The following is a 135611-nucleotide window of genomic DNA, read 5'->3' as shown; positions in this document are numbered from 1 at the left end:
TAGTTCACAACGCCAAGTTTTGAGGAAAGAGTCTGCACGTTCATTTCCAAAACCCGCTGCTAAATTTTTCTTGAAAGAAATCACGCCAGAGGTAACAATAGAAAGTAACAAAATATAGGGGAATGCAAAATATATTGAAAAACGAGAAAAGTAGAAGAAATATGGCCATGATTCTTCAACCGCATACATAGACGTGAAAACGATACAAATCAGCCGAATTCCTGTATAACACCTAATTAAAACCAAAGTTACCGTTTAAGCCCAACAAGGTATGGGGATGATTTCCCTAGTGGTTAACACCTCAGGTTTACTAGTTCTGGGGCTCCCCGGAGCACTTCATAAAATCTCCAATCCCGTGATGTTTTTGTCATGCCTCCCGCCAAAAAAGTAATGATACTAATCTCTCAAAAATATAACCTCAGGAGCATCTGCCAACACCGACCACAAAAGGCGCAACCACCGAAACTTTACGACGTCATCGGTCCATGGCGCTCTCCTGCCATGGCAACACGGAACACAGGGGCCTTGGTGTCATTTCTCGGGCCTCAACGAAACCCTGTGAACGTTTCTTTAACTTTACTACTGTGCGTGGGCTGTGTGTGTGTGTGTGTTTCTGCGCTTGTCGATTTCTGAGTGTTGATTTGCGTTTGTTAGTGCTTATGTGAGTTTTTGTGTCTTCGCTTCCTTCTCTCATTTTCACCCCTCGCATGTTCACATGGAGTAACAAGCCAAGCTCGCTGCCAGGCTTTCCCTTCATCATTAAAGGCATCCCTTTTCCTCCCTCCTCCTCCAATTTCCGTTTATTTGAGGAACTGTGGCAGTGGAAGTGAAATATTATTCTTCGAGTGAAAGATATGTAATTTTCTAAAAGGTGCCCGTGTCCAACTCGGCACAGCCATCTGGTCAACGAGGGCCAAACCTTTCTCTCTTGAATAAAAGGCTTAAAATTTTCACTTATTCTTACGTCTGAAAAACCGGTATTGAACGAAGCGTGATCAACAGTAACCTGTTCGTACAACTTTCTTGAGGACGAGCGAGAGAGTACGTGAGCGTCCGGGGTAAAACTAACCAAAGAAACAAATGAGGAACTAAAATAAACCAGGTTTTTGTACAAGTTGCCAAACCCATACTGACACTCGCCCTGCAAGGCTGCGATGGTTTCGGCTTGAACAAATTGCTCCTTTCTCCTGATTGTGCTTTGTTAGCAACTGTGGGATTACTGGTACGCACACTTACAAATCTGCACTTCCTATCGAGCAATCTTTTGAACAGCTCCAAACAAAGTACTAGCAAACGAGTCACCGAGTGCAATCTCAAGACAATCTGTGGGTTGTGCCTCGTGAATCTTGGAAATGGTGTTCTCTGTAGCAGAATCACAGGCCTTGCACATCTTCCTGCTAATATTCCATTGATTGCCCACCGAAAAAAATATAGTTCAACAAACGTTTATTTAACCTCCTTTCGGCCTTCACAATATTCTCCTGCCCACAGCAGTGTTGCTCCCTTCGAGACGAACGTGTCTCTATACGCAGTCTGCAGAGGGCGCTTAAATTTGACCTGTCCAACATCTTACGCTTACATCGATTGAATCCGCCCTTGCTGATCTTTTAAATTCGCATCTGCTATCGCTCCAACCATGTTGTGACTCGCGTGCTAACCTAAACAAGGCATGGGAAGTGAATTACTCATAGCCCCCCTCCACCGGGGTGTGCACTTATCGCAGTAAGTACACCTTGATTCACCGCCGAGTAATCTGCAATACAAGACGTGGCAGATGGGCCAACGCTTTAACGTTACTCATAATATTCGTCATAATGTTTCAAGTTAAGTTATGCCTTTTGCTTGGAAATGTACAACTAGAAATGCTCAGTGGTGTAGTGTTACTGCGATGCCGAATAAACTGAAGAAACAAGGTGTCGTTAACCAAACCAGTGTTGTGAGGAAGGCATACAATGCTTCAGGCAGCAAATTTTTCTTGGGTCGAGCTACTGTCAGTATTTTACTGAAATATTTGGCATCAAACGGCTCGCGAATACAAAACCATTTCATTTCACAAACGAAAACACAACAAAGACATTTAGCGGACAAACCATAACTTATGTATTATATTGTTCTCCTTAGTTTACGGGTTAGCGTCAACATTCAGCAACTTCCCACCTATCATTAAAATAATGTGGAAGCTTTTATTCAAAACAGATATTTTTCTTTTAGATGTAGAATTAAAATAAATGAGTAAGCTTTGTAAAATAGATGTAAGCTTTATGCCACGCTTGAAATGGGGGACCTAAATTAGGATAGAGATTTCTAAACTGCCTCTATAGGTCACATAAAGCATGACCGACTAGATGCAGCCGTGCCCTTGTAGCTATTTGGAATAATTGAATCCTGATTTCACTGTGCGCGCGTGCGTTCACAAAGGCAGCGCTGTGAACAAAATCCTCTAGCTTTTATTTGCAGTATAAACAATGAGAAAAATACTACATAGATCAATAATGTCTCATCTAAAAGGTGAATATGAAGAAATCGAAAGTGACGTAAGACGCCCACTTCGCCATGATATGCTGGAAGAGGATCGCCAGTCAAACAATCTTGGACAACTTGTAAGTGCTGATTTCACAACGGGACAAAACAACGGGCCTTGGACAAGTTGGCAATGCTGATTTTACCGTGGGGCCTATATCCGGTACAAATAGTACGAAATGGTATGTCTTCACGAGGTATTCTCATATAACGAGGGATAGGCTGATCCTATCGCTTAGCAGAAATCTTAGAAACCAATGTGTGCTGCCTGACAGACTGTCGGACTATCCCAGGTGTGGAGTTCTGCCTGGTCATAAAGTAGCCATCATTCCGAATACGTGGGAGGATAAGCTAGGTAGGCGCAACCATGCTCTTTGGGACACAAACAGCACTCTTTATCGAGAGAAAGATCAGGCGACCCTGGTATAGTAGTTGTCCCCAACCTTTCATAATTTACCAACCCACTCTCGGTCCTCACTCCCGAGCAGCTGTAGAACACCTATGCACGGCTATGGTCAGTCTAACAATGTAGTAGAGGGTGCTAAAGTTCTTTGGGTACGGACAGGCCGCCCCTGGAACTTAAACTTCGCAACGTCGAACTCGCGAACTTTACGTAGCGGTTGAAGCCTAGCTGTAATATTAGAAGAGCTCTCGGACATGAGGAGGGATATCATGGGGCTACGTAATGTGAGACGAACAGAAGGCTTCATGGAGTTAACTAGCAGGGATATTTTGTGCTTCCAGGGACATCAAACGAGAACGGGGTGGGGTTCTTGCTCCGCAAGGAGATAGCAGGGAATGTAGAGAAATTCCTGAGTACTAAAGAAACTGTCAGACATTCGGGATCAAGCTAACAAAGCGACACAGGTTAGAGACAGCACAAGCCTACGCTACCAACGCACCAACGGCTACCTACAATGATGAGTTCCTATATTGTTCCTGCGCAGACTGCGAGTAAGGACTGAATAAAAGAATAACACAATTTACGATTCTGATACAAGACTTAACGCAAAAGTAGATGGAAAAAAGAAGCAAAAATGTCAGGACAACAACCATGGACGAGACAACATCATGGACGAGATAATCAAAGAAGCAGAACGATTGTACACCAGCCTATATGGCAGCGATATTTACTAATTTATTTATTGGTTTTCATTTTTATTTATTTATTTATTTATTTATTTATTTATTTATTTATTTATTTATTTATTTATTTATTTATTTATTTATTTATTTATTTATTTATTTATTTATTTATTTATTTATTTATTTATTTATTGACCCTCAACGCACGAGAACGAGGAAGTAGTTCATAGGAGGTAGACAGTCCACCAGTAACGACAGAAGAAATAAACAAGGCTTTCAGAAACGCATGGGGGCAAAGCACATGGTGAAGATCAAATAACAGCAGGCCTGTTGAAGGATGTCAAGCAAAATTGTACTAGAAAAACTGGCAAACCTGTATAGACGATGCCTAATGAACGCGAGTGTACCACAATCTTGGAAGGACGCCAACATCATCGTAATCCATAGGAAAGGAGACATGAAAGACTTGAAAAACCGATTGGCATACTGAAAGTCGTCCACAAGGTACCAAAGTTTTCGCTAACAGAATTCGGTCATTTTTCATTTCAGTCAACCAAATGAACAACCAGGGTTTTGTAAAGGCTGTTCAACAGTGGACCATATTCACGCGATCAATCAGGTGATAGAAAAATGTGCAGCGTGTAATCAACCTTTATAGATAGCCTTCATAGATTATCAGGAAATGTTTGACTTCGTTGAAACCTTAGCAGTCATGGAGACATTGCGGAATCAGCGTGTGGACGAGCTTTACGCAAGAATACTAGAGGATATTTACAATGGGTCCACACCTACCATCGTCCTCCAAAAGGACAACAGGAAAATACCTCTAAGGAAGGGCGACAGGCAAGTAAACATAATCTCTCCAAAGTTATTCGCAGCATGTTTACAAGATGTAACAAAATATTAGATTGAGAACAGGTGGGTATAAGGGTTAATGGAAACTACCTCAGTTAGCTGAGATTTGCTGATGAAGTTGCCTTGCTAAGTAAACCTGTTGTGCGCGGTGGTTCTGCGGGTATTTTTAAAACTAATAATGCGTATAATTAACGCGGACTTCTCTGAAAGTAGGTATTCTATTGCTGACGATCAAAGCGCAAAAAATTACACAAGGGACGAAGAAGGACAACCGAGACAAGCGCTACTTCCGAAGTGCATGGATGATGGCGCCCAGCTTTCAAGATTGGGGAAAACGTGCTGGCCACAATGTCATGGTGCGCGGCCACGGAACTGCTGAATTTATCGCTTAGAGCTTCGTTAAAGTGAATCTAAAGGCCTCTTTTTTTTTCTTGACGTGGCGCAAGAATCTTTCTGGCGTTTTGACGAAACACATTGCAAATTTGTCCTTTTTAAAAGTGCCTGTTTCCGAAACACTTTTTTAAATCGGGAATGGCGCTGAATCTGTTTCATTATTTCCAGTTTATAAAAGCACTGAGCCGCAGAGGCACCAGTTAGGGAATCCGAATATGTTAGTTACATCGGGGAGTTCGTAAGATCGGGTTTGATCAGATAGAGTTTTAACTGTATATTGTATGAACGGGCAAATATTTAACAACGCCCAACCTTGGAACATGCTTAACGTTTTTGTGTGGCTTATAATTCCATAACAAGGACAAGGTATTGTCAGGTATTCGGTAATTACGTAACTGAAAGATATTTTTTACCACGTATATATTCGAAACAAAGCCTGGTTCATTGTCCGCGCTGCAAGACGAAAGCACTACAACTGTTTAACAGAAAGCACTACAACTGTTTAACCGTCAGCGCGTCGGGAATAACTACGAAGTGCCTCCGAGTGCAAAATTCATTCACTCTTTTCGGAGTAGCCAATTCATGCTGTCGCTCTTCTCGAGTAGGGGATTGTTCCTGTATTGCTTCGGAACATTTCTCGTCATGCAGTAAACTAGTTAAATTTGCTTTCGGCTTCTTGTCGTCGTCGCCAAGGCAGCAACCTATGCTTGCCGCCCAACCACGACGCTACCACGCATGACGGAGCCGACGGAGGCCGGTTCGGGGACGCGTTCCCGAATGTAACAACTGGTTGCAACCGGTGGGATGGCAACTTCGTAACAGCCCTTTTTAACCATGTCTCTCAACCCGTACGCGCCGCGGTCGTGTAGCTTGAGGCGTATAGGCAGCCATGGAGTTTCTTAGTAAATATACTAGAGAGGAAACTGCTCCTGGGAATCCATGTCGTCGTGGGGGGTTATGGGAAGACACCCGCTTCTGGCTTGGGCTTGGCATGACAGTTGGCTAGTTAAACGGTTTTGGGGATTTGCTTTCTTCACTATGCAATAAGACGTCTACGAGCTACGACGAAGCGAAAATGGACCCTGTTCTGTGGTAGCCGTGAGCAGTAACAACTTCGTGTTCGGTAAAAGAGCAGTCAGTAGTTATCGTAACTACGTTGGTCAGGCCGGATTGAAGGAACGGATGACTTTCGTGGCGGGTAATATCCCGCCGCGAAACTTACAGCTGACGAAAAAAAGAAACCAAACCTACTTCGACGAAGAGAAGACACGAAAGATACGGACGCCTGCATCCGTCCTATCTTGCCTTCGACCACGTCTGTTTAACGCCACTTTTTCTTTTTTCTTCAAGTATGAACGAACTGGCCCAGCAACAAGTTCTATTAAACTAGCTGACGGTCGGTGCACCACTGCACCACGAAGGCGACGTTTTTTATAGGAACGCTCAAAACATTTTCAAGCTGTTCAAACAACTTATTACTTGAAATGTTGATACAATAAAGAAATAATAGTCTGTAATGAGTTTCCCCCGAAATACTAACATTGTTGTCAGCTACAAGCTTGGCCCTCAGAATAGTAGGCAGAACCGTTCCGGCAGAAATACGTTTACTTCCTTTTACCTTAACTTTATAACTAGCCTGTTTTATTTTCCACTTACATAGTGCCAAAGCATTCTTTGCGTTTTTTGAACATTGTGTTCGAATATACGGGCAATAAAACATTTCAACCCAAGCCAATGATGAAAGTAAGACGAGCGCATGATACAATGGCGCCGCATTACGACACAGACGGCCTTGATGCGAGCCGCTTATATGCTAGCGCCATATTCCCCTCTAGTGTTTGTAGTCAGAAACTCCGTGTAGGCAGCCACTACATAAAACGGATGGTCCATCTGTTGTCGCTCATAAGCATGACGCGACTCGCTCATGCCCATTTTCTTCGCCCTATTTGGGCGAATATCTTCCCCACCAGTTTGTTCTGTAATAGTGCTAAACTGCGCTTGAGGTTACGAGAGAAAACTTCTTAAGGAATCCAAACAAGCGGTATGAGCTCGAACGCAATCGTGCTGTGCGCTCGTGCTCTCCACGTCCTTCGTTTGCATTCTTAAAAATGTGTGTCCCTCGTAACCTCAAGCGCAGTTTACGAATACGCGAAACCAATTAGCCCAATTTCTTACCTTACTGTTGTTCTCTAATCTACGCAGCTGTTCTTTATCACTAATCGTGACCTGTACTATGCTTCTTTCCATAGCTAAGTGGGTCACTCTAAATTTTGTTTCAAGTATTTTAGTGAGACGGCAACTTTCTGTCGCCTTCGCTCCATACGTAATCGTCTAACGTTCACTTATACGTTCGCGGAGTGTTGCGCTAGTTCAGAACTAACCAGAAGAAAACATGAGGTAGAATGCGAATGATGGGGGCGAACTATGGATTGTGGTGGACAACTAAAACAGCCTACGGCAGCTTATTCGCGGTTAGAGCGAAGCAAACGCCACCAGTCAGATGTTTAGAACACAAAGACACATTAGCACAGTCTGCGAGTGGAATGGAGCAGACTCCATGTTGAGTACTTTCAAGGATGGAGCAATGCGTGGGGGTCAGGCTGACTCATTGGTTCAAAATGATGAAGAACGTAATTCTTACGCATTACCAACGATTCCCCAAAAAACGTTCAATTAGGCTTTTTTTAAGACGCATCAGGAGGAAGGGGGGAGGGGGTTGGCTCGAATGATGTTTTTTTTTCTATTGCCGATAACCGGTAACACATAATTCGTATTTTGATTTTATGAACAGTACGTGGCTCAGGCACCGAATGGGCGATAAGATATCGTACGTGTTCATTTGATGCGTTAGAGTGCCAAAATATTAGTAGCTGGGAATATATCGCATGTCCTTTGTTGCGCCAAGGTTCCAAAAAGCACCTCAAACAATTTTTACGTTCCCCACGAACACAAGAGGTGCTCGACGTCGCATCTGCAGCTTGCTTCCACTCGAGCGTGCAGCACGTTGACCTAGCCGCACGTGTCGCAGCTGCAGCTAGGTCACCTCAAACTCATGACAGGATAGCAATTCAAATTTTCCATCCTGTTATAGTAACTCAGCGTGATATTTCGTTCCTCGCTTTTGCTCAAGGATGATTTAGGGATCTAAAAAGTTTACCACACGATTGCCAACTGTACATGTACAGGCGGCGGCACAATTTCGTGAGCCAGGTGAACGTGCGGCAAAAGCCACCGCTTCCCACTCTGGAAGCACGGCTCGTGCTCTTTATAGGGGGTATTCATTGAAAACTTTAGCCGTCAATTTCTTCGCTGGGCAACACTAGAAACGGCAACAAACATGGGCGATGCGCCACGGACATGGCGCGGCTGGTGCCACTGCGCCCGCACGCGGAAGAAAAAAACACCGGCGTGCGTCGTCTGCTCCGATTCAACCCGGTGCTCAACGGTGGTGCCAACAGAGATGTTATTCATCGCACTCGCATTGGACTCGAGGCATTACTTTGCGCTCGGTGGGATGGAGTTTGGAACGTCCAACCCGAATCATGTGCTGAGCACGGACAAGTACCGCCCTCCCACGGAGCCCGACGTCACCATTAACGGTGCACTCACGTGGTTGCCTGCATGCGTGCCTCGGCAGTGCGTACGAGCTATTCGGCCTCGGCGCGCATGCGAGTCTGAGTACTCGCTGGCACGCATATTTTCGCACTTTCGGCAGCCGCGCTCCGATTGTCAGTAATCTACCGGGAGCGCTACATTTGTAGCATACTCCGCGCAACGATTACGTATCTGAGAACTTGCGTAAAACGCCGATTCCAGTCATTGCAGTTGCGTAACCCATTGATTGCACCGGATTCTGCGCATGAATTTTCTGCGCGCTAATCTATTGTTCTTTCGAATATTTTCGTTGGTGCTCGCTGTTCTTTACTTTATAATTCAAACATCATAAATTAGCTTTGACGGTATCAAAACAAAGCAACAAACCTTCTCCAGGGACCATCAGTCAGAACATGAAGAACACATGTTCGAAATCCGGTCACCTAGGCCGCCTTTGCATAGACTGGGCGTCGCGCCGAATGAGATAATACAAAGGCGTCGCACGGCGATGCCTCCCTCACGACTGGAGCGCAGTTACCGAAAGCCAGACAACATGCATGTCAGCGGGTAGGCAAGGACGCGCATGCATGGCAAGTCGGTATCGACGGCAGGCGCCGTGTCTCCAGAGTGCGCAGCGGTGGTTTTCGGCACACAGTCACCTGGTCTGGAATATGCCTTCACCTGTACGCTTTAGTAGAAGATTTTTTGCTTGTTTAGCGAAGCTGAAAAAGATCAGATTGAAATGGTGCTAATGTGGTCATGTGGGGCCTAGAGATTGAGAAGCTCAGCTTTTCGTACCCTGGAATTTCGAACGTAACCATCCTCCAACACGACGTCTCAAAATATGAGGTCTTTGACAGTGAACGTAATAGACCATTAGTCGAAGTATCCTACAGTTATTTAGTCAGTGAACCTGTCAGCCACTCATTCACCCCATGATTCACTGACTCTCTCAATCTCTCAATCACTAAATCAACTAATCATCAAACGAACCTATTATTTATCAAATCAGTTTGCAGTGACCATTGCCTCTTTCAAGCAAACAATCACGAAAATCTTCTGTTGTAGCAAACGCACTCAGCTGTACCTTCGTTTATTTTAGCAGAGTCATGTAGGAATCAACACAGCATTGAAGTTTCAATTAGCGAGAAGTATTTTTCAATCAGTCGTCCATCTGCTTAGATATTTCCGCATGTAGTCCTCACTGACATTTCCGTAAAAGAATAGGTGTCTGACGGCCTAGCGAAAAAGTTCGAGAACCGCAAACGTTTGTTACTGATTGAGAATTCGTCATAATTTCTTTTTTTTTATTCCTCAGACGCTTTGTTTCCATTCGCGTTGTCAACGGACTTCCTAATCTTGCCCCTCGAGGCACTTTGTTTCACCATCTACCTCAGCGCTTTCAAAATGATTCTGTGTCTTACGCGTTGCCCGTTGCTGGTTCCTGGCGCTGCTTAATAATAGAGTTTATGATGACGCTGAATATCGCTCCTTGTCTCTTCGCGTGTGGGGTTTTTTAAATTTGACTCCAATAATCTGCAGTGAACTGACGAGGGCAGCTACTACCTATTGCTGCTGCAGACTTTAGGCGCACGATGTTGAACGCCACTGGCTATAGAGCACTTGCAAAGAAACAGTTTCGTGCCTACTCACACCCACGGCAGCTTTTTTGGGCGATGAGCTATTAGTTGCTTTGGCAATAATATGCCCGTACTGCGGGCGACGCCGTGGTCATCGGCGCCAACACGAGCACACGCGGCAGCTGCGCTGGTTTGGGGCTTCCGAAGTGCACCTCGGTGAACGCTAAGGCTTACTCGTGGATGCTGCTTATAGAGTAAAGGAGCTGCGAGTGAGGGAATTGTAGTGTCTCTTCTTTTTCCACAAATGGGTGCTTTGAGTATCCACCGCGAAGATTGTGCCCTGGGCTATTTAAAAGCCAGTCGTTGTGAATGAACACTATCTGAATGCCTCTATGTAACTTGAGCTTTTCCCTTCTTGCTGGCCCTTTTGGAGCCATCCTAGCCCCGTACTACAACAGAATGCCAGCGCACTGGTGGCAATTTCATTTATTTATTTATTGAGTACTGCAAGCTTCTCTTCCATGCCTGAATGGAAAAATACAAATGAACAGTAAAAATGACGCTCTAGCGACATACAAACGCATAAAGACAAAGAGAACCACTTAAATACATTAACAATACTTTTCCTAAAACTTATACCAAAGCAGGAAAAAGGAAGGGAAAAGAAATTGGCGCAGATTGCACTCGTGGTGCAAGGATGGAGAAACAGCACAGCTGGAGGTCCACCTAGATTCTCCCTACGCTGACAGCGGATTCCGGGAGATGGGGTGCCGCCGGACCCCAGCAGTGCAGAGCCGTTCAGAATGGCACTCTAACTTAAAGACTTTTAAAGCATGTAAGCTTTCTTCAGTACCAATCATCGTCATCTCTTTCGTCGTCGTGTCCCGACGGCCCAGCGACGTCGGTAAAATCCTCCTGTAGCGCGTCCTCGCCTCGGTAGACCCCCACCTCTCCGTCAGCTGTCCAGTGGCCGTCTCCCCGATTGGATTGCGAAGGAATGTCTTGAAAGACTTGTCGGCATGATCATCGGCGCGGTGAACCAGTCGCATGTCGGTCATTACCTGACGACGATGACAAAGGCGGGAGCACCTCTTGTGGCGTACGTCCATGCGCAAGCCTGGACGACACCGGGTGGTCGCCGCGTGGTACGCGAGAACGTGCGCTCGGGGTTCTGTGTCACCACCGAAAAGATTTGTGTCGTCTAAACAGCTGTGCTGTGAAAGAAACGACAACGATTGCACAGCGAATACCTATACAGAAATAAATGCACCTGACACATTCAAACGCACCACTGAGGAAAACTGGATCAGTAACTATTTGCAGATCCAGGAGAACAGTGAGATTATCTACATTTCCACACCAGAACAAGAAAAAAGAACTGTACGCAGGAGCCCGAGTTTACACAGCAGACCAACAAAGAAGAAAGCAAGCTGATACAATCGAAGAGGGCACTTAGCGCGTACAAGAACGTGTTTCAAAGCATGCTATTAAGAACACGAGATTTGTTCAATACAACGACCATGCAAATAAAGTGTACCATTGGCACTGAGCAGAATTAAAATATCGTTAAAAAGCAAGAACAATCATCAGGGCAAGTCGACAGCCGTTTCATAAACGCTTCCCCGGTAGGGCATTCGACTTTTCTCCAAGGCAGGGTATTCGAACTAATGGTTGTTTGCGGAAAGAAGGAACATTTAAATACGTTTGTGTGACAAGTGAATTTGGAAATCCTTCTCGTGGTATGAATGAGTCGGGCGGTGATCAGTCATCGTGATCTAGCGAGTTATCCCTGTGCCTAGTTTTTCATCGTAATTGTGTAAAATAGCTTTATCCTGTTTTCGTGACGTCACGTTTTCAATATTTCAAAGTTTTCAGCCTGCAGGATACTGCTTGGGGATATGCGCGTACTATAATACCTTAACATATATCTAACCGCTATTCCCAGAACTATTTCCAGTTTTTCTACGTTTGTTTGCCTATGCGGGTCTCACGCAGGCACTGCATTTCAGTAGAAGTGTAAGGTAAGTTTTGTATACGAGTAGCTTCATTTGCTTCGTAGAATTCTTTTATATTCATTTTCGATAAACAAGTGTTTTCACTGCTTCGTTCGAAGTATACGTCATGTTCTCCTTTCACCGCGATTGAGAATTGAAAACTACACGTAAATATTTGTAAATAGATATTAGTAACAAAAACATTTATCGAGATGATATCAAAAGGTCAGTGGGTGTTCCTTATGAATTACAGTCATCACAACACTTTTTTTGTAGGTTAATATGTATGTGCCCCTTCAAACACCATTCCTTTTATTGTCTTCAGTGACGTGTGTAAAATTGCTTGATCGTTAGCAGACTTGATTGCATGGTAGAGCCCACGATCACCAGCAAATACCTTTCACTGGTATGTTTCGGACCGTGTCGTTAATGCAAACCAGGAACAAAAGGGGCCTACGACGGATCCTCGAGAACTCCAGATTTAACTACTGCGTTATACAAACTAGAAATACACTGGTGCATAATACGGATATTTGAAGGAATGCATATTGAATTACAGCTAGCTGATTTCGAAGTTACGTCATCAATACAAACACCGTTTTTTTCGCGTTATGAGAGATGTGGTTCTATATGAGAAAGTAATCAATCGGTTTTTACAATTAAATTTTAGAAAACAAATTTAGGGTGTTTCACACGACCAAAGACCTTTTAAAATCGAGGCAAATGACATCAATTTTTCGTCGGCGGTTTATGGCAGGTGTAAGGTCATGAACGGTTTCCAGCAGCTGTGCAACCTTGGAAACGTTATTTCCGAAACCATGCTCTCGATTGTCGAGCCTGCGTTTGCGTTCGAGGTAAACAGTAATGCGCTTGAAAATAATATGCTGCAATAGTTGGCGCGTGTACTCAGCACAGCTAGGAACTGGCTAGTAATTCATTCTGTTTTTTGGAAATAGGGGTTATTTCTCCAAACTTCCAGTCCTTCGGTAGTTCCGCCCATGCAATCAATTTATTAAAAATTAAGCAGATAATGAGAGAACCAGGCGGCATACTGGCCAGAGACGCATTAGGTTTTGTGTCAATTCCAGGTGTCTTTTGTTTGTCCAAGTTACCGAGAAGTAAAAGGACGCCTTCCTCGTGAACATACACATCATGGATAGGTGGGGCAACAACCGAGCGACGAAATCAAATTATAACGTTATCATCAATAGTGAACTCCATATCGTTCAACAGGGGCATCGTTCAACGTTTCACCAGTTAGGTGCCTTTCGCTGATTACAACATCGTTCACGCACACATTTGGCCCGGCCCAACGGTTTGTTCAAAAGTGCCGCGAAAACGTTTCAGGTGAGAAGGTTAGAAATTCGGGTAACGAGACCGTTTTGTAGTCTTTTTTTTTGCTTTTCTTTACTACTATCCCTTAAACGCGAGCGGCAGCTACAGATTCTATTGAGATTGGAAGGTTTTGACAATCTTTTAAGTTGGTTTCTTGCTTTCTAATTTTTTGCAAGGTGCACGTGAATTGTTTATTCAACCATGGATTTGATTACGATGTACTTTCGTCTTGAATGGAATAAACGCATTGATACACTTAAATTAACATTTTTAATGTAGCCCCAGGCATGGTCAACTGTGCATTCGTCGGATTGGCTGAGGGTTACAAAAGTCGAAAAAGAACTCTCAAGAGCATCGAGCACATTACCATAACTAAAATGCGCGAAAACAGGAATGACGGTTTCTTTCTTTTCAGGCGGTACTGCAAAATTGGTTTCTAGGGTTAAAGGTATTATTATATGGTTTGGTACGCCTTCACAAACTTGCATCTTCTGGTTTTGTTTGGAATGCCAGTGGCAGTCTAACGAATGGCAGTCTATACCTGACATTTTTCTCGTTAGCAGTGTTGTTAACGAGAAAAAATGTCAAGTATAGACTCCGCGCCGTTTTGAACACGTGTTGGTCTCTTGACAAGTTGAGATAAAAAACCACAAGATCAACAGAAGATTCTGTTGCAGATGAGAGCCTCTGGGAGACCGTCTTCCCAGCTAACAGATGGAATATGGAAATCCCCCGCCGGCACAAGATTAAAGCAATAAATTCTGCACGTGAATAAAGATTTCTCAACCACCTCGACGAATGCGTTTCACTGTTAGGAGGGCGGTAGAAAGTGCAGCTTACCTAGTTGTGTTCTTCGAGAAAAAGTTGAGCAATTACAGTTTCGATTCCTGTTATGTCTAGTAATCTAGACAACCGCAAGCCATTCGTAAAAATGATGGATACACCACCCCTATGACGGTTTCTATCTCTTCTGATAATATCAGAAAAGTTGTTAGAACTCGGAATGTGCTGTGGGCTTGTTTGTTGGTCATTATAAATCTGGCAATGCGTTACTGCTATGTGGTGCATGTATAGTCGGCCAAACGTTTACCTATCGTGTGCGAGCGGTGAGTTCTCATGCGTCAGGGTTGTATGAAGGATGGCAAGTTGCACACAGATCGAGATTAAGGGCCTGCTCGGAAGCCACCCTCAGCGGGGCCAATCTTCTGCTCAGCGGGGCCAATTTTTTTTAAATCGTCATAAGACCGAAAAATGGCCCTTCGCGCACGGTAGGTAATAATTAGGCCGACTCCACTGTTTTTTTTTTTTTTTGAACATTGCGTAACTCTAAATCTTTCTTGTAGATCTTTATCGTACACTAAATGCGCTGTAAAGTTTCACACAGGGTGTTCCTTATTTCAGCTGTGGCGTTCTACAGCTGCTTTATAACTTGTTTCGTGGCTTGACCGAAATCTTCCGATACTGACTGCCTTTAAGTTTCGAGCAGGTTCAGAGCACCGACATTTTATCTCCATAATTCATCAGTTTTAGTGTTACTGGTCGCTGTTTTTTCGGTTGCTTTGTCCTAAACGATTAATGCGCTCGATTGAGGACACCTCCATTTGCTGCGCTGTAGAAAAAATATTTTCGACCACTTCTTTAGTCCGTGGTTCCACCTATTCATCCCTTTTCTCGTGTATGCTATATACAATCAGATTATTTCATGTGCACCTATCTTCGAAGTGGACATATTGGTTTCCTGATTCTCCACAGCTCTTTCAAGGGTGCGAATTGAGGGCCAAATTTTTACACTACTAAAACGCAGGCAGGCTTCCACTTGAGTATATTCATTTTGATAGCGTCTAGTGTTTCGCCATACTCTACTGGCGATACAGAAGCTGTTCCAACCGTTTTTTAATGGTAAGGCGAGAGTGTCGTTCACCATCTCCCCAGAATAACACTAATGAGAGAAAAAGACGGCGGATACACAAGTGCAGACCAGACAGGTTGTGTGGGCACAGCAGCTGTAGGAAACACCGATTACTACATTTAGCTGATAAAAGTGCTAGATTAACCCGCCTGAAACATAAGTGTGGGTCCTCACCTTTGCAGCCAGATTAAACCGGCGTGCTCACTGAAGAATCTCCAATAGTGAAAGCCTTTTATATCCTTGGTCGTCGATGTTCTAGTAACTAGAGCGCTGTGGTCTTCGATACGCAGTAGAAATTGTGCGCAGTTTTCCCGATGAAGCGGTTCTGGAAATGTCACCCTTGGTTTTTGCAGATAGGGGACTGCACCCAGAATGGCCATCTGCATGAAACTAAGAGCAGGATCGTCATGTTTACTGCCAGACGCTAACCTTCGGGCCCAATGCTGCCTGCCCAAGAAATCCGAAACAATCACATGTGAAAACCACCGCTACTACCCAGAGCTCAGGGTGGCACATGCTAAAACCGCGCGTCCTTTGTTCAAAATCAGTAGCCTTTTGCTTTACCTTCTTTACTTTTACCGCTGCATATCCATGACTTACAGCCATGGCAAATCACCTTTGTTAGGCGCATATTCGAGCTTAAATGTACAGGCCTGGGTCCCTAAGTTGGCCCAAGGACGCGTCAGGAACGTCAAAATCAGAGTAAGTCAATCGGCGGGAAGTGGTTAACGAAGTTCGAGCTCATTGCGGCATATTAGTTCTTCCGCATTGCAGCATGTTGCTTTTTACAATGGCTGTGTCTAGAGTGCTGTCCGATGGAACGATAAAGCTCTCCACTATAGCGATGTCCTCGAACGTTTTATAAATATAATGCCGCGGCTGGCACTACTTCGCTCTTCATAGTGTAACGTAACGTAAACTAAGCAAAACCAATTATCAGAAAGCAAGCATTTAAAACACTAAAAAGTAACCTAGGCCATAAACATTTATGTGAAAGTAAGGATGAAACAAATTAAAGAAGCATGATACTAACTCGAACCACGGTCCTCGGTATCAACAAGCCAAGAGGAAACCTCTACGGCAGACGCTCTCTGCTGTTCCAGCCTAGATATTATTAGAATGTCGTCAGCTCACCATTACAATTCATTTCACCGTCACAGCGATGAGCTGGAGTGCCGTCGGATAGCCCTCTAAACACTGCGTTTATTAAATTTGCTGAACATATTGGTGATGGCTTAAAGTCTAGAACAGTGCAACGAATTCCAAAACTAACTCCAGTGGAACCCCGTTCATACGTTTTTCACCGGATCGGGATAACAAAACGTAACAGCCAGGAAAAGGCAACAGTGAGCAAACATTCGACTCTATGTGAGCTGCGCTGGGACTAAAAAAAAACAACGTAACAGCCGAGAAAACGCAACACTGAGGAATGTAAGAGTGGGGTTCTACTGTATTCTGTGTACGGTGATTTCGTGAAGGGTGGATGCATGCTAAAAATCTTGTTTCAGTATTTTTCTTTTTGAATATTTAAAATTTGATTCAGGTGTAAAGCTACACAGACAAACTGCACAGTATTACAAGACTTATTTTTAGTGAGTGAACACGCAGTCACTGGTCGGCGACTTTGGCTAGTTTCGGTTTCCGAAATTGTGGCGATCCTAGCGGCACGGTGCTGCGGCGTGGCCCTTCCCTTTCCCTCAGTGTTTATTTCTTTCCACACCTTCAATGCTTCCGCGCCTCCTCACGCATGCGCAACAGCTCACCGGTGCCAATATTTTTTTTCTTTCTCTTGGAGCGCACGGCGGGCCAGTTCGGTACGTGCGTGAGCGAGCCGGCGTGCGAAGGGTTGCGCGGGTTGCCTGAACGCTTCCACGGGCGGAAAGTTTCGCTGCATTATAAAATACATTCGAATGTATTCTAAATATGGGGCAGCGGAGGAAGGAGTGTTACCACTCCTGCGCAGCTCTGTGGTGCAGCAACACAGGGCGGTACAGTTCGACCAAGTTTCTCGCCTTCTCCAAAGACGACAGGTAAGCAAATTAGCTTTGTACAAGTTACAGTGAATTCCTTAAAAGCTGACTGATTGCACTCTTCTGTTTTCAAAATAATTCGTGCATGTAACGTGAAGTTAATGAGACATGTCACTCGTCTTGGAGTGGAAACTAATGTGCAAATATATCCCAGCTGTGCAGGTACGCAAAGTTTTAGTAGAAGTAAACGCGTCTTTGGCACGCACACACTTGCTCGCAAGATCAATTTGTGGTGGCATTGCCGTTTTTTGATGATTGCCTTAGTAACTGCTGGAACGTCGATTCAGTATACTTATCAAGGTATTTTTTGTTGTTTCGTGCAGCAGGTATGAGTCTAGGTTTGGGCCCCAAGTCGAGGATGGTTTGCGTCTTCATTGGACGTTTCCTCCGGTGACTCTCCTCAATCCATCCAATGTCATCACGACGCACCTGCTCACAAAGAAGGCAAGCTCAACTGTACGCGCTTCTTGCCTTTCATGGCGTACATACTACCACATCGATTGATGGCGTGGAGGTTCTGCGCCCTAAGCATTTTTTCCTCCCCCGTCTTGCTCCAAAACGTATATTTGCGGCGAAACTACTGCCAAGCGTTGCTTCAGAGCTCCGAAAAATCTGACGTAACTCCGCGGTGTTGAATGCAAGTCGATTTTCACATGAACCAGTGGAAGGCCAAACCGAAATACATGCGTTGTCTGCAGCCGCGATTGCAAGCGTTTCGCTCATTAAAAAATAAATAAAACCAAGTAGCATTGCCGGCTTTGCTGTTCAATCTTAACTGCGCGCCCGCGCCTTGTCATCTTATCGCGAATGGGTTTGGTGTTCCACAGTTCTGAAGTTAGAATGGTCATGCCGTATCGGACAGGATGAGATAAGAGGCGCTGCCCAGACACGAGTTAGAGGGTAGCTTGTAACAACCTGGTCGATATCTGCGGCTTAAAATACAGGAAAGCTTCTTTTTTTCTGGGTGTCTTCTCCCCCCCCCCCGCCTTCCCTCCCACCCCCAGTAAGCAGACTGTTAATTCACGCGCCATTAAAAGAAAAGACTGGTGCGTTCGATTTGTGTTCTGTTTTCTACGACGTGCACATGGTTGGGCATTGTTTTTGTACGTAGATATAATCCAGCAAAGAGTGTCTACAGTTCGGTCATTGTGTTGCAACAGTTTTTTATGGCTGCATTTTGTTGGTGTGAACATGATTTCTCGGAAGTGCATGCAGAGTAATGGGCGGGTCAACGCTTTCTTTCAGAGTTTGCGTTAACTCGCCCGAAAGGCAGGGCTTGAAGCATAGGTGTGCGTGCTTTCTTTTAACATATAGATTCTCAATTATTGTCTCTGAACTGAAACGAATTTTTTTAATGTCTAAAGAACATTCCTGTCTCGAGGTGAGCCCAAGAAATAAGTATACATTGAGTGGAACTTTCAAGTTCTTTTCTTCTCCCGCCGAGGTGTGCGCGAAAAAAAAATCTGTGTAGGGACTAGAACTTTCGAAGTTCTTCTTTCGTAATCAAGTATTGTGTACCTGAATGTGTATTCATGGCTGTAACTTCTGCGCAACTTTAGACGGAGACCGATACAAAAAGGGACTCGAAGACCTGCACCTGTCACCGTGTAAAGTTGCGCAAAAGTTACAGCCATGAATTCAGAATACAAACTAGCCCGCCTAACCGTGTTATTTTAAATGTGTATGTAGCACGTTTTTTCCCTATTCTACAATATTGTATGCCTAAATTTGCATATGTCATATTTTTTCTTAGTCCAATACTGTGTACATAAAATGTATGTGCAATATATTGGTGTAGTACATGTGTTTTCATGACTTCGAATCAAAGACGCCCTCATATGAATTTTGAATAAATGCATAGCAAAAATAATGTTTGTGTAACACTCCAATTATTATCGCCACAAAGACAACAATTCGACACCAAAAAACGTACTATTACCTACATGTTTTCTTCCTTCAATTATTAAACACGTTACTGCACACATAACAAACGACGGGCGGCGGCCATTTCGAGTCATCGGCGCGCTCGTCCAACTTTCGTGCCTGGTGCCATTGCCGAGCGCTCGGCAATGGCACCAGGCGCGAAAGTTTGACGAGCGTCGGTTTCAGGGGCCGGCGCGCGGCGGCACGGCCTGGCTGCCGCGGGATAAATGACGCCAGCAGCGTCCGCGACGTCAGCAAACGCCCTTTCCCCCCTCGCCACTCGTTGCCATGGCGATTAATGCAACGTTTCTCAGAGGCCACGTACTACTAGGGGAGGATTTGGCGCTGCTGGCGCGAATTACGTGGGACCACGGTGGATGCGAGAGAGGCCGCCCCGTGACGCAGTTATTCAAAACTACCTAAGTTCTCCTAAAACCCGAACAAGCAGAGTTTGATAAGTTTTTCTGAATAGGGACATGGTACGTGATGTGAACACGGTAGTATATTTTACAGTCTCACTACAACTGTTACTGATATACTACCTGAATGAGTACTTTCTCCATCGAGCAGTATTTTGAAGCATTTTTGATATCATTTTTGATATCTTAATCCACAGCTTAGCTTTCAGGTTCTCGTTATCAGGTGGCCAGCAACGCGTATGAATTGGGCAGGAAAACCGTCTCGGTGAAACAGCTCTGAAAATTGAATTTTCGCCTTTGGCTTTCAAACCCTCGTTCTGACAACGAGCGGTCACGAGGCGAGAGATGAGTTTTTATTCGGGGTTGCCTTTTAACTTGGAAATGTGTCAGACGGAAACAATACGGCTGATGGAGCATACCGCGGCAGCTGTCGAAATGGAACACCCTTTAACTCCCGACTAAATTCCTAAGTAAAAACCAATCCGAAGCGCTGTAGGTCGTTTTTTTGTTTTCTAGCTTAAAAAGCGCAGCCGGATATATCAAACTGCGCTAACAGTGCCGACACTGCTTTAAAACGGCTAGGTCTGCTCATACGTGGACTCGACACTGCAAGAGCATGTCCCAGGTAAGCGAGTCGTGTTGCCGAGTATAGGGACATATGTACAGGTACCTGGCATTGTAGATTTTTCTGCTCTACTAAAGAGGGTAAAAATTGTTCCGCTATGTTACCCCCCAACACAACTATATGTTTGGAAGTAGCTTTGTTAGAAGCACGTAAGAATTTTGAATTTTCACGCAGCTAGACAATCAGGGAAATCCTAGTTTATTTATAATTTATTTTTTCGTTCTTGATTTGAAGTAACCAAATATTAAAATTGGTAACTACTGCATGAAAAGTTATCATGCTATTATGTTATTATTATACTTTAGGTTATCAAGTCTGTTAATTTTCCAAAACCACGTAGTGTACATGCGCCAATAGTAGTGACGTAAACAGACTTGATTTAGGCTGCATAAACACGCTTAATTATTTCTACTTCCTTATTGATGCAGGCATTGCGTTACCTATTAAGGTTAATACCTGCAAATTGCTTGCATCATTTAACGTTTACAAATGATACCAAATGGAATCGCCCAATCCAAGAATTGGCAATACGTAGTCTTGGTGGCCAACCATGCTCTTCCAGGTAAGGTTGTACGTACTGCGCAGTGCAGTTGTAAGCCCAGTGGCTGTCTGTATGCGTCTTCCTCCCTGCACCGAATTTTTACCTAGTTAAACAAATTTATTGACAAACTGGCCCAGCTATCTACCTTAGTCCAGGTTATTACGCGGGTCAAATCTTCTGGTAATGGCTAGACCCCATAGAGATTCCGCCGCCTTTTTCGAAGCACTAAACGTCCTTTCTTATCAAATTTATTTTAGCTCAAAGCGGGCAGTACAACTATGTATTTATGGTACCAAGTGGCTGCGCAGCGAGCGTAAGGGCAGAGAGAAAAGTTTACATTTACGTCATTACTCGATAAAAGCTACGGCCAGACACAAGCAAGGGTACTGATTCTTGGATTTGGACTTGCGAAATTTGTTTCCGTACATTAAGTGTCGGCATGCAAGCAGACGCCGACTCTTCGACATTATTTGCTATTCTAACAGCACGAAGAACACCATTTAGTAGGTTTACGGTGACGCGGTATATAAAGATTCTTCGTAAGATAAAGAGTGCAAACGAATATGCGTTTTGTGAGCGTCTTTTCTTTTATTCGCCTTGTTATTGTGAAGTGCAACACTAGGGGCGAGTTCTGGAATTCTCTGCTGTGCATTAGAATTCAATTTGGAATTCAGTTTGCCCCCTTACTAGCGTTCACAAGCAACGTTTCTTTTAAATATGGTGATGGATTCCAAATTTTACCCTGCATGAATATTTTGTCCTGCGTACACCCCTTCAAACACCTGTTTCGCACAAAACGTATTGCACGACCAGCCGGTGTACACGTTAACAAACAGCCAATATAAAACACACAAAGAAACCGAAGTGTCCTTACATAGAGGGACTGTAAAAACGAAGGAAAAAACACAAATTATAAAAAAATTACAGTTTATTTTTTTCTTTTAACGCGAAATATTTAGTTCGGAACACTTTAGGAGCCCGTGATTTCGTCCTTTCGATGTAGGTGGCGTCATGAAAGTCACATAACGCACACCCACTCATGTGGGTATGCGTGGGTAAATTTGTTTTGGTCGTAAAAACCAAATAGATAAAAAAATAAAAGTGCAGAATAAATTAATTAGTCAGTATATTCGGGGCACAGAAAACAGCAAAAGGAGTGGGCAAACAAACAAAATTCAACCTGATCACAAAAGTTCCAGCACGGCAGAAGAGATGCCATTACAACGAATGAGTGCTTGGCGTGACAGAGGTCCCTATGGCAGCGTCCGATCTTATTTTTGCTTCCGAAAGACAAAACGACTGGAAAAGGCAATGGGAGTCATAGGCATCACAGGAAAGTCTCTAGCAGCCTTTTCAAATTATTGTTGTTGTCCCTTGCGTTGTGGCGCATGCCCATCTGGGAGACTGGCCAGAAATCGGGAATGTTGAGGGGCTATTGCACCCGAAATTATTAAAACACATAAACAAAAGCAATACACAGAAACAGAAAAAAACACAGGAAAACAAATTCACAGAAGATAAACACAACAACTCATTACAATAGCAAAACGGAAACTCTTACGAAGCACTGCTCACTGCTCCCTGCTTCCAACAACTTTCACGGTGGAACTGCTTTGATGAAAAAATATTGGTTAAGAACAATTTACATTTCATTATTGCCTTTAACGCGAATCATTTTTTGTGTTACGCATGTGATAAGTGTTGTGTATGTGCAGTAGGATTTCTTTCGCGTCGTATCATGCGTGCACCGTCAGTTGTTAAATGTAATACAGCCATCTGTTTTAGGCTTACCTTTCAACTCAAATGTGTAAACAGGAATCAAGTTCCTTTTCCATTTCCGAGCTTGTTTTATTTGAAAGGTGGTCTCAGTTTCCTCATACGCGTGTGCAACCTGAGGACTGGGAAATAGGCAGTTAATTAGTCAAGCTTTGATAAGTATGCGTGAAGCAGTTCTGCAGTCTGCCGTAATGTAGATCCACCTCGACGTTCAGCGAAGGTTGGAAGGGGCGACCCTGTTATCGGTTACCTGAAATCAACAAAACATTGGGAAAGGCATTGTATTTATACGTGCTTAAAAAGAGGCGAGAAGATGGGCGCGACGCGAGAAACAAAAATTTCAACGAATTATTACAGACATGTGTACCCATTCCGGCAAGACGATGGTGTTCGACTGACGGGTGAAATATTGAGTGATATTGAAAACAAACGAGGGCAGCTAAGGCATTCAACAATTTCAGGATATTTCATTATTCAGAGCAGCAGAATAATCAAACATTTGTATACCCATTAGAATAGCCGTTTCAAATAAGACCCTTCAAATTATTGCGCTTTCAAGGCCACAAAAAACACGAGTGAAAAAATCCGTCCCTGCGCATTGCAACCACGGTGGTATCAAGTGTACTTAAGAGGATTGAAATTCCTCATCAAGGGCGACCCCACTGTTGCTACTTTTTACGCGTTGACTTAAACCTTTCGGCCCTGGTGGTGTCAATTGACGCCATCACATATACGTTCCTCAAGCGCATAGAGAACAAAACCAACTTTGCTACTCTTTTGGAGAATTTTTCTTTATTGATGCCTTTTGCGATAAACATCACTGTTGTTTCATTTTAGTGAAGCTCCACGCTAAAAAGATGAAGAAGCTCCTGTGAAAACGAAATTACGATATTAAGGCTGAACAAAAACGGTGGTCCGAGTTTTATTCCCAAGCTTGTAAATATTTAAATACTTGCATTACGAAGCTGATTTTCTGTTCGTTGGTTCGTGTAGTCGTATCGTTCAGAACAATATGCAGAAGTGATGTCTCGGTTCGACATAAAATTTTTAATTCCAGATGTCCTAATTAATAGCCTCATTATTAATTCTGTAACTACTTGCACTTCCAACTCTACGTTTTATTTGGAGCTCACGGGATGTTAACGTTTAAGAAAACACACAGAAAAAATTATTTTGCGTAAAAAAAAATTAGGGCTGAAAAGTTTCGGACACCTGATGTTGGCACGGAAGCGTGCCCAGCAGACATCGAGCAGGCCCTGCTGCGTGTTTCCAAACGGTTCGCTGCACAGAGCACCCACGTGACATGTGTGATGTCACTGCGCGCGCTATTCAATTGAGCGCCTTGCGAAACGGAGCCGACCATTCGAGTTCTGTGGCCTCGATGCAGAGTATTTAGTACTGTTGCTGACGGCTTGGGTTCGAGCCCCAGCAGGTCCAGAAGCTTTTTTTTTCATTGCGTACTTTTTCTTTCTAGATTTACCTGTAACACAAATCAACCTGCTGTTTTTGTTAATAATAGTGATTTGGTATGTTTCAGGTCGCTTTAGGTTTGGGGCGCCACCAATGGTGACATTTAATAACCGTTCTGCATAGCGCGAACAGAGATGACACGTGGGGGCTCTGTGCAGCGAACCGTTCGGAAATACGCGGCCCTGCTATGGTTATTTAAATCAAAGCATGCAGACCAGCAATGGCTAGGTGATGTTTCTCTGTTGTTTGAAGTTACTAGTTTTATTTCGTGAAACGCTAATTTTGAAATAAACACCACAAAACGTCCTCTGTTCCTCTGTTAAGGACACATATTACCCAAGGGATCAGTGCGACCTGTTAAATCAAAAAGGCGCCCAATTCCTTCACCTATCTTGTGATAATTTTAAATAAAACAGCAGGTACTCCTGAAAAGTAAGGTATACATTTTGCTGCCTTATGTGTGGGTATGGTATTATTATGCTTCACTTCAAGTTGTAGGGCTAAGACAATGAGACGATATCAAAAGTACTTCCAAGAAATCCTTCAATATATGAAAACTATTGTCATACTATACGATAGAACTTTTTTACATTGCACAGGCAGCTTACACGTGGACTCCCACGCAGAGGAAATGGAAAAATGCTTGCTGTCAAGAGCATGTGTGAGTCCTAGCCACAGGTGTGTAGAACGTGCCGTGCAGCAGACACCCGGTGAAAATAAAACGGAGTTGGTAAATCGCCAGCTGCAACAACTTTTCCCTCGACTCTGCTGCTTGATAATATTGCCGCGAACCGTACATTGGGTTTGTTTATTTGTGTTTTGCTTTTACCGCCCGGCTGCGCCGGTCTGTGTTATCTCTGCGCCAAGGGAAGCGCGTGTTCCATTCTTTCTTTCTGTGCCGCATGTGTTATCTGTCGTGATAGGGAGAGCATTCCGATCTAACGTGAACAGCCCAGAATAATCTTCTTGGATCTACTATGATCTCGATGCGAATCGACGTTTCGAGAACCATGCGCGCCGAAAGATAAAAAGCCTGCAGTGCGGACGCCGGGGCATTCGATTCGACGACACTCTCCTGTGCAAGTCACTTTGTTGACCGCTGCTTCGCCGCCTCTGTATTCTTTTGAGTTGTTAGGGGAGCACAAGTTCGCTCCGATAAACGTGTTTCTCCTTCAAGACAACTGCATCGTCCTTGTCTTCGTGACAATATCACCGATGGAAGATGGACCGTGTAATGTGCGGGCAGTTATTAATAAATGTGTTAGCTACGATGGAACAGCGCAGTGTAATATTTCAGTGACAGCGCAAAAAAAGTATTTCACATGCAGGTATAATGTAACATGCAGGCGTAAGTTAGCCCTGGGGGTAAATTGCGATAATTGTAGGAGGCATCTATGTGCAAGCTATGACGATGAAGGGTCGCGCCCCAAGTGAGTGCGCGCCACTAGGAATGCTAAATGCTTCGACCATGCATAAACGTGAACTTTTTGGCAAAATCTACTTTGAGTCCTTGGACACATTTCCAAAGGAGAAAATAAGATAGTTCGAAATTGAAACCGTTTCTCTGTTGCGACACATTTCCTGTCGTAGGATTAGTTATAAACGCCGTTGAAATCAATATTTTGCCATTCTGAAGTCATAATACGTCCCATATAATTGCAAAGTACAAAAAAATTGGAACGTACCTGCGTCCCTGATTACACGCACAGAAGAACAGGGCAAATAAAAGAGAGCTGAGTGTCACTTACACTCATTGAATCTTGCAGCATTTGCCCTGCTTGAGTCAATAGGAATCCTCCGACATCCTCAAAGTTTTCGATAATGCATTTAGGACAATCAATTTGGCTTTAAATGACTATGTTGGTGCCACAACTATGTGATCTGAAGCAGCGGTTATGTCATGTATTAAAATTTGAATAACGTTATTGGCAGGTGAGTACTGCTCAATGAACGACTTTAGTCTGCGTGCTACAGCCACCATGGCACCGGTACCATGTACAGTTTGTAACATCACCATCGTCCAAGCGATGTTTAATTTGGGTAGAACGCATCATCATGTAAAACCCGGCCAGGAAAACCACTGTGTATCATCTCAAGCCAAACGCATCATCATGTAAAACACATCACGAAAAACACCGCTGTGTATCATCTCAAGCCAAACGCATCACCTTGTAAAGCCCGGCAGGGAAAACACCGCTGCGTATCATCCAACTTGACGTTGCACCAGCTTGGATCAATACGAAACTCCAGTGATAATCAAACCCATTGACTAAACATTTCGGAATATCTGTCTTGCTCTGAATGGCTATCTTTCAGCGGTGACGTCATGTTCTAAAACTTGAAGCGGCTCACTGGAAGCTCAAAAGCGACTCAATGGGCGAATTAGCTCTTTATATGCACCGGGACCGTGGTACAGCAAGAAGATACAGTTAGTGAAACTGCCATTTCTTTGGTTAGAAATGCAACAGACATTTTGGATTCGTCACAGTAAACCGTATTTCATTCTTAAATTTTCGACCACAAATCTACTTTTGCGCGTAATATTGACCGTATTGTACCTCTTTGCCTTATGCATACTGTGCGATAACAGCACTAGCGGTCAGACTGCTCCCTCACATCATCCTTAGAGTTCATCCCGTGCGCCAATGCTTCCTAACCCCAACGATTTAACAAGCTGAGGAACTTTATTCAAAACTTCCCCCACAGCAAGGCACAACTGTGATGCCGTGCTGTGCTCTATTAAAAGAAACTCAGGCCCAGAGCACGTCAGGCTTTATCAATAGCAATCTGCACATGCTGCCGATTCCACGTGCCGAACTTTTTCTTGCTTGTTTTCCTTTCCTCGTTCTCTGCAATGGCACTGAACCGGCTTGCCCTGCTTTTAATCCCCACGCATCAAACGTCGCCTGTTATTCATCCGGCCTGCCGCTGATGTCATTTCCCCTTTTTCTCAGTGCGGTGAACTTATTCGTTTCCGATTTGGCTTTGGGAAGTACGCCTCTCCTGTGGGCTCGACCATAGAGTTTCATACTAATATATACTAGAGGGAAATCTGCCGCGTCAGTCGCGGTACTCGCGGGCCGCCGGGAGAGGCGCCATTGCCGCTAGCGACGTTCCTCGCCTACTGTGCTTAGCTAGCCATATGGCTTCTTTTCCGGCTCGAAGCCAAAATCAACAAAAAAGGGGAACATTGTTTTTCTTGCTCATCGTGCGTGAAGCTTCTAAATAATCACTGACAAACTAATCTTTTGCAGGTTCAATTTTATTATAACAAAAAAAATTTCATGAACCTTCTGCCGTAATATTGTTGCGTTTTTGTAGCCAGAGCCCACTTTTCAGCCTGTTCATGAGCCATGTCAAGGACAAGTGGAACGTCCCTGCCCGGTACATGACGGAACGCTCCCTGAAGGGCGCCTCTCGCAGATAGTGGCGCCAGATTTCCCTCCAGTATAAGTTAGTATGAAACTCTATGGGCTCGACAGTGTACTTTAAGGAAAAGCTTTGTAAAGGCGAAAACGTTTTTTTTTTTCGTAGCTTGCGGAAGAAAGCACGCACCAAGCCCGCCTCAACGCAATGCGCACCCGGATATCGGCGGCAAATAGTGTCAACAAAAGCTAAAAATTTCCGACCGCGTTTCACAGCGTCCCATGTGTTTCAGAGCGGTGCCCATATCTGGAGAAGAGAAAACAGGCACAAATATTCCGCGAACTTCGTTACATGGCGTGTAGTCCAAAACAATAACCCAAAAAAAGCACTTCGTGTCCGCTGTTGCATATACAGCATCTGAAAAAGAGAATAAAACCGGACGGCACATCCGGCTCGTCGTACACTCCCATTTCCTTTCGACGCGGTCGATAGCACGTGCACCGCAAAAAAACATCACTCAAGAAATCGCGCGTGCACAGAAGTGGCGCCGAGTATATTGCTTGGTCTTAACCGTTGCCAGTGGCACCGTAAGTGGTTGTTATTTCAGTAGTTCCTTGTATATGGAATCGACCTTTACACTTCAACACGCGTGCAAATTTGCGAGCATGTCGAACAACCCCTTCGGTGACAAGTTAAGCCTTTTTGCTTCATGAAGGGATGCCCGCTGCTTGGTCACGAACGAAATAAGCTGTGCTTGCGTACAACCTGCCGCTACCGGAGCAATGCCCGCTAAGAAATTTTTGTCCGGCATCTTTGATAGCTATCAGACACGGCAGGCTTAGCGTTAGCGTAACGGTAGCTGCGTCGCTTTAGCCAGGGAAGAGCAAATTTCGAAAGTTTGAATATCATCACGATTCGTTATCAGCAACTGTGCAAACGAAGTGCCGCTAACAGCGATCTCTAGATGGTGGCTAAGTAAACCACACGCGCTTTTTTCAACACGCGGTGCCGCGTTCGCGTCGACTCGGATGACGTGAAGATCGACACCGGCGATATCAATGCTTGAGCACAATTGATAAGGGGTCCTTTCGCTGGTTGACCATCAGGTGGCCGGCAGGCTTCACGCTCCCTCATTATTTTAGGGACGAACCCCCTTGGAGTCTGGAAGTGTCAACGTCTCATGTCGTCGTCGTAAGCGTCGTCCCATATAGTCACGGCACTAAAACACCAGGAGACTCGTTTACGCCCGCGTTATAACGTAACGCGTACCAAAAAAAAAGCCGGGACACTCGTTTACCCCTCGCGCTGGGGCGCTTCGTAACGCCAACTAAAAAAATTACGCCATCTACCCGCGAGGGAACCCTGGTATGATGCGACGCATCGGAAGGTTCAACGAAGTAGTCAAAGCAAGGTCACGTCAGTGCGAGAGCGAGCGCTTGACTGAACCGCCGCGGCGCGATACCCGCTTTATATTCACAGCGATTGAAGGAGAGGAGACAATGGAGGAGAGTCGCGCATGCGCGCACTTGCGCGTACCGGAGCAGTTGATAACGCAGCGAAGCGCGCGCCAAACAAGCGCGCCAGCTGTCGTATGCTAATGAGCCGGAGTGAGAGTGTTACACACAGCTGTGGGAGAGAATAACGGAGGAGGGATTCGGACGGACGCCGCGACGACGACGCAGGAGGGACAAGCCTCGAGAGCAAGAGATGCGTCGCATCTAAAAGACCCGGACACTCGTTTACGCCTCGCGCTAGAGAGCTTCGTGCTTCAAAGACAAGAGACTTTTTACAGCAAAGCTGTATACCTCTGCCCTCCAACGGTGTCATCTCCGTTAGCAAAAATTCCAAAGTGCCAAGAATACACTTATACACTGCATGCTTCGCCCCTCTCCAGGTTTCACGTTAGGGAATTTGTTTGGGTCCTCACTGTCATTCTGACTCAGGAGAAATGCTTGGAATGTGAATGACTTTGGTCGCAGCGTCCGTAATCTGCGGGCGCCCTGCTCACCGATCTGGGATATTTTCGTCGCGATTAAACTGAAGCGGTGAACGCACCAGAACGCCATATCTCTCATGCTTTAAGGACTGTCCTGATTTTTTTGCTTCGTGTGCGCCACATTATTACCGTGACCGTGGTGGGAGTGTTTGATGTAACAGTAGGACGCTTTGAAAAACATTCGGTATGTCTGGAGGCAGTTACAATGTGTAGCATAAGAAAGTTGTAAGTGCGCGGAAATATAGCCGTTATAATATAACCGATAGATCGAATAAAAAAATACATGCATATATATATATATATATATATATATATATATATATATATATATATATATATATATATATATATATATATTGTGAATCAGAATAGAAAATGAGGGGCTCGTTGAAAATAACACACACAAATAGGTTGGCAGTCAAGAAAACCACGGAAAGCTAAGGGGAGGATGTGGTAGGTCATTGAAACAGATGAAGAATTTGAAAAGAAAGTAATTCTTTATCTGTTTCAATGACCTACCACATCGTCCCCTTTGCTTTCCGAGTTTTTCTTGACTGCCAACCATTATTTCTGTGTTATATATATATATATATATATATATATATATATATATATATATATATATATATATATATATATATATATATATATATATATAGCGAATCAGAATGGGAAATGAGGGGCTCGTTGAAAATACGACAGACATAAGAGTTGGCAGTCAAGAAAACCTCGGAAGGCAAAGGGGAGGATGTGGTAGGTCATTGAAACAGATAAAAAATTTGGAAAGAAAGAAAGTGGAGAAAAAATGCCCGCCAGGTGGGATCCGAACCCTGTGGCGCTGGCTACCACCCCCAAGCACAGGAAACAAAAATACCTAAACATAAATGTCCCAGAAAGTGGAGGGGAAAATCGCCCCGCCGGTAGCGTAGTGGTTATCGCACCAGACCGGTATTCTGGAGGTCGTGGGTTCGGATCCCACCTGGCGGGCATTTTTTCTCCACTTTCTTTCTTTCTTTCCAAATTCTTTATCTGTTTCAATGACCTACCACTTCCTCCCCTTTGCTTTCCGAGGTTTTCTTGACTGCCAACTCTTATTTCTGTCGTATTTTCAACGAGCCCCTCATTTCCCATTCTGATTCGCTATATATATATATATATATATATATATATATATATATATATATATATATATATATATATATATATATACAGGGTGTCCCAGCTATCATGCACCAAGGTTTAAAAAAAGGGAAATTGCGTAGCTCGAAGAAAACCTAGTGCATAATGTTTGCAGTACTGTGAAGAAGCGGAGAGTAATTTTTTCGTTAACGAGACATAATTAATTAATTATAATTAATTATCTAACTCGAGAAATACTGTCTAAATCACTAAAGTGTCAATGAGGCACTTGTAGGTAACCACGAGGGGCATCTAACTACGCTATTTTCAGCGACGAACTAATTGCGTACTCATTTATTTTGACTGACAAAGGAAACCCGCGAAATATGAAAAATACCACGTGACGACGCTTACGCGCGCATTGTAAAGCAGCGTCCCCAAACAAAGCTGATTGAAAGCAACTGCTTTGCGTGTTACCCGCCCGAAGAGACAGCGCATCACCTTGATAATAGCATGCATGGAAGGAGCAGCAGCAGCAAGATTCGCGGGACGCGTGTGGAGATAAGGAACAAACTCGGTCGCGATTTCTTCTTTCTTTCTTTTGTCTATTTCATTCTGGCTAACTCAGAGGCAGCCTGTTTGAGGGCGTTGCTTTAGGGTGCGCACGGAGGCGTCGTCACGTGGTATTTTTCATATTTCGCGGGTTTTCTTTATCAGTCAGAATAAATGTGTACGCAATTAGTTCATCGCCGAAAATACCGCAGATAGATTTCCGTCGCGGTTACCTACAAGTGCCTCATTGACACTTTAGTGATTAGGACAGTATTTCTCGAGTTAGATAATTAATTACAATGAGTTAATTAAATCTCATTAAAGAAAAAAATACTGTCCGCTTCTTCACAGTACTGCAAACATTATGCACCTGGTTTCTTTCGAGTTACGCCTTTACTCTTTTTTTAAATCTTGGTGCATGATAGCTGGGACACCCTGTATATATATATATATATATATATATATTTAAATATATATATATAACACAGAAATAATGGTTGGCAGTCAAGAAAAACTCGGAAAGCAAAGGGGACGATGTGGTAGGTTATTGAAACAGATAAAGAATTACTTTATTTTCAAATTCTTCATCTGTTTCAATGACCTACCACATCCTCCCCTTTGCTTTCCGTGGTTTTCTTGACTGCCAACCTATTTGTGTGTGTTATTTTCAACGAGCCCCTCATTTTCTATTCTGATTCACAATATATATATATATATATATATATATATAGTAACGGAACATCACATACAGGGTGTCCCGGCTATCATGCACCAAGATATAAAAAAACTCGAAGACCACCTGGTGCATAATGTTTGCAGTACTGTGGAGAAGCGGGCAGCATTTTTTCGGTAATAAAATTTGCTAAATAATTGTAATTAATTATCTAATTTAAGATGCACTGTCCTAATCACATAAGTGTCAATGAGGCACTTGCACGTACCCACGAGGGGCACGTAACTGCGGTATTTTCAGTGATGAACTAATAGCGTACACATTTATTCTGACTCATAAAGAAAACTCGTGAAATATGAAAAATACCACGTGATGGCGTCTCCGCGCGCATCGTCAAGCAATGTCCTTAAACAGGCTGCCTCTGAGTTATCCAGCATGAAATAAACAAAAGAAAGACAGAAAAAAACACCACTGAGTTTGTGCCTTATCTTCACACGCGCCCCGCGAATCTTGCTGCTGCTGCTCCTTCAACGCATGCCATTATCAAGGTTATGCGCTGTCACTTCGGGAGGGTGACAGGCGAAGCAGTTGCTTTCAATCAGCCTATTTGGGGACGCAGCTTTACTATGCGCACGGGAACGCCATCACGGGGTATTTTTTTTGTTTCGCGGGTTTTCTTTATCAGTCAAAATAAATGAGTACGCAATTCGTTCGTCGCTGAAAATATAGGAGTTAGATGCCCCTCGTGGGTACCTACAAGTGCCTCGTTTAAACTTCAGTGATTAGTACAGTAATTCTCGAGTTACATAATTAATTACAACTACTTAATTCAGGTTAATTAACGAAACAATTACTGTTCACTTCTCCACAGTACTGCAAACATTATGCACTAGGTTTTTTTCCACGTTTATTGAAATGTAGAAAAAACACCCGGGGGTCTCTTGCTAGTGCATCAGACCCCCTTAGGGGTGGCGATAAGTTGAGGTTCACGACGGGTATGGGTGGGAAATAGCAAGGGAAAAATAGTGGGTCGGATATGAAATGCAGGAGTGTGTCCCACACTGCCTTCACTAAATTAGGTGTGTAGAACGGACGCAGGAGGTCGTTTTCTTTGAGTACCGCCATTGCTCGTTTTATAAATCTTGGTTCAGGATACCTGGGACACCCTGTATATGGTGTACGTGTACGAAGCTGGTTCGCGTACCTTGGCAAAATAAAATGTGCTGATCCAAACCATAAAGTGACATTACCAGCCGAATTAGCATAGATTGATTGATTGATTGGTTGATTGGGGGGTTTAACGCGCCGACGCAACGCAGGCGATGAGGCGCGCCGTAGTGGAGGGCTCCGGATTAATTTTGACCACCTGGGGATTTTTAACGTGTGCCTAAATATCGTACACACGGGCGTTTTTGCTTTTCGCCTCCATCAGAAAAGCGGCCGCCGCGGCCGGGAATCGAACCCGCGAACTCGTGCTCAGCAGAATTAGCATAGAGTGGGCTGCTTACGGTAAAAATTCAGGTGTATTAACTAGTAAGCTTCCTCTGTCCCTCAAAGAGATTGTGTTTAATCACTGCATTCTTACAGTAATGACATACAGTGCAGAGCGTTGTAGTCTCACTAATCAACTTGAAAGGACACTTAGATAGGCCCAACAGGTTATGGAAACGAGAATGGTAGGGGTCACGCTGCGGGGCAGGAAATCAGCCGCGTTGATTAATAAACAGACTGGGGTGGTAGACATTCTAGTACAAATTAAACGAAGGAAATCGGCATGGCCGGGTCACGTCATGGACATGGGGGACAGCAGGTGGACCATCCGTTAAACACAGTGGCTGCCAGCAGACCACTAACGCACGATGGACACGACGAAGAGATGAGCTGCGAAAATTCGGGGGGAAAGCATGGCCTCAACTGACACCATCCGGAGGACGTGTTTGGTGGTGGGAGTATATATATACAGTCGAACACGGATATATCGAACTCCAAGGGGATCGCGAAAGAATTCGATATATCGATAATTCGATATATAAAATACGTTTATCTGAAGATTATCTGACAACTCCGCACATCACTGAGAGTTTTCTGAAGTCGGGGAAAACGGTAGTTTACCGTTTTGACCCTCAAAGCACGGAAAATCCGAACCGCAGCATGATGACCACCGCACTTTATTTATCATTGAAATGTCTTTGAGCTTCGCTTGTTTTGTTTTTTTTTTCTGCGTCGTAAAGTTCGCCAAATTGTCTTCAAGATTACAAACACGCACAAATGCTAAAATCAATGCTGTGTACTATGCCATAACAGAGGCGAATAACGCTGACGTAACCTCGGCTGCAGTAGGCGGTTGGGGGCGTTGTCAGGCACTGAGTGCCGTTATCTTCAGTATCCGAACCGAACACCTCCCCCATCTGGAGGCGTGCAACGAAGTCGCTTTGCACCCGACACGCTCCGGAATAGCCGGGGCGGGTTGTGCTGCATTCGCCTTTACGTCAATGTTGATGCGTGCATCGCCATCAAAACTACTGCGAGGAATTCCGAACGCCTTATCAACCAACATCTTTTCAGCAGCCTGCACCCGACGAATTCCCGCCTTCGTTGCTCCGAAATGGATGCCTTGACAAAGCAAACATACAAAGCCGCATCGGTCCCCCTACACGAGCCACCAAACAGCTCAAACACAGAAAAAGAGTGCCTCCGGTCAATTTCTTTTGCTCCTTTATGTCCTTTCGCCCCAACCACTATCGGCGTTCTAGCTATCACGGAGCTGCCCCTCGTGCTAGCGTGAATACAGCTGTTGAAGGCCATCGAAGCGACATAATGCCGCGGACGCCGCCTCTGTCTCACCAAGCCAGGCAGCTCCTGCGATGAGTCAACATTATCATCAACTCCACCCCATCAGAAAAAGCAAACTTTCAGGGGCACCTTCGGCGCGGAATTCGATATATCGAATTTGCCCATGATCAGGAGTTCGATATACGCGTACAACAGTCCTATACTTTTGCATGGGATTTTCAAGGGGATGTTTGCACTGTTCGATATAGACAATAATTCGATATATCCGTGTTCGATATATGCGTGTTCAACTGTATATATATATATATATATATATATATATATATATATATATATATATATATATATATACTTTGATTGCGAGAAGGGCTGTCTTTGGTTGCCGTAGCAAATAGTAAAAAATGGGTATAGCTTCTAACAAAACTGTTTATTGGTCGACGTTTCGACCGGATGCCGATCTTTCTCAAGATATATCAATATATATAAATATATATATATATATATATATATATATATATATATATATATATATATATATATATATATATATATATATATATTGGGAGACAGCGTTTCGCAAGAAGGCCTCTATTCGGTCGCCGAGCCCAGACGTGGGGATGATGATGATAATTGACAGATGATAATGGCGATGGGTGCACACACATGACTAAACGAGAAACACACACCTTGGTGTCCACAATGCAAGCGATGATGGTTATGTTGCGTTTGGGCATAATGTCCGGCAATAACGTCCCTATGCTCACAATATATATATATATATATATATATATATATATATATATATATATTGAAAAGCGGTTTATTGGCTGGTAGATGCAGACGGTCGCAGAGGTCCAGAACCACAGAGAGCGAGAGAGCCGACGAACGGTCACACCCAAAGCCGCGCAGACCGAGCTTCTTCTTCGTTCACACGAGCGGCTGGTTGTCTGCTAGCAACATGGCGATGTCCGATGGCACATGGCCATTACAAATGATTGTCCCCAGTTCCTAACTATTGCAGCCCGCGTTACCTCATTACAACTACCCCCCGGGGAATAAAGCGCCATCCTGGCGTGTCACGGGGCACACGACACTAGGGGATCATAATACGGTTTCAAACGCTGGACATGAACAGTCTCTTTCCCGCGGCGACGGAGGTCTGAGGAAGGTGTCATGGGCTCTATGACGTAGTTCACCGGTGACGTCCGTTCGAGGACACGGTAGGGTCCGTGAAACCGAGAAAGAAGCTTGGTACACAATCCTGGTGCGGTGGAGGGAATCCATAGCCACACCAGAGATCCTGGAGAATACGTCGGGTGAGTAGCTCTGTCGTCGTGCCGAGATTTTTGATGCAACTGATCTTCAGTCGTAAAGGATCTTGCAAGTTGGCGGCATTCTTCCGCGTACTTGGCAGCTTCAGAAGCTGGGGAGCACTCGGAGCGATCCGGTCGGTAGGGGAGAACCGTATCAAGGGTACATGACGGCTCGCGACCATACAGGAGGAAAAAGGGCGAGAAACCTGTTGTGGCCTGAATGGCTGTATTGTACGCATAAGTCATGTAGGGCAGCACAAGGTCCCAGTCGTCGTGATCCGCTGAGATGTACATCGACAGCATGTCGCCGAGGGTGCGGTTGAAGCGCTCAGTGAGGCCGTTTGTCTGCGGATGGTACGCTGTACTTGTTCGATGGACAACACGGCACTCAGCGAGGAGGGCGCGAATTACGTCTGACAGAAACACACGTCCCCTGTCGCTGAGGAGCTCACGAGGCGCCCCATGCCGCCGAATGAAGCGCCGTATGATGAAAGAGGCGACGTCTCGTGCTGTGGCGGCAGGCAGAGCCGCAGTTTCGGCATAGCGCGTCAGGTGATCGACGGCGACGATAACCCATCGGTTGCCGGAGTCTGTGTCGGGCAAAGGTCCATACAGGTCTATACCAACACGGTCAAATGGTTTCTCCGGGCAAGGAAGCGGCTGCAGTGGACCCACTGAGCTGGAAGGCGAAGACGTGCGACGCTGGCAGGTAGTGCATGACCTAACGTACTTGCGCACAAAGGTGTACATGCCGCGCCAGTAATAGTGGAGACGGACACGTTGGTATGTTTTTAACAAGCCAGCGTGGGCACACGTGGGGTCGGCATGAAGCGATGCGCAAATGTCGGTGCGAAGGTGCCGAGGAATTACGAGCAGCCACTTCCGCCCTTCGTTGAGGTAATTCCGCCGGTAGAGCAACCCGTCACGAAGCCTGAAATGCATAGCTTGTCTGCGCAGGGCCCGAGGCTGTTCAGTACGGGAGACGTCGGAGAGCAAGGAGATGAGCGAAGCAATCCATGGGTCCTTGCGTTGTTCAGAGGGCATGTCAGTGAAAGAGAGAGGGGACACAACAGCGTCGTCAGGCAGGATGCAGGCATTCTCTGGTGACACTGGAGAACGGGATAAGGCATCAGCGTCGGAATGTTTGCGGCCAGACCGATATATGACACGTATGTCGTACTCTTGTAGCCGTAAAGCCCAGCGAGCTAGCCGTCCAGACGGATCTTTTAGTGTGGACAACCAGCATAGCGCATGATGGTCTGTGACGACGTCGAAAGGGCGGCCGTACAAGTAAGGTCGGAACTTATCTAGTGCCCAAACTATGGCCAAACACTCTTTTTCCGTGACGGAGTAGTTTGCCTCAGCTTTTGTAAGGGTACGGCTAGCGTAGGCGACAACGTACTCGTCAAAGCCCGATTTTCGCTGAGAAAGCACAGCCCCAAGACCAACGCCGCTGGCATCAGTATGAACCTCCGTGGGGGCGTTCGGGTCGAAATGCCGCAGGATAGGTGGCGACGTAAGAAGCTTCCGCAATGTCGCGAACGCGTTTTCACAAGCAGGGGACCACGAAGTGAGGTCTTTAGAGGTACCGGACAGAAGCTGCGTCAATGGTGCAAAGATGGTCGCAAAGTTGCGGACGAAGCGCCTGAAGTAAAAACAGAGTCCGAGGAAGCTCCTGAGGGCCTTCATAGATGTCGGCTTCGGGAACTCCGCAACTGCCTTCAGCTTAGACGTGTCGGGTAGAACTCCATCCTTCGAAACGACGTGGCCCAAAATAGTGAGCTTGCGAGCGGCGAAGCGACATTTCTTGAGGTTGAGCTGCAGCTTTGCGTCGGCACAAGTTAAAACTTGTTCTAATCGGCGTAGATGTGTCTCGAAATCCGGAGAAAAAACGACGATGTCGTCAAGGTAGCACAGGCATACTTTCCATTTTAGTTTGCACAAAATGCTGTCCATCATGCGCTCGAAAGTGGCAGGCGCATTACAAAGGCCGAACGGCATCACATTAAACTCATACAGGCCGTCAGGTGTTATGAAAGCCGTCTTTGCGCGATCAGCCTCGGCCATAGGTACCTGCCAGTACCCGGAGCGCAAGTCGAGCGACGAGAAATATTCGGCACCCTGCAGACAGTCGAGGGCGTCATCTATACGTGGGAGAGGGTAGACATCCTTTCTAGTTATCTTGTTGAGGCGCCGATAGTTGACGCAAAAGCGTATCGAACCATCCTTCTTGGTCACAAGGACTACGGGAGACGCCCAGGGACTGTTGGAGGGCCTAATGACGCCTCGCTCAAGCATCTCGTCCACGTTTTCATCAATGGTACGTCGTTCTTTGTGGGAAACGCGATAAGGTCATTGTCGTAGCGGCGGGTGCGAGCCAGTGTCAATCGTGTGTTCGACTGTTGATGTTTGACTCAGCGGAGCTTTCAAGCAGTCAAAAGACAAGCGAAACCGATGGAGAAGGGCCAGCAGTTGATCTCGTTGTGAGGGCGTGAGATCTCCATCGATAGCCTGATTGAAAACGTCGGATGGTAAAACCTCTGCTTCGGATGAAGCACTCAATTCAGCGACATGAGTGATAATGGGAGTATCGTCCAGAACATCGATGACAGCACTTGGCTCGACAGGCTCAATCCACCCGATAGTCTCGCCCTGTAGCAGCGAAATTTCATCCGAGGACCAGTTATTAACAAGCATGCGGCTCGTACCAGCATGGGTCGTTAACAGAGCGGACGGCAGCGGAAGACGTCTCCGTCGGATGAAGAGATCGGACGGCGTAAAAAGCACGGTTGTGTCAGCAGTGCACGCACAGCACAGGGTCACGAAAACCGAGCAGTGCGGCGAAATTTTCGCATCTTCGCTGACGAGCAATTTAGCAGCAGTTGCCTCAGTATGGTGCGGGTCGCAATCTGGTGCAAGTTCAACTTCCGCACGCGCACAATCGATGACAGCGTGGTGACGAGCGAGAAAATCCCAACCCAATATGAGGTCATGCGAACAAGTAGGAAGCACGATGAACTCTACAATGTACAAAACATCCTGGATCGTCACTCGCGCCGTGCACGCTGCAGACGCATGGACGTGCTGTGCGTTTGCAGTACGTAGCGCAAAGCCATCCAACGGCGTCGTCACTTTTCTAAGGACACGGCAAAGGTCGGCATGAATAACTGAAACGGCAGCGCCCGTGTCGACTAACGCCAATGCACGTCGATCTTCCACAATTACGTCTATAACATTTGAGGGCGAAAAATGAGGCCTTGGACAGTTCGCTGGTAACGCAGTTCTTGCCTCCTGAACTGCGTCATCTAGTTTTCCTCTTCGGTAACGGTTGGTCGGCGGCGCATGGGAGAAAGAGACCGACGACGACGGGAGGACGAGCGACGGGTAGCGAAAGTGCGGGAGTCAGAAGGTGCAGCGGTGAAGTCGGACCTGTAGGAGACTTCGCGTGGCGATCGGCTGCTAGGGCCATAAGTAGGGGCGCCGATATCGTCGTTGGTGGGCGTCAGGCGTCGGCGGCAGTATCGGGCGACATGTCCGGCATAGCGGCAATTGAAACAGATGGGACGGTTGTCCCACGTTCGCCAGGCACTGCTGGATTGCGGCGGAGGCCGAGACAAGGGCGGTGGCCTCATCGGTACAGGGTGTTGGTAAGACATGGGGACCCGCTGAGGGGGGACACCCACGGCGTCAGCGTACGTGACGATCGGTACCGGAGTCCTTGCGACGCTTTCGGCATACGGCAGCGGGGTGGTAACGCTCAAGTTATGACGAGGAGGCGCAGTGGGAGTCGGCGAAATGGCGTCAGCAACTTGCTCTTGAATTACACTGCGGAGTGTTGGCGCCAAAGTACACGAAGGCTCCGGGGTGTATGGCAGCAGGGAGAGCTGACGGGCGACTTCTTCCCGCACTATCTGCTTGATCTGCAACAGCAGAGAAGAGTTGTCGGGGTCACGGACCAAGCTCGCTATGGCGTCGTCTTGGACAGAGGTGCGTCGCGTGCTCACTCGCTGTCGACGAAGCTCGTCGTAACTCTGGCAAAGGTTCACCAGTTCAGCAATGGAGCCCGGGCCTCTCGCCAAGAGCATCTGGAAGGCACCCTCGTCGATGCCTTTCATGACGTGCTTGATTTTCTCAGTGTCTGTCATAGATGGATTCAGACGCTTGCAGAGGTCCAAAACATCCTCGATGTAGCTCGTGAACGTCTCGCCGGTCTTCTGGACGCAGCCGTGCAAGCGTTGTTCGGCGAGCAGTTTCCGCACGGCGGGACGGCCAAAAGCAGCAATTAATTCCGTCTTGAAGGCCGGCCACGCGGTTATGCCGGATCCGTGGTTGTTGAACCACACTTCGGCGAGACCGGTGAAAGAAAACCTGACGTTATTGAGTTTCATGGCGTCATCCCATCGGTTATGCGTACTCACACGTTCAAAGGACGCCAACCAGTCCTCAACGTCTTGCTCCTCATTGCCGTTGAACTTGGTAGGTTCACGTTCACGGAGAGCGCCAGCACAGATGATAGCTGGGCTCGGAGGCACATGGGGCGTGTCGTTACCGCCAGGCATGGCCGTTGGTATGGTGCGGCTGTGTAGTTCCAGGGCTTGGTCAGGGACGCCGACCGACGCGGACCGACGTGATCCTTGAGCTTTAAGGGGATTACTTCAGAACCCAGCCGGGCGTAGCTGAAGAACCGCAACCTCCACCAAAATGAAAGGGGGTTTATTGGCTGGTAGATGCAGACGGTCGCAGAGGTCCAGAACCACAGAGAGCGAGAGAGCCGACGAACGGTCACACCCAAAGCCGCGCAGACGGAGCTTCTTCTTCGTTCACACGAGCGGCTGGTTGTCTGCTAGCAACATGGCGATGTCCGATGGCACATGGCCATTACAAGGGATTGTCCCCAGTTCCTAATTATTGCAGCCCGCGTTACCTCATTACAATATATATATATATATATATATATATATATATATATATATATATAGAAATCCCTCGTTATAACGAAGTCAGCGGGATGGCGAAAAATTTCGTTATAAGTGGTATTTTGAAATAAGCTACCACTCGAGATAACTAAAGTACTTGAGCTTTCATTGCGCCACTACTGCGAGCAATCAAAACACAATGTTTCAGGGAAGCAAAACCTTATTCCGGTGCCAACAAGGCAGTGAGCTCTGACAGTTTCATGTTCTTGCCGGGCGTGAGCAACCCCCGCTCCAATTTCACCAAGCAGTGAATGGCGTGCAAACGCCTCACAGGCTTCAGAGCGAATGAGGAGGGGTAGGCAGTGGCCCCTTCTGTGGGGAAGGAGGTGGGGGGAGCGGGGAGGGCGTCACGGAACGCTACGAGAGTTTCGTGCTGGAAAGAGTCGCAAATTCGCGACTACAATCTAAGGTTGCGTTTGTTGAGCTCAAAAACCAATTAACCTTAACTGCTCATTATGGGACACAGCGTAATCATGAACAATGACCGGTTTTGCACTAGGAGCTTTGCATGATAACTTGGAAATTTTTTCCCGAGCTGTGCAGCCATGAAGTTCGCAAAACAAGACCGGCCAGCTCTCAACGACACTTCTGATTCTACTCTTCGGTTCGACCCTCCGTTGTTGATATTGCACTCTCATTGCAATTCAGGCCATTTTTTCTTTCACGCACCATCAACTTCCTACCCGCTCGCGAATTTTCCCCTCCAGACAATTGAACACTATAGCGCTCTATGTAACAACAGGGAAATGAATGAGTCCAAATGCAGTAATGGTCTGTTGCTGCTGGAAGCGCGAGCGTAGCGCAAGCTGACCAAACGAAATGTCATTCTCGACAGCTTCCAGGGGATATAAAGAGACTTTGCCCTCCCCTAGCTGCAACTTTATTACAGCAATCAGGCTGCAGCAGGGCTCCACTGCGTAACAGCGAAAGCCCACACCTGATGTGTGCAAACGTTTTGCATTTCTTAGTTTGTTTAAAAGGTCCGACACCTGCAAATTGTTAATACTTGACAAGTGTGACCGCAGGAGCTGCTCAGTGGCTATGCCGTTTGCTGCTGACACCAAGTGGCCTCGATCTCCCTTCCCCATGACCGTTCTTCTGAACAAGATGGAAATCGAAAACGTCCGTGTATCAAGATCTTGATCCACGTTTAATATCACCAGCTGGTTGAAATAAGTCTGCCGGCCTGCAACATAAGCTGCCCCTCGGAGAAGAGATATAGCAGGGGGAATCAAATGCCCCAGTTTTTTTGTGTTTGTACACGGAAAAGAACAAAACAGGAAAGGCGAATCACGTTGTTTTAAAATATTACGCAAAAAGTAAGTAAAACCGAATAAGGAAAAAATGCGCTCCAATCCACCCTGTGAATGCGGTGGGGAAGCAAAGCAGTAAACGGCTCCCACAACGATTATCCATGCGGCGCCACTTAAATTCACTGACGTACCTCTACAAATAGTGAAACCAGAGACAGGTGAGGTGCGCTTAATCGCACCTTTTATTACTTCAAAGAGATATTCTTTGCTAAGGTAAATCAATGCATGATTCATGAACGGTGGTTGGTTGAATTGTTTGGTGAAGTACATCAGGTAAAACTTTTTATATAAAATTAAATTTAACTGAAACACAGTCTCTTACAATCTCACTTCTCCGTCTCTGCCGCCACCGACGAAAGTGGAAAGTGGAAAAGAGTGGACTGGGGATGTTTAGAACTTATTTGGGAGTTCACCAGCACACAATCCAGTACGGGGGAAGGGGAGAGGGTGATTGGAAGGGGTTAGGTGAGAACAAATTAGGACACTCCTTGACTTCATCCGCGAAGCGAACATTTTCATTTTCATCTAATCATCATCACCTCATAATCTCATATATATGCCCTGTGGCAAAATAAACGTTCATAAAAAATGGGGACAGGGAATGAGGGAGAGAAAGAAAGAAAGAAAGAAAGAAAGGGTGCTTAAGGCTGGCCGGCACGTACTGGGCTACATCCCTTTGATGAGGTTGGTCTCCTCGAGGAAAGCCCGGACAAGTCGGAAGGTTTTCCGCCGGATGGAGTTGCGGCCCGTCAGGAAAAGCAGGTGCATCAGGGTGTGGCTGGGCAGCCCGAGACGCTGGAGTGCGGCCCGAAGCTGTGCTCTCGGGCATCGTGCTGGCGGAAGGAGCAAAGCGGATGCTCCAGGGTCTCGGGGTCTGGGCAATCAGCACAATTGGTCGACAACCGGCGGCCTTGTCGATGAAGGCGGGCTGCCACATTGCAGCAATCGAGCCGAATGCGGAGGACTATGGAGCGGGCGTCCCTGCTCATGCGGCCAGGCAGGACCTGTGTAGTTAGGCCGCTGATGACTCTGGGGTCCGGTGCATCGTCTCCACCTCCCATGCCAGGATGGGCTGTGCGGTGTCGAACGGCCTCAGGTCGTGGGAGGCAGGAGGGGCCGAGCCGGGCTCTGTGTAGGTAGCCGCAGCCGGGGACGTGCCCTGGAGCCTAGGCAGAGGCGTATGGCCGACGCTGGTCTATCTCCAGCTCCACCCACCGCAGTGGCTGCAGGTGTACCAGTGGCAGAGCATACAGGGCGGCCGAGGACGCGATTACATAAAACACTGGCAGGGCCACGGGGTGCAAGCAGCCCTGGCCTCGTGCTAGCAGCCTCCGCACGCCCCAATGGACTCCCACCGTGCGCTGCTGGAGTGCCCTCAACGCTGAGATCCAGGTCGGTCGGCAGTTAATGAGGAGCCCCAAGTATTTGACCCTCAGGCATCACGGCAGCGGCTGGCCGCTGAGGGTGAAGGGGGGGGGGGGGGGTTGTCCTGCGTGCCTGGTAGCCACGGGGGTGATACGAGATCGGCGGAAGAGACGGAGGAGAAGTGAGATGCCATGGGTTGGTGTAAGCTTCCATTAATTTCTCGAACTCCTAGTGCATGCGCAAGGCGCGCACACGGCGGCTACACAAGACGTTGGAGGAGCGCATAGCGGTGCATCATGTCGCGTGATGCTAGCACGTGGAATGGAATTCAGCGAGAACGCAGGGGGTAATGCACTGCCTGCCTTCCCCGTCTCCGCGTGGGCTCGTAGCTCAATCGGTAATACAACGGTCTCTCGATCCGTTAATCTATTCGTTCCAGGTTCAATTGCTGGCGGTGCCAGTAACTTCTTTTGTTTGTTCGCAGGAGTTTTCTGTTGACACCAACGGTTGCGAAAGAACCCTTGGGAGGTAGAGGTAAAAAGCTTTGCTTTAAAATAAGCCTAACAACGCTATCTTGTTTGCGGCTCTCATCGCACGCCGTCACTGGCGTGTGCTGTCGTATATACTCCCCACTTCGGCATTTGTAGAGTTTATTGATTGTGGGTTTTAACGCGCCGACGCACCGCAGGCGATGAGGTCGTGGAGGGCTCCGGATTAGTTTTGACCTCCTGGGGATCTTTAACGTGCGCCGAAATCTCGTACACACCGGCGTTTTTGCTTTTCGCCTCCATCAGAAATACGGCCGCCGCGGCCGGGAATCGAACCCGCGACCTCGTGCTCAGCAGCACAACGCGTTAGCCACTGCGCCACCGCGGCGGGTGCATTTGTAGAGTTGGCAAGCCACCAAGAGGGAACTGCTACAAGAGTGGCACAATTTATGTGCAAGAGGCGCAGCCTTTGAGCCTTAGCTAAAAAACATTTTGTTTTACCGCAAATGCTGAAAAATAATAATTCTTCTTGAGCAGGCAGATAAAATACCAGTGGGGATTAGTTGTGTGCCTTAACTTTTGCATACCTGATAATTGGGCAAGGACAGGCGAATATAACATTTACTGCCACATGACGGAACGCGCCGACCCTACTTGACAATTTGCTGGCACGCTGGCTCTTATTGTCCTGAACTGCGAAGGGCAGGTCGCTATCTATAAAGCCAGACATCTTACAGGGGAATATTTGGGGCTTCTATCATTAAGAAGCAGGAGCAAGCCGTTTCCTGCGCTGCTATCTGGCACCTACCTTTTGTTGTTCTAAACATTAGATCAATGATAACGGGGTTGGAAAGCTGAGCATGAATTCGTGTGTTTGACTGAAAGTCTGCGCTCGTGGTGTGTGCCTCTTCTGTAGTCCTTGTTTCTGTTGCACGGTAGTAAAAAGGTTCATTTTGGGCCGCGCAGCCTTTTTTAAACGCAGCTGTCTTTCTTGGGCTGGGTAAGCGTTAAAAGTTCTGTCTGTCTGTCTGTCTGTCCGTCCGTCCGTCCGGCCGTCCATCTGTCTGTCTGACTATCTGTGCCTCACCCGAATAAAGCATTAACATTAAATTAACGCTTTGAAAAAAACATTTAATCACTCTCATTGGCGTGACCAACCCTGGTCCTATCACTCTAATTTGAAAGCACTCTTTTGTAGCGTGAGCTACACTGGCCGAGGTTGAGCTGCTTCGTGCGGCTCCTGGAGAGCCGTGCTACGCTTGCGCGAGGAGCAGTGGCATCACACGGCGCACAGAACGTTGCTCGCTGCCAGGCGTCTCTCACACACCCCACGCGCGCAGCTTCTTCGCCGACCCCCGTTCCGCACGTGGCGGCCAGGTCCACTTGATCATGCGAGGGGTGGCTGGGTATGTAACGGATGGCTCATGCGTCGCAGCAACAGTGGCGTGTGCCTTCGGAACCAGCTTAGCTGTGACGTGATTCGTGACGCTGCGCCGGAGCCGCTTGATAAAAATATATGTGTCACATAATGCGTATACCGTGTGTGTGTCATTGAAGAAGCAGTAAGTATGATAATCAAGCTAAACTTAGACAAGCCGGAAAGTTAAGAATAACCAGCCGAACCTTTGCTCACGCTACGTATATGCTAGCATAGACGAGCTACGCCATTGCTATTTTTTTGAGCCACGGGCGGCCGATGACGGCAATTGATTTGGAAGGATAATATGGGCGCTAGGATAAGCTGCAGGCAATACTCGGGGGGCGGCTGCACATTGGGTCAACCTAATCAGTCATGACGGGAGAGAACACCGGCTGTATCCACCAAGATCACAAAGTATTGAAAATGCAGCAAACACAATCATTGCAACGGGCTCACTGCATGGTTGTACTTCCCGCAGAAGAGCGTTGGCATTTAAACCAGAGAATGCGTGATGCTTTGTCGTTGTATGCCCTCCATTTCAAAGAGCGGCTTATGGCTTGGCCAAAAATATATAGCCAAAAATTGTGAGTAGTCTGGAAGGTAGGAGTATAATTATAGGTGTAAGCGACATAGGTGTTGAAGTATCCAGTGCGCCATTTAGCAACAATGGCTGATTCCTGAATAATTCCCAGTGGTAAATTTCGACTACGCCCTTGCAACACTTTACCGAATATAGAATTTTGTTTCATAAGTCACCCTGTTTACAATATTCGGTGGGTGCGCGGTTTTCTTATGTCAAATATGAATTGCGTGCAAGCATAAAGTTGAAACTTAATTGTAAAAAAGAAAAACTTTGCAATTAACGATTGAGGTCATTTCGGTAATTGTTTTTTCAACAAAGTTTGCAAGCGATATAGGAGCACAAGATGTACACCAGCAATTTTTATTACCGTATTTCGACAAAACAGTTTACTGCTCTTACAATCGGTGCATCGTAACTTTTATTTTCAAGTAAGAATTTGTGCAACGGGACACAGGAAGCCAGTTTACCATGAACAGTTCAATTAGGGACAGTGGATGAGGAACGTGGACATTGTGAGATGCGCAATGAAACTGCCAGATGGCTGCTGGTGTTGAACGATGAAAACACTTCACTCAGTACGGCAAAAGTGAAATCGATGGTTTTCTCTTGCTCTGGGATAACCAAAATTTAAAATATTGAAATTATTCAGAGCGGTTTACGTACCAAGAATTTATTGTATGTTCGGAATTGCATAAGTAAAAATCAATAAAAATCATTTAGGTCCAACAAATGAAGACCAATTCCCGTCTTAAGAGTGAAAGACGGCGATTCGAGTTACACGTGCTGGAATTACGGACTAGGAGTACAGAGAAACGCTCAAGGCGATGGCTGTAAAGTGAATCCTAAAAGAAGAAAGCAATCTGATTGGCCAATTTATTTCAAGGGGTCTAAGCGGCACAACGGCGCCATAAAATATCCGCGCATAAATCCCAGTTGTTCTCGTTCGAAAAAACTTGACCTACTATTCGTTCCTCGCGGCATAGCATTCCCTGTCCCTCTTGTTGATTGTGGTGTTTATCGCGCCAAAGCTACACAATGGCTATGAGGCGCGCCGTAGTGGACGGTTCCGGATTAATTTCGATAAACTGAAAATCATTAACGTGCGCCGAAATCTCGATACACGCGAGTTTTCGTTTCTCGCCTTCTTCAGAAAATCAGCCACAATACCTACATTGAACCCGCGTGCTTGGGCTCAGCAGCACAATGCCTTAGACACTAAGCCACCACGGCGGATCTCCGACGCTTTTGTAAAATACCTGCTTCACAATACTGCGAGGGAAAGTTTGACAACCACCTGAATGCAGCCATACGGCTACAAAGGAAAGCTACAAAGCTTCCTCGGAAACTTCGCAGTTGAAGAAATTTTTCTGGGTACAGGATTCGAACCCGGGACCACCACTTAACCGGAGCAGTCACTCTGCCAACTGAGCTAACCAGGAGGCTAGTCGTTTGTAGCACGAGAACGAATTGTCCAACAACTCAAAGTAATGGACAGGTGTTAATCGATCAGATTTAGGGGAAATCCCCAAGGGGGAGTAAGTTTCTGCGAAGCAAAGTTTGACATCCACCTGAATGCAGCCATACGGGTACAACCTTTGGGATTTCCCCTAAATCTGATCGATTAGCGGCTTCACGTGAGTAGCGCTTTCTCCTGATGGGCTGATTTCCACTCAGGCGCCTTGGCAGAAAGGAGTGGTATTACTGACACTGTCTCTGAAGCGCCGCCTCGGGCTATCATGGTGCAGCCCGTTCAGTTATGGTCAAGGTTGTCATGTCCGGCTTTCGAATCAATATTCTTTAGAGAGTAAACTCCCATGGTTATTCTTTGAACCTATAGTTATAAGACTACTAGGATATCTTTTACGTTTCATACAGGGTTACTTTCCCAACAATAGTTAACACACAGTGCGCTGTGAAAATAGGAGCTATTACTAAAGCGCATATTCCCTTGTGCAGGAAATGGAAAATACCCATGACATGGCCGAGGATGTTGTCATTGAGGACCTGGTGCTAAAGTCTAGCGTACAAGATCTTCCTATCCCGAATGTGGACTTCGCCACTTTCATTCGGAACCGGTTAAGGGAGCACCCTGGTGCCACTGCACTGGTAAGCAACTTCCAGTTGATGTTTTCAGAATTACTACGTATCCGCACAAATCTCTAAATGTTGGTCCACAGATGAAGCCAAAGAATAGGTTTTGGTTGTTTTTGAACAAATCATAACGCTGCATCTTGATGTTTCGGACAGTAGTACTTCGTGGCATGGAACTTGTAACTTCAAATAATGATACGGATGAGAAATGTAATGTTTTTGAGACAAAAAAACAAGGAAAACTCGCCGGATTACTTACTGTCTGCTTGAAAGCACGCAGACACCACGTACGGACTCGAGGAACAAACAAACAGAGCTACGAATCGCAACAAAATTTATATTCACAAGAAGTAAACATGCAAACATTCGGCAGGCTATTCTCTTGTCAAACATTTATGTCTGAAAACTATTTCATATCTAGACCCGATGTCTAATGACGAGGTTGCGCAACTGTGGCCAGTGTTCTACACAATGAGAATCACGTACTCATTAAACCTTATTTTTGCTCTCGGTGCATGTGCATACATGCGGGCTTCGTGTTTTTCCGAACAGAAGCAACCATTGAAGTAAGTCACGAAGTGCGATTACTCCAGTTTTTTGGAAAGTTCATGTTTCTTGTATTGTATGGGTGGTATTCTTTGAAAAGTTTAGCTGTCAATTTCTTCGCTTGGCAACACTGTAAACCGCCACAGACATAGCCGATGCGCCACGGACATGGTGCGTCTTGGGTCACTGCGCCCGCACGCCTAAGAAAAAAAAACACCGGCGTGCGGCGTCTGCTCGGTTTTAACCCGATTCTTAACGGTGGTGTCGTCAGAGATGTTCTTAATCGCACTCACATAGGACTCGAGGCAAAACTTTGCGTTCGGCGAGGTAGAGTTTGTTAACGTGCAAAACAGTCATGTGCTTAGCACGGACAAGTACTGCCATCCCGCGTAGCGCGACGTAACGAGTGTCGGCGCACTCACACGGTTGCCTGCATGCATGCCTCGGCAGTGAATACAAGCAATATCAAACAGCGATTTGTACGCCAGATGTTAATTGCGTCATGTGACAGCGAACATAGGACAGTACTCGTGTGGCATACTGAACATGTTGCGATTATTGCCTTTCCCAGTCCCTTTTTGCCATTTTGTCCTTTAACGTTACCTTCTCTTAAACGGCTGCGCGTATGCCGACGCTTTGTAATTCCTCTATTCAAGGGCCAATTCTTAATTTGTGGGAAACGTTCAATCAGGACGTTCGAGGCAGAGCACGGCAGTGTGGGTCGATTTATTTTTTCTACAAATATTACAGGACAAAAACGTTCTGTAAGAGCCCGTACAATCTCAATAACACCCATGTTAAAATTGATGCGTGAAATTGGGAATCACCACTTCTGCTTACCATTTAAAACGAGTGCCTTTCTTCCCCCACTTCTCCATACACAATCTCTGACATCCACCGCACGCCGACAATCTCACCTTCTGCAACCCACGGGGTTCATGGGGGAGCAGCATGAGGACATGCAAGACGGCATTGAATAAAACACTGGAATATGCTCACAGGGAGCTTTGATTGTGCTGCGTACACATCCCCCTGGCTATTTGAATTATCACAATCCCAAGGATCCGACACCCCCTATATCAACAAAACCACTTCAAGACGACCCCCCCCAACTAATTTCTCAGACATACGATCAGCAAAACAGTATACGGTCTGTCTTCAAACCATCCCACCACTGCGAAGGACACTGGCTAAACTTATGCCGCAGATTCAGTACGTTTCACACGGAAAACTGGCCTTGCAAAAAAACTTAAGGCCACGTATTGTTCAACCATTCTAATTAGCCGCTTTGTATATGAAACACAATATCAGCACCTCAAGTATGGCAAACGCCAAACTAAACATTCTCTTGTGACAAGCATACAAAGCCACGCTGGAAACAATCATCCTCAATACTTGCACCCAAATGCTCAAGTTAAGAATACATTGCCCGTGGCAAAAAAGAGAGGAGACGCTTCAGATTTCTCCGCTGGTACGTATTGAAGTAACACCCATAAGACAAGCCACCATACAAAGGTCGAAATTTGAAACACTATGGAACACCACTGCCACAATAACACCAAAGCTGCATGCACCTATCCAGCTGACTAGACATTCGAGTAGCCCTTTAAAAAATGCCCCATACACTACCTATAGATGGCTAACCAGCAAAGCCTTAACATGCGGCCAGTGTTCACCTGTTATTCCTTATGATTTAATAAAATGTTTTTTTATTATACGTTGCGTGTTTGTAGTATTTTTGTACGTTCCTGTTTCTGCTCAAACAGTCACTGGTCGTGAGCTGCCTTCTTTTCGGAAGTGCGCATGACGCGTGGCCTGCCGATTTTGCAGCAACATGCGGCTAGTGATTACCATTGCCACGTTGACACCACTCAGCCGTCACCACCGACCGCCGCCCCTTCCCGCCGTGTTCCCTTGATCTGTGCTTCACGCAATAGCTCGTTCATCGCTGGGCTCTGCTGCGAGAGAGATAACGCAGCCACACTATTTGCCTTCGTTCTAACTATTATTCGACCTGGTTTATACACGCATGCGTATCGGGTTACGCCGAAAGAGGTTTTGCGTTCACAAAACCGATGAACATTTCTTTTGCCTTGCAATACGAAGCGGTGCTTTAAAAAACGTGCACCCAGTTACAGAAACGCCCGACGCGTAGCTAGCGCCCGACCCATGCACTTAAAATACGGCGGCAAACTGAAACTCAGTACACTGACAGCTCAGTCAAGCAAATTTAAAACAGTGTGTACGCGTCCGTACAACGTTCTTTGTTACCCACACACTAAATTTGACGCACATCGCAAATACAACGGAAAGCCAGTTTCGTTCATGCATTTTTTTCTTGCAAAGAGCAGCCTGCGGAAGAAGTGACCACCGCGCCGACACTGAATTGGTTATTTGAAGAACAAATGAAATGAATCCACCTCGAGGTAAATACTAAAAACATGGTGGTGGAGGGTTCTCGTACCACTGTGCACGACCGGAGAGACATCATATTCAAGTTTTAGACAATGGTGTCGTTTTCGCAGTCTCCTCAGCATGTCATTCCTCTTTGTTCCCTAGTGCGTTCTCACTGTAGTCGTGCGAGCGCTGTAAAGCCTATAACAACAGTTGCATAAAGACTTGAAGCAGTTACTTTTCTAATATTACACTTTATTAATATGTAGAACCGTCACCAGGTTTCTGGCTCAAATACCGTGAGGTGTTAGTAGGTGTGTGTATCCAAAAGGCGTCCACAACGAAAACGCTAGTTAAAACTTTAAAATTTTGCCTTTTGCCTATTCCCGCAGATTGACGCAGCTACAGGCCAGCGCTACACAAATGGCGACGTTGAAACGATTGCAGAGTCTGTTGCGGCAGGTCTCCAGGAACTAGGCCTCCAGCCAGGAGATACGGTCTGCTTCGTTTCACAAAACACTGCAGACGTGATCATTGCCTTTATAGCAGCCAGCTTCGCCGGTGCGAAAACCACTTTTGTTAAGACAACCTCCACCGAAAGTGAGTGCAAGCTATGCCGCATTGCTGCTATAGTGAGAGTGAATGAAATGTGGGAACTTCATATGGTTCCGGAAATAAACATGATAACAACGCAGTTATGGTTTTTGCATAATGACGTGTGGGCGGGCTGAAAATATGCTCAGCAAGTAAAGCATGTTCTGTCTTCTTTTTTTGACAATGGTTCATCAGTGAGAGTATTTCATTATATCAAGATTCCATTTTGTCACAATCATCATCATCAGCATCATCATCACCAGCCTATCTACGCCGACTGCAGCGCAAAGTGTTCTCCCATAGATCTCCAAATATCCCGGTCCTGTGCTAATTGTGAACAATTTATCCCCGCAAACTTCTTTCTCTCATCTGCCCATCTCACTTTCTGCCGCCCCCTGCTACGGTTGTCTTCTCTAGGGATCCACTCCGTTACCCTTAATGAACAGCGGTTATCTTGCCTTCGCATTACTTGGCCTGTCCACACCCATTTCTTCTTCTTGATTTGTTCTAATCTGTCCTTAACACGCCTTTGTTCTCTCACCCACTCCGCTCACCCCCTGTCCCTTAATGCTACACCTATCATCCGTTCTATTGCTCGCTGAGTCGTCCTCAATTTACGTTGAACCCTTTTAGTAAGCTTCTAAGTTTCTGCCCCATAGGTAAGTACCGGTAAGATGCAGCTGTCACGCACTTTCTTCTTCAGGGACATTGGTAGGCTGCCATACGTTATCTTAGAATTCCTGCCGAATGCACTGCACCCAATTTTTATCCTTCTAATTATCTCTGCCTCATGGTTGGGATCCCGGGTGACAACATGGCCCACGTAGATATACTATTTCTCACCATACCGGGGAACAATTCTACACTCAATCTAATATGTTCGTTCATTGGAAGATGTTCTCTTTCAGCCACACGGACGAACTGAAATTTGAACAAAGGAATAAAAGGGTATGCAGAGAAAGCAATAGAGTTCAAGAGACCTAAAAACTGAAAAACTATTCCCAGGCAACGCTATCAGCGAGCCCACATGACACACAGTGACACACGTGTGGGATGTCAAACTTTGTGTCATTGTGTGTCACTGGGACTCTTCAATTTACAGTCTCTTGCTCACCGCGGATAGTCCGCGGGTAGTGCGAGGATTTCCCGAAGCCATAAGGATACATCGAAAAATCGAATACCGCCGGCCTGCTTCTCGGGTAGTCCGCGGTGAGTCCAAGACTGTAAATCTAAGAGCCCCACTGAGTGTAACGTGTGCCATGTGTCATGTGTGTCACGTGTCATGACACTCATGACATATAACACGTTGTGAGTTTTGTGCACCTTCACAATCTTCAGAAAACTTCGTCATCAAAATGTGCGGAAACGTTTGTTAAAATTTTCTTTCTCTCTTGCGTTATTACTATTATTAGTATTATTCTGTCGTGATTTATTAGTAAAGCTGTTCTTGTGAAACCGTAGTTTTGACGACCATTATTGTTTAAAGTTTCATAGCAGGTTTCTAAGAAAAATGCGGACATTTAATGCATCGCTCTTTTTACAGTAACGACGATCACCACTCCCTTTGTAGTGACCCGCATTAAAATTGCCTTTGTAACTGTCCAGCCTTTCGTCACAGGCAGCGTTACAAATGGACTCGTGGCATAAAAACCACCCATCTTTGCGGTTTGGTCTTGAAGAAATGCGCGTGGCTTAAAGAACACATAGCATTCTTTACACTTATTAAACTCTAATGTCACTACGTCTTTTGAAAGCACGCACAAATTTCTTTATTGTATCCTCAGGCGCGGACGATTGATTTTATTTTTCAATTAAACGTCACGTTCGATTATAACACTGTTATTTATTCTGGCATATCTTGCTTTAGCTAGTTGTTTTCATACGGCCTCTGAAACAATTCCGTATGTTTGTTTCAGAAGAAACAGAGCGCATACTGAGCATGACGAAACCCACAGTGATTTTCTGCGATGTTGAAAGCGCGGCTACCGTGGATCTGGCCTGCAATAACGCAGCGTCTGTCAAGGTATGTCAAATATCTGTTCCACATTGGTATCGGGAGCAAAATGTCTCATCACTGTTTTCATCAGGACTCATGCAGACCTCACTCACAATTTTTATATATATATATATATATATATATATATATATATGTATATATATATATATATATATATATATATATATATATATATATAGGGAGTAGTAGAACTTTGAAGATGGTAGAGAACACAAGAGAAGAAAAACTTCGAACAAGGTAAAAGCACGATTGTGGCCTACGTTTCAGCAAAGAGAACTTGCTTTTCCCCTGAGGAAAGCACGTTCTCTTTGCTGAAACGTAGGCCACAATCGTGCTTTCACCTTGTTCGAAGTTTTTCTTCTCTGATGTATATATATATATATATATATATATATATATATACACAAAAATGGTTTCGACCACGGTAAAAAAAGAGAACAGATTTAAAGATTCAATAACGTTTCGGCCGAGGGACCGGCCTTCGTCAGATACAGTGATGACATTGTCGTACAGCTTATATATGTTTCAAAACTACAAATCAGCTACAGCAGTCGAATGAGGAAAGGGAAGAAAAGGAAAGAGGCAAACACGAGATACAGGCGCTTGTCTAAAGCATTACATAGACGCTATGGTGCCCAGAATTATCAATAAAGGTTTTCTGCACGATGTGTGTGCTTATACAAAAGCAAGGCTATCTTTACAGGGTTGTCTCTATAAACACCAAGAACAGAGCAACGACCCTTAACAGTGATAACATGAACAATTGCCTATGAATATTCAGTTCAACAGAAGAACTCAGTGTTATAACATTACTGCGTGTTCAGGCAGCTTAATTTCCCCTGACTTTCGTTTAAACCAGATACTAAGGTGTTAAATTTGTAAATTAGGAATGACTCGCGCACTTCTATATCATGGTGGGTACGAAAACCAGACTGAAGGATGGTGGCTTTGATATGATCAAAGGAATGGCCTGTAACGTTCACGTGTTTGGATAGCGGAAGATGCGGAAGGGAGGTTACATGTGCCCTGTGGTTATTGAAACGCAGTCTAAACGATAGCGCCGTTTGACCAATGTATTGCAGGTTGCAAAGAGAACATTCTAACATATAGATTACGTTTTCACTGTCACAGCAAAGATCGCTATTTATTTTTAGGCAGTACTTCGAGGCTGAACTGGTAACCGATCGGGTAGTAGTCATGTGTGCGCAAACCTTGCAACGGGGCTTGTTGCAAGGATGGCACCCAGATGGAGCCACACGTGTGGTTTTTGATGAAGTTAGAATATCACGAAGGTTTCTAGCTCTGCGGTATACTACTCGTGGCGGTTCGGGAAAAATTTCTTGCAGCCGATCACTCTGCTTGAGAATATTGTAGTGTTTACTTAAAATGTTCCTAATGTTAGGCATTGACGCGTTGTACGTAACCACGAGGTTAGTTTTTTCGGGGGGTGAAGGCCGGGCTTGAATATCGAGGAGGTCATTGCGGTCAAGAGCATCGGCGCGCCTAAATGCATCGTCAAGAATTTCGGCAGGGTACTTTTGTTTAGTGAGGGCGTCGCGAAGTTGTAGGCAGTTGGACTCGAAGTCAGATTGCTTAGAACAAACTCTTTTGAAACGGATGGCTTGACTATACGGGATACTAGTTTTGCAATGCTTAGGGTGGCTACTGTCAAAATGGAGGTACTGTTGCCTGTCGGTTGGCTTGCGGTAAATTTTAGTCCCGATTTCACCGTTATCTACAGTCAAAGTAACGTCAAGAAAATTGATGGTTGACTGGGAAAAAGAATGGGAAAATGAAATAGAAGGGTGAGCCTGATTAAAATCATTAATGAAAGACAAAAGAGCGGCCTCACCGTGTGTCCAAATTAAAAAGATGTCGTCAATGAAGCGTTTATAGTACAGAGGTTTAAGAGCACAACCGGCTAGAAATTCGTTCTCAAGCAAGCCCATGAAGATATTAGCGTAGTTAAGACCAATGGCGGTGCCCATTGATGTACCACTAACCTGAACGTAATGGATTCCATTGAATTCAAAATTGTTTAGCTCTAATATCAGGCGCAAAAGAGTAGCTAAAGTTTGGCTGTCCAAGGTCTTATTTATATCTGATATCTCGTATGCTAGTAGTACAGATCGGATGCCGTCGGTATGCGGTATGTTAGTATACAGAGACGCCACGTCTAAGGTAACCAAGAGGGCGCCTTCGGGGACCTCAACAGAAGTGATATCAGTTCAGAAATGATTGTTGTCTTTAACGTATGAAGACACCGTTAAAGACACCAATCATTTCTTAACTGATATCACTTCTGTTGAGGTCCCCGAAGGCGCCCTCTTGGTTACCTTAGACGTGGCGTCTCTGTATACTAACATACCGCATACCGACGGCATCCGATCTGTACTACTAGCATACGAGATATCAGATATCAATAAGACCTTGGACAGCCAAACTTTAGCTACTCTTTTGCGCCTGATATTAGAGCTAAACAATTTTGAATTCAATGGAATCCATTACGTTCAGGTTAGTGGTACATCAATGGGCACCGCCATTGGTCCTAACTACGCTAATATCTTCATGGGCTTGCTTGAGAACGAATTTCTAGCCGGTTGTGCTCTTAAACCTCTGTACTATAAACGCTTCATTGACGACATCTTCTTAATTTGGACACACGGCGAGGCCGCTCTTTTGTCTTTCATTAATGATTTTAATCAGGCTCACCCTTCTATTTCATTTTCCCATTCTTTTTCCCAGTCAACCATCAATTTTCTTGACGTTACTTTGACTGTAGATAACGGTGAAATCGGGACTAAAATTTACCGAAAGCCAACCGACAGGCAACAGTACCTCCATTTTGACAGTAGCCACCCTAAGCATTGCAAAACTAGTATCCCGTATAGTCAAGCCATCCGTTTCAAAAGAGTTTGTTCTAAGCAATCTGACTTCGAGTCCAACTGCCTACAACTTCGCGACGCCCTCACTAAACAAAAGTACCCCGCCGAAATTCTTGACGATGCATTTAGGCGCGCCGATGCTCTTGACCGCAATGACCTCCTCGATATTCAAGCCCGGCCTTCACCCCCCAAAAAAACTAACCTCGTGGTTACGTACAACGCGTCAATGCCTAACATTAGGAACATTTTAAGTAAACACTACAATATTCTCAAGCAGAGTGATCGGCTGCAAGAAATTTTTCCCGAACCGCCACGAGTAGTATACCGCAGAGCTAGAAACCTTCGTGATATTCTAACTTCATCAAAAACCACACGTGTGGCTCCATCTGGGTGCCATCCTTGCAACAAGCCCCGTTGCAAGGTTTGCGCACACATGGCTACTACCCGATCGGTTACGAGTTCAGCCTCGAAGTACTGCCTAAAAATAAATAGCGATCTTTGCTGTGACAGTGAAAACGTAATCTATATGTTAGAATGTTCTCTTTGCAACCTGCAACACATTGGTCAAACGGCGCTATCGTTTAGACTGCGTTTCAATAACCACAGGGCACATGTAACCTCCCTTCCGCATCTTCCGCTATCCAAACACGTGAACGTTACAGGCCATTCCTTTGATCATATCAAAGCCACCATCCTTCAGTCTGGTTTTCGTACCCACCATGATAGAGAAGTGCGCGAGTCATTCCTAATTTACAAATTTAACACCTTAGTATCTGGTTTAAACGAAAGTCAGGGGAAATTAAGCTGCCTGAACACGCAGTAATGTTATAACACTGAGTTCTACTGTTGAACTGAATATTCATAGGCAATTGTTCATGTTATCACTGTTAAGGGTCGTTGCTCTGTTCTTGGTGTTTATAGAGACAACCCTGTAAAGATAGCCTTGCTTTTGTATAAGCACACACATCGTGCAGAAAACCTTTATTGATAATTCTGGGCACCATAGCGTCTATGTAATGCTTTAGACAAGCGCCTGTATCTCGTGTTTGCCTCTTTCCTTTTCTTCCCTTTCCTCATTCGACTGCTGTAGCTGATTTGTAGTTTTGAAACATATATAAGCTGTACGACAATGTCATCACTGTATCTGACGAAGGCCGGTCCCTCGGCCGAAACGTTATTAAATCTGTTGTCTTTTTTTACCGTGGTCGAATTCATTTTTGTGTATATTCTACCGGCGTCCAGGAAAACTTTGTTGCTGTATATATATATATATATATATATATATATATATATATATATATATATATATATATATATATATATATATATATATGTATATATATATATATATATATATATATATATATATATATATATATATATATATATATATATATATATATATATATATATATATATATATTGTAAGTAATGAGTCGGATACACAGCAAGAACAATAGCAAACAAGGTTTACTTACGTAGCGGAGACGGGACTTGCCTTCATCAGAGTACAGTTACATGATTTTGCTGTCACAAACATTTGGAACACATTTCTTATATAGCTTTGCAGAAAACTGTGAGAAGGAGCGGAAGATGTTTCGGAAACGGAGAGTATGCATGCAGTCGGGCTACGCCTATGTTACAACAACAACAACAAAAAAAGGGGGGGGAGGGGGGAGCGAGAGAGAGAAAGGGGTCGTGTTAACAAAGCAGCGTTCAAGGTTGCACCATGACGGGGCAACGTACGCGGCGTGGGCTGCAAGTTCAGGCAATGCGGGAAACTGGATAATCGCGGTTTCAATAGGAAGGGAAGAGGATACAGTAAAGTATTCAGTGGCTGGGAAGACTGGTTGGGGCAAAAGCGAAGATGGGTATGCCCCCCGCCACAAAAGAGCATTTCACAGAAGCTAGCAACTGAACAGGAAATAGGTAGGGTCTAGGGATCACAAAGGGTTAAACATTCCTAAGTGGTGGTGGGAACGAGGCCTCCTTCCCAAGGACAAATGGCATTGTTGTGCCGCATTAGGCTAATAAAGCTGCTGTATTTGAAGCGTTTCTGCGAATTCTGATGGGAAACTCAAGGGTAGGATTAATGAACATAGTTATAAAATTATGAGGCCGCCAATTTTAATCGAGGGATAAGCATGTTAGTTCTCCGTAACTTTCATTAATCCCAAGTGTCGCTGAGCCAAACTTATAAATGAGATAAGATTCCCGAACCTCGCGGTCGTTGTGCATTTTGAAGGCGGATTCTAAAATTGTTGCTTTAAGATGTTCGAATGCATGCCCGGGACTGTTCACATGTCCTGACAGGGGCAAATAAGGGCAGCTTTTTGCATGAGAGTCTGGAAACAAAAACTCACACAGAGCACGAAAAGATAAGGTAAGTAGAGACAGACAAACGAGAAAGACATTAAAAATAAGAATAAAAGTTTACTGACGCTTCAGGAAGAGGACTTCCTTTCTTCAGAGTAGACGGGCTGAAGATGATGATGATTTCTTCAGGTGTGCCTGAGTTTCTACCGCGCAGATTATTGCGAAAATGTCCTAATTACACCGGCAATATTTTGGCGAGGTCTTCTATAGATAAACTTCGTGTTCAAGAAGTTCGAAATGTTTTTTTTACGCTGGGTGCTTGAATCCGACAGACAGACGGACACACAGACAGACAGACAGACCGACACACAGACAGACAGACAGACAGACACACAGACAGACAGACACACAGACAGACAGACAGACAGACAGACAGACAGACAGACAGACAGACAGACAGACTGGCGCAAAGCAGAGCGTTTAAGTAAGCAAAAAAGACTACAGTCTGAAAACCAGATACGAAGGGAGATCGCACACTCTCCGTAATTTCCATTCTACCACGTATTTGCCCAAGATAGAACACTGTTGGTTCCTGTGGGCAGAGTACAGAAACATTCACGTGGCGAACAAATCACGTGGTGCCTTATAATTCAGGTCTAGATTCGTCGTAAGCATTGTGAAGTTGAAAACGGCGGTAAATTCAAATGAGACGAATACAACGGGAGCATATAAATACTGAAGATTGCACCGAAGCACAATTTTCGAGATTGGAGAGGAACCCCCTACACACATTGTCGTGCAGGTGCGGGTGACAACGGGTCTTTACGATGGCATGGTGGATTTCTCCAAACTGAAGGAGACGCCACGGAGCAAGTACAAGCAACCTCCGTGCGCAAGCCCCCAAGACGTTTTTACCGTGTTTATGTCCAGTGGTACAACCGGTCTCCCGAAAGCGGCACTACTAACCCACTACAATTTCATCGCTGAAATCGTGACTTTTGGGTGAGTTATATTTCTTTCTCGAACTAACGAAACGAATCAAGTCAAAGAGAAACGTCAGGGTATAATGCTTCTGTTTAATTACATTTGTGTGAACAGTGTAACTTTTTCTACAACTTTTTTCATTATAAGGCGGAAGCGTTCGTCAGAAAGAATTCTTAAATACTTAATTGGTGTACTATCGTACTGAAGCCACAATCACAGAGTAAAAAAACAGGCTTATCTCTGGGCGTTTACTTAGACAAAAGTTACATTCACTTTCCTTCCGCATAGGCATTTTAATAAAGGCTGTGTCCCTGACTGTCCCCAAAGCTAGAAATATTTGCTCTACTTAAGTGCTTCGACGGAGTTATATTTCGTGAACGTTCCTGAATGTTCGAGCACCACTAAGGACTTCACGAACGTTTGCCTATAATTATAGTGAGGAACGAGGCATCGGTCATTGTAGCTTCCAATCGGAGATTTTTAGTCACAAATTTACTCTCCCAAAGTAGGCTATCAAAATAGCCGCTAGGCTTCCAATTGTAAATAAGGCGAAAGCTTCAGTTAATGTGGAAAGATTACTAAAGCCACCAGGTCTCCTTACCCTTTCGTGTATGTGTGACCTGCTTATAAGACTGTGCGCGTAAATTCTGTGATATTTCTAATGAAACCGAAACGTAACGATATCATTTTTAATACACTTACAGAACTATAAGACATTGATCAGCCTTTAAGCTCCACAAAGTATAGTCGTCTGAATGAGAACGGAGCCTAAACTCCGTATTTTGGGTACCCAATGCTACAGCCAGGCTACTGCCTTTCTTATGCGTCTTGAGCCTTGGCCAGACGCGAAGCGTTCCCACAAGGCATTTAAAGCTGTGCTGACATTTCTGCGCAGCAGCATCCTCTCAGAGATATTGTAGTTGAAGCCCGACCGGCTTAACTTTAACACATGCACAGTATCGGTATAGGCATCTTCTATACATAGCCATTTATTTATTTCTCCGCCATCTTCATCTCTCTCGTCCTCTATCCACGCTCTTTCCTCCCCTTTCCCTTCCCACACACAGAATAGCTGGCTAGATATACTACCATCAGGCCGACCTTTTTGTGTTTTTTCATTTCAATAAAACTCCTCTCTCTTGAGCAACACGTACGCGTCACGCACTGTACCTCTTTTACATTTATTAATTGCTATCCATTGTTGAACGACAAAAACTTCTATATGCAGACTCAGAGCCTCGTTTCCTGTTCAGGTACATTTTAAATACTGCAGTTAATGATTTCATTTAGGGAAGCCGCAGATCCTGACTCCAAAAATGTAACTGCGAATAGTTCGGCCGGGACTATCTGTTGGCCCCTATATTGAAAGCGAAGCTTCAAGCGAAGTTTATGTGTCTGCGGTTCCATTTATTTTTCATGTCATAGAAAATACTCAAGAGGCTCCATGCCCGTTCAAGGAGCGAGGCGTCTATTGCGCTAGGCGCTGTAAAAAGAATGTTGCCGTGCGTGCCCACTTACATGCTAGGACCACTGCGGTCGCACGGCCTTCAATACATGATTTGGACCTAAAGCTTATACATCTTATGCGGCGGACGCGTCCCTTTCGGTTCATGTGCTTCGCCTTGAGTCATATCATGCACGAGGTTTTTTTAGAGTGCTATTGGCGGTGAGAGCGACCACGGGCGGCGCTGTGAAGCGCGTCTCCGTGCGTCGGCTTTGGGATTCTCGCATTTGTCGTCTTCTTCACTCTCCCTGCTGTTTCTTGGCGCCCAGTTGACTTTTTGTGCGCCTACACACCAGATTTTGCGTGTACGTAACTTCGTATCATAATAAAAGGCTTAAAATTGCATACACTAGGTGAAGGCGTGATTTAAAGTGCGGTTTATGATACCGCTCCGTAAAAAAAAAAAAACATTGCCGGCGTCGCCCCATCCCTTGCGAAGCCGGTCCTGTGCGGAGCGCGAGCAGTCGGAATTAGGCGTCAGCTTCTTTATCCTGCAGTATTTCGAACAGAGGGATCAGCGATCTGTTAATAATTCCGACAACTGCGAAAATGCAAGAACAATACAAATTCCAGGCCTTCGGGGCTGTCAGCTTTGGCACAAGGCATTGCGATTCCCGGTTATCGTATGTGAGGTAAAACAGTTCTTGCGGCCTTGCCGAACGCTCGAAAGTATTGTATCGCATATATTTACGTTGTCATGGCATGCACGTATGCCGACGTGCACATTAGCCGCAAAAATGTAGGTTGAGTTCCAAAGAACCTAATGTCCATAGGCGTGTGCTGGATTTATGCCAGTCTTCAAGCCCGTATGGAGGCTTACTCATCAAAACAAGTCACGCGTACGGTACAAATACAGTAACACTATGTTAAGACCTGGAGTGATATTTCCGTACATTTCCCACGGCCATATCTTCCCAATATTCACATATGCGTTATATACATAGCTTGCATGTGACGTACCCACAGCCCTTTCTGGAGTACCGCTCTCCGCTTTCCCAGTGCTACTCGAGACCGGAGGGGGAGATAAGTGCACGGCCTTCCACCGTGCAAGCGGTCCTCCAAGATGGCCGCTACAGTGACGTCAGTGCAAGCTATGTATTAAAACTGCACTCAGGAAGAAGTGGGGGAGGTGAAGGAGGAGACGGAGAAAACTTTAATGTAAAATCGAGTGGGTAATCGGCAGGCGTCCTCAGCCAGGACAAGACAGTAAGAATAATTTTCTTCAATTCATGGAACGCCTTTACGTATAGGCCAGGATTTGTTCTTTACGCCTAAAAAAATTCGAAAAGAATGAAGAGCTGCTTGGACATATCCATCGGTTCAGATTCTTGTTATACTGGAAACCCGAGCGTATACTATTTATTACTTTTGTTAACGAGTATATGACGCCTGCAACACCGTAATCATGTAATAACTGTTCGGTTTGAAACTCGGTTCGTTGTGATAGCGATGGTTACCATAGAATTTCGGGGAACAAAATCCGCATTCCTGTACCCTGGACAACGTATTCGCCGTTTAGCCGTGGCGTAGCACGCAGTGGATATGCACATTCTTGTACGCAGCCATAGCGAAAGGCAATTTGTGAAGAATGTACGTATGCCTTGCAGCCTCAAGAAAATATCCACACGAACATTATGACCCTCCCGAACATCCCCAAACCTCCTAATAAGGCGTTTGTGACTGTGCAGAAAACTGAATGCGGTGGTCACAGAAAAACATTTATCTGATATAAGTCAACAACAACGAAAGAAATATAAAAAAGCCGTTTTATTTACTGCTGCACGAGGCACATGTAGGGCCCCGTTGCTTGGTGCGTAGCATTAGACTGTTGAGGCTTCGTAAGAGCATCTCAAAATATTTTAGGGAGGCCTGCGAATTTTCAATACTTATCCAGGAGCTCTGAGCACTGAACCTCGCAAATAAGCAACAAAGGACAAGTTACAGATGGTCGTCTGACCGATGCTATGAAGAAAGTTGTTCTCTCTGCTCGTGTGTTGAAAACTTGTGAGGGATGCACTTTTAAATTATTCAGATGTGTCAGAACCTGGCTAAATAACTACATTACTGGAAATACACTTTTTAATTCACCTAAGATCAAAAAGGGCGATTTTTAGCGCAGGCCCTGCTGCCTCTCACAAGCGTAGTGCAGCAGACGACAGCGGCGCGAGTCCCTAAGCAGAGGTCAGAGTCAGGGGGCGCCACTCAAACATCTCACCGCCAATAGGGGCCGAACCAGGAGACCGTTGTATGGCACCACCGTCGCTTGAGCGCACAGCGCCGCCCGTGGCGAACCACTCTTGAGTGGAATGCCGGGTGCGGTCAGGGCAGCGTAATTGTGCCTGGCTCTCCGTCGTCGTGCTGCCGTGCGGCTTGCAAAGCATAGATAACCACAAGGACTTACTCAGATCGGTAAACGTTTAGTGTGCAGGCGACCTTTACGAGGCAGTCCACGTGTATGATTTAAGCCCATACTAATTCAAAATCGCAGACGACGCTCAATGCGCCAAGTTAGATGTCGAGCTGGAAGTGCAAGTCCATTCCTTCGTGCAAATGTTTCATGCAGTATTGTTTCCTGCGGGCAGTTTGGGCCATCGAGGAACGTATTTCAGCTAAATGCTCCTCAAAATAAGGCGACGGCAGCAGATCCAAGTATATGCTGCAGCGCTCGCCTTTGTCGGTTGATGAACGGCGTCGTGCACGAGCGAAAGACAAAGTTGGGGGTAACCTTCTAAGATTTACCCCAAAACAAAAAGGCTGAGGGAGACGCTACGTAAGGTCATTACTGACGGTGCAAACGTTGTTAATTTCACAGAAATACGTTTATAATAGCCATCCGGATGGGTTTGAGAATAAAAAATATCCAGAAATTCAGAAAATCGTCTACTGATGCTTAGAATTGCCATCCCGATTGTCTGAAGTGTGATTTCTTTGCAGGCAATTATGTCTTTTTTTTAACTTCTGGCTGAGCAATTATCTGAATTTACGGCATTTTTGAGTAAATTAAAGGTGTTACACGGTTGGCCATTTTCGCTATTCTTTTGTATTATTCTTGTTTGTGGCTTTTCAAAATTCTGTTCGACCACCTACCTCCATTTACGCTATTATGTCGACTAAAGCTAGAGCTCCTTCGGAACTTGCAATATCGGGGAAATGCTGGGCGTTGCAGGGTTCGCCGTTTTTACCATTTTTTTTAAATCTTTTGCCATTTATTGAGTTTTAAAATAAATCCCGCCGAATATCTTTATTTACGAGATTATGAGGATTAGAAGTAGGACTTTCGCGAAATATGCATTATTGTGGAAATTCAGGGCGTTACACAATTCGCCATTTTCGCGGTTTTTTCTATTTTTGTTTTTTCAAAATCCTGCTCAATCATTTCTGCTATTATAACGATTAAACGTGGAACTTCCGAGAAATCTGCATTTCTGTGCAACTGCAAGGAGTTCACCTGTTCGCCATTTTCGCTATTCTTTTTTTTTTCGGTTTTTCAAACTTTGTTCGACCTATTATATCTATTTACGCTATAGTAAGGATTAAAGGTGGGAATTGCGCAAAATCTGCATTTTTGTGGAAATGCAGGACGTTGCACCATCCTGTTTTTTCATTTTTCTGATTTTTAGGTTTTTTCAAAATTCGGTTCGACCCGTTATCCCCATTTACGCTATTATAATGATTACAATTAGAACTTCAACGAAATCTATCTTATTGTGGAAATGCAGGGCGTTACACGGTTCGCCATTTTCGCTATTTTGTTATTTTTGCACCTCGGGCTCTGTACCTAGAAGCGAACTGTTTTGGCTCTCGATGAAATGACCACTCCAAACGCGGGAGCCCCGCTTCAGCTCTCAGGCTCCCATGCTGTCACTTATGGAAACAGAATGCACAATGCTCACGGCTACAGAAAGAAACTGTAGACTGCCGCGACGTTTCCAGGGCCACACGGTAATCGAACTCACACATGATTGCATTTCTTTTCAAAGCCCACGTGTCGAGGTATCCCAACATTACAGTTGGTGTAAAAACCGTAGTCATTTGAAACAAGTGAAAGCAATTTAACCTAGTAGAAAGAAATACTAATACGTACTAATAATTTTATTCGTACTCTAATCGGGAGGAGCCAGGCGTACAGCGCCGCAAAGAGCGCCAATATCAATGAGGCCCATACCCAACCTCAGAAACTTCAGACGAATTTACGTAGTCGTTAGTGCATTGAACAACTCAACCCATCTGCCTAGACTTCGTTTCACCGTACATATCCATTCACAACCCCGCCTTAACATTAAAATCACCTAAGCAAACACGACAAAAATAATGGAAGGCTGCGTAGTCCAATGCGCCGGCCCATTCCAGTAACGAGAGAAGTGCCGGGTGGTGGCGCCATCCTTCCAGCTGTCCGGTCCCTATACACATATCGTACCCTCTCGAAGATTTCACGCCAATTTTCAACCCCTGTACACCACTTTTGATAGGAACTGTACTTGTTAGTGATAGGCCAAACATCACCCGCATGCACAGATAATCTAGGATATCTGCTTTGAAAGAGATTGTCGTTAATGCTCCGAGGAAATAACCTGTGCACGTGCCACTTTGCCTTTGAGCCCCTAAATGGTCCTTCCTTCTGGGAACTTTATTCGAGTTGCACTTAGTTATTCTATTTCCACTCATTTTCCACACGACGCTCATTCGCGTTTCTTTCCTCTAACTGCAAGCTAAAACAAGCTGCATAAATAGTGATCCTTGGTAAGTGCATTAGGCAGCAGTGAAGGCTGCACATAAAACGATTCGGCCACGGGATGAAGACCGAACTGATAACGTACAACTCACACTAACATGCCCGCCTCACTAAGTTAAAGGAGTACTGACGCAAAATTTTTATGTTACGTTTTTTTCGCTGCTATGCGTGCCTACCAGCCCACTAATCACAGAATGACAGATTAGACGGTCGAGCGCAGCCTAAACATTCATTTACGGCGTCGTTTATTCGTGCCAGTTTCGGTTTCGACTGAAAAACGCCGAGCGGCCGCCATGACAGCATGTATAACATGACGTCACCATTCTTGCCGTATCGCTGCCTCTCTGGAAGCGCGCGCGAGCGAGCGCACGCGCGCGCCCAGGCCGGCCGAGGTTTTCGCCGTCCCCACAGGCCCGGGCAGCATGACGTCAGTCCCAAAACCATGACGTCTACACACTCCCGAGCAGTGCGCGCCAACCACAGCCACCGCGTCGGCTTCGTCACGGGAGCCCCGACGTCGGCAGTTTGGGGCACGTAGCAGATGATGTCACGTCGGCCCGCTCTGGGCTTTCTCATGCGGGCGAAGATTAAAATGGATTTTAAATATGTTTCGCTGAACGGTTGCTGTTGAAACTTGCTCGGAGATATCTCCTGATAAAAAGGAAGCGTTTTACATAGTTATCTCAGCTTTGAAATTTCGTGTCAGTACTCCTTTAAAACACTCAGGAATACTTTCCCTCAGTTCTACTCTGCCCAGTGAGAACATAAGCAGAAAATGTGTTGAGAACAACACTCAGCGAAGTTTTGGTTGCTGCACTATTAAAGACGATAGTCTTTCTTGGGCTACTTAAACCCATAAATTTTGGTCTGTCTGTATGTCTGTCTGTCCGTCTGTCTGTCTGTGACTCGATTCAGCCACCCAGCCAAAGTAAAACAATGCCTGCGCAATAGTCTTATATAGTCACAGCTAAATGTACCCGTCTAAGTCCGGTGTAATGTTCATACTTGTCAACATTGTTGAAGAAGAACAAGACATTACGCAAATATAAGACAAGAAATTAATACAGAAGTGATATTTGCAGTGTTCCTTTATAAACAATAATACACGCTTGACTTTTGCGAAATTATATACTTCATCAACTGCAGAAAAAAAATTCACTCCGCCGTCGCCTGCTGTCACCCGCGCCAGTATAGCTTCTGGCGCCATTTTAAGAAATCAACCAGCAACAGTTACGAAAGGTTCCACTAGATAGGTTCCACGTTCTGCTTGCAACGCGCGTGGAGTAGGGAAACGCGGTTCTACAAACGTTGAAGTAGGGCGCCTCGATTCACGCGCGTCTTCGCCGTACGGCAGCGTTGGCATCGGGACACCCGGTTTGGAGCAGTGGAACGCGGGAGATTTAAAATGATTTAAGCAAACCTTTGGCGCATTTACCTTAGGAGGAGCGCGACGCAACAGGAACAACATGAGAGGTGAGCGGAAAAGTGAAGGGAGGCATTTACTTGAGAAAAGTCGTTAAAGACTATCGTCTTTTGACGACATTTGCACCGAAAGGAGCAGATACGCGGCCATTTTTTTTTTTTTTTACAAACCCTGCTTTGCGAAGGGAGGCGGCGGCTGTCGACTTGTGGGTTAATTTCGTTTGAGACGTAGAGTTGAAAAGCAATTAACCTTGTTGGCAAACGTATCCTTGCAGGTATAAGAACCCAGGAGTACAAAAGGGTCACGTGTTTCTCGCATACTTGCCTGTCATGCACGCCTCATCATTCTGGCTCTGTTTCTTGATGATGAGTCACTTTGTGGAGATTATAATTATGGCAAGTATGGACTTGTCATCAGTTCTTCCAAACATCGAGAAGTACAAGGTATGAGGCAATTCACAATACGTGCGTTTGATAAGCTACCCACCCAGTATGTTGCAGCATAACATGTCTTCTGGTTTGCTTACCTATTTGTTATGTTACCGGGAGCCGGCCGTGCCCAGCTATCTTATCTGTGTTCGAAGTGAAGCACGTGTTTCCTTCCCTAGTTTTTGTATGCCGCACAGGCCGCCTTATCTGATAGAGAAACGGTGTTGCTTTGCTGTCACTATCCTGGAGTTTTCTGGGATAGTCGAAAATGTTCTGCATTTTAATTGTTGTTTCTGGTAACCAGGGCACCAGAGATAAACGAGCGGAAACCAAACGCCTCGGCATTTGATTCGCCTACGCTTATCTGTGCACGTCACTCACTGCTTCTTCGTCGATTATGTCTTCTTTGAAGGGACTCTGCAACGCTTGCGATCAGCGCTTTCACTCTTTCCTTCGCGTTTGGAGACATTGCGAACGCTATAGCTATCGGTGCACGAAGCGGCACTGCGTGATTCGCTCATCGCAACAGATCCGCCTTCCGTTTGTGCTTTGATTTTGTGTCTTTATTTTAAAAAGGCTATGGAGTACGTTATTTGCTGCAACTGAAGGAGAGCCGGCTAATAGCAACTACACCGCTGTAATGACGTAACTACAGCGGTCGCAGAACGCCAAAACCGGGAGAAGGAGGAGCAATAAACTTTGTTGAATCTCAATCCGACTCCGTGTGTGGAGGCAGACCAGTGGGGAGACTCCTTAGTCCAGGAGTCCCTGGCGCTGGCTGGCCATCAGGGCCCGTCTCACCAGGTTAAGCTGGGAGCCGGGTTCAGAGCTGGACAGCTGCGCCGCCCAATGTGAAGGGGAAGGGTGGGGATTGGAAGGGAGGTCGGGTGTGTGGGAGCATTCCCAGACTATGTGGTAAAGGGTACCTCTTTTGGGGCAAAACTTGCACTGTGGTGAGTGAGAGGTGGGGAAGATCAAATTTCATAGTGTATTGTGAAGGAAGGTCCGGGTTTGAATTTGGCGGAGAGGGATTTCGCCAGCCTTTGTTAGAGAGGGGTGAGGTGTCGGGAAGGTGCGACAACACAGCTTATAATGTGTGAGAATGTCGTCGGTGAGCAGGGGGTGGGCACCTACGGTGGGAGGAGGGCGGTCGGGGGCAATCGCCCGGTGTATCACTTCTCGGGCCGCGTCGTGCGCCGCTTCATTGCCGGCCAACCCACAATGGCCAGGAGTCCATAGAATGTGGCACTCCTCGGGGAGGTAAGTGGAGTGTTCGATGATTTATAGGGCAGTGCGAGGAAGTAGACCTTTTTCAAGATGCCGGCAGGCTTCCTGCGAGTCCGTGATTACTGTCACGTAGTCGCGACGAGTTGAGGTAAGGGAGAGCGCAATGGCTATCTTTTCAGCTTCACCGGGAAAGAAAGCATTATCTCTTCAGCAAGTTTCGAAATTATGAGATGGGCATAGAGTCGTAATTTTTGGCTGAAACACTTTGCGGCCCCTTAATCTAACTAATTAATGTTTTGGTTGCCTACCTTCTGCAAGCCTTTAGGATTTCGAAAAAAGTTGGTAAGTGCTGGACGGTCCCCTTAAGTTCTTCGCTCAAAGAAACGCTAATTTCCTAATCGACCTGGTTTCGTTCTTCACTGCGTGACAATGTCATGTTATTTATAAACACAGCTGGTATTATTATGCTAGTGAAGTCGTATGAAAAAGGACTTTTAAATCGGTAGTTCAAATGTCTGCAATCCATGGCGCAAAGACGGCGCACCAAATGACCAATACCCGGAAGAATAAGTACGTTGTAATTTAGCTGAACAACATTAGCGAAATTTTCTTCGGGTGGCATTCGAACCACTGACCTCCGGTGTGCGAGACGAGCAACGCATCTCAAACACCACCACGGTATAGCCGATCCAGCTGAATAAAGGTGAAGTTAGTGACGTTGTTGTGGCCTCGGCCTTTTAGACGTGTATTTCAGGAGCCTACCGAAGACCGGATTAATATTTTGAGCGTAGAAATTACAAAAGTATCCATTAGATGAGTAGAACACTGTATTCCCGCCAAACGTCTCGTGTACTTGTTAATGACGGCGCGGGTACGTTGCGAGTCACGGTAATGGAAAGAACCAAAATTCACATTTTGGGAGTTTTACCATTCGGAGGTCCAAGTGGGAACTGACTAGCGCCGTAATAAAGGGTCCCAGATCAATTTATTCAATAAGGAGTCCTGACCTCTGCAATATCTCGGAACGCTGGTGCTTTTGGTTTTCACCTGAAACTGGAAAACGGTGGCTGCGGCCAGAGTCCATTGAGAGAAGAAACGCAAAAATGGCAGCATCTCCACTCCGTGGATGATGGCGAGGGTGCGGAGTACGGGGACTCGAAATAATATCCAAGTCGCGCCCCGAGTGACATCCGATTTGCGCCCCGACCGTCGTTCATTTTGACCCATGAGTTGCACCTTGATTATTCTCTAAATGAAATTGCAACTCACGGCTCAAATCGAATTTCGCTTGTTTTTCTGTTGATGGTGGTGAGTGCACGGATGGACGCGTACGGACATTGGGAGATCCTAGAGTACTCCACGCCGTTACAGGCGAGTGAGTAAGCCGTTTGAATCTCTGGTAATAAGTCACGGTCGCAGCTCAATGTGTAAGACGACTGACACTAACTCTGTCTTGTCTACCAGACACAGGCTCGAATCCTGGCGGTGTCTGTGTGATTTTTTGCGATTGCACATGATATGCGCTAGGACGCGGACGGACATTGTGCGGTCCTAAAGTGCTTCGCACCTAATATTAAAAGGCTAGCGGTAGTACCCGGCGACTCCCGGGTGGGCCCCTATACTAATGACACCAATGGACATAACCCCTGTTCAGTTATTTGTTCTCATAGGTAGTTCACTATTAGGTTGTCCGCAATAAGAAGCCCCCGGGGGCTGTGAATGCATGGGCTCCTACCGGACGCGCGTGGTATAGGAAAAAGGCGAGAGCTCGCGTTTTATTGGAACTCTCGCGAAATAAGTTGCACCAGGATGGCGCGCTCACACTACTACTTACCCATGGGAAGTGTTATCTCACTAGGAATGAAGGGTATCTCATCATTCACAGTTTTATGATAAATAACATGGGCTGGTACGGGGGGAAGCATCGTTGTGGAAACTCCCAACTGATGGCGAGAGCTATGCGAACGCGGGAAAATTGAACTGAATTCCACAACCAGAGAGGTGTAAATTAAAAAAATTGCAAGTGGCTTTGCTCGGCTATGCCAGGATATACGTAGCGTGAGCTAAGGTTCAAGAATCCAATCCAATCCAGTCCAGTCCAGTCCAGTTCAGTGCAGCCCAATCCAATTCCAATCCAGTCCAGTCCAGTCCGGTGCAGTCCAGTCCAGTCCAGTGACTGCTCCTCGCGCATGCGCACCGCGGCTCTCCAGGAGCCACGCGAAACGGCTATGAAGCGGCTCCGGGGCAGCGTCATACTTGGCTACTGCGCAACGGATTCGCACAGCTGGGCACGCGCCGGCGCCAGTGCGCTTGCCGTGGCTGGGACGTCACTCCTCTGAAATGCGCCGACCGGCTAATGGGCAGACCCAATTGCCTACACGCCCGTACTCCAATTGGATTGGATTTCCAATACAATCCAATCCAATGCTCCTCGCGCTTGCGCACCACGGCCCTTCAGAGTCCACGCGAAACGGCTCAACCTCGGCCAGTGTATCTTACGCTACAAAAATCCCGCTCGCGTGCTCACACGCGTGTTAGGACAAAATCATGATATTGGTTTTTGGACAGCTGTATTGGCACATTTGCAAGCAAAACCGGATCGCGTATACCAACGGGCTGTTTAGTTATTCAGTCATTTGTTACAGCACGTCATTTCCCCAAAATTTTGATTGTACCTATTAAAAGGATGTTGTAAAAATCCTCAAAAACGGTGTTGCGATACCTGTATAAGTTACTTATATTAACAAAAATCAATTCAATTTTTGAACTGGCTCACGATAGAAAAACAACTGTGTGAAAATAATTTCAACACTAATCACTGTCGCCAGGGTGTAATTTATCGAAATTTCAACAGTGGGCTCTACACTATAATCAGAATGTGCTGATGAAATTTGAAACTGTTTGAATGAGCAGTTTGGCTAGGCGTTGGTATTTCCTGTGAGTCCTTTTCAGCTCAACAGGCATGTCAAAGAGAAAAATTCCTTTCGCCCTTTTACTGGCGTCGCCAAGCAAAATCCTTAAAATTTATATTGTGTATTTGTATCAGTAGCATTTATGAGCTAAAACTAATTCGATAAACCAATCAGTGAAACAGTTATTGGAGAATATTTCAGAGCACCCACTTTGTTCCGAACTGCTGAATCGCGCCAATAACGTTAATTTGGGGAAAAGCGCAGAGCCACTTTTTTTATAATCGTAAGGGCTGCACATATCAACACTGGATATGTAAACAGGTGGGCGAGATAGTGTCGAATTTACAAAAACACAATTTCCCATTTTCCCGCCTTAGTGATCCCCTACGTCACTACACGAATGTACTCACGAAATTACAAGTCTGTAGGTGTAGCAGTTTTGGCTGCAGCGAACGTTGATGAATTGATCAGTCAGTCAGTCGGTCGGTCGCTCCTCTTTGTAAGTGTAGGTAGGCCTGTGCCTATTGAATGCGTTTTAACTTTTTGATTAAACACATATGAGAAGAGATATGCTGAGTGCCACATAAGTAAGTTGGCCGCGCTAATTCCTATGTAGCTGTAGGCGAGTACTAAGCGCATTCTCACAAACTGTCCTCGCTTCCTATGCCGACGCGGGTATGTGCCAGTTCACAGTAATGGAACGAATACGAAAAAACCCGTAGCCTCTGTCTTAACAGAACGATGGTTAGAACAAGAGGCTTTCTCCTATTCAGTGCATCTATATCTGAATTCTGAAAAACACTATGTAAGCGTTGAATAGGAGAAAGCTTCTTGTTCTAATCATCCTTCTGTTAAGACAGAAAGCTTGGATTTTTTTCTTGTTCGTTCCGCTACAGTGAACTAGCACATACCCGCGTCGGCATAGGAAGCGAAGACACTTTGTGAGAATGCGCTTAGTACGGGCCTAATGGATACACAACAGTTAGCATGGTAAACTTACTTATGTGGCACTCAGCACATCTCTTCTCATATCTGTTTAAGCAAAAAGTTAGAACACACTCAATAGGCAGAAGCCTACCTGCACTTACAAAGAGAAGCGACCGACTGACTGACTGACTGACTGACTGACTGACTGACTGACTGACTGACCGATTCATCAACGCCCCGCCAAAACTGCTACACCTGGAGACTTAATTTCGTGAGTGCATTCGTCTTCTGACGTAGGCACTCAGGCGGGATTTTTCGAAATTGTAATCATTGAGTAGGGACATCCTTGAACATCCTCAGCACCTCGTGACCTTCGCCCAGTTCGGCGTTGGCATGCAGTGTCCTGGTGAGCGTGATTTAGTTGGGGTCTACCTCCCTCCATATTCCCCCAGTACCCCCACCAGCGACCTTCGGTCCTCCCCTTCCTAATAAAAGAATTTATCATCATCATCCTATTCAATCTCAGTAAGCCAAAGTCCGCAATTAAAACTGCTTCTATCGTGTCAGAATGGCGCATTCAGATTGACGTCGGCCTTACAAAACGAGGAATATAGCTTTAATTGCGACCACGGGAAGCGTTTTCTTTTGTTTTCCGAAAAACTTTTCGGGATCCATTACCATCCCCATCATCATCATCACCATGTGGCCTCCACTGTGTAAGGTTGGCTTTCCTGTAGTGCTTTTTTGCGTTTAAAGCCACCTGTGAGGCATCGAAAACTTCGCTTTGAAAGATAAATACATCAAGCGCGATAATTTCAGGAGCCAAGTTCCGCAATAAAGCAGTCATGCTGGCGAAAGTTCTACAAGGTACAGAGTGCGTACTAGTTAGTTGCTGAAACGGTTATTGAACTTTAAGGGAAGAGGTAGAAGGGAGTCATTAGCCTCCTAAGTCCAAGAGGCCTGTTGTTCGGGCTGCCTCCAGGGCGCGTCGCAGCAGGGCGACTTGGCGCGTTTCCTATTAAAGTTAACCCACCTATACACAGCGGACGCAACTGCGTAAGTGTGTTTCAGGACGGGTTTTTGCTGCCAAAGCAAGCTCAAAGTTAGGGAGCGCCTCGATGTAAACAAACTGGTCATTATATCCAGGTCTGAGTTCTAGCTCTAGATAAATGTTAAGGTAAGCACTACATTAGGTCAAGTATTACGTAAGGTGTCGTATTAACATGCAAACTTACACTCTTAAAAAATGGTTGCGGCATTCACTAACGGAACACTAACAAGTTACTTGTCCCAGTATGCACTAGGGACTTAGTAATGAGAGATTGTAAATGCAGCACTAGTAAGGGTTACCAACTGAAGCAGGCAGTAAGCACCACTCCTTCACTAGTGAAGTCCTAGCGATAGCACCCTTCTGAGCTACATGCGTTTACTAGCTGGCCATCCATAATATAGTCATAATCACAACCTTAATGTAGAGTATACTACTTCCTACACCCAGATAAGTTCCTAACCATGCAGTTGATAGCGGCATATCCTACGTACAGTACCGCGGGGTAGTAAGGTTCGTACGGAGTTAGTAAATACGGCCGTTACTACCATTTTACGACTGTTAAGTGAAGAGCACTTAAGGGCCGCGCTTTATCGTCGCAGCCCGCTCGCTGGACCCCAGTAGAGCCGGCGTTCGGCCGTAGCGGCTGTCGTCGCAGCGTAACCCAGAGGCTTCGAAAGCCAAGCGGTTTATATAGTCATACGCGTTCGAAAGTCGCCAACCGCTGGCGCTTGTCATACGTCTCCCCGTTGTTTAGCGCGAAGAAAGCTGCAGGTACATTTGAGGCAAAATATACGTAATTACCCGGCAGCACCCGCGTTCATGTAGTTAGGAACGCTCGTTGAGTTGTTTTTTACGACAGTAAACGAAAAAAAGTGGCGGTGCAACGCCGGCACGAGCGGAAGGAAAAGCCAGCACAAAAAGAACAGAACTCCCGCTGGCGCCGCTTCAGGCAGGGGGCGCTTGAGCACTGCGGAGGCGGGAAATTGGAATTTTATTCAGTGCTATAGCAGTGAGCGAATAACGGCGCCACAGCTCATTATGGCGAATCACTGCTCTGCACTTCCGCCATCTTTCACATTGAGTGGAACGACTTCAATTTTTTATTAAGAGTACACCTCAAACTTTGCTTCTTTCTTAGGTAAGCACAATAGTGCTGTACCCCACACACGTTATGCACATGGTACAAAAAGGACTGCCACCGAGTCTGGACATCAGCAGCTTGCGACACGTGTTCATTGCCGGAAGTGCCACCCCGCCGCAAATCTTGAGAGGCCTCGCAAAGCTGCTGCCGGGCATCATCATTCACCACGGTGAGGGCTTCTACTGCAGTGGGCACATTGGTGGCTGAAACAATCATGTACTATCGTGATAAATTGAAATACCAACAACAGTGCTCATTGTTGTTGGTGATGATGATGATTGATAGTGGTATCCCCTTTGTGGCGGGGTGCTGACGCTGCGTTTAGCTTTCCCTTACCCTTAAGTTGCTCTTCGTGAGTTCTTAAGTAGTTGTCCCCTTCGTTTACCCACACTCCCAAATATTTATATTCCTTGACTCTGGGTAATTAGACATGCTGGATTGACACTACGTCAGTGCTAGTGTCGTTGAAAACCATTCCCGATTTTTCTGCGCTAAAATTTAACTCGAGGTGGGTGGCTTTCTGATTGCCAATATTTATGAGCCGTTGCATATCGGTCTGGTTATCAGCTAAAAGAACAATGTCGTCTGCGTATAACATTCCCGGAATACGCTGTAGTACCACTTCGACCTGCAACATATGCGCTAGGAGGAACCCTAATTAACTTTCTTCTTGTTTCTTTTCTAACGCTGCCGTGTATAGCATAAACAGTGTTGGGCTCAAAGGGCATCCTTGTTTCAGTCCCCGATAGGTGTTGACCTTCAGTCCCGAATGCGTGTTTCCAGTACACGCTGCGCTCCCTGGCGACGGGCCGTGTATGTACAGCCGCCATAAAGTTGGGAACGCCCTCTGGTAAATTATTCTTATGAAGAAAGACAGTATGAAGAAAGACATCCCAACCCTTGGCGTGGGATGCGCATCATATACTAAGAACCACGCGCACCATCGTTCGTATCTTAATTTATCCCGAAGTACAAACGCTTCAATGGCGCTTAATGGTGTTCAAAAGGTGAAATTTTATAGCTGCTTCGTGCAATGCGTAGCACTTCAACATGCTTGCCCATTATGGTGAATTCAGGACGGGCTAATTTGCACTGTTTGAACAAGTTGAGACCCTCGGCCTGATTTGAGACAGAAATTACACTTGCTACGCTAGCATTACATCGCTTAAAGCAGAGTTGTTCTGGAAACCACTACGTAAACGTCGGCTTCTTCACAAACTCGAATTACTTTACCGCATATATTTTTGAAAAGTAGCATTGATCCTAGCAGTTTCTTACTACTGTGGCATTTTGTATATAAGCGACGCGAACATGAATGGAAAATTTGGGGAATTGCCTGCTGTACTGATGTTTACAAGGGCTCTTTCTCCTATTTTATTGGTGAATGAAATAAGCTACACAGTTACATTGTTGATTATACCTCTGAAAGGGACCCGTGATCCAGAAAGCGACGAGGGGAGCATAAACTCAATCTGAGCGTTATTGGAGGTTTCTAGCCGTTTCGCCGCGATGATCGGTAGATCGAAATTGTAGTCGCTCACGCTTCACAAAATATCTTCGGGTGTGCCGTTTTCGGGGATATTGAAAATCACTCCAGTTGCGTGTTCTCGGAAACACAAACATGTGCAATGATGCGTAGCACTGTATTTCGAGGGCGACGAGTGGGATGGCATTTTATTTCTGTGCCCGTTATTTCGACAGGCTACTTATGAACATGTAGTTGGCCATGTGTTGGACCCATATTTGGTCTTCTATTTGTGAGGTAGGTTGGCCTTTTTCAAAAATGGCATCTGAAATAAAAGCTTGGATTGCATTGTATTTTTGTGCCCGTTATTTCGACGGCGCCCTCATGAACATGTATTTGGCCATGTGTTGGACCCATATTTGGTCTACTAGACTGTGAGGTAGGTTGGCCTTTTTAAAAATGGCATCCGCAAAAAAAGCTTGAGCCACTGAACAAGGATCAAGTGGCTCTCGGTGGGAAAACGAATTTGATGTCCCTCTCGGGAAGGGGCGTTGCCAATGGATTGCGCCGCGAAAGAGGTGGCGAGCGTCGCGGTGGATTTACGGGTTACACGAGGTGGGTGCTTGCAAGCCACAGCTGCTGGCGTCGAGGTAGGTGCGTTGTCGGCGTCGAATACCAGTCCAGCCACCGTGGTTAGGCTAGGCGGGATCGATGTCTTCTACGGCTACGAAGATTTCCGTAGGCGCTGTTCCTGTGGGAATATAAGCTCAGTGGCTCAGCCTAGCTCCGACGTGAAAGACGACCGATGTTGGTTTCGCCAGTAAAAATACGAGTATTTCCAACAAATCATGCCCCCCTCCATCTAACGATCACAACGGTTGATCCCGAAGCTTTCCCATGAAGGATTCTTTTAATGGCAAATCCCATATTGCGAGTATTTCCTACTCTGTAGGTGCGCAGTACTTTCATAGAATAACCACAGCAACTCTATGGTGTGTAAGCCTTTCCAGAGAGCGGTTTCCGCCCCTCACAGTACACTAAAACGATGCCACGCAGCTGTACTTAGACAACTACAGACCCGTCCCTTCCCACTCCACAACATACACAAACTCGGAAAAATGTAGGTTCACCACAATGCCCACACAGCGGCGAATCTCGGGATATATAACACACCCTTTGCACTTGTATACGCAGAATCCCTACCTGCGTGATTGGCCCCTAGAGATTGTCCTTTTTTTACATTGCCTTTTCTTCTGCGCCTACTTTTTGAACTTTTCATTCTTTCCCTTCTTCAGTATTCGCAATTTTATCTTGTAGCTCACCACTGGGGCCTTCAACATGTCGTGTACTTCCATAAGTGCTTTAGCAAACAACAAAATTTCAAATCCTACGACGCTAAAACACCTCTTATGCACGTAAAAAACCTGCTCCGTGGTGAATAATCTCACTGCACAGCTTTCACTCAGTTCCATGTATGAACCACATTACAGGTTATGGTCTGACCGAAGTATGCTGCGCCATTTCTTACGCGCGAAAGACGTGCCACGACTTCAAAACGGTTGGAACACCCATTCCAGGCGTCAGCATTAAGGTAAGGTGGCATTTTATTTTACATTAATAGTTTTGAGGACTCCAAGTAAATACCTCAACGTGCGTGTTAGATTACTTCGCAATGATCTGTACAACAAATATATTGTTTCATGGGAAAAAACACCTTTGTTTCTTGTTTTGAGTCTCACGCTCCAGCCCGGGATTTTGGCGTGCGTAAAGTATATCAGCAGGATGCATTGTATTCTTGTGTGCGTCTACGCGTGACAACTTTTTGCTACAATGTCAACGCTAATCCCTCTGACCCGTACACCAGTCGGACACCCCTTAGCATGATGTCCTGGTAAGATCGTCGGTACTAAAGCAAAGTCTGCGTGTTGTTTCGACTATGAGGTTTAACGCGCCGACACTGCACAGGCGATGCGGCACGCCGTAGTGGACGACTCCGGATGAATTTTGACTACTCGGGGATCTTTAAAGTACCCCGAAATCTCCAGCACATGGGCGTTTTCGCTTTTTGCCTCCATCAGGAAAACAGCAGCAGCGGCCGGGAATCGAATTCGCGTCCTTGGGCTCTGAACCCCAATGCCTTAGCCACTAAGCCATCCCGGTGGTTAGTGAAGGAAGGTTCGAAGTACAGCATATATATATTTATACAACAAACATAACAGTGCCCAGCGAAATTTTTAACCTGGTATTTAGATTTATTTTTCTAAAAAAGAGTTCCCTTGGCTAAATGAGAAAAACTAATAGAAGTCGCAACTCACCCCAAAAAACTAAACCGTGGCTGCCCTGAATGGCACAGCTGCTAAACACACTTACTATAAAGTACCCAGCGGTTGGGTGGGGGGCTCGTCTTCTCGTTATAGGTTGCCCGGGTATCTGTTCACCGCGAAGTATCTGGTAACACTCAAAGTATCGAGCAATATCAGTGATTCGCAAACGAGGAGATGCATTTTCATTAATTGGGTTCATTTCTTGATTTGCCATTACAGGTAGTGGACGTCGACACAAGAAAGAAACTTGGTCCAGGGCAGTGCGGTGAAATATGCATTAGAGGTCCCTCATGTTTTAAGGGCTACCTGGACAACGCCGATGCAACGGCCGAGATGTATGACAGTGAGGGTTACCTCAAGTCTGGTCAGTACTGTCTACGTTTTCCTGGCTTGTGTTTTTGTTGATCCACTTGAGTATCTAGCGGCGTTAACACTGTGTAACAGGAGTATCCTTGTTGATGGTTTGAAAGAACGTAAAAGCTTTCAGCCTTTGGTATTCCTAAGTTGTTTTTTTCTCAAATGTATGATTTTCTCATATGATAAGCATATGTTCTTGAAAAAAAATGATTGGCATCTCAGCGTCCCCGACATAAAAGCGTTCCTCTTTCTCCCCTCCCTGGCATCTAGACGTGATGTTGTACAGATGTGGCTCTTCCACAAATTGTGTTAAACTTTCCATCCCCTCGGCCCTTCCCTCCTGCTCACATCATCCCGTTATCCATGTCGCGCGTTCAATTCAATGTGAATCCGACGATTGCAAAGCTCCACGTACGCATTTTACGCGCGATTCCTGCAACGTTACAAGTCTCACTTACATAGCCATGACACTTTCATTAAATAAATTTTGCTTACCTAACAGCAAAAATATACAAACACCCAACACGTGCACAAGAGATATGGAAGGTACCATTTTCCCATTCCACCTTTGGAAACTGAATGATTCACCACACTTTGCCTCCCTCTTTAAACCAACTTGTCACCAATAAAGTTACTGCTGAGCATGCAAACAGTGTTGCATTAAAAAGTTTTTGTTGCAACAAAATAATTTATGAGAAACTCTTTATAATGATGCCGCAAAAACAATTTTCTGTTATATTACTTTGCAATGTTACTTTCTGACTTTGTTACTTTGTTGCTATGTTATTGTGTTACCTTCTGTTATGTTACTTTGTGAGGGCCGTTGCTGTCTGTGACGGGGGCTCGACCCCCGTGAAGTCCATACTTTTCACTTTTACCAAGCCCCCCGCTTTTCGGAAATAAGGTTCTGTCTTATCTTATCTTATGATCCTCGTGCAGGCGTTAGCTATACGTCGGCTCATTTGGAAAAAATACTAGTTTCGGAATTCATACACCTTAATAAATTACTTGCGTTGTGAACCCCCCATTTAATAGACGTTAACTTTACTCGTAACATTACATTCAACTAAACTTCCGAATACTCCCCGGTACAAAAAAAACGTGATGTTTCGAAGAAGAGCATATTATACCATCTTCCTGCATTCATGGCCTTGAGTGCACTAAACAGTTGTAGTAGCGCATAGCGTCACGAACAGCGAGAGTCCTTGAATAAAATCTATTGATTACGAACGCAACGAATCATATCATTATATTGTCACAAGAAGGAAAAGACATGCTCAGTGCCCTGTAATGCCATGTTCCTTCACAACCGACAACGACCAAGGAGGCAGCGTGGCATTGACTGCTATAGGTGTTCATACCTACATCAACTATTATACATTGATCTTTTACTTCGCTTTTAACAATGCTTAAGCCATCTTCCATACTTCTACGTACCAATGTCGTGAAAGCAGATTACGAGTCAGTCCGCTGCATTCCGAAGCTACCTAAACTTGCAGCGCGAGAAAATGGCTAGAATGTTTTACATAAAGTCAAGTTGGGGGTCACTAAAAAGGTGTGATCTTGTGTATAAAAAAGTTTTCACGTATCTCGACCATACGAAGGGGTCAGAAAGCATGACATGAAACAAACATTGAGAAGCAATACCTTAGCTTCCCTCGCTCTGCATTTATTATACCTGCCTTTGCAGCTAATATGGATAAAGATACGGCCGACCCGGCAATTTCCCTGCGTTCCGTGCATCGAGCTGGAAGGGCAATGAGAATACGAAACGATACCACGTACTGGTATTATTTTCACCCAACGCAAACTTGCTGCAATCAAAGTCGGAATTGTTTATAGCTGCGTTGCTTGCTACAGCAAGCTGTCATCGTTAACTCAACGATTTTCCCATAAAACCTTTACATGAGCAGCAGCAGCAGCCGCTGTGCATTCCTCGGCGAGTAAAGAAAGTCCCGTTGGCTCATGTATAACAGCGGTAACTGCGCCTTTTAGATGCGACGGCATCTCATTCACTCGCCTTGCCCCTCCATAAGGCGTTGTCGTTGTCCGTCCACACCCCTACCCCATTCTCCTCGCCGCGCGAGCTGCGCTCTCCACCACTCACCCCATCTCCTCTCCGATAGTGAACACTCTTTCGCGAGGGGCATTGGATTGGATTCAATTAGATTGGCTTGGCTTGGATTGGATTTGGATTGAATTGGATTGGATTGGATTAAAGTGGATTGTGTTGGATTGTGTTGCGTCATAGCCGCGCCACGTTGCGTCATAGCCGCGGCAGGGCGTTCACGGCACGTTTCACGCGATGGGAGGATCAACCTAACGGAAACAACAACGGAACCCCTATGCGTCGTATCTACACACGGGTTCCCGCGAGGGGAGGTGGGAGTAATTTTTCCCGGTGCTGACCTATCGATCCCAGGAACGGCGGACCCTGGGCTGTTTTTTCCTCCCACAGCCCCCTTTCCAAAACACACTAGACTCGCAATAAAATATGTAATTTTGTATTTGACTTCAGTTTAATACTGCTTCTTTTCTAGGTGACACAGGCTACTACTCTTCGCGAGGCGAGTTGTACGTATTGGACAGAATAAAATTCTTGATCAAGTGCATGGACCTCCAGGTAGCCCCTGCAGAGCTCGAAGAACTGCTCCAGGATCACGCGGATGTCGTGCAAGCTGCCGTCGTCGGTGTGCCTCATAGCGACTACGGAGAGGCACCCAGGGCCTTTATTGTGCTGAAGGCTGACGCACAGCCAAAGACAACTCATGAACGGGAGGCGAAGCGGCAGGAATTCGTGACTAACATCGAAAGTGAGTGACTGCATGCTAATTGCAATCACTGCACTCAACAAAGCACACTGAACAACCTTAACTGTTGTGTGTTTAAAGCCAAGGATTGTAAAAGTGACCATGTAACCCCTACATTCAGTATGGAAGGGCTTGTGCCCACCACAGAAAACAGTAGTAACAAAAGTGCGCTACCGTTCACGTATGGCACATTTGTTGATGATGATGATGATGATTTCTATTGGTTTCCCCTTTGTATCGAGGTGATGACATGTCATCTTACCAAAAAGGACTAAAATACCTATGTTTTACACTTTTGGTTCAATACTAGCGCTGCTTACGGCAGGCACAAAAAGCTTAGCAGGCACAAAATACCTTTTTTTTCTGTTACAGGTGGTAACTGTCCTAGGCAATATTCCCCTCTCTGCTTTTCGTCCACCAGCATTCTAATCTTCTTTTCGTCCCCTCGACAGCCTTGAAGTTAACTTCCTCTGTGATACCCTTTAATCCTAGGGCTTCTGAAAGCCCAATATTCCCTTCATGAAGATTTGGATGGATACCCTCACATTCTAACACGATGTGCCGCATAGTTTCTGTTTCTTTTCCGCAGACCACGCATACCCCATCATTTTGTGAATAGTTCCCCACTAAACTCTTAGTTCGCAGGCAACCTGCTCTAGCCTCAAAAAGCAAAGCACGGCCCTGGGAATTATCGTAGAAATTTTCCTTTCTGATGTTCATTTTCTCAGCCCTGCACATCTCTAACGACGTTTTAGCTTCCATTTTTTCCCTCCATTTATTCGTTTCAATCTGCCTTGCCTCTTTTTTGGTTACCTTGGCTCTTTTGGATTCCCCACTGTTATTTCCGTATTTCATCGTTAGCCTTCTAGTCTTTCTTAACCACTGCGTGTCCACGCTTTTCAAGTATAGGTACCTAAAAACCTTAGCTGCCCACCTTCGTTGATCCATTGCCCTCAACCTCATCTCAAAGCATATTTTACTCTGAGCTTCTCTAACTTCAAACGACGCCCAGCGCATATCTCCCTGAACTGCTTCGTTAGTTGTTTTTCCATGCGCGCCTAAGGCCAATCGTCCTACCGTTCTCTGGTTTACTTCGAGGCCTGATAGAACGTCTGATTTTAAGCAGAGTACAGCATTCGCAAACGTGAGACCCGGAACCATTACTCCTTTCCACATTCCTCTTACTACTTCATATTTGTTATACCCCACAGAGCTCTATGCTTTATTATAGCTGTGTTTCGCTTTCCCTTAACCTTAAGTTGCTCCTCGTGAGTACTTAAGTAGTTATCCCCTTCGTTTATCCACACTCCCAAATATTTATATTCTTTCACTCTAGGTAATTCGCCTTGCTGGATAGACACTAGGTCGGTGGTAGCGTCATTGAAAACCATTATTCCTGATTTTTCTGCACTGAAATTTAATCCGAGGTCAGTGGCTTCCTGGCCGCAAATATTTATTAGCCGCTGCATATCGGTTTGGTTATCAGCTAAAAGAACAATTTCGTCTGCGTATAACATTCCCGGAATATGCTGTTGTACCACTTCACCTTGCAGCATATGGGTTAGGCTAAACCCTACTTGACTTTCTTCCAGTTTCTTTTCTACCCTGCCATGTAAAGCATGAACAGTATTGGGCTCAAAGGGCATCCCTGTTTCAGTCCCCGCTGGATGTTGACCTGCTGGGCGCATTTCTGTCCTTCCCAAGTAAGGTGCACTCTATTGTCTTTATAGATTGCTATAAGGAACTGTACTAACTCGTCATATAATCCCTGGAGTTTCAGCATTCTCCACAGCCGTTCTCTGTTTACGTTGTCATATGCCCCTTTAATGTCCAAGAACGTAATCCATAGTGGTCTATTCTGTGCTTTCGCAATTTCAATGCATTGCGTTATCACGAACAGATTGTCATACAGTCGCCTGTCTTGTCTAAATCCTTTCTGCAGTTCCCCAAGTATTTCATTTTCTTCCATCCATGCTTGAATTTCTGATTTTATCGCCTGCATTACGAATCTATACACCACTGACGTTACTGTGAGTGGTCTGTATGAATCAATACTGGCTTTGTCTCCTCTGCCTTTATATATTAAATTCATCCTACTTTCTAACCAGTCCTCTGGTATTTGTTTGGTTTCTATCACCTTATCTATTGCCCTCCTAAACGATTCCTTACTTTTAGGTCCAAGTAGGTTTATCAGTTGTATTGGTATTCCGTCCGGGCCCACTGCTGTCTGGGGCGAAACCTTTTCCTCTGCTTTTTTTCAATCAAGGTTGCTCAAACTTATTTCCCTTTCCGCAGTCTTCTGTGGCGCTGATGTTATCGGTGCAGGTTTCCCTACCCCTATTGTCCTAAACTCCTCACTAATCACTTGATGAATATGCGCCAACGCGTGCTCTCCTTCTAAATGTTCCCCCTCCTCATCAATCAGGAATTTTTGATGGTTATCGTTTTTTGAGCTTAGTGATTTTACATGGTTCCAAAACTTCTTCGATGCGCTTTTGTCCTTCTTCCGTATTTCTGCCATCCATTGTTCGCTTTTCTGCTTGATCTTTGCTTGCACCATTTTCTGCAATTCTAGTTTTTTCCCACGGTAGACATCCCACTTCTCCTCCACTACCTCCGGTTCCATACCAGTTCTTTTTGCTTCTCTATGTTCTCTCGACGCCTTTCTTCACTGGTCAATAGCCTCTTTTATTTCCTTATTCCACCAGCTTCTCGGCTTTCTCTTCCCTTTCCATCGGTTTAGTTCCTTTACTTCATTCATCTTACCCTTTATGAACGCAATCATTTCGTCGTAATCCCAATTTTTGCCTGGGTATTTATTGATTTCATCTTCCAATCGATCCGCGATGATCTTTAACTGCTCATTATTCAAATTATTTCCTCCTATTGTACCTATTTCTGCATTTGTCCGGATTGCACCTCTAAAGTGCAAGCTAAACCGCTTGTGGTCGCTTCCTAAGCTGTCTGTTCCATTTTCATCTATTCTCATTTCCCGCAGCCTTCCGTATACTGTCTCGGATACTAAACTGTAGTCTATGCTGGACAGTCTGTTACCGCTTTCCCACGTTATTTGTCCGTCACACTTGCTTTCCGTGTTTACTATTACAAGCCGGTTTTCCTGGCATAGATCTATCACTAGAGAACCGTTGTTGTCTGTGTATCCATCCAAACCTTCTATATGGGCATTCATATCTCCAACTGTCGTTGAGAGAGGCTTCTTTGCACATTCTCGATCACATTTCGCCCTAACTCACGGCTACTCGCTCAATCTTATTTACCTATGTCAATCTCGCCTGGAAATGTTTGTCTATGGTGCGGGACATCTGTTCCAATCGGCATCAGCAAGGAGGAAAGGAAGGTCGAGTGATATGCTTTTTGCTAGAGTATCTGAGAGGCTATATTTCCACAATTTATACACTACGCCAGTTCTTGCAAGCGTTATTTTTTCAAGCTAACCCGTTTTTGTTCCCACTGCAGCCACTTTTGTTGAAGCTACAAGATTTTATCCTTTTCAGCACACCCGTACTATGAACATGAAGTTTTCGCATTACTATAGAGTCCAAAAATCGAATCGGGTATTCATTTACAGCTACGTCGCACTCTGAGCTATTATAAAAGCAGGCCGAAGGCGCTCGATCATATTCATTGCATTTTATTGTAGAACAGGCCAGCCAATTCCAGGAATGTTGTCAAAGAAACAGCACAAAAATCCTTAAAAATAAGGAACTCCTTTTGCGAAATTTACGTTAAGGGCAAGTTTGTTACCACCGTTCATGTGGAAGATGAGATTAAGTGTACCAGATGAAACCATTTTGTGGCCTTTCGGGCACAATGAAGTAAAGGGCTATAATGTAAAATAACATCTCAACCAGTACCACATACGTATCACGCGCGATACCAATGGTAAAATAAACAAAAAGAACAAACGTCAAAACTTTTTTTCATGTGTAGGTAAGTAGAGAAACGGGAAGCTACTTTCGCGAAACCACAGCGAAGAGATTGGGCCAGGGGAGACTCCCCTTATCTCCCCTAGGATGTAGTCGGAGAGGTTAGGTTGAGAGGTAAGGGATAGTGGGTGACTACGGGCAGCGGGACTTGATCATAAGTAAGTGCTCTTCGCTCCTCGAATAAGTGCCTTCCACTTTATAGAACTTTGTCTCCTGTTTGCATTGCTTACCAAAAGTAATCGTTTTCGTTACAGATCATGTTGCAGTACACAAGCGGCTCCACGGTGGTGTAGAGTTTGTGGACGTCATACCTCAAATACCACCGGGAAAACCGAACCGCCGTCAGCTGAGGGAAGCTTTTCTTTCGAAAACAGGAACCGAAGTTTCCAAGTAGAAATATCTTTGCCGCAACAGTGCTACCCCAAATGGGGAACTACAGTCATCTTCATAGTTTTAAAAACGGCCAAGCAGAATACAACAACATTGTGTGCACGTATAGTTTGAATGCCTTGCTGGCAGAAAACGAGGTCATATCTGGCTCATCGTCTAAGCTATCGACTCTATCTGAATTCTTTTATTTATTCACAGTGGCAATATATATGAAGCTTCCCTTGTAAACATAATGTCTACTATACCATGTTTCATAATTATAATGTGATTTGTTGTTCAAGTACTTCACTCCGGGCTTGCTTAGATATGCTACTTGAGCAAACAAGGGCAACACCCAATGAAAAACCACGAAACCAAATCCGCCCACAACAGAGGCCCCTCTCTCTCCTCCTATGACGAAAACACAACCGCCAACCCCACCTGAGATCCAAGACATGTTTTCTCAATCAGCTAGTCAGTTGACTTCCATAACCCAAGAACTTCAAAACATCCTCAACAAAATCAGTTGCTACAGCAAGAATTCCGGTCCCTACGTTCCAATCACACTTCCCTCCTACACAAAATTACCACCACCGGTAATTCAACCGATCACACCTACAAACTGGGAACCACACGTCAAAACAGGTTTTCTACAGGGCCCATCAGAGCCCATAGCCGAAGCGTCCCATACTCAAGTACTCCCGACAACTTCATCACCCCGTCTCTTCCAGAGCGTCGGAACCCAGTCTAATATTACGACCATTTTTCAGTGCAACCTCCGCGGTCCTAAACAGAAAGCAGCTGCCTAAAATCAATTCATTAACACGCTTGACCCAGAACGTGCGGTCGTCGCCTTGCAGGAGGCTAATTCGTCTGTCCCACTACAGTGCTACATCCGTTATGGTTCCATCGACACGTTCCTTACACTTACTCTGGTGCATAAAACCATCTCAGCAATTCATCACGTCCCCGGCAACAGGGATTCAATCTACTTCTCATTGATCTCCTATCTCTTTCTACTAAAACTAAATCTATAGCCTTTTCATCCTGAATGTATATTGTCGCCCTTCTCAAAAGACAGTTCATATTGCCACCACTATATCGCCACCACTTTCGCACGATAATAGGGTTTGGATAATAGGGTTTCCAAACCCTATTATCTTGCGAAAGCTTAGCGAAAGCCTCGGCTCTGGCAGCCTTGATGCCAAAATAGCATAAGAGGGTTTCCCGCCAGTTACCCGCTTATGACAGGCTGTAGACGTTCGCGTCACGCCCCGGGGGTTGAAAAGAAGGTCCCCTTCTCCCCGTGTAGTCTGAGTGGTGCTGACTACTACCCTCAAGCGTCAAATACAGTTGCAGTAAATATAAATTCCCCAGAAAATGAAGGAGAACACAGTCGCCCAGATAGCCGAATTGGTAATGCATTCGAGATCTAATTGAAAGGCGTCGGTTCGGTCCCCACTCTGGGCGCATGTTTTTCTTTCTTTCTTTCTCACGTAATTAATTTTTTTAAAAAATCGTACGTCACTAACGGTAAAAAATAGTCTAACCATTCCCCTATGCCTTCTTTGGCTCTGCAGACTGCCGGTATTTCTTTCCGTATTTCCTAACGAGCCCCTCACTTCCAAACCCTATATATATACATATATATATACTCACACAGCACGTCGCAAGAAACGCCACCATTCTACAGCTCCATAAATGGACACTGAAGTGATTTGTAAACATTGCGGGATTACTTGCGCACATTGTAGTCCGAAGTCCACAGGCCATGTTTCGACCACTATGAGTGCCTTTACGCGAATTTATTTAGTAGAAAAACCAAATCGGAAATGCTGCCCTCCTCTCTGCATCCTCGCCCATTTTCTGTGGTGTTTTCGTGTAACGTCAGGAGGAAATGACTTGGCTTGCCTTAGCTACTGTATGGCTCACCTTTGGACATAGTCAGTAGGCCAAGCGTTTGGTTCGCCTGCCGCCGACGGGTCGTCGCAGTTCGTTCGCTCAATTGAAATTAATCCACGACACATTTGTGAATGGAAGATTGTTCCTTTCTTTACTTTGTAAGCTTGTAAGCTCCAAGTCCAGGTCACTCCACGCAAGCGCTGCACCGACGCTTCGCTGACTGGTACGCTAGTAGGAAACTCTAAGGCCACTTAAAGGCGGGAGAAGAGTCAGCGAAGTCAACGTAGGTACTAAGGAAATATAATAAACTGAAACTTTTACCGTACAGCGTAAAACTAGAGAGGAGGACGCACTTTTTTTAGCTGGGTTAACAAGGACAGCGGTCAGAAGCACGACCAAACATCAGGGAACGCTTTTCCGTTTAAGAAGTGTAATTTTTAGACGTGAGATATTGTGGAAATTAGGAGGATGCTTACGGCACGAGCACTATACAACAAATAGTCACCTAAGCTGCTTAAAAAGGTAAAACTATATAAAAGTATAAACTGGTCATACATTTTATACATTATATTTCCAAACCCGGCACCGCTTCTGCGTGGCCGAGTGGTCTGATGCGCTAGTTACGTTATTTGGGAAGTCGAAAGTTGCACTCCTCGAGGTTACGTTCTTTTTTGTAAGTTCATTTTTCCCTCTTCGGCCGATGTTTTTTATACTGAGTTCACCATTTTGGGGCCGTGACGTTCACTGCTCCACGAGCGAGTTCGCAGAATGCTCGCAGACTGACACTGACGCGCTAGCCAGTTCCCGTTGGCGTGCTGTTGCCATAAGCACCGACTGCTTGCGGGAAGTGGGCACAGGCCAGAATCAGCAGAGCCTTGGCCTAGTGCGAACACGCTTTTTATGATACAGGCATGAATGAGGCAAGCTCCAAATAGGGTGGAAAAGCGCATGGCATTTGAGCGTCTGCGGTGACGGGGAGGGCGTACATCCACTGCACAGGCCTCGGCTAGTCATTGCTTCGATTCCACGCCATCCTGGGAGGCTTACCTTGGTCCTTTTACAGCCAAAAACATGGATGAAGCGCAGTATGACGATCATTAAAATATCGAGAATGCCCATCCAACGATAGCGTCGGATCTCAAGCATGTTGTTTTACAGAACCGAAACCGAAACATCTTTGAATGCTAATCTTGGACATCGTCCAATCATGGTGCACCTCCTCCCGGCATGACATCCTTTAGTTGATGTGGCTGCCACAGACCGCGCATGGTAGTTTTTTTTTTCTTTCGTGCTTTATAAAATAATTACGGACTTATCAACCGGGTAAACGTTGACATGTGTGTTAATTTGAGCACGTCTACGAGTGCAAGCAAAAACGGGACCTCGACAAATTCACTTCAGTGTCTCTTTAAATTACTTGGACGGCAGACAGTTTTCTGCTGTCCTCCAACGCACAGTCAAGGCTTTTTAAAACTCAATTTACACGGCTCGGTTGCATCGAGTACTTCGCTCCTTACAAACACCGCAGCAACTTATAGGTGGAGCAAAAGCGCCTACAGACGATTATCTTTAAGGACGGAAAAAAATGCACCAAAACTTCCTTAGCCTGCCCCACAAAACGGTTGAAGCATGACGCTACCCAAAGCATCTCTGCAGAAACCACAGGCAAGAGTGCGCCATTATTGGTGAAAGAACTGGCACAACCAAAATGTAGCGTGCATTTCAGGCAACGTATGGCGGGGCGGAACAGCGCAACCACTCTCACCGTATTTGGCTGCGGCTAAGCTGAACGCTCCCGGAATTTGCGCGCTTCATGTTGGCGAGCATCTGCCTATCCGAAAATAAACGAACGACAAGTCAGAAGCCACCGTGTATGGCCCACTGCCAGTGCATTCGAAAAAAGGTAAGCGTATGCCTTTCACCCTTGCCGAACTGGATGTCGCCCTCCCCTAGCGCCTGCACACATGACGTAACGTGTAAAATGATTCATACTTGGGCTGGGTCAAAAATACGTAACTCAACGAACATAATTCGGTCTCGCTTAACGGCACCTTACCTCAGTAATGGCGCCATCTGGGGGTGTACACAATTCTGAATCCGAACAAATCAACAGACCAGGCGACCCAGCTCCACCCAATCTAACTGAAAACCCACGCTATATAAGACACCTGAACCGACGACACTCATGAGCCAAGTGAATATCGCCTTCGGCAAAGCAACGCGGCCGGTATTTTGTTTACCCACCTGAAGTCGACCTGAAAATGGTCCCACCCGTGGCAACAATAAAGTTTTACCTGATCTGATCCTACCAAGCACGTTTAAAGCCCGCTCATTCAATCAGTCTCCACGTAAGACAAATATCGTTTCAATGAGGGCAAAACGGCCTTAAACAGGTGCTTGTGGTCTTGGTAGCTATATACCTTCTACAAGCCTTTGACTCAGTACACCCCTCCTATTGAGGGCCATGAACGGGCCTGGCAGTATTGTTGAAGAAAATAAATAGATATCATTGCAACAAATATCTTACTAGCTGCGCGGACATTTTGATTTACGGACACACGTGCTCCTAGGCCCATATTTTCGGTTGTGTCATGAGGGTTTGGCTCACGTGTCATACTCTACTGTAAGTGCTCAATGCCTTAAAAAGTGTAGGCATCCTTTCATTCATTCATTTATTTATTAGTGGTCTTTTGGCACGTAATTACACCTTACTGGCTGCTTAATTTATTGATTCATTGATTGGTATATTGATTGATTGATTGATTGATTGATTGATTGATTGATTGATTGATTGATTGATTGATTGATTGATTGATTGATTGATTGATTGATTGATTGATTGATTGATTGATTGATTGATTGATTGATTGATTGATTGATTGGTTGATTTTGAGAATTCGGTATTTGAACAGAAACGTTGTTGTTCCTTGATTAGAAAACCGTAAAAAACATTATACCGCTGCATCAGGAGTACGATGAAAGCATATCTTAAATCTAAATGTTTTTTCCGCACTCGATGTTGTTGTACCTTTTTCCCACAAATACTGACGCAAGAGCAAGAGCGGCTGAAAGAGGACTATAAAGAAAGATGGTGGTGCGCGTAAATGTTCTTTCTGTGGTAGGATATAAAAACAATTTTGTTGACTTTCTCAAGGCGTTCTTGTAATGACTTAGCGGTGCCACTACCTGTGATTGCACTGCAAGAAAGGATGTCAGATAATGTCTCTATAACACGCCATTCAACAGCCATTTGTGGTAAACATCTCGGGCCATCTACACTGACGTAAAACCTGGGGAGGAGCGACGCATGCCATGTATAAGTGTATTCTTGGCCCCTTGGCATTTTCCCAATGGAGATGAAACCGTTGGGGGCAGAGGTATACAGCTTTGCTGTAAAAGTCTTTGAAGCATGAAGAGTTCTTAAACGAGGCGTAAACGAGCGTCCGGGTATTTTAGTACGCGTTGGGAAGCGTTCCAGAGGCAGGTGTAAACTAGTGTCCCGTGGTTTTTTAGTACCTGTTACGTTCTAGCGCGAGGCGCGAACAAGTATCCCGGCGTTTGTTTCGAGGCTACATGAGGCGAGGTTACGACACCGACATGAGACGCCAACAGCCTAAGCCCCTGAGCGGCTTCACCCTTAATACAGACGTCGATGGAAACTAAGTGCAAACACAATTGACCGGGGGAGGATGCTGGAAAAACGATGGTGTCCTAAGTTGCCTAACACTACCACACGTATGCTCTTGTCGTGCCATCCGCATACCGTGTGCGTATCATAAAATGACAGGAGACATGGTATAAGTTGCGGATCCGGCCTCAGGTAATTTTCACGACGATTTTGTTGAAGGACAATTGCGCCTCAACAATTGTCCCACCAGTTTGTATAAAAAGTATGACGTTAACTTATCCTGGCCCAAGCGCAAACTTGTCTGAGCACGTCTTGCCCGACCCGCCTGGCCGTCGAGTTCAAGGAAAAGTTTGAATTTGTTACTCTCAAGATTGATATGGAATGCTTGTGTTTAAAAAGGAAGATTTTTTTTTCTTGGGGGGGGGGGGGGAGGAGGTTGGGAGAAGAAACTGTCTCCATGGTGGTAAGAAAAGTGCCGCTACCCGACATACGATAAGCACAAGTGGTGGCTCTTTCGACCGCTGTTGCCAGTGGCGCTTTTCTCCAAAACTGCTATCGCGAGGTGTGCCCAGGGTTATATCTAAGGCGCTTAATTTGCGTGCACGTAGCGCTTTGCTTTCTAACTTTATGCCCAAAGGTCCTACTTTGTGTGCACTTTTGATTAAGGGTAACACATGTCCCAATACCGGGAATCGGTGTTCTGATGACTCAGCGCTTTAGAGGTGGCGGCCACCGAATGACATCCACAAGCTGTTTGGATTTCTCCCCGGCGTGCCCACGGCATCCGACCGAAGCGGCGACTCCGATAAGATTCAGCCACCAAAAGTCATACAACTTGCGCAGATAGTTGTCGTGGAAAAGGTCCATTACTTGGTATTACCTCATAGACATGTGCAGATAACGATCCCTGGAATTGCGTATAGTGCGAGCGGCGGGAGGAAAGCAAGCGTCGCTAGTTCACCTGGCGTACAAGCGTGTATTCTCGTGTGTTTGTGTTTCAGCTCGTACGCAAAGCTAAACAGCTACAACTTATTAGAATGCACATGTGACCGGAAGGAGCGTTTTTTAATTCCGAACCGCAGTGCACGGCCTAAGCACGACCACACCATTACTAGCTAGCTTAACTCTAATTCTTTGATTAGCCTATGTTTCTATATAACAGACTATTGTTAGTCAGTGGGCTGTGGCTGTTTGACCGCTCGCATAAAAATCAAGGCACACTACTCTGATGCAAGACTGTCTGGTCATGCCCTTAGAGCACGAGGGGGAGGAGGGATAAACTGAAAAAAGCATCCCCCTGGCAGGACGCCAAAAGTCGAGGCATTTGAAGCGAGGATTACTATACCTGGACAGCTACGCTGAAAAAGCATGGTTTCAAAACACTTTTTAAGCACTGTTCTAATAAAAGGAAGCTTCGAGGCTTGGCATACTGCTGGGCTTATTCGCTCTTTCAAGACAAGAAAAGCGGGCCGGCTTCGCAGAGGCCTTTCTTTCCACTTACACTTTGCTATTTTTACTTTAAGGCTGCAGGAAAGCTAAGCACCACGCAAAAGGAATTGCGTTGACCTTCACGCCGTCTGTGAAGAGCAGGCTTACTGCTTCACCAGGCAAAAGGGAAATAAGAAAAAGCTTTGAACCGAGACATCCCCCTTACAGATATCTTACAAGGTATCCTCCTTGCGAACTTCGTGTTCTATGAGCGCGACAAGTGAGCAGTAATAACGAGAAACAGCGTGTGTCCACTTGGGCCCCGAGTGTTTATCTGGACACTTGTGACCGTGGCAGATTGTGGCTCCGGATGATCGTCACACCGCAGCGTTATCCCTCAGCCGCAAGAAAGTAAGCCGTAGGTCTGCGCATTCTTTGTTTACACTTTTATTAGGTCGCACCGACGTGACACAGCATTCCTGGTGAAATTTTCCTCTCTACATTCAGGCGAAAACTGTGATTCTGAGTGTGCGCCCAGCTGCCTTACGGTCTTTCAAAATCGGCATGTAAACATCTGCCTGCTTTACTTCAAATACGTTTATGCCGGTGGCCCGTATTATTGATATTTCTTAGTCAAGTAGCAGATTTAGATTTTGGATGTCGCAGACTACCGAAGAATTCCAATTTAGGGCCATCATTGGGGAAATACCAGAACGCTTGCCTAATGGTGTGGTTGCAATAAACTCACGAAGTTCCGAACTCTTGCAAATATAAGCATCTTTTCCTTAGGGCGAAAACCTTATATATGTTGTTGGAGGGCTGACCTCGCATTACCGCATGGTCTACACGAATGATGCAAACCCCCAAGTCTACCAAGGAAAACCAGAATCGAACCAAAGCATGCCAGCCACGTATAGGCGATGATTAATTATTACCAAAATTTCATTATGATTGGTTACTCTTCTGTAACGCTGCGGATATACTGATTCATGAGAATAAGATATTCTCACATTTTCTACGCACCGCCGAAATGTGAACTAGAATACAGTCGAACACGGATATATCGAACTCCAAGGGGATCGCGAAATAGTTCGATATATGAAAAATTCGATATAAAAAATATGGGCTCTGAGACATCACCTGTGGTGCACGACCACTTACCGATCGCCACATTCAAGAATAACAACTAATTCCGCACTCATGACGCAACAGGACGCTTTAATTCCGTGAAAAAAAATCACTGATCTTGGCCTGCTTCTTCTTCGTGGAAATGAAATTAAAGACGCTGGTCTCGATCTTCTCGAGGCTGCACAACTAGAAAATTCCAGCAGTACGCTGCGCCTTCGCACACCATGCACAACACGCACGCAAAAGAAGAACAGCGCGCACGTACCACAATAACTTTGAAGATAACAATTCCAAGGCTCTCTGAACGGAGTCCAACAAAGCGCTCGCGATGGTCATCTTCGAGAGAAACAGTGATCTCCGAAAGGTGCGGAACAACTCGGCAAACAGCAGCAACAGCAGCAAAATGCAAAAGAAGGAGGAGCCCGTCAAGGCCTTCGTTCTCTCTTCCCTTTCCCGAGACGATATCGGGAGAAGACAGACCCAGAGAGAGAGAGAAAAAAAAAACTCTTTTTTGGCAAGCCAGGGAACGTACGCAGCCGAAAAAAAAAAAAAAAGAACGTGCGCAGCCGGGCCATCCCTACCTCGCACTGTCACATTTTCCGAGCGTTCGGGCTTGTGTGCCTATAGAGAGATTTAGCATACGGGGCTCCGTCCGCTAATGCTACGGCGGCCGGTAGCGGTGCCTGACTGGGCAAGCGCAAATTCGTTCCGGTAGGGGAGTTAGTTCCGCGAGCCAGTCTTCGCCATGCCCGCGCATTCCTCCATATCCTCCTCAACCTCAATCGGGGGTGCAGCGACCCCCGAAGAGCACCATCCAGCTCACGCGGCGTTCGATATACCCAATGTCGGAAAAAATATGGTTCGATATAAACGTACGAATTCCTATACTTTTACACAGAATTTTCAAGGGGATAATTTACGAGTTCGATATAGACAATAATTCGATATACCCGTGTTCGATATATCCGTGTTCGACTGTATGTGTCTTCAGCACATTGTAATAAAACACGCTATTGCGTAAACATTTTGACGCCGGCTTTATTTTTGGACGAACGGCAGAACGAAAAATCATGCCCCGTATGCATATCGTTTATACGGAGCATACGAAAAATATCAGGAAAGCAGAAGGCCGTATGTGTCGCCCTTAGAGATAAACACGATAACTGTGTCACACGTTGCTATTCTGGGAAATCATTTGATTCGTTTGTTTTTGGAATTACTATCTCGATTAGTCACGCCTGGGTGCGTAATACTCAGTGTGAATTCCGCATTCCTGTATATTCGTATATACGGAACGTTTCACGAGGGTAGTGACTGATAATAGACCACTAAGTGGAGATTGGGGTAGACTAAGCTGAGTTTAGTTATATGGTTAAACTATCGTAAATGAAGATGAATTAAGTTGAATTTAGGCAAACTTTGGTAAGATTAATGTGGATTAAGCATCGATTAACTATTATAGTACAAGCAGATTACGGTTACAATTTATGGGTTAAGGTCGTAATACACTCGCAATAGTGTGGAGTAAGATGAGTTATGGTGGAATGCGACAATTAATGTAGATGAAATCAGAGGCAATAATGTAGATAAATGGTTGCAGAATAGCTTTGTCGACGCACCTGTAAAATTTACCAGTGAAACAGCACAGCCGGTTATCGGCTTCAGAGCACATAAAATAACCCAAGTGTACTCTGAAACTTCGGTCCCTCCACTCACCAGGGCATTTACACACATATCTGCGGCCAGTCATGTGAATGTACGTGGTAGTACACTTAGCCTCAAATTAGATGCAGTCGGCATGGACGGCACGGCCATGTCTTAAAAAAGCACTCCTTATTCCTCCAAACACCCTACACTAATCTATTGAGTGCCCCTGTCTTATCAATGGTTTATAGTGTCGCTGTGTTAAGCCGCGGGTATATGATTGCTTATTAGCGCAAAAGCCTTAATTGTATCATTCCGCGAAAAGGCGCCGTCGTTGCCCGGTCCAGAAAATGACCGTCGCTGTAAAAATTAAATAAATAAAAAGCATGTATGATCCGGTGGGATTTGAACTCCTGTCTCCATAATAGTAGCCGATGCTTTGCCGGCTATGCTACCCTTCTCTTGAGCAGTGGGAGATACTGCTGTCCAGCTGTCGACCTGAAGACCAGCTCCTGCTTGTGACCAGGACTACGACAGCCTGGACAGCACATGGGCTCCTGGACTGAGGAACCACTCTCGCGTTATTGCGTAATAAAGTTGCTCTCTCTCTCTCTCTCTCTCTCTCTCTCTCTCTGTACCCTCAAGCGTAAGATACAGTTGTAGTAAATATAAATACCCCAGAAAGTGAAGGAGAACACAGTCGCCCAGATAGCCGAATTGGTAAGGCATTCGAGATCTAATCGAAAGGCGTGGGTTCGGTCCCCACTCTGGGCGCGTGTTTTTCTTTCTTTCTTTCTCACGTAATTAATAATAAAAAATAATGATGTAACATCCCTAACGGTAAAAAATAGTCTAACCATTCCCTATGCCTTCTTTGGCGTTGTAGACTGCCGGCATTTCTATATATATATATATATATATATATATATATATATATATATATATATATATATATATATATATATATATATATATATATATATATATAAATATATATATATATATATATATATTTCTCTCTCTCTCTCGGGTACTTTTTTCTCTAGATTCCAACAACTGTATGTTCAGAGCGAAAAATAACAAACGTGGTCATACCTGTATCCATTACATACATACGTAACACGCTGTTTCTACATAATAAATTATATGTGCAATGCGGAAAAATATGCGTTATATTTTTAAAGCAGTCGCATGAGGCGAGGAGTGAATGTTACAACACGTTGCAAGCAGTAGAACAAAAGTTGTTGTGGTTAGCGTGTGCATAGCACATGCCGACATTGGGTATTAACCGGTAATCGAGAGCTTTGGGGGATTACTGCGCCAGTTTCACAAATTTCACAAAATTATGAATGAAAAACGAAAATGTTGCAGAATAGCGCGAGCCGCGGGAGACCTGAACGTGACGGCCCGTTAGTAGAACAGGTGGACAAAAGCCCCGCGAAAACCGGATTATAGGGTGGCTGCGGCATGTGCCAGTCTGCTTGCTGGAACCATAAGATGAAGAAATAAAATCGGAGAAACAAGCGGAAACGCGGTGTAGTAAAAAAGGAGCCCTTCAAAGTAATTTGTGCCAAAGCAAAAAAAAAAAACGCAAGCGAAGAAAAAGACGCAAGTGCAGTGTAGCAAAAACAGTTGTTAATAAGCGTCGCGTGGCTTTCGGCTTCAAAGCCCCTAAGCCTGCTTAAATGCCCCAAGGAATTTTCAGGTTCAGTGTAGTTTTACCCTTTCATAATACGTTCACCCCTTCCGTTTCTTTACACAGTTACGCATATTTTTTGTTGAAATTTTTAACGGAACTGTAATGCAGTGTTAAAAATGCCATATACAAAATAATTTTTCCGGGGCTTTATCGCTTCCTCTAGTCCACGCGCTTGGTACCTGGTTTTTTTATTTTATTTTTTGGCAGCACAAGCAGAGCGACAAAATTTGAAGCGTCGACATACCTCAGAAAAGAACGGTCAGTTTTCAATTATTTTGGTCGCTGAGCGCACGATTCGCTACCCAGTAGCACTTGCATAGGCCTATAAAGAAATCCGAAGGAAGGAAAAGTTGTTGTGATGCACTAAGTAACACCATTAGGAATGTGACAATTTTTTAGGATTGAGTTTGGGTTTTGTAGCTACAAGAGACTCGCAACCATTCAAACTCCAAGGAACCCCATGATATAGCTTACCTATGAATGATTCGAAGTCCTCATAAATGCGACTCGGGGCAACATTCCAAATTGCGTTTTATTGAAACAGTCGCATAATATTAATAATGCAACATGCATACACAATACTTAAGTGCTATTCACGCGTTCACTATTCACGGTGGTCATTGGTCATTTTCGATTGATTGTGGGGGTTTAACACGCCGACTCTACACAGGCGATGAGGCGCGCCGTAGGGTAGGGCTCCGGATTAATTTTGACCACCTGGGGATCTTTAACGTGCGCCGAAATCTCGTACACACGGGCGTTTTCGCTTTTCGCCTGCACCAGAAAAGCAGCCGCGGCGGCCGGGAATCAAACCCGTTTCCTTCGGCTCAGCAGCACAACGCCATAGCCACTGAGCCACCGCGGCGGGTTTCATGGGTCATTTTCGTACATGCTGCGTGCGCTCCGCTTGTAGTCTTCTTTTTTCTTGCTTTCTTTCTCAATCTACGCGCACTTTCATTTGGACACAAGTATGGAGGTGACTGTTAGTGACATTGATTTGATTGATTGTAGGGTATAACGCGCCGACGCAACGCAGGCGATGAGGCACGCCGTAGTGGAGGGCTCCGGATTAATTTTGACCACCTGGGGATCTTTATCGTGCGCCGAAATCTCGTACACACGGGCGTTTTTGCTTTTCGCCTCCATCAGAAAAGCGGCCGCCGCGGCCGGGAACCGAACCCGCGACCTCGTGCTCAGCAGCGCAACGCCTTAGCCACTAAGCCACCGCGGCGGGTGTTAGTGACATAACGATGCAAATGTGCGGCCAGAATTGGCAAATGCAGCCGATGTTAGCCGGCACGGCGAAGAAAAATTTCGAATTACCCAAATTTGCTCAGTGCAACTGTTTGCATTAAACATCTTTAAAATAGATTGGAAAGATAATGGACCAACCAGAATTTTGACATTTTTTTAAATTGGCCGAAAGTTTCAATTGTCCGAAATTTAACTATGTTTTTGTTTTTGAAACTGAATTTTTGTTTACTTGTTGGGCATTTTAAAAGAACTCGAAGAATCCTCCTCAGTGTGTTTAATTCTGAGTCTGAGGTTCATTACAACCGCCACCACAAATTTGAATGTGGAGGGGCAACATGGGCGCTCCCCAATCTCTGTCCCTCTGAAGGAGCGGGAAAAAACAGCAACCCGAGCCCAATGTCGTAACCATATGTTTATAATATGGAGCAGTGTAAGGTCAAAGCATACTGCTGCAGTCTCCAAGACTTCCAGTTTTTTTTTTAAAAATGAAGAAAGCTCACACTAACGTGTAAGACTTGAAGGTAGCGAAGCTGCACAATACCTTCGTGACCAATACAAAGGTTTAAGTCCACGATTGCTGCCGATTTGGTCCTTCTTCTCTGCCGCAAAGACATTTACGCCATCATTGTTGCCATAAGTGTGAGCTTCTTTCTCTTTTTTTTTTGTAAATGATAGCCATTGGACTTCACCTTGGAAAGGCATAAGCTAGGACGTGTCTTCCTCGTTCCGGGCAAGTACTGTCACGATTACGAAAAACGCTGCAGTTTTTTTTTTTACCAATCTTGGATAATCGCCTAAAGTGGGTATGCTTGGCTTGAAAAACGTCCGCAGGGGACGCTGGGCGGTCGTTGTGAGGCTCGCAGACACGAGCGCTAGGCATTTTCTTGGTTATGTTAACTGCCAGACGGTCACCGTGAGGACCACGCTCACGTGCGCGAGCTCGGCAATTTCTTCGCATTTTTAACTGCGGACACAAAAAATTACCATTTCCTTAACAGCTTCGCTGTTAAAAACAAGACATGTTCGTCTAGCGGTGGCGTCTCCAAGCGCATCGGTGATCAACCTAAAGGGCGCCTCTATCCCGCAGAGAAAGCTCGAGCGCATGCTGCTGCCCCACGCGTTCGTGCTCTTGCGATATCAGTTGAGGTTTTGCAAGTTTTCGATGTTGGGTCGGTCTCGACGCCCAGTCAGCTCGCAGAGACCATTGCCCTTTGAAACGACAGCCGTGTCCACTGCATCGGATTCGGGGTTGCTTATTTGCTTTGGAGACTTGTTTACTAAACAAAACCTGGTTGATTTAAATTTAATGAATGGGTCACATTTATTTACGAAAATGTCTGAGGTACAGGTGTGGTTTAGGGGAAAAAGAAAATAAAAACCTAGTAGTACAGTCGCTATAGATATATGTCGCCTGCCAAAGAACCGTTTACAGAGCGTATATCTGTCGTCTGACCGGGTTGTTTCTGAGTGCTTGTGATCCTTTTTATTGTTAATATTTGTATTGGTGTACACTTTTTGAAATAAATTTGTCAGAGAACTGTTTTTTTTTCTGTCATAGTGCAAAACAAGAAACGTGTATGTAACCGTGCGACTGACTGTCCCTTTGGTCAACAAGGTTTTTCTGTTTTTTTCCTGTGTACTTTTATGCCCCGTGTACAACAATTTTTTTTTCTCGTCTGAGAGGACTTTTTTATAAGGTATTAGTGTTTCTTGGTGGTGTTTCTTGGTGTTTTCCAGGTTTATTCGCGATTATCTCTGCGTACAGTACTGCTCTTTTCGTTTTTACGGAGTCAGTGAAGGCGCTTTGATGGAATGTGTTCGTTGGTTGTTTTCCAATGGTGTCAATACAGGGGAATCCGCCTCGTCAAGCTACTTCACAGAGTAGCTTTTTACGGCTGCTCCATCCTTTTGTTGAAAAGAAAAATAAACATTGGAGTTGATTTGATTTGATTTGATACTGACGTATGGGGCAGAAACTTGGGGTTTCACTAGACGACTTCAATGAAAACTTAGGTCGGCACAACGGGCTATGAATAGGAGAATGCTAGGGGTCACGCTGAAGTATAGCAGAGAAAGCAGCCGCGTTGATCAGGGAACAGACTAGGGTGGAGGACATTCCTGGTAAAGTTAAGCGAAGGTGGTGGTAACACGCATTTATTTTATGTACAAGGGATATAAAGACGCCTTGTTACGCTTTCGCGAATTTTGGTGTCTAGGGGAGAGGGATTAGGTTTTTTTTAGGGATTAGGTTGGTACACAACTTTAACAAAACAGCGCGAAGCACGGGACAAAGGGAAGACGAAGACTACACAGCGCTTTTGTAGTCTTCGTCTTTCCTTTGTCCCGTGCTTCGCGCGGTTTTGTTAAAGTTGTGTACCAACTTGCACAACTACAAACCTTGCTGCGGAGGGATTAGGTAATGGGAGTTGGGGGAAAAAGTATGATACATCCAATGGGGTATAAAATTACAAGAAATGGTGAAAGCCAGAGTTTTCAGCGATGTTTCGTAGAGCTGTGAGCAGGGGCCGTTCTTCGCTCTGATTGGAACGACGTGGATAAAGCCAATCATTACGGCTGGGTGGGCTTGCCATCGATAAATTATTGAAGGTTGTGGTCGACAGTCGGCAAAGCGAGGGCAGTGCTACAGGATGTGTGCAAAGTCCTTATTGGTTGACCACCGTGAACACCCGGGATCATCTAGACTGCCGTATCTTGTAGCGCTAAAGTGTAGTATTCTTGCCGATCCTGTTCTAATCCAACGAAGCATAGTGTCCAATTTCCTGGGCTAATGTTGAGGAATGTCTGGACGCTTCACTCCTCGAGCCGCTCGTAGTTGCTACTTCCTTTCCACCTTGCGGCGGGTGTAGAATTCCGAGCTCGAAGTAGGTAGAGGTTCCTCCGCTGTGTTTTCACAGTTCTCATCCGTCTGCTCATCCTCAGATGCAGATGATGGAACCATGACAGAAGGAAGCTGAGGAGAATGTCCATGCTCAGAAGAGAAGGAGTAAGCCCGGGGTATGCAGCTTTTCCCAGTTGATGTGTCCCTTGTGGCTTGTTGCGCAAGTGCGTGGGCCTTGCCATTGCCTGAGATTCCCGTGGTACCCGGTATCCAGAAAAAGGCCATAAAACGTCCGCGGGTCCGTAGCGTGCTGACTCTTTGCCAGATATTTAAGATTACCTCGGAGGTTTCATCTGGTCGTTTTATACGGCTTAGGATGTCGATCGCGTCTGTAAGAATCACCCATTGTTCTTGCGTTTCTAGCCATTGAACAGCTAGCCGAATGGCTATCAGCTCGGCCATCTCAGGTGTCGTGTTGTTGAAAAGATGTATCTTACGCTTTTCATTGCATTCCGGACACACGAACACAGCCCCCGCCCGCCCAGTGACTGGGTCAACTGAGCCGTCAATGAAGACCCTGGAAGCCGTGTTACAATCCTCGTCTAGTCATTTAAGTGCCAAGGATACTTGGGCCAGTTTCCGTTGTTCGGCCCACCAGCCGGTGTGGTGTCCAGGGATTGGAGCACATCTGCTGTCCACGGTGCTTAAGGGAACTGCCTTATGGGTTCTTGCGGTTGCTGTTTCAGATGTTGCTTTATGATGCAAAGAAAATTGGCATGGGCGGGTCACATAATGCGTATGACGGACAACAGGTGGACCAGCCATTTAACAGATTGGCTTCCCATAAACCGTAAACCCAATAGGGGTGGGGAGAGGACAATATGGCGCGATGAGTAGCGGAAATTGGGGGGAAAGCATGGACTCAACTCGCACTCGATAGGCGTAGTTGGAGATCTTTGGGAGAGGCTTTTGTACTGCAGTGGACACATCCAGGATGATGATGATGATCATGAACATAATATTCGTTTAGGGCACATAGGTACCCAGTGCTGTATTTTATATATACACCCGAGGATGTGGGATAGTTGAGATTTAATCCTATTACATAATCTGGACTTGACAAAGATGCAAAAAACTATACCATAGAATTCGAACTCGGGAACTCCTTCAAGCAAAAAACGTTGCAAATTTATTTGATGGCCTCCAAACTCTGTTTTTTAGCTGTTTTGCTTGTAGTGTATTTGAGTTTGTTTAAAATGAAAGCCAAATGATTTTCCCGTAGCCAATGCGACAGGTTGAGCAAATAATCGTTGCTGACTTTTTGAGGGAGTGTTTTGTCCATCCTCAAAAAAAATGGTATTAGGCACACTCGATTAGACTAAAAGAACCTGTTAATGCAGTAATGTCCTTCACAATCGTAACATGACTTTTTTAATGTAACACTATTTATTTGCTTTGTATGCGCATTGCGTCGTTCTGTGTGTAAAGCAGAACATGGGTTAATATCCCGGCGAATAAACGTCAAACGCAGCTGCCGAACAATCCAAGCTGCCGCTTGAGATTGCGAGAGAATGCGGGCGAAGATAACCGTTTCATAGACGCCGATATCAGCTGGCTTAGAAAAAGCAACGTCATCAACGCGCCCTTCAAAACAGCCGGCGCAGCGAAACCTGACACATTCAAAGATATGTGATGAGAGCAAGAAAAGTGTCTGAGCGCCACTCCTTGACATCGTTTATTTTGCTGCTGAAGAAGAGCATCGTAACGAGCTAGCGCAGAGGCGAGCTGACTCGTCCAATCTTGCTGACGCTGTGACTTTCTTGTGCCATTTACGTCACTTCAACGCGACAGAAACTGGGTTAGCAGCCCTTGTGTCGCAATCAGGTGAACGCCGTCCTTGAGCCATTTGTGTCGCACACGGTAGATCATGATGTTAGCTAGAGGTAATGGGCTCATGTTTCTCTGTTATTGTAACACTCTCACGATTGGAACACTACTCAGTTATTGTAACACATCATTGTAACACAAAACATAGGACCCATTGGTCCTCATTTTCGCAGTGTGTTTCGTCGGATTGTTACAATAAACCTCTTTAAAAAAAGTTTCACCACCATTATTATTATGCCGTAATTTCAGTATAAGGACCGCAGAACGGGAACGGTCTAAGCAGGTATTTTATGTACATTTACCGCTCAACGTAATGACAATGAAATAATCAACTGTAAAGTAACAATGTGTTACATCAAACTAAACATGATTTTGCTTACGGAACAATATCCCTCAACAAAATCTTCAACACTTTTTCATCAACAAAATGGTCGAGGGAATTACCTCAGGCCGCTGGATCCGCAAATTATACCGTGTCGTATGGTGCCTATCACTACCAGCCGTGTACTATTGACATGCCATAATCATATCGGGTACGCATCATAAAATGACACAAGACATGATATAATTTGCGGAGGGGGCCTAAGGTATTGATTGATCGATTCTGGGGGTTTAACGCGGCGACGCTACGCAGGCGATGAGGCGCGCAGTAGTGGAGGGCTCCAGATTAATTTTGACCACCTGGGAATCTTTAACGTGCGCCGAAATCTTGTACACACGGCCGTTTCTGCTTTTCGCCTCCATCAGAAAAGCAGCCGCCGCGGCCGAGAATGGAACCCGCGCCCTCGTGCTCAGCAGCACAACGTCTTAGCCAATGAGCCACCGCGGCGGGTTACCAGCCTCAGGTAATTCCCTCAACAATTTTTTTCAGGGTTAAGTTGAAAATGTTCCCAAATCAAAACCCTCAACAGGACACTTGTTGAACCAAAACTTCAAGTTTAGCGACTGTCCTGTGTTTGTTTGCCTCGCTGTACCGTCCGTTCTTGCGCTGTGAAGATGAATCTTCGTTCGTATTGTCCGCCCACAGTAGGAGTAGCTGCAGCGCTCAAATCTGCTGAGTTTTCGCGCCACAGATAGCGCCACCCTGCGACGAAAAGGGCAGCGACCGGTAGACCCACAAGATAACCAACCTTTCCTGCGCTCATTTCGTTCCACCGCGCCTACGAAGTAACCCGCACAGGCGTGCAGGCATTTTGTTTACTAACACCCCCTTGCCGCGGGTTAGGACGCGTCAGCTATCTTGGGCTCTCACTCGGATCCCCAGCGCAATGACCGGAAAACTGAGGTAATTATGTTATTTAACTGTCGCAGTGTGTGTATCCGTGCGCGTTTTTGTGCAGTTCTGTGCGGGTAATACGTGAGAAGTTTAAAATACGTCCGTATCACTTTGTACCTTATATCCCACCCTATCGGTGCATTTTCTCCAGATTAATTGCTAATTGCGGTAAAATTGTCTAGCGAACGTAATGGTTCTTTTTTATACGTATCCAATGGGTTAACTTGCCTTGCGTTTCTGAAGTTGTTGGAACTGGCACCTGGCGGGCTTCCTCTAGCTTGCCAAGTATTATTTCTTGCATTTTTATTCGTACCCAGCTTCTGGCTTAAAAATTCCGATAGCGACCCACCTGTAAAAATAGATATCGATGTTGCCATGGTATACACGTGGATTTTGACCAGGGTTTGACCAAAACTGGATAAATGTTTTCTGATGGAGGCAAAAAGCAAAAACTCCCGTGTGTCGGTACTTTTCGAACGTTCAAGGTCCTCAGTGGTCAAAATTAATTCGAGCTTTCCACTACGGCGCTTCTCATAGCCTAGGTGCCGAATCGGTGCCTTCAACACCCCCATAAACAGGTCAAGTTCCTGTTAATAATTTTGTTTCAAGATTTAAAAATCCGGTCTTGCTTCATTTGGGTGCAGTGTGAAATCACGTGGTTCGGCAGTGCCAGTTATTCTAGCGGCTCAGTGTTTGTGGGAAGGAATTTGTTTTCAAAGGTACAACTATTACGCGAATAATTTTTTTTTGTTAGCCTGAATTTAATTTGGCTCTTTTTATTACAAGTTCACCATCCCGCAGTCTCTTCGCCAATAAGTATTTCTGGCCTAATACGTTGCTCACAGTGGACTTCCTTCGATATTACAGGAAAGGAATGCTGTTCGGCATGGGACACCCCCTTCTCGACATATCTGCCACTGTTGATCAAGACTTTTTGCAAAAGTAAGCATTGCATTTTTATTCGCTTCCAAGGGCCGCGAGCATAGCCCTTATCGAGCTTTCGATGGCTTACGTCCGAAGTTCTGTTGACCTTGAAAGTGACCGCTATGAGCTCGACGCAATGCTCATTAAGCAATTTAGTAATATAGCTTAGAGCGACTGCTACTGCGTCTGCATCAATACATCCAAGTCACAGTGGTTGACACCGAAATGAGCGCCGACGAAGACGGTTTTTCAGCCTCAGTCTTCGCGTTGACGGGTGCCATAAATGATAGCAGCGGTAGAATTACGCGCCTTGTCGAGATTTATACACGTTGTCAATAAACCCCCTCGTGCGGTTGCCGCTGTTGGATGATAAGGGAAAAGCCACGCTGCGCTATCTGTCACTGCCATAAGCTCCCAGATAAGAATGTCTGCCGTGTGCTTTCCCGCTTTCTTCATTTCTTGTCGGGCTCAGAAATCAGTAACACCAAACATGCGATTTTGTGCTTTTCAAGAAGAGAGTATCTTGAAGGCGCGCTATTAGATTAAGAGATTTCAAGGGCTTAGTAAACGAAAAACTGCGTGCTCGATTTTTGTTCCTTCCAGTTCCTACAGTGTCAAGAGTTACGCCACAGCATGCGTCATAAAGGGTTCATGTTTTAAAGGGTGGTTTCAAAGGCCTTTTGCAGCTTCAAATCACTGGTTCACGACGAAAATGGTTAAACAATGTATTCTCTTGCAGGATTCAAATCCGCACAGCGCCATTTCGAGCAAGCCTAGACGCGGACATAAGCTTGCTGAGAGGGAAGTGTTAGCGCACTGTCGTGGTTTTGCGCGTTTCTTTGTCGTGAAACCAAGCAACTACGCCTGCGGATAATTTCGCTGCTTTTTCAGCAATCAACCTAAACTTTCGGGAGGTATATAAAATGAATATCTACTCGCGTGCAAAATTGTATACAAAAATATTTTAGTTTTTAAAACCAAATTCTAGAGTTTTTTTTTACATTTTTTTCGGCTTAAGGGACATTTCCAGAAATTTTTCTAGCTGTATTAAATGCCTAAGGCCTTATTCTGAACCAGAATATTAGTTGTAATAACGACTACTTTTGACAGTGAAGCTGATTAGCAAATCGAAATTTTTGGTGTCCGCTGTTAAAAACGTTTCGCAAGGAGGACGAAACATCTAAAGAGCTTACCACAAACTTCTGTGCAGCTACAACAGTACAAGTGCTTGGTTGTCATTTTTTCATGCACTCGTGATTTCAGCGTTTATTGATGGTGGTTTTACCGAGCTGTAGAACACCATGTACTACCGAACGGTTCGTAAAACTCTGAAAGCTCAAAACACGTACCCTGCAAAATTTATTACCACACTTCTGTATTGTGCGCATGTACTCTTGCACCTGCATTGTATTACCTTACGGCTTCGAAGGTTCCTTACTTCCGGAGCAATTTAACGTTTTTATTTCTGTAAACCATTACATCGACGTAAATGCGAGATTATTTTATTCCTTTCAACAATGAAAATGAAAGCAGTACTACGTGCATAGCACTAAAGTGACTTTACAACAAGCTCTAAATAAAATTCGTAAAGTACTTCCGAAAATTCGATTTTTTGGTGATTACTTTCCCCGAACCGTTATAAATATTTCTACTCTGAATTTATTGAAATTCTATGCTCCTCTCGGGAGCCTCGTAAAGTTACTAAAAATGAGAATATTTCATGCGACGTTATTTTGCTTTGAGTTATACGCATTCAGTGACGGAACTTTCTAGAAATTAAAACAATTTTCTGCAGTTAGTCCCGCTACCCATATAGCTAAGCCACTACAATATTGAAAGCTTGTTGAACGGCATCTTAGAATAACACGAAGATAAGGTACGTCCCTGCTGTACTCAAACTAAATCTCGTTGTATCGCTTTTTCCAGCCAAATTGCCGGCTGGCTGGACATTGTTTTTGAGAATAAAAGAACCATAATAACCAAAAGGTTAAAATCTCTTATTACGCAATGTTGAAGGGCGCACATAAGAGCTTTACAGCTGCGAGAAATCGACACTGTCGTAAAAGTAGCGCTATGAAATGGCAGCAGAAACGGTAAACCGGTTCGAAATTACTCATTTGGGTGCTGCCTTTGGCGGCGTTTACGAAGAAAAAAAAGGTGTTTGGGATGTCTTAATGACAGTGTGCAAACTTCGCTAATAACCGTAGTTGCTCCTAGCGCGCCTTAATTTTTTTTTTTTTTTTGACAGCACCATACCTGCATTTTGCCTGCATTGTCCATTTAAGGGCGAAATAAGCACGAAGCGATGTTTTTGCTTCAATGGTAAGTTAGCAGTGCCAGTGGGAAATACGATAAACTTCGAAGTAATGATACTTCAAAATAAAAGTTTTGAAAAGAGCGGTGTACACATAACTAAAACAAGTCAAATTCTCACTGCTCCTTCAGCTGTCATCCACGCCATGGAAGGAATGCCTACTGCAGAAAAGCGTTTACGAGTAGTTCTCTCCACGCGCTCTTTCGGCTTGAATTATTGAATTTCAGAAACAAAATACTGCTTTCCCCGCCAGTACGACCGTTGTGGAAGAAATGATGATGATGATGTACTCAACGATTGTGGCAAGGATATATGGTCACAGTATCCGTCATGCGAACTTCTGTTTCCTCGCAACACTGATCAATCAACCCATGCCCAAAATGCAGTGGACGATTTCCCCACTGCGGAAATATACGCTCTTTTTTGGTTACTGTTGCACTTCCCGCCGCGATCACTGAGCACCTTGAAAAAACTCTCACTGTCGTCCGCCCAGCGCGATAACTCCGCTTAGGGAAAGCTGGCTGCATTTTACAGCCGACAGTTATCATTCCAGGCGGCGAGCTACGAATACCACCCGCTCGAAGGAGTGAATCTGTTAGCAGTGGACTACTACACTCCGGATGCACTCCCTAGTCCCATCTTGCCCATATCGAGGATACCTTGGGGCCTCGGATTCGGCTTTCGCTTGTTGAGTGCGGCAGCCTTATGTCGTAATGTTTGCCCCGCAGTGCCGTTATCAGCTGGGAGTGGCGGTTTCTCCTCGAGGCGAGTGACACATTTCCTCGTGCGCTGTCCTAATCCACGTGCCCAGATCACAATTGGGGTGAACGCGGTAGCTTGTGTCTATCATTCCGAAGGTGGGAGCAGCTTGCCGACATCCCCGTTACTTCGTACGAGTGAGATTAACGACTGCAATAAAAATACCACTTCCTCGTGCACGCAAGAGGAACTAGTAGTTCCTCGAGTAAGTGTAAGATGGACGATCGCAATAAGACTACTAGTTCCTCGTGCGCGCGCGTCCCAAACACTCACTTGCGTCTGCTATGACGTACGCCGTCTTCTGCAGGTCTTCGTCTGCATGCGCGAAGCGTTCTCCCGCGCCGCCAACTATTGCTACGGCGGCGCTTTAGACCCTTGATTCATTTCATTCTGATAGATGAGTAGCTAATGCCAGAGCACAAGGTCGCGGGTTCGATTCCCGGTCGTGGCGGCCGCTTTTCTGATAGAGGCGAAAAGCTGAAACGCCCGTGTGTACGAGATTTCGGCGCACGTTTAGTATCCCCAGGTGGTCAAAATGAATCCAGAGCCCTCCACTACGGCGCGCCTCATCGCCTGCGTTGCGTCGGCGCATTAAACCCTACAATCAATAAACTAATGCCTGAGCAACAATTTAAATCTGGACGGGAGCGGAAAACCATTACAGTCCTGGCTGAGTCTCTTTACCCAAGAATTCAAAGAGAACCATGTTAATTTCTTTTTACTCAAGGCTGGAATTACTATTATCAGCACTTTTTTTTTCTACCAACCAGAAAACCCGAGAAACTCAAGTGAAAGCGACTGATTAAACGCCGTTACGAATTCAGCATATCCAGAGAAAGTTTCAATTTCCATGGACGAATCCGCGCCGCAGATCATCGCGGGTGCCCGAGCAAAGTGGACGACGCAGAGGGTTGGCGCTGCGTTGGTGGAGAGCGGTTTAGGTGGCCCCCCCCCACATTTTCTGTTGCCTGAAGGTCCGCTCCCACGGCACGTTATGGCAGCACAGTTACGACGCGCTCAGCGTGAAGCCCCTAGACAACCACTTTCTCGTAGGTGCCGGAAAGTTTCAATGTTTTAGCGGAAGTTGTGTTCGTTGTGTTTTTATGAAGTAAAAACTAATTCCACGCGAAGAAAAATACACAGTAGAATGAATTGCAATCCTTGTTCGTTTTTTCGTTAAGAATATGACTGTACAGAGTTGGGGTACCCAACGCCCTGAAGACAGTCAAACATTTTTTTAAATTATATAAAACTAAACTATGAAAAAATGATGCAAATGTGATTTAAGTTTGGGTCTGATGACGTGCTGCGTGACAACGTTAATTTGACGCGGAAAGAGATGTTTTCAAACAGAGTTGTCGAAATTACCATTTCTGATTTCCAATCGCTGAAGGTCAGCAAAGAGAGCGAGAGAGAGAGACAAACATTTATTTTAGTAATGAGCAGGAGGATGTTCTTAGGGCCTCCACCCAGTGAGAGGCATCCTTATTCCAAGATGCCTTGGAGCTGGCTGGCCGTCCGGGCCCGTTCCACCAGTCGGCGCTGGTCCGAGAGCTCGGAGCTGGTCAGCTGCTCCACCCACTGCTCATATGTAGGGTTGGGATTTGGGGTTAGAGTGGGGGTCCGTTGACACTCCCATACCACGTGGTATAGGGTGCCTGCAACAGGGCAAAAGTTACAGGTGGCAGGGTATTGGGTGGGGTACATAGCGTTCAGTAGGGTGTTATGGGGATACGAATTGGTTTGGAGGCGCCGGAAAGTGGTTTCCTCGTCGCGTGTTAGTTGTGCATGAGGTGGCGGGAAGCGACGGCGGTCGTTTTTGTAGTGGGATAAGATTTCGGTGTATGTATGGATTGGTGCTGGCTTTGAGGCGCTTCGGTCATTGTTTTCTCCCTCTGAGGTAACGGCCCGGTGTGTATGAGCACGGGCAGCGGCGTGTGCCGCCTCGTTCCCTTCGAGGGACTGGTGGCCGGGTGACCAGAGGATGTTAATTTCTGGTAGTCCGACTAGTCGAACCGTTTTTATTACCGGCGGCACACTAAAGACAGATGCCGTCAACGATTGTGTGGCTGAACTTACTGCGCAGGCGCGGCCGCTGCTGCGACCACGCATTCTAGCTGAGAGGGAAAGCCACGTGGACACAATAAAACGGCAATACAAGACGAGAGCACTTTTTACACATTCGTTCTAGCGTCTCACCAAAGCATAGTTGCCGCACTTTTCACACACAGGGGGCCGCTGCGACATATTCTAGATTCAGGCGCGCCCTCGCATTTAGCTTTCTCAGTCGTAGTTACTGGTTGGCAGCGATGACATATTTCTGTAGGCGCTTGATGAGCACGGCTGTTAGCGGACGCCTATAGGCACGTTGCACCGCACAGAGGCAGCTGTCAGCGCAGAACTTTTTCTACTAAAGTTGTCTGCAGCGCATGCTAAGGCATCGATAAAGGAGCGACGATTTCTCCAGCAGTTATCACCCACTGCCTGCAGCATGCCGCGCCAACAATCTGTGGTTGACACTGAGACACGGTGTAAAGAAAGACTGCTGTGACGAATGCATCGGTTCCTCCCTGCCATTTGTATTATCTGCAATCTGAGTGGTGGGCTATAATAGCAGCGACTGACGCATTTTCGCCTGCGCCACTTAAGCTCTTCGTTCTTGTCGGCCTTTTTATCATGACGTTACCTTAGATGCCTTCTTTGTCTGGGCGCCCGTGCGTGACTCCTGATAATCCCGGCTGTTGGTGTCTGGGACAGAGCGCCGACACTTACGTAATATGAAGGCTACGAACCGAGCAGGGGATATGCGTGGCATCTTTCACAACAGAAATGACCCCCCGAACCACCAGAATATAGAAAACGGCGCTGGTGCTTGCGAGGCAAGCATCAGCGCAACGTGCCTATTGCACCCACCAAAAGTTCAGAAATGACCATAACGCGGCCGCCGGTTTTCTGATGGAGGCAAAAGGCAAAAATGCTCGTGTGTTCGAGATTTCAGCAACGTTAAAGATCCCAAGGTGGTCAAAATAATCCGGAGCTCTCCATTACGGCGCGTTAAACCCCACAACCACTCAAAATGAGCATTAAGTGCTATCGCGGTAAAAAAAAAAAAAATCATAGGCCGGTAAGTATCACGGGCAGTTTTGTAGATGGCAACCTGCCCATCCCAGCTGGCAACCATTGTAGTACCGAAAAATTGCCGTGTTGAACGGCGCGCTTTGTCAGGTGGTTCTAATTTGTATCCACAACCTTGCCACCTTCATTGCGATTATTCCCATGCGACATGCGACGGTTCGCATAACATGTAGCAGTCGTACCAACCGATACTGATTGTAACGATCGATAGAGAGTTTTAGCTGACCGTTTTGACGGTGCGCTACAGGTATCGGCGGCCCTCTCAGCACAACGGCAGCGTCAGCAGCAGAAAGGCTTTTAGCTAAGCGATAACTGTATCTCCCTCGACGAGGAATCATTCACGTCACTGGTCGTGTCCCATGTCTGTGTAAAGCAAAAGGTCACCCCAAAGTAAAGATACGAATTGGTATTTTGGTCATAAAGTAAACTGCTGTGTTTTGTGCCTTATTTCTCCTTTTTGATATAGGCAATGACATGGTATACTGGTCCTAATAATTTAAAAGAAGCCATTTGATGTTGGAATAGCCAAGACAAGGCTATTTTTTCCAGCTACGCTTACGCTCGCGCTTCGCTCGACGTTTTTCGCTTCCGTTCTAAAGCTCGTTGAGGTGTGTGGCCCCTTTGCCTCTTCGGAAGTGCTTTCGCGGTGTCGTCGCTCGTGTTTCAACTGATGAAATGGAGTCCGCCGTAGCGCGCTCGCTTCGCGGGAGCAGCCATGTTGGAATTCTGTGTGGTAGCGTAAGCTTCCGCGACGGTCCGCTAAGAGGCCCCGAGAAGCAGAGCGGAACCCCTCTCCAGTATCGTCTCTAGCGCCCTAGCGCGCCACGCATGCGCAATAGTGCTCCGGCTTGCTATCGGAGCGGAGCGGACAGTCAGAAACGGTCAACTAACTCTCTAATACGTATAATACCGGCCATCAGGAAAAATTTACGGTTCAGTCTGGACCTTCCTCTTATCTATGCAAACTTTAACGTAAACAAGTATACCACACTGCCACCACATCTGCCTGCTAGACTAGCATTGTTTGTTTTCATACATTTCCGTTCATTTCAACATTTGGAAACTTTATCTCGAAGGTTTCTTCTTACGTGAAGCTAGTCAATGCACTTGCAAAGTTTCACACGGACGGCTTGAATTTGCATAAAGCTGCTCCATGCAACACGGCTATTACGTGAGTGGAAGTGTCATCATGTTTGTTCGAAAACCACGTTTTTCCAACAATGAATCACTAATCGAAGGCAACCTCTTCAGCGGCTGGGACGCTTTCACCATTGTGGAGCCACGCTTGCAGGAGCTCCCTAGGGAGTCTTACAACCCAAAGACTCCGCAAGTTGGGTATAACAGCCGCCCCCATCAATGCCTGCTGTGCGAAACGTAGTTATCTTCGGGGTATTTTATGAACCAGTGCCTCCGTACTGATGCAATAAAACTTGGTAAGAAGAAATTACCTTTACCGTGCGGCTGCCTGTCTTGCGCAGCTGTACGCACCACACGCCACTGCGTACGATGTATACGTATGGAATGCGTCGTAAGCCAATGGGAATTGACCGCGCGCTGAGTGTTTATTCTCGTTTTTTTTTTATTTCTGGTGCACTATTTAAAACATACTTAATGTCAAGGATGTGACGGAAGCCCGTCTGGTCGAGATGCATTTTGCTGAGGAAAGACAAGGACGCCGACCCCTACTTAGTTGAGTTTAAATGAAATTAACGTTTCGTGTCCCACACGGAAGCCTTGGTTACATTGTGACGAAGGTTTCCGTGTAGGAGTCGAAACGTTAATTTCCTTTATACTCAATTAACTAGTGGTCGGAATCCTTGTCTTTCCTCATCAGTATATGAAACAGTGCCCGCAAAGTGCGCCCTCGAGTTCTTTTACGGCCCTTGGTATGGAACAAAATACGTTGAATATTCTTTGGGTTTTATTGTTTGTGATGTTCGTGCAGCTAAACTCGTGGAACGCTATGGAATGCGTGAGCAAACGGTTTGCAGCTATGGACGCTTTTATCGGACGATTTCCGGATGAGTGCGCGTTCGGCGGACGCAGGCCCGGCGCCTGCTTTTGCCATCCAACTAACGGATCCACGCTACGCCATCGACCCAACAAAAAGTGTGCACTTCCCCTAAGGTGAATCGGCAAATTCTGAGCCCAACGGACCGAGAGAAAGACGAAATAACATGAATGGCAGGCCGAGAAATCATGTGTGCAGCCGAGAAAATGTCATCAAATCTGGAGGCATTGCAAAGAACAAAAAAAGCCAAACAAGCAATAGTAACTTCAACACGCGGAATCGCCGAACCTGGGCAGGTCGCTATCTATAAAGCCGGTCGTGGTAAGCATAGACATCGGTTTTAAAGCTTTGTGAAGGCATGCGCTACACGTGAGGCCACAAAATGGCACGTATACAGCACGTCCATGACGAGCGTAAGATATTTGTGAGAGTGATTGTACAGACGCCCGCTTGAGGGATGCGACAATGTTGCGCCAAGGTGTCTCTGCAGCAGTGTCACAATTCAAAAGGTAGTTGACTCTAATTAAGGGTGTTTAAAAAATGAATCCTACCGTGCGCATAACCTGGGTCAGGTTACCACGGGTTATTGAGACGCTAAAATATTTTTTTTCCGAGAACGCAGAGGGGGTGAGAATTTCTCGTTTTAATATTCTCAGTTGAGCCAAACAAACGCCTCCGCGTTAGTTGGATTTAAGTAATGTAGGAAAATCTCCGTAGTCAGAACTGACAATTGTCTACCAAAGCATAAACGGAACCGGAAAAAATAACATGAAAATGCAACTTGTTTGGCAAGCCCAGAGCCATGCCAGTGCACACAAATCAGCGCTTTTCCATTTCCGGTGGATTCCAGTTCTCTCGAACGCTCCGCCCGCTGTAACTGCATCTCATTATCGTAGTCCCAGTACACTTGCAGTTATGTTCGGGTGAGGTGGACCCTTAGAGCCTTTGGTATAGTCTAGACACCTCCGAGTCTGGAACTCTGGTAACAGAGCGTAGGCGGAATCGGCACCACAAACGATGACGTGTTTCTCCCAACGATCAGCCACTATATGAGGGTGTGAGTAGAATATGGCTGCAAGGGCTTACACAATCACATACAAAGCACATTTCCCCAGCGTAAAAAAAAATCGCAGCTCTGGGGTACTTAGCAGGCGGAGTTCGAAAACAGATTACAGCCAATTTTTTATATTCCAACATTTAAAAAAACACGTTATGCAGTTGTGGAATGGGCTTTGTGTTTATAACGTACTGCTCTTTATGCTTATATTTCTCGTCACGCAATGCATAGCTTACTATCTCCTACAATAACACTTTATGAACGGAACACATTTGTCAAGCTCCTTGATGCTCTGTTTAACGAGAGTTAGTAGGGCTAGACGCGCATAAGTGAGTTACAGCCAAAAACTGCTACTGGCTAAACCAAAGCCTTTTTTTTATTGACAAATAAGCAAGATCACGCTACGATTTTGACTGCAGGGCCCTGGCTTCCAATGAAGGCAATAGAACACACCTCAAGGCAATCCTTCCCGAAAAGAGACGCTGAATATTTCTGCCTCCTTATGTGCGTTTTGCTCGGTGAGATGTTACAGCATCCTAGCGAGGAAGCGTGCCTTTTCGTCCAATAGAAGTACGCAGCTCCATATAGTCAAAAAAAGCTATCCATCAATGCGGCGCATTGTATTTTTTTCTTTCTAAGAAAAAAAAAAAAAACGTTTGGTTCATAAACTTTTAATAAATGGGAGTGACGTTGCAAACACTTCATAATTACGTATTCATTCGATGTGGGTATCCTTCACGCTGCCACTAACAGAACTGGCATTTGCTTTGAGAAAATTCCTGAGTCCTCGTCCTCACACCTTTGGAACAGAATTTCAGACGTTAAGCAATATATGTAAAGTTTTTTTTATGTTATATATATGTTTTTTTATATGTAATAGTTTTTAATATATGTAAAGCCTTTTTCTTCGCAGTCGCAAGGTTTTGTAGAATTATGTATCTGTTTTAACTTAACGCAGCTTGTGTCAAAACCAACCAGATCTACTGCTCAATCTGCCAACACTTTAGATTTAATTCTAACTACACACCCAGATCTTCTATCCGGTATCACGCATCTCCCCGGCCTAAGCGACCACTCTGTGTTGCACTTTACAATGAACGTTTCTCCTCCACGCAACCCCTGCACTGTGAAACTAATCCGTGACTACAAAAACGCTGACTTCGACGCTATAAACGAAAAGTTATGCGCTTACTTGGAGCCTTTTCTAACAAACTTTGATCAGCGCACTGGGCAAGAAAACTGGGAATTGTTTTGCGCCTATGTGAATGAGCTAACTATCACCTATATTCCAATTAGACGTATTCGATCCCGTGCTCACACGCCCTGGTACAATAATAATCGCAAGAGACTAAGCAATAAAAAGAAACGCCTTTTCCGCGCCGCGAAAAAGCGCGACACGAACGATAGCGGGACTGCTTATCAGGCCGCCGAAGAAGATTATTTGAAAGCCGTTTCTGACAGTAAAAAACATTTTTTTGATAATACCCTGCCCAGCTTGTTAGCACAGGTTCCTAAGAAGTTTTGGAACATAGTAAATGCTAAGGAAGACAGTTCAATTTCTTTTAACGATGAATCGGGTCAACCCATACCTCTGGCAGAATGCCCGTCAGTGCTGAACAATGTCTTTTCAAATTTCTTTTCGCCCGCATGTTCCACAAATGAATGCCTCAGCTTTCCACAGGCTGATTTTATTCCAATGCTTCCTATCCTCATTGAACCGGCCCGAATAGTGATGCTTATTGAATCTATAAAGTTGCCATCGTCCTGCGTGCCAGATAACATTACCTCAGAATTCCTAAAACAAACTAAAATGTATTCATCTATCTTCTTAGCAAATATATTTCAGCAATCATTAGAATCAGGTTCGCTTCCGACGTATTGGAAAATCGGAAAGGTGGTCCCTCTGTTAAAATCAGGTGACAAACATTCTCAATTTAATTAACGCCCCATTTCGTTAACAAGCGCACCTTGCAAACTATTGGAGCACGTATTGTATACCCAACTTTTCAGTTTTCTCGAATCCAATTCGTTTTTTGTCTCATCTCAACATGGTTTCCGGCGTTCATATTCATGCGAAACACAGTTGCTGCTCTTTACTCACAATTTACATACCATACTAGAAAAAAGATCCAGAGTAGACTGCGTTTTTCTAGACTTCTCGAAAGCCTTTGATAAAGGTGATCATCGTTTATTATTGTTGAACCTTTCCACCCTGAAAATAAATCCAAAATTATTAACCTGGCTAAAATATTTCCTCACTGACCGCTTTCAATACGTTACCCTAAACAACTACGATTTTTCTTTGACTTCTGTAACCTCAGGCGTGCCACAAGGCTCCGTTTTAGGTCCACTACTGTTTTTAATAAATATTAATGACCTTCCGAAGTGCGTGTCATCTTGTATCCATCTCTACGCTGACGACTGCGTCCTTTATAGAGAAATAGAGAATGATACTGACCAGCTTTTGCTGCAGTCGGGTGTAGATGGTATCTCGCGGTCGTGCAAAACTTGGAAAATGCAACTAAACCCTGACAAATGCAAACTAATGCGGTTTTCTCGCCAAAATGAACCACCTTCAGTTTACAATCTCAGTGGTACCCAATTGGAAACTGTTTCATCTTATCGCTATTTGCGTGTAATTATACCTTCAACTCTTTCATGGAAAGCACACATCGAATACATAACCAGCAATGCCAACCGCACATTGGGCTACGGCGAAATTTCCGCAAAGCACCGGTTTCTTTAAAGCTGTTATTCTACAAAACTCTTGTAAGACCAAAATTAGAATATGCCGCCTCAATCTGGGATCCGAATCAAACTTCTTTTCAATACACCCTTGACCTTGTTCAGAATAACGCCGTCCATTTCATCCTTTCAAACTACAACCGAACTGCTTGCGCAATACAAATAAAGTTAACTCTGCAACCACCGCTGTTATTACGAAGAAAAGTTTTCCGTCTCTGCTTATTCAATAAAATTTATCACCGCCAGTGTTTAGCCAGTGAACTAATTGCAAGGCCATCTTATCGCTCTTCACGTGTCGACCACGCCTACAAAGTCGTGAACATTTTTTGCCACACACTTTTTTTTATTCTTTTTTGCCGCAAACCTCGACCGAATGGAACCACCTTCCCGGTGACATTGCATCAATAGCCGATTCATATCTTTTTCGCCGATCGTTGTTCGCCTTTTTCGGGTGTATGGATTTCACGTGACGTTCTTTCTGTTCGTGTTGTTGTTATATTGCTTGAATAACTGTTCTTGAGCGCATATTCTGCCCATTTTTTGTGTAGTACTGTATAAAGTTTGTGTAGTTTGCTTTGTAGCCGGCAAATGCTTTCCGTTTGTTCTTTAGAACGCGAATATTTCTACCCATTCATCCAGAAGAATCACTAGCGTATTTTATTATGAACTTTTGTTGTCTGTACTACCAGCATATGTAGTCTGTTACATTCTTGCCGCTTTGTTACTTGCAACTTGTATTTTTTTTCCAAAAACCTACTCCCCTCTTCAATGCTTGTGCGATTGAGGGTACTTGAAATAAATAAATAAATAAATAAGTTAAATAAAGTTCCCCGCTAAGAGCACCAAATGCGTGGCATAAACAACGCGGCCCGCCCAATCTCCAATCAAAATTCGCTGAGAATATTTTGATTTCGATTTTTGTAAATACCGTTGCTCATTTGTGCTTATGCATTTAAAAAACAAAAGCTATCATTTCTTGCCGTTGCAAAGGAAATTTTTGCATTCAGTTTGCCCGTTACATAAGAGCCAAGTACCAAATCCGTTTCAACCTGTCTGTTTAAATGAAACGCAGGGCGCTCAAGCTTACTTTTACTTTTAAAACGCATATACTAGTCCTTGAAGGGATAAACAAGCGGTTTTTGTCGAGTATATTTTAGATGCGAAGCATCTCATGCGTGGGGCTGTGCCCCTACCTCCCTCTCATCCCCCTCCCTCCCTAGCTGTTGTTGTCCGCACTCCACTGCGCATGCGCGTCTCTTCAGCCCCGTCAGCGTTTGGGCTGACGTCAGCGCAGTCCACTATAAAAAGAAATAGTTAGGCGGCACCCGGTTTCGATCCCACGACTCTCTGGCCGCAATGGCAGGTACGTGGCGCTCTTTCCACTGCGCTACAAACCGAGACGGGAGCATGTGCTACGAACGCGCCTTATGTCCTTCACTCATTCAAACTACGTCAAGAAGCTACTGATACAATGAAGGCACGCGAAGCTGAACGTCAACGGAAACGACGAACTGAAAACTAATGGGAACTTAAGTCGACCCCATGGCTGCTTCGCATACTACTCAGGGTTCCCCTACGGGAAGATGGTGTAATTTTTCTTTTCCTTGTTTCCTTAAAACACGTCACTCCGAAACGGTTTTACTGATAGAGCTCCAGAACCTCTCAAATTGCAATTGTTAGGTCTACCAGCCATACTTGTCCCGCCAAAGCGAATGCTGGCAACCGTTACAATAAGCCGTGTGGCAACATAATTTTAACTGCACGTGAGATTGAAAAGAGGAATTTAAAAACTTTTCCCGGCTAAAACAACAATGACGTACAACCTTTCATATACCTTCATGCGTTTTTTAATCACCCGTTGAAATCCACGGAATTGCTGCCGGCGGCGCGCCGCCGGCAGCAAATCGCGGAGGCCACGGGACACGTGTAGTAGTGTCCCGTTTACACGCCACATGGCGCCACGTGTAACGCTTCAGAAATTTTAGCGCTAAAATGAAATTATTTCCGCCGGTTTAACTTCCTTGGGGTTACCCCAGCATTACCCTAGTATTACTCCAGTATACAAAATTATGGGTTTTATGAGCTGAGCGACATGCACTGCACGAAAATCGGTTCTCTGTCCCTTTAAAAGTTGTCCGCGCTAGGAGTGCGGGATTTGTAAAATTATTCGCGCCGGGAGTTCTGATAGGGACAGCCCAAGAAAACAACAAGCTAAGGCAGCGCCGCTCTAAAATTTTTAAGACACTGTTCAAAAATGCATATACAGTTTAAACTTCCACAAAAACTCTGTTTAAAAGGTTTTCAATAAGTGAATAAACGTTTTAGCAATTTCAGTAGCGTCAAGGTTTGCAGGTCACGTGACCGGAATACGTAATGTAGTGTAACGTTTCTACACTACGAATTGCCACCTTTGAGATTTCGGAAAGTTTAGTGCCAAATTAAAATTACCTCCGCCAATTTGTCTATAAATTGCTTGGGTTTGCCCACTACATAAAACGCATATGAGCTGGAGAACATATACTCGACACCAATTGGCTGTATGTCCCTTTAACAAATATTATTTCTTCTCTGACTTCCAGATATAGTCTGAACCCTAATGACGCCGTCTTGGCTGATGAGCGGCACACCTCGCTGTGAGTATACGTTTACTGCAATACTTTGTAGCCGTGAGTCGCGTTATGCACGCTTTGAGTGTACGTCTATTGATGACCCATCCTTGCTTAAAATATCAAATGCGCTGCAGGTACACAGAACTTCTCGAGAAGTACCATTGCGGGTACACGGCTGGAGGATCAACGCAAAATACCCTTCGAGTGTTTCAGGTGAGCGTTGTTGGCAGCATTTTTAAAGTGACGCCAACACTTCTAGCATGCTAATTTCGCTGTCGTGGACGGAACACTGAGTAAGAGCCAACCGCTAACTACACCTGATGGTTTTTCTTTTCATGATTGCTCCCATTTGTGTTAAAATTAGCAGATTGGATGACTGGTTTTAGAGTTCACAGCTACATTGTATCAGTTTGCCTTAAATTAATTTAAGCCCTAATTAAATGGGTGTATTCTCTTACTTAACTAAAGCAAACAGCCGAATTATCTAATTCAGGTGGATTTCCTGCAAGCAAAGCATTTGACATATTCAGTGTCGCCATCAAAAAATGCGCTCGCAGCGTCATTCAGTCTTCTGTGAAAAATTACGGGGGATGCCTAGAATTTTCAGAGGATGTGAAGTCGAACGCAGTTGGACCTTCTGGCGAACACTGGAACCCCGCCCACCAACACTTCACCAGCCCCTTGGACAGTGGCCTCTCAAGCTCCTTCTGAGCGTTCGCCTTCGCAGGAGCCTCCTGTTTACGCTCGTCGGTACTTTAGACTGTCCAGGTTGCTCGTGTTGCACTTGCGGAAGTAGCCTACCTTCCTCCGGTAGGGCTGTTTCCTTTTACAGGTGTATGCTCTGTCGCCCTTTAATAGAGCCCCCTCCGGCACTGCGTTTTCGTTTCCCGGCAGAAGCTCCCTCCTGTTCGTACTCCTATTTTTGTGAAGGAAAATTTGACATCCACCTCAATGCAGCCATACGGCCTCCTGGTTAGCTCAGTTGGTAGAGCGACGGCTCCGGTTTAGCGGTGCTCCCGGGTTTGAATCGTGGACCAGGGCAAATTTTTCTTCAACTGCGAAGTTTCTGATAAAGCCGTATAGCTTTCCTTTGTAGATGTATAGCTGCACTGAGGCGGATGTTAATTTCCCTTCAGAGAAACTTACTCCACCTTGGAGGTTTACTCTAAATTGGTCGATTATCACTTGTCCTTCTCTTCGAGTTGTCGATCAATCGCTCTCGCGCTGCAAACGACTAGCCCCCTGGTTGGCTTAGTTGGTAAAGCGACTGCTCCGGTTACGCGGTGGTCCCCGGTTTGAATCCTGGACCACGACGAATTTTTCTTCCACTGGGAAGTTTCTGAGAAAGCGGTATAGCTTTCTTTTGTAGCCTTATGGCTGCATTGAGGTGGATGTCAAATTTTTCTTCACAGAAACTCACTCCACCTTGGGGGATTACCCTGAATCTGGTCGATTACTCCTATTTTTGAAGCTCACAATTTTGTGTACCTCACGACGCACGTGCTTCATACAGACCTGAGGCTTTCGCCGGAAAAAGGGCTGTCCTACACCAGTCCGCTGGCATGTAACACTTTTAGGATATGACTTTATGGTTTGACAGAAACATGTGTCGTGTATCTTCCAGAGCACAGGTGCTTAGGACAAACAACATTCTTTGAGATCCTACAGTGCCAAGTTGCATCTTTGGCTTGGAGCTCAAATAGGTGGACTACAACGAGGACCCTTTTGAACTGTAAACGATGTAAAGTGAGAATGACTCAGCGAGTAGCGGAACTATACAAGGAACAAGAAGAGAACAGAGTGGGACATGGAAGAAACGCGTGTTGAGGACATATTATTAGAAATTAAGGAGAACGGGGTGTCGGAAGGGCATGTAATGCGAAGACAAGATAACCGTTGGTCATTACGAGTAACAGAGTGGATCCCTAGAGAAATAAAGCGTGGTGGGGGCGGTAGAAAGTTAAATGGGTAGATGAGATCACGAAGTTTGCGGGGATACATTTGTCGCAGTTAGCACAGGACCGGGATAAATGGAGATCCATGGGAGAGGCCTTCGCCCTGCAGCGGGCGCAGATAGGCTGAGGATGATGATGAAACGATGTGAAACTCGGAGCACGCCGTTAGTCCTAACGTCCGATGTGTAAGCCTAACCTTCGTAGCCCTTACTTTTAGCCTTGCAACTGGCCAAACAACGTCCTTACTAGTGTATTGTACGCCTACTTGCGGAAGATGGTTTACGGCGTTATATCTCGAAGCATATGATATAATGTCCGGCCTTTCTTTGCCATCGTTACCCTCTCCCTCCACTGCGCACCAATTATTTATCGAGGTGGTTACTATCTAGAAACGCAAAGGCTTCGGACACGGTAACGCCGATTTCACAGATTAGACTTTAGCACTTGCGCATGAAAGGTAAGCTTGATTGCCCCAGAACATTTTTAAAGAAAACTGAGGTTAAAAGCCATCAAATTACACGTTTTATGTTTTCAAGGCCGCTTAGTTTCTCTAAGCACACACATTGTATCCTATCAATGAACAGATTTGTTAAAAAATATTACCCATCACACAGCTTTCCAACGTTGGTTTTACTGCAACTATTTATGGCTACATTATAAAATCCGACAACCCCTTGTCTGCATATTGCGATATTTTGCCGTGCGTGTTGTTATATGTATGTACACAGGGCTCATCTGTGATGTTAATCTGAACTCTTTCAGTTCTTAGACGTGCTATTTGTTGTATTGTAGGTTGCGCTGTAATCATTGTTTGTAATATCTTACTATTCATAGCACGGTCGCGGGTTCGATTCCTGGCCGCGGCGGCCGCTTTTCTGATGGAGGCGAAAAGCAAAAACGCCCGTGTGTACGAGATTTAGGCGCACGTTAGAGATCCCCAGGTGGTCAAAATTAATCCAGAGCCCACCACTAAGGTGCGACTCACCGCGTGCGTTGCGTCGGCGCATTAAACCATACAATCAATCAAATCAATTAATCAACATCCTAATTTATTAAGTGTGCAGTCCTTAATTTTTAAATAGATGTATCCGTATGAAGGAAAATGAATGCCTCCACTGTTTGTATGAGAGGTTACGGCTTGATGTAAAAACATATATGTGGCATTGTTTGAAACAAGTTCATATAAACATGTGCCAGTGACAGTATGCCTGCCAAGGAAGAAATTATTGTGATGCTCGTTGCAGTACTTCGGGCAGATTTGCCACTGCAACCATGATAAAAGTGCCAGTTCTATGCACTTTAACGAACTTCAACACAACAAACTATCTTATCTACAATAGAATACAATAAAAAGCTCAATATTGTGAGATATATGCATCATAATGCTGCGCTTTTATTCAGTTTATACAGTTACAAAGAGGTCAAAACAAGACAGTGATTATTGACATCTGTTTAAAAGTAACGCTGACTTCAAGCGTAAGCGCTAGCCCTACTTCCAAAACGTACAACTATACATCAAACGAAGCACCATTAAAGCGGCCTCGAAGAGCACCTCGAAGAGCAACGACAAATCATCTAATTAGGTTGGACTTTCTGAAGCAGAGTTACAGCAATAAAATATTACGAGTCGGCTCAAACGACAGGAATATAAATGATCCATTTCGCTTAAACGCCGCACCGTTCAGCAGTCACGTAAAAGTATTCAGTAAAGGGATACTTTTAACAGAGCAACCCACTAAACTTGAGTATGAACAGGGGAAAAAATTCTGCATGCCGTAGAATAATTTTCTTTTCATGTAACAAGACATCGTTTACTGACTGAGATATGTACGGCTGATCGCTTAGATATCTCTTAAACGTGGTATAACTCTTTAACTACAAACTTTCCACGCACCTAGCTGTCATCGTTCCAAATTGTTTGCGAAAAAATCTGCAGTGCATGTCGGTACGTAAACCAGATTCATTTTGCTGTGTTCTCATATCCGCTTGAATATTTTGTTTTGTAAAGTGGGTGCTGAAGACGCCGCAAGTTGCTACCTTTGTGGGCTGCATCGGAAACGACCAATTCGGAGCCATAATTGAGGAGAAAGCACGGGAAGCTGGTGTCAATGTGAGCTACCAGTATTCTGAAAAAGAGTCCACGGGCTCCTGCGCCGTTCTGCTGACAAACCGTGGTAACTGTCGGTGGGTTTTTCGTCCCTTTTTTAAACTGCAGTTTTTCACTAGTTTTCTGTACTTTTCTTGTGTTACTTTCTTGGCTTCTACTAAATAACTCGCTGAAGATTAGGTAGCTGTTTGGGTCTCTCGGCATACCGAGGGTCATCGCTGGTGGGTGCGAAGTTATTAGCGAGCGTGTTATCAGAGGATGAACCATTCAGTGTTGTCGCACCCGGCTGGACTGCGGTAGATCGCGATCTGAAACTGGGGGGAGCCGGTGTTGCTCGTCGCTGTAGGAGGGGTGATATCTTTTAAGAGTTCGGCGGCATTGTTAGTTAATCGGCTGTAGAAGCACGGGAACGTGACGGGTAAAAAGAAATACTTGTGATTAAAATATAGTTACGGAACGGGAAACAAATTGGAAAATTCCTAATACAGCAATACATCAAACCTAATACAACATCGATGAACCGGACTATCCTAATTCTGAGTAGTATAAAACGTTGCTTATTTTAACAGGGACGCGGTTTAGCCACTTGTTAGAATTTGATGTTCGCAGTTAAAATACGAAGTGCCAAACGCTCGTAAGCGCGTTCCTCGCAGCGACCACCCGGCACTTAAATAAAACAGAAAATTCCGAGCGCTCGTGTGTGCGCGCCTCCCGATGAGCGCCCAGCGTCCCCGGTGCACGTTTGTAAAACAAAGTATATCCACCTAGTGGGATTGGCGAAGATAAAGCATTCACTAATCGGGAAAACACTTGTTCGGAACGAGAAGGACACGTCATAGCATACGCCCCTTCAAGGTTATGTCTAATGATTTTCACTTCCAAAAAAAAATGAAAGAAGCTCACACTTATAGCAACAATTGAGTATAGGTCCTTGCGGCAGCGAAGAAGCAAATCTGCTGCAATCGTGCACTTAAACCGTCCTGATGGTCGTGAAGGTTGCGGACAGCTTCGTTACATTAAAGTGTTACGCGTTCGTGCGAGCTTCGTTCATTTTTCATTTTAGAATAAACCAATATCAGAATTTTAGTTAACATAACCTGTTGTCTAAAACACCTAAAGTAGCCAACAGAACTTGCATGTGTTGCCGAACGAACAGAAGGGTATTTCTATTTTTGCTTATTCGTTGACCAATGTAGGGTGGAAAGAGAAAAGTAAACTAAGTATCTATAAAACATTTTCCCCTAATAGGACGAACTGTAAAAACTTAAGTAACTAATAACTGCCGCTAAACAAAAAAACATTATTTTATTAAATAAGTTTTACAGGTGTCATTGTACAAACCGCTCACCATCACAAAAATTAAAAAAAAACTACATATACTACTATTGCATATAAATGTCCAGTTTCTAGGCACAACTTTAAAGGGCAGATAAAACTAGCATAAATTCTAATTCAATTATATTCTAAATCTATATACTACTCTGACAGCACATAAGCAAATTGCAGTGCCACACACTAACACATTTTATTCTCACAATTGTTAAAAGCAACGTCATTCGGCATGTAATCCCTCTACAAAACAAAACATTTTTGTGTTTTTTGACACGACAGGGGTCATACCTTTTTATGGTAATGCAAGTATCTACCCTAATTTACTTAGAGTGAGGAGCAATATTTTTGCATCATGTAAACGTTTTTTTGCAAAATATTTGGCGGATGGCCGAAACATTGTTTGGTGTTACACCAATTTATCTTCCTGATAACTTCGTGATCCTTTAAATTCCAGCACGTTTAATAGATGGCAAGACGGTACTAGGCGAGTACTGAAGCTTCTTGCTTTGTACTGATTCAGAACGGCCTGATGTTTCAAGCCTAACAAAAGAAAACAATCAATTTCAGGTCATTGTGTACTAGGCTCGCGGCGGCAACGTGCTATTCTACCGGTCACCTTATGGAACCTACGAATAAGAAACTGATGGAAGAGGCCAGTCACTATTACATATCTGTAAGTATCAGGTTCTCGTTGAAGCCACTGTAAGTGGGGATTTGTTCACATTTTTTCACAAAAGGTAACAGAGTGGTTACATGAGATGCGTTTTGTCTTTCAGGGCTTTCCTTTGAGTGGTAGCCTGGACACTATATTGAAAGTGGCAAGGCATGCCAGTGACAATAACAAAATCTTCTGCATGAACCTTGGCGCACCATTCTTGTGCCGCGTGTTTAAAGCGAATATGATGGCAGCGTTCCCATACATCGATATTATTTTCGGGAATGAAACGGTAAGTATTGCGCCACATGCGCTAAAACATATTGTCTGTAAAATCACTCTTGTTAACCACCCCTGAAGCGCCTAGTGAACTTCCGCAGAAAACTGAAGGAAACAATTGCAAGCATAGGTTGCACAACCTCACTGCGCCCGAAAGTTTGTTTGTTGTCCAATTGATTGTTGTTTTTTATTGTTTTTCACCATTTTCCCGTGTTATTTCATTTTTCCTGTATTTCCTGGCGGATAGATTTCACCCCACCACCAAACCAATAAAATCCTGCATACGCAGCTGGCAGTTCTAACCACCTGCCTACCTAAACACCCGGTTTTTTTTCGCTCCTAAAGCTGCCTTAATAGTACGTTTGTTAGTGCATCGGCGTGCAGAGGTTATTTAATTTGGCTCAAAAACCTGTGACGAAAATCTTGTGTTGCTAAAGCATTTTGTGGTACTTTATGAAATTTTCAAACACGAGTATCAATTTGATATTTTGCGAGGCTTGTTAAGTTTTATTTTTTTGTGAACGGAAAATTTTGCCATTCCGTATTTGCTTCGGAATACAATTATTTCTATAACAACGTATCCCATACAACTTGTGATATGTACAATGTTGGTAATACGGTTAGAATTTCAGGTAAATTTCAATATTGGTAATATTGAAAGAACACAAATTAAACTTCACAAATCCTGTGTTCGAAGACAAATACGTTCCCGGAAAATCAAATGAGAACCTCGTACTTAGTTGTGTGTTCGATGAACAGAGTCATATTATGAGCATGTTCCAAATGGCACAAGATTACAGCCCACTCTTATACAGTGTAACCCCGCTTGTACGTCCCCCGGACTTACGACGTTCCGCTTCTTACGACGGATCACCGCAGTCCCGGCACACTCCCCATAGAAACAATGCCTTTAAAACCCCGGCGCTCGGCGACACGCCGTCCGCTTCATACGACGGAGCCTGGCACGGATAAACGAGCGTTTTTCCAATATTTTACACCGCTTCGCCGCCTCGTCCCGACCATTATTCTTTAGCCCTTTTTAACGCTACGTAATGTGCAGAAGTCCGCTTGCAGGCGAGACGAATTGCTTAACAGACGCAAGCCAGCAGGCAGGTACTCGTGAGCGGGAGTTAACCTTCGACGGTCCCACGCGGCAGCAGTATGCCAACGCGACAGCCGCGAGAAGTCATAGTTCAGAATTCAGGTGTCTGGCGGACCGCGAATTTAAAGCTCCCATCGATCCGCCGACGAATGCGAAAACACTACGACGCAAACCCAGGGCGATGACTGAACACCCGTTTTCCTCGCACGCTTGATCCAAGTTTCTTCCTTTCACGACGCTCTCTCCCCCTCTCTATGCTCTCTGCTTATCAGTGTCTTTCAAAGCAGCATTGTCGCTCCGCCTTTCTTTGCTTGGTGCCTGCGTTTGCCGCAAGGCTGGAGACACGTATACGTTGGTACTGCCTTTTTGGGTCACTCCCTGGCCGCTGCAGCAAGTCACTGTAGCAAGGCCACGCTATAATTTTCTCCGCAACACAGTTTTCTCACGAAGTTGGAATCATCTATTTCGCGTGGCTGGGTCTAGTGGAAACGAAAACACCTATGTGTTGAGCACTTTGACCCAATAGTGACGGCACGGGACAGTTAAAAGGGTGTCTTCACCTTGTATGGGAATTCCGTTGTTTTTTTTTTTCATTTCTGCCTTGTGCTATCGGTCGTTTCGTTTAATCTTGGCAGTTTCAAACTCGCTTTCTCCCCTCGAAGTTTGCTCGACCACGCCGACCTTTACTCGGGCGTGCAAGGCGCGGGGTGGCGGGCTATAAATAGCGCCAGATGGCAGAGGTGTCGCATAGCACGCAGCGCTTGGCTTCTGGGCTGGCTCGGACGCCGTGGAGGGGAGGGAGGCACAACGTAGGCGTTTCCTTTTTTTAAAAAACTTGGGGCTTCAGAAAAAAATCGCAAATCACGCGAGAACGCGCTAAATATAGTGGTCTAAATAAGTTTAGTCCCCCTGTCGCGTGAGTCCAGCTACCAGGCCGGAATTTACCCGCACCCTTGTCGTACAACACCCTGGTCATACGACGCTTCCTCTCGGTACCTTGAAAGTCGTATTATCGGGGTTCCACTGTATTCCATACCCTGTACAGGCTCTTCAAAGCAAAATATAATAATTTCTGGTTGTAGTAGTTCTCTTGTTCACAGACGACTGTTTCAAGTGATGTGAGCATTTTCCGGAAATATTCTATGAGTATCGCACCTTCATTGCTCTTTGCACTAACGAGAGTCTAAATCACTGCCTGCAACCAGAAAAATGCTGCATCCTGACATGCAGTGAAAGCAATAGGCCTGGCATAGTGACGATAAGCGGTGCTATTGATTGGTCCCACCTGGTAGACATGTATAGTCATGGACAAATGTACAGTTATGGAAAAATGAAATGAAAACACAAATTGTGAACCTGAACACGCAAATCAGAGAATATGAACAGTGGAGATAAAAAAAACGGTCAAATAGGAGGATAGTTGCAAAGTTACATTTTCAAACTTTGTTTCCGTAATATAGCCAGGCGACAATTTGGCTTGCACAGAAAAAACTCGCATTTTTCGTGTGTTCTGTTCCTATTTTGGGGTATGCGTTTCATTTTTCCATAACCGTACCTGAGTTCTGCTATTTAGGAGTAGTTCATTAATGAAAGGAAATATCACCTCTCTATTGCGATAAACCGTAACCGGGAGCGCCTGTAGGATATCAACGCGCAAAAATCTTCCTTGACGTAGCTTTTGTGCTAACTAAGGGTGCCGTTTTTCCCTGACCGCATCTATGCAGCCGCATCTTTAATACCGCGTAAAGACGAGAAGGTGAACCAATGGTACTTAGAGCTGAACATTTCTTGGACCCCGACGACTGCATCTCAGGTTCCACGATTGTAACTGCACCTTTTTTAGTTTATTATTCTGTTTGCTGTTGCACGGTATTTCAAAAGGATAACTGAATGATATTGTGGCTCTATGAAAATGCGGTGTTCGCGAAACCCACCTTTTCGTCTTTCAGGAAGCAAGAGAGTTTGCCGACGTGCATGAGCTGGGGGTAAGTAAACATTGTAGTAAGCACTCCTTAGATATTTTTGCTGTGTACTATTTTAATAAATTATCTATATTTTCCACTACCAGACAAACGACATAGCGGAGATAGCCAAGCTCATGAGCAAGTTTCCGAAGGACAACAAAAAATTTGAAAGAATGGTTGTCATTACACAAGGAGCAGATGAAGTTGTGGTCGTTCAAGGTATGAGAAAGCGTTTTCGTCTCCTACTCCGGAAAAAAATCTGGGCAGCTTCGCACTAGTGCCGCGAATACTGCGAAAACAGTAAAGCTGCAGCGGCCCAACCTAGCTTATTCTTGCTTTGGTTAAATTTATGCGTAGTTATGCTTCGAGGTTCGGCCTTCGAGGTTCAGTCATGCCTCCACTTTCTTCCCGGTGACGGGCAATGGTAATCGAATCACGTCCGGGTCACCAATTGCAGAACGCCGATCAGGCGAGAGAGACGGCACCAGACATCTTGCCGGAACCTGATTTTTATTCTCTGTGCGTGGCTCGGCTGCTCACGCAAGTACCCGCGGTAGATGATGATGATGAATCGTAGGCGATGTTGATGATGGGCGCTGCTGTGGTGATGATGATGATGCCGCTACAAACCCATCAGATTGGCTTTCCTGCAGTGCGTTTTGGGCATAACAATTTGAATTCTGGACTTTGAATTTGCACTTTGAAGACATTGGCTTTCGGCCAGGAAAAGCTTTGTATTTCACCCATCTTTCACTTCAACTACGATCATTACCACCGTCAGACAAAGTTGACGTTCTTGCAGTGTGTTTTAAGATATGGGCGCCACCAGTAAGGCAAAGAAAGCTTCGCTTTAAAGCTAAATTTGAGTTTTTCGGTACTTTGCAAAATCCGAATTCGGCATCCAAATACCAGCGCGAAATTTGGAGTGCTATGAGATAGGGGCAGTGCTAGGAGGCACCCGACGAACAGTCTCGCTTTCTTTACCTTTTTGCAGCGCTCAAGCCAGTGAAACAGGTATAACTCTCGATGTACAGCTCACGAATAATCATCCTGAAAAAGCACTCGTGTTAGATTAAAGCTTCAATATAGTAGCTATAGCTTCTTTAATGCAGCGATAGGAGTTTTATAAAGGTTCATGCCCTCCGAAGAAATATACAATGAATGAAATTCTAATGAACATGTCTCTGTGGAACTATGGTTTCATTTGAAGGCATGTAATTTTTTAGAACAGTGCATGGACGCCCTGTTCTAATTCGTGAATTATTTATGTTGTACTGATTTTCAGGAGAGAGCACGCAAACCTTCGCAGTGCCAAAGTTAAGCCAAGATCTAATAGTGGACACCAACGGAGCAGGAGATGCCTTTGTTGGGGGTGAGTAAAATTGGAGAATGTTGATTAAAATTCAACACTCTCGTTTCCATTTTTTGCTTCTCTTTTCATCGAAATGAATGGGTGTGTGTTCAAGCTCCAAGACGACACTAAGCAGCTGGGCATAGTATTTTTTTCCTGCTAATGACATATGTAAACTACAACACCGGCCATAAAAACCAGTTCAAAGGACAGGCGTCTCACTGTTGAGAACGCACGAACTGTGGGAAATTCCTTTTAAAACTAATTTATTATTCTGTACGGCTCTAGGATAGAAGGTGCACATTGATTGAACATGCATATATTTACTTATAACTGTCCTCACATTTGAGCCCTGTCGTCGTGTTTTTATTAGTGCTCTCGTAGAAAATGATTGATTGATTGTGGGGTGTAACGCGCCGACGCAACGCAGGCGATGAGGCGCGCCGTAGTGGAGGGCTCCGGATTAATTTTGACCTCGTTGGAAATGCAGGTGCGGAGGTGTATATTAAACCGGAAGCGCTGCCTTATTGTTTTTCCAGTATTGTTGCATGCACACGTTTTTCTGGAAAGGAAACCAACGTCAGGATAGCCGATATTTTTATACTTTTCTGCATTTCCACTTCAGGTTTCCTGGCCATGTTAGTGCAAGAACGGCCCGTCGATGCATGCGTGCGTTGCGGAATTCAAGCTGCTGCTGAAATCATCAAGAACTCGGGCTGCACGCTGCCGGATCGAGAAAGTGTCACTTTCGCTTAGAAATTTCTGTGAAATTTAAATAAATTGCTTTTCCAATTTTCAATGAATGTTTCCACCCTACATCTTGCTACAAATGGTATTGCAGTCCCCAGCGGCGAAAACGTTCCTGAGGAATGTATTCTGAGCACCTGTTCCCATCGGTAGTCTCTGCTTATGGAAACGTCCTAATGTTTTTTTCGGAATGTTGAGAATTGCCTCCGTATAGGTAATACATCCTGGTACCAAAATTCGTGACGACCGATGGTTGAGCTGCGCAAGCCCCAAAAAAATGTTGCTGAAGCTTTCAACCCGGCCTATGGTGTTGACACAATTTTTGCATACAAGTTCTTAAAAAAGCGAACAAAACTGTTTTTTTTTCTCATAAATGGTTTCTCCAACTCCGGAAAGGGTAAAAGTAGGGACTTATAATTTATCTGCACATCTCTCAAAAACACTTTGTTACTACGTCTCCGTTCAGGTGCGCAGGACACTAAAAAAAAAAAAAAAAAGCTGCGTGCATGTATTCAAGTGAGGTATCTTGTAAAAGGGGTCCTCGTTAAATAATCACGCACAGTACAACACACATTGCTCTCGGAAGCCCCGAATATCTCCCAGCTATTGAAATGCACGTTGATACCTAATACCGGACTGCGTCTCAAAAAATCGGCGCTGAGTCGGGAGTTGCCAACCGAAGTACCCCAAAGTCGGTAACTTCGCCAGCTTCAGCTATGTACGAGTAGTCCAAACAACGTCAGAGACAGTGCACCGGCATTGAACGGTGTGGGGGGGGGGGGGGGGGGGGCACCACTTTCACAGGGATCTTGTATCGCACGTCGTGGCGGTCGATTTCTCTCTCGACTGTCGAATTCGTTTTTTGGGCTGTGCTCGTACGGTGAGTGAGGCGAAGTCCTTAAAAAGCGTACCGGTAGTTCATCTGGCAAACAGTCTCTCAGGGCGTGAAAAGAGGACCGTATCGCGAGCACACGCCTCTGTTGGTAATGAACAAATGGTGCGTAGATGCTGGATTAATATTCCTTTTTAGTTTCAAGGTGAGTAGGGAATGTAATATTCTTTGTCAAACGATACTATAGTCGGGAACACGTAAATGGCAGCATGGGTTGTGAGACAAAATATCTGACGTTTTTCTACCATTGAAGCTACTGCACACTAAAGTAGTCACGAAGCTGTGTGGTGTTCCTGCATCAGCAGGTCCAACACACATTGAGTAAGCCATAAAATTCACAGGAATCCGAATTTTCTCATCAGGTTTTGTACGGTACCAACCCTTAAATTACTTCGTAGAAAGTGATAAGCGATCCATATGCCAACAGCAACCAATTTAAAATCTAAACGGACCTCCCAGATATTCAAGGACATGCTGCGGAGGCGTTTGTAACAATATGATAGGCTAAAAAGTAACCTCACCCGATTCCCAGTACGTACCCATATTTCTTGGAGTCTAACGTTGTTGTACTTGGCAAAAATTACTTAATTAGTTTATTGATGTTTTGGGAGATGCCCAATGCGCCCAAAGCTTAAAAGCGTTTCGCAAAACACCACTGAGGGTAGAAAATAATGTTGGTATGCATCATCTTCCCAGGCTAACTATAACGGCAGGGTATGTGCGGGCTTAGGCCTAAAGTGGCGCTTTGAGGTTTTACGACGGCTAGACTCCGTTCCCTTCTGAATAGAAGAGAGGCATTTTCTGCGCGTGCCTGGAGCATCTTATTCTTTCTATCCTTTCATGAAACTGCTAAAGGAGCTCTTCTCTTCTGCCCCTTGTATGTATGTTTCCCTATATTTCAATTAAATACCATGGACGAAAAAGAAAAAAAGCTCGGTAGCTTAAAGGGTACAGTCGTGGGCGTTCGAACAAGCCCCAGCATTGTGATATTCTTTTCTAGACCAGTAAGTTTTTTTACCATAAAATGCTTTTCTGAGTATTGTTTCGTAAATAAAAGTGGTTGGCTATTTTTAGGCCTATTTAGAGGTGAGGCGTGACATATCGACACGTTGAATTACGTCATGCATCGCACCGGTAGTGCCGGGCTTGTATCTATCCTGAAACGAAATATGGCTTTTCTACTTAACTGGTACATAAAGCTTTAGTCCCATTGAGTGACTTTCGAAGCGTGATGTTGAGCCTTACGCCCAGCGGTTACGTTAACGTTAGGTAACGTCAAGTAGAAACGGCAATCTGTTTGTTTTATGGTGCAAGGGCAATGATGGCCAAAGAGCGCCAACACAATGGTTGATCATTTTGAATGATGTTTCAGTAAAATTGTGCTGTAAATATGATGATATTAAAAGAGGTTAGTGTGGGGGTGTATACAGCCCCTCATTTAAAACAACAATGAAATTTGGGAAGTGGGGATGGCAGGGTAAGAATGTAAAGAATAAATGGACACTCATAGCTTCCTCCCACACTGAGGGGCCCTAGGTTACACGTGGTATGATTTCCGGTTTAAAAAGCCAATGTCTCCCAGGTAATCAAAAAGGCGTTTACTTGGAATTAAGGGTTGATCAGCTAAAAACATTGAGGGATGAAGTGGAATCGTGTGAGTGTAGAGTTCCCGGAAGTGCTTTTTCCTTGCCTTGTGGAAGTACTCATGGCTGCAACTATTGCGCAACTTTAGACGGAGACAGATACAAAAAGGGACACGAAGACCAGCGCAGACTAACAACTGAAATTTATTTCTAGAGCAACACATATATGTACACTCACTAAAAAACCCTTGATCACCGCGCATAAGCGGATGAGTACACGTTCCAACAGAATGCAAAACATGATAACAGTACAATCATACTAAACTATCTCGTGTCGGTCAGAAACTGGATTTCTTTTTCTGACAAGGCGACTGAAGGGTGGATCACGCATGCTCCTTTGATTGCAACCATGTGCCATGCTTCAACAATTTCCCTGGTAGCCTGATTAGGGTGACAGAACACAATAGTAGTTTGGTTAAATAAAGGCTCGCACTTGTGTAACGTACATTGCTCACAGTGTATTGCTAAATGCGTACATGACCTTCCTTTCATGCTGGACAAGTGCTCCCTAAGCCTAACATTTACACATCTGCTTGTTTGACCGACATAATGCTGCCCGCAAGGGAAAGGAATCTTGTAAGCTACGTTCTTTTTGCATTCGAAAAACTTGTGTTTGTGACTCATCGTGCACTTCCTAGTTTCGGCTCTTTTTCGTCTTTCGTACAATTTATTCACTGCCGGGCACACACTCCCCACATTGTTCTTTGCAGCGAAAACAACATTCACGTTATATTTGGCGGCAACTTTTTTAAGTTTGTGCGACAGTCCGTGCACGTAAGGGATTACTGAAATTTTATTCTCTCGGCTTCTTTCCTTCGCCTTGCACTCCGACTTTATTCTTTTCAATAGCCTTTCGCCAGCAGTCAGCAATACCGAGGTCGGGTACCCAGCCTT

The 135611-nt window shown here is 45.2% G+C and overlaps 2 protein-coding genes across 2 annotated transcripts; both read left to right on the top strand.

Annotated features, from left to right (window-relative positions):
• Positions 1 to 20203: 20203 nt before the first annotated feature.
• Positions 20204 to 87455, top strand: LOC144157881 (uncharacterized). The gene is made up of 11 exons (XM_077688598.1): positions 20204 to 20263; positions 47964 to 48113; positions 51431 to 51638; positions 53549 to 53655; positions 59653 to 59852; positions 67768 to 67936; positions 75177 to 75348; positions 78135 to 78235; positions 79188 to 79332; positions 81866 to 82138; positions 86337 to 87455. Exons 1-11 carry the CDS (start codon positions 20255 to 20257, stop codon positions 86474 to 86476), a joined length of 1674 nt encoding a protein of 557 aa, XP_077544724.1. The 5' UTR covers positions 20204 to 20254; the 3' UTR covers positions 86477 to 87455.
• A 17529-nt stretch (positions 87456 to 104984) lies between these two features.
• Positions 104985 to 132234, top strand: LOC144158989 (adenosine kinase-like). Its single transcript, XM_077690211.1, has 11 exons — positions 104985 to 105145; positions 106004 to 106078; positions 120661 to 120714; positions 120825 to 120903; positions 124654 to 124829; positions 126652 to 126757; positions 126861 to 127031; positions 130070 to 130105; positions 130189 to 130303; positions 131370 to 131456; positions 132061 to 132234. Exons 1-11 carry the CDS (start codon positions 105129 to 105131, stop codon positions 132189 to 132191), a joined length of 1047 nt encoding a protein of 348 aa, XP_077546337.1. The 5' UTR covers positions 104985 to 105128; the 3' UTR covers positions 132192 to 132234.
• The last annotated feature ends 3377 nt before the right edge of the window (positions 132235 to 135611 follow it).

This window comes from Haemaphysalis longicornis, unplaced genomic scaffold, assembly GCF_048455015.1.
Source record: "Haemaphysalis longicornis isolate Haplotype H1 unplaced genomic scaffold, Haemaphysalis longicornis Haplotype H1 scaffold_10, whole genome shotgun sequence".
In the NCBI taxonomy this organism is placed as follows: domain Eukaryota; kingdom Metazoa; phylum Arthropoda; class Arachnida; order Ixodida; family Ixodidae; genus Haemaphysalis; species Haemaphysalis longicornis.
Note: the sequence above shows the minus strand (reverse complement) of the source record. Positions and strands in the feature narration are given on the sequence as shown.

Coding starts and splice junctions, on each gene's coding strand:
- LOC144157881 (XM_077688598.1), top strand. Junction 53,656..59,652: donor ATAACGCAGCGTCTGTCAAG/GTATGTCAAATA, acceptor ATTGTCGTGCAG/GTGCGGGTGACAACGGGTCT. Junction 82,139..86,336: donor ATTCGTGACTAACATCGAAA/GTGAGTGACTGC, acceptor TTTTCGTTACAG/ATCATGTTGCAGTACACAAG.
- LOC144158989 (XM_077690211.1), top strand. Junction 124,830..126,651: donor ACAAACCGTGGTAACTGTCG/GTGGGTTTTTCG, acceptor AATCAATTTCAG/GTCATTGTGTACTAGGCTCG. Junction 130,106..130,188: donor CCGACGTGCATGAGCTGGGG/GTAAGTAAACAT, acceptor TTCCACTACCAG/ACAAACGACATAGCGGAGAT.